This window comes from Cervus elaphus, chromosome 11 (assembly GCF_910594005.1).
Source record: "Cervus elaphus chromosome 11, mCerEla1.1, whole genome shotgun sequence".
NCBI lineage: Eukaryota > Metazoa > Chordata > Mammalia > Artiodactyla > Cervidae > Cervus > Cervus elaphus.
In genome coordinates, this window is record NC_057825.1 from 24,396,040 (window position 1) to 24,540,218 (window position 144,179).

The window sequence follows — 144,179 nt, forward strand, 5'->3', positions numbered from 1 at the left end:
TTAATGGCAGCATTACAGACATGATCTGACATCACTGGGTAAAGTGTTCCACATAGATGCTAATGACTGCGTTAGGTTGAACATTGGGTAAAAGAATAAGAATGCCTAGATGCCTGTCTCTCCCACAGTTGCATGGCCCTCATCTTTTACAGATGGGAAAGTGAGTTTGGAAACTCCATTAACAGATAAAAGTGTAAGCACAAGACTTACTGCAGGTGAATGAAATAACATTGACTCCTGTGGAAAAGTGGGCCACCCTCAAGAACCCAGCAGGAGGCATTATTGTGTCCAGACCCCCTTGGTAAAGGGTTCCCTTTCCCCTTCCATGAGTGCCTCTGCTTTGACTGGGTGACAGTTGAGCACAACACCTGAGTTGAAATCTATTCTGGATCTAGGTCAAGTCTTCAGAGATTACCTGACATCATCATTTCCCAACCATCCATTCATACCCGCTCGCCCCCTCATGAAGCTTGGTCCCTAGACTGTGGAGTCCCCAAGGCTCAAGATTCAATTTTGAGTTTACTTAGGGCCATGTGTGGCTCAGTCATGTCTGACTCTTCGTGACCCCATGGACTGCAGTCCCAGGCTCCTCTGTCCACGGAGTTCTCCAGGCAAGAATACTGGAGTGGGTTGCCATTTCCTCCTCCAGGAGATCTTCCCAACCCAGGAATCAAACCCAGGTCTCCCGTATTGCAGGCAGATTCTTTACCATCTGAGCCACCAGGGAAGCCCAAGAATATTGGAGTGGGTAGCCTATCCCTTCTCCAGGTGATCTTCCCGATCCAGGAATACAACCAGGGTTTCCTGCATTGCAGGTGGATGGATACTTTTACCAGCTGAGCTACCAGGGAAGTCCCATTCTCTGCGGAGTCAACACCCTGGAGTTCCTGGAAAGCTCCTATAATCTCTGGATGAGTAGTTTTCAAACATGAAGTTCAATGTCATTGTTCTTCAGTGTTCCATGCAGATCAGGCAGTGGGCAAGTAGTTATCCAGACCCATCCTCCTCTCCGAGTCAAGCAGCCCTACTTGTGTTTGTTCTACCTGCTGGCACTCTAGTTAAGCTTTTATTTGAATAAAGGGGCTTTTAGGCAACAATATGGAAGTCCAAAGATCTAAGCCAGTGTTTCTTAAAATAAACCATATAGACACATATGGAAAATGAGGATTCCTTGACTCCTTGCAAAGAAATTCTGATTCAGTAGGTCTGGGATAGAACCCAGAAAACCGCTTTGTGGAAAATTGCCCAGGAGGTTTTGTCAGTGACATTTCAATACCTGGGTAATATGCAAGCTCTCTTCCATAGAACTTTTGGCCATGTAGTTCGTCTTCAATAGAACTTTCTGCCATGATGGAAATGCTCTCTCTGTGTATCACCACATTAGTTATTATATGTGACTACTGAGCATTTGAAGTGTGGCTAGCAGGACTGAAGAATTAAATTTTAAAATTTACTTAATTTTACCTGATTTGAAAGGACTGAGGCTAAAGCTGAAGCTCCAATACTTTGGCCACCTGATGCAAAGAGCCGACTCACTAGAAAAGACCCTGATACTAGGAAAGATTGAAGGCAGGAGGAGAAGAGGACCACAGAGGATGAGGTAGTTGGCTGGCATCACCAACTTAATGGACATGATTTTGAACAAACTCTGAGAGATAGTGAAGGACAGGGAAGCCTGGCATGCTGCAGTCCATGGGGTGCAAAGAGTTCGACATGACTGAATGACTGAAAAACAACAAAGTCACATGTGGTTAGTGGCTGTAGCATCCTAAACAGTCAGACACTTTTTTTATTCAAAGACTTCTTTGCCTATGCTGAAACACTTTTGGGTTGGGTTGCCTTAATTAACTTTCTTAAGTCCTATTTAATATGTATCTGGAATACATGGATAAATAATTTAGGGTCCCTTTCCTCAAAAAGCTTTTTCCTCAAAAACCTAGATAGGAAGATTCTAGTCAGGGAACTCAGCAAGTCCAGTCATGTCAAAAGAAATAAAGATTCCAGTCTTGGCAGATGATTTTAATTCTTTCTGAACCCTTCAATTTCTAACATGGATGAGGGCTTTATATCAGGTGAGTTTCTGCTTCAATAGTTAGAATCTCTCTGAAATTCCAGCAATCACTTGTTGATGGGGAGATCACAATAATTAAAAGAACAGGCTCTGGAATGAGACAGCCTGGGTCCCCATCCTCAGTCTGACCTTTTTAAGCTGTGTGCCCTTGGGAAACTTTTCCTACTTCTCTGTGCTTCACTTTCCTCATCTGTAAAATGGGGATAATACTATCACCTACTCAGCGCCATTGCTGGGAAGAGTAATAAAGTATGCTAAGTGCTGGACCACTGCCTACACACAGTGACAGCCCATAAACAGGCAAATTTCCACAGCAGGGAGATTAAGAGCATGAACTCTGGAACTCAGCTGCCTGGTTTAGAATCCCAGACCTGCCACTCACAGCTCTGAGACCCTGGATCATTCACTTTACTTCTATGGGCCTCAATTTTCTCCATTGTAAAAATGGGATTTATTAAGCAGTAGGGATTGTGTAGAGAGGTTAATATGCATAATTCACTGAGTCTAGCTCCTGGTATGTGCTATTATAAGCATTTATACTTATTTGTACCCTTACTAATTGTTGGTTTCCTCTCTTCAGTCTATATTTTCCAGATTGTCCTCCCACACAGAAGTCAGAGTAATCTCTGTAAGGCATAAATTTGACCATGTCACTTCTCAAAGTCTTTCCATATATTAACTCTCTTAACCTTTCACTAAGAAGTTTGGCCTCCCCTCTCATTGGGTTCTCATCTTTTATCTCTCACCCCCCAGGGAGAGGGGAGAACAAAAGCATGTGCTCCATCCATACAAAGCCCCTGCTGGTATTATGGTCTCTTACTTTTGCACGTGATGCTATTCCTATCTGAAACAATCTCCCTTTAACCCTAGTCCTTCTGGAGGTCTCCCTCTAGTTTTCAAACCTCAGCTGCCTTTGCCAAGAGTAACTTTCTTGACTCCATCCAAACCAATTAGGCTAGGTTAGGTTTCCCATGTCCTTCCTAACATATAACTTTCCATTTATCTCTATCATAATAATTATCAAATTGAATCATATTTATGTCCCCTCACTAGACTGCTAATTCTCTGACGTTCATAACCATATCCTTGGCAATTAGCACATGGGGTTTATACTCAGTGTAAATAACTCAGTAAGTGAGCAGTGAGAAATAAGTGACTGAATTCTGGGTGAGAAATGAAGGATGTTTTCACTGAGAACCTCCTCCCTTTTATCCAGGGGTCAGCAGTCTTCACTTATCACCACAAGAATCCTGAGATGCTAATTTGACAACCCTTTGAAAAAGTTGCATAATACATGGAAAACTACAATTCCACAGGTATGGTCTAGCTATCTTGAGGTTACAAGATGAGTTAATAACAGGTAGTTTAAGTCAGCATACCATGCATGGCTGCTTCTCAAACAGCTCAACTCTGTCTAAGGCTAGAAGGGGACATTTATTAAAAACACTGGCAAAGGCTGTCAGAGTGAGACCTTTCATATCTGTAATTCCTACCATCTGTAACATCTTATGTTACATGAGATCCCCAATTACCAGTAGCAGTGTTAATCCATCATCTGTCCTAAATATTTTTTAGATATTCTTTATATATTCTATTTAGCTCCCCTTTCTGTTTTTATAAATGCACATTCTTAACTTGCCACAATTAATTTTAAGCTGACTTTATCATATCACGGGACAATCCAAAACCCTTTGGGATGATTTTTCATAAGTAGTATAGGGTATAATATAATGAGTTATATTGACACCAAAGAAAAAATTCCAAATCTCTTAAGTAAAAAGAGACATTTAAGTTTTCTCTTCCAATCATAAAATATTACAAATATAATTTCTTATGGGGTTATTATTTCTATCTAGATAAGTTACTCTATAAAATCTGCTATTATTTGTAATAATAGGGAAAACACACTTCCAGTTAATTATTAATGCTGATGATTTCAGATTGTATCTATTCCATCTGTTCATAATCAGTATAAGAGAATTATTTACTATTCAAGTTACATTTTGACATAAAGAAACTCTTAGCCAAATAAATTTGATTAATTATTTACCATTTGATAAATAAGAAGGTTCTACCCCTCTGCACCTCTGTCTTTTGTAATGGCAATACAATCATATATTCCTGAATAGAGCTGTCTGCCTTGTGAAGTATTGAGCTTCTCCTTGATACACATTTAGAAGCAAAGACTGGAAATTATACTCCAAGCATCTTTAAAAAAAAGCAAAAAAAAAAAAAAAAAAATCCTTACCATTGGCACACTTTAAAAATGGAGATGATTTTATGTGTAACCTACAAGATGGATTCCCATACCAGATCGCTTAGGCCTGTCCAAAATGTCAGTGGTGGCTGCAGCGGGCAATTTGTAAGCACATGGTGGGTGGCCTGCCGGGGATTGAATTCTCTCTCTCTGACTTTCTATTTCCTGACTTTCTCTGAAACGAAGAAAGGTTGCTCAGTCCATGCATAGATGCAGCCGCAGGATTCAGTCCTTCAGGAAGACAATATTTGGGAGTTTCTGTATAGTTCCCTAGAGTGTTCAGAATGACTGGGCTCCACTTGTCCTCAGAAGTAAGTTTCTCAGTGAAGCTTCTGCTATTACATCCTCCTCCTGCCTCATCTCTTTCTGTCTGTCTCCTGGCCCCTGCTTCCTGGGTTCATCTCCTAAATAAACTACCTGTGCCTGAGTCTTAGCATTAGGATCTGCTTTTGGGGGGAATTCAGACTTAGATATTAGGCTACAAAGAAAACCTTGGTTAATTCCAAAATGATCAGTTCAGTTCAGTTCAGTCGCTCAGTCATATCCAACTCCGTGACCCCATGGACTGCTGCACACCAGGCCTCCCTGTCTATCACCAACTCCCGGAGTTTACTCAAACCCATGTCCATTGAGTCTGTGATGCTATCCAACCATCTCATCTTCTGTCGTCCCCTTCTGCTCCTGCCTGCACTCTTTCCCAGCATCAGGGTCTTTTCAAATGAGTCAGCTCTTCACATCAGGTGGCCAAAGTATTGGAATTTCAGCTCCAGCATCAGTCCTTCCCATGAACACTCAGGACTGATCTCCTTTAGGATGGACTGGTTGGATCTCCTTGCAGTCCGAGGGACTCTCAAGAGTCTTCTCCAACACCATAGTTCAAAAGCATCAATTCTTCGGTTACTCAGCTTTCTTTATAGTCCAACTCTCACATTCATACATGACTACTGGAAAAAACATAGCCATGATAGCAATAGTGTAAATCACACATTCTAATCATGATATGATAATACTAACATTAATGACAAAAATTAGAGTACAAAACTCAACAAAACCCTCAACTCTTAATATACTTAAAATCACTCCTAATTTAAGCACAAATGCATGAAAACTTACACTCAGAGTATAAAGTAATCTAGTAAAAATGGTAATGAAGTGAAGCTAAAGGTATTATCATAGAAAAATGCACTTCCTGAATGAGTTTTTCATGAACAGAGAAAAAAACCACTAAATATTCCATGAAAGACATTGTAAAAATAAGAAATGAAGAAGTTAAAAAGTAAAATAAGGAGCTTTAACTAAGAAAGTGGGAAATAATGGAGATAAAAATTGCTACAATAGATAATAAGTATCAGTTCAGTTCAGTTGCTCACTCATATTCTACTCTTTGCAACCCCATGGACCACAGCACGCCAGGCCTCCCTGTCCATCACCAACTCCCAGAGTTTACTCAGACTCGTGTGCATTGAGTCAGTGATGCCATCCAGCCATCTCATCCTCTGTCATCCCCTTATCTTCCTGCCCCCAATCCCTCCCAGCATCAGGGTCTTTTGCAAAGAGTCAACTATTCGCATGAGATGGCCAAAGTATTGGAGTTTCAGCTTCAGCATCAGTCCTTCCAATGAACACCCAGGACTGATCTCCTTTAAGATGGACTGGTTGGATCTCCTTGCAGTCCAAGGGATTCTCAAGAGTCTTCTCCAAAACCACAGTTCAAAAGCATCAATTCTTCAGCACCCAGCTTTCTTTATAATCCAACTCTCACATCCCTACATGACCACTGGAAAAACCATAGCTTTGACTAGACAGACCTTTCTTGGCAAAGTAACGTCTCTGTTTTTTAATATGCTGTCTAGGTTGGTCATAACTTTTCTTCTAAGGAGAAAGCGTCTTTTAATTTCATGGTTGCAGTCACCATCTGCAGTGATTTTGGAGCCCCCCAAAATAAAGTCTGTCACTGTTTCCATTGTTTCCCCATCTATTTGCCATGAAGTGATGGGACCAGATGCCATGATCTTAGTTTTCTGAATATTGAGTTTTAAACCAACTTTTTCACGCTCCTCTTTCACTTTCATCAAGAAGCTCTTTAGTTCTTCTTTGCTTTCTGCCCTAAGGGTGGTGTCATATGCATATCTGAGTTTATTGATATTTCTCCTGACAATCTTGATTCCAGCTTGTGCTTGATCCAGCCCAGTGTTTCTCATGATGTACTCTGCATATAAGTTAAATAAGCAGGGTGACAATATATAACCTTGATGTACTCCTTTCCCTATTTGGAACCAGTCTGTTGGTCCATGTCCAGTTCTAACTGTTGCCTCCTGATCTGCATAACAGATTCCTCAAGAGGCAGATCAGGTGGTCTGGTATTTTCATCCATTTAAGAATTTTCCACTGTTTGTTGTGATTCACAGAGTCAAAGGCTTTGGCACAGTCAATAGAGCAGAAATAGATGTTTTTCTGGAACTCTCTTGCTTTTTCAATGATATAATAAGTATAAGTAACAATTATTGATTGGTTACTACATGAAAGGCTCTTTGTCATGTTTTTATAATTAACATAAATCCACAGATGATAAAATTGAGGCACAAATAAAGTTCACCAAGATTATACATTTAGTAAGTCATGTAATCTGAATGAAAACCTAGTGTGTTTTTTGGACTTTGAGTGACCCTCCCTTTCGTAAACCATGAATATTTGTCATATTTTATAATTTGTAAATTCAAAAATGTTTATTCTAAGGAAGTAGAAACAACCACAGATAAAGAGAAAATAATAAAATAGTGAATAATTTGTAGAAGGTCTTGCTAAATACTTTTTAAAGTGGATAAAATGTACCATTTTCTATGAAAATGCAAGTTACTAAAAATCAAATGAAATATATAGACTATACTAACATGCCTCACAAATACTGAAAATATTAAGACTTTACTGAAAATATCTGCCTAAAAATGTCAGCTGAGATGGTTTCTTAAGTGACTAGTTTCAGATCTCCAAAATAATACATATTTTTTTAAATCATAGAGTTGATTGAAAAAATTTGAGTCTTTTAAAGAAGTCTCAGATATGGGTTATTATTTTAGTGACTTACTGGAGTAAGAGAAAAAAATGAGACCTAAGCACAGGTGCTCACCACTGATCTCTCTAGTAGTACCTAAATCTGAAACTGGTGTAATGGAAATGGAACAGGGGAACACATAGGAAAGAGCAACTAACTCTGCTTGGGGAAGGCATGGAAATAGTCAGACTAAGAGTCACTGAAGCAATGCCTTAAATGCACGAACAGGATTTCACAAGACAAAGTAGGGGAAATAGGGTTTCAGGCAGAAGGAACAACATTATTATCAGTGTTATAAGTATGAAAAAAATACATATGTCAGAAAATTATGAATGTTTTTTACAGCATTGGGAAATGAGATGCATGTTTGATAGAAGGTAAGTGAGATGGAAAAATTAAGCTCTTGGGTTTGCTTAAACAGTGTTTCTGCAGAATGCTAATGTCCATGAGAAATCATAGATGTTCTGTGGCATATGAGTTCTATAGACAGATACACTTGAGAATTGCTACATATCATGTGCTTTACCTTCCTGTGGAGATCTACAGTGAACAAAAAATTCTAGTAGTAAAAAGAATAAGTAGATAGATAATTTGTTTAAACTTGTTCCACAAGTACCTGAAAATTGATTTTCTTTCCATGGAATATCAATTAGCATCTGCAAGAAGATATTTCAAGGAACATGATAAAGGCAATAATATGGCACAGACATTGTCAAATTTATGTCACAGAAATATGGATGTTAGCTGTATGAAAAATGAGTTGAAGGAAGGAAAATGTAAAGACTTAGTGACCTTCTAAAGAAGAGATGGTGTAAACAAAGCTAAATGAAGTGAGGAGAATTTGACAGATCTTTTCTTTGAAAAGGGTACTTGTTAGCTCTTAATTATCAGCTGGAGGAGTGGGGACAAAGAAGAAGAAAGATTTATTAGTATGAGTCTGATCTGAATCTAAAAGTCTTGTGTATATGAAAAGGCAAGATGATATATGGACCTTTCCGAAACTATTTTCTTATGTAATATTCAGAATTCCCTATCATGGAAAAATTATTTTCCAACTGCCAAAAAACTTTAATTTTATGAATAACATATTGTCTTTGATAAGCAGAGTTCTAAAAATAAAGTTGAACCAACGAATAGGGCTTATAGATTCCAGGATCCATGGCTGTGGACAGCCAGGGCAACAAGCATGGGCTGCTATCCAAGGTGCTGAACCGATCTGTCTCGCTGCTGAAAACTGCTTCTCTTGCCTTTCTGCCTCTGCCTCAAGCTCAACTCTCTGATGGAGTAACAGCCTAGCACCAGACTGAGCAAGACTTAATCCGACTAGTATGCTTGCCTTTGTCAGAACTAGATGACTCTGACTTTTGATCAAGACAACAGCTTGATTTCTCAGCTGGACTCCTGGCATATCTGCGGCAATCTGCAGGCTCTGTGTTTACATAGGGTAAAAATACCCTGACAAGTAGGCAAAAACTTCCTCCAGGAATAAAGCTGACCAGCCAGAGGGTCCAGTAATTTGTGGTTGTGGATGGCTGTGAATTGTAGAAATTAATTCTCAAGTTCTCATTTCAGCACACTCAGCCTTCAGGACCCTGGAGTTTCCCCTTTGCAGACATCTTCTACTGGTTATTGAACTAAGTTGAGCTTCACACTCTTTAGGACACCTTTTCTGCCCACAGGAACTTAAATTTCTAATGGACAAATAAAACACATTTTTTAAAAAAATTGATTCATTTATTTCAATTGGAGGATAATTTCTTTACAATATGGTGGTGGTTTTTTGCCATATATCAACATGAATGACCCATGGGTGCACATATGTCCCCCCAACCTGAACCCCTCTCCCATCTTTCTCCCCTCCCATCCCTCTGGGTTGTCCCAGAGCACCGGCTTTAAGTGCCCTGCTTCATGCATCAAACTCGCACTGGTCATCTACTTTACATATGGTAATATACATGTTTCAATACTATTCTCTCAAATCATCCCACCCTCCCCTTCTCCTACATAGCCCAAAAGTCTGTTCTTTACATCTGTGTCTCTTTTGCTGCCTTGCATATAGGATCATTGTTACCATCTTTCAAAATTCCATATATATGTGTTAATATACTGTATTAGTGTTTCTTTTTCTGACTCACTTCACTTTGTAAAATAGGCTCCAGTTTCATCCACCTCATTAGAACTGACTCAAATGTGTTCTTTTTTATAGCTGAGTAATATTCTATTGTGTATATGTACTGCAACTTCCTTATCCATTTGTCTGCTTATGGACATCTTGGTTGCTTCCATGTTCTAGCTATTGTAAACAGTGTTGCAATGAACATCATTGGGGTACACGTGTCTCTTTCAATTCTGGCTTCATTGGTGTGTATGGCCAGCAGTGGCATTGCTGGGTCCTATGGCAGTTCTATTTCCAGTTTAAGGCATCTCCCCATTGTTCTCCATAGTGGCTGCACCAGTTTGCATTGCCACCAGCAGTATAAGAGGCTTCCCTTTTCTCCACACCCTCTCCAACATTTATTGTCTGTAGACTTTTTGATGGTGGCCATTCAGACTGGCATGAGATGATACCTCATTGTGGTTTTGATTTACATTTCTCTAATAATGAGTGATGCTGAGCATCTTTTCATGTGTTTATTAGCTATCCGTATGTTTTCTTTGGAGAAATGTCTGTTTAGTTCTTTGACCCACTTTTTGATTGGGTTGTTTGTTTTTCTGGTATTGAGCTGCTGAGCTGCTTTGTATATTTTGTCGGTTGTTTTGTTTTCTATTATTTTCTCCCATTCTGAAGGCTGCCTTTTCACCTTGCTTATAGTTTCCTTCATTGTACAAAAGCTTTTAAGTTTAATTAGGTCATATTTGTTTACTTTTGTTTTTATTTCCATTACTTTGGTGGGTGGATCATAGAGGATCTTGCTGTGACTTATGTCTGAGCATGTTCTGCCTATGTTTTCCTGTAAGAGTTTTATAGTTTCTGGTCTTACCTTTAGATCTTTAATCCATTTTGAGTTTATTTTTGTGTAAGGTGTTAGAAAGTGTTCTAGCAAACACATAGTTTAAATTGCTGTGCAGTGGCCTATATTTAGCATCAACTACATTAAATCCATTAAGAACCGAAAAAGAGAGGTTTAGCATCCTTCCCACTCATATTCACATGTAGCACACCACCTTTATAACTTCTCCCTATAAAGATTGCATTATTTCTGTCACATAAAAGGAATTAAAAAATCCTTTTAAATCTATTTAAATTTGGAAGGAAAGAATTTTATGGCCTCCTCCAAGTGCTTTTGATAATTTCTAGAGATAAGCTTCTTCAAAGTCTAAGAAGCCTTTTAGAACTACCAGTTCTCAAATCACAATATTGAAGACTTTAGCTCTTGGATGGCTTAAGGATGTTAATAAAATATAGCTCATGACTTGAGAAAAAGCCTGTCGTGGGGCAAACAAGGACAATTTAAAATTGTAGGCAGAGAGAAAGAGGAGTCTGGAAATGTGCAATTTGATAGCAAAAACTGGAACATTTTATGCAGAAAAGACTATCTTGAGTTTACAAGAACTTTCAGCCAAAAAGACACTCTCTAGAGGAAATTCTGGGACATCAGTCAAGGGACAAGCTAGAGTGGTAAAAATACAGCCCCAGGAACTTGATGAGACCTAGGAAGAAAAATTCCCTCTTTGGAATTTGGCCTTTGAGCTGGAGCAGACAGAATGGTCAAGACCTTTCTATTTACTGAGTAAGAGGTACATGTAGGTGTACTCAGTCAGGGTGGAGGTAACCAGCAGTGACCAGGATTTTGGTATTGGATATATTAATGTACTTAATATAAATAGTTTAAATAAATCAATCAATATTATACAGTATTATTTAATTGGTAACTTACATTGTGATGACTAATTACCCTTATAGACCTTTCAAATAGCAAACATCTAGAAGTTCTGTCTGCTTACGGATAATTGAGCAGTATCATCACTTTGCCAACAAAGGTCCATATAGTCAAAGCTACGGTTTTTCTAGTGGTCGTGTATGGATATGAGAGTTGGACCATAAAGAAAGCTGAGCACTAAAGAATTGATGTTTTTGAACTGTGGTGCTGGAGAAGACTCCTGAAAGTCCCTTGGACTGCAAGGAGATCAAATAAGTCAATCCTAAGGGAAATCAACCCTGAATATTCCCTGGAAGGACGGATGCTGAAACTGAAACTCCAATAATTTAGCTACCTGATGCGAAGAGCCAACTCACTGAAAAAGACCCTGTTGCTGGGAAAGATTGAAGGTACGAGGAGAAGGAGATGATAGAAGATGAGATAGTTGGATGGCATCACTGACTCAATGGGCATAAATTTGAGCAAACTCTAGGAAATGGTGAAGGACAGGGAAGCCTGGCATATTGCAGTCCATGGGGTTGCAAAGCGTTGGACACGACTCAGAGATTGAACAACTGGTAACTGATAAAGCACAAAATCAGGTATGGACTACTGATTGCAAATATTCACTAGGTTTCAGGAATGTATCAGCTGAGCTCTCCTTTACCATCCTTCCAGGAGAACTCTGATTAACAACCAAATTTCTGGTTGGTATAAAGCATGTGCAGTTCCTCACCAGTTGTGTTCCTTTTGACAATCACACATATGCTTACTCATTTTTTTTCATGTCTTTTGACTCTCAGCATTTATTTAATTAGGATTTCTCTCTCTCCTTTTCTTCACTCTCAAAGGCCCCTTTCTTTTTCCTTCTTTCCAGCTTTTGTCCATTATAACTTGTCTGTGTGTCAATTTACAGAAAAATTATTCTTATCCATTTCCCTTTGTGTTTTGTATATAGACTCATGGAAAGTCTCTCTTGGGGACTCTGACCCACTGAAAACACACACAATTAGGTCTTAGGTGATCAGCTTAAGAGGTTCAGGGATTAAAAGTAGTGCTCTAGAGAAGTTTCAGTGTTTAATCATTAGGAGAGTTGCTTTCGAGTTTAAATTGCCTGAAAAATGTGCTTTTATGGATTAGGTTATTATTAATTTTGCCAAACCCAGAAAGTGCCACTACACTCATGAGAAAAAATAAAAGAGCAAATAAATGCTCTTTTACTTCTTAGCATCCTTGAATAAGTAGGTCTCATGCATCTCTAAATATGTCATGCATCTCTGTAGTTTATGCCTTTTTAAATAATGGGGGTCTTCACTGAAGTGCATAAATACAACTGGTACCAAGAGGAGTTCATTTTGGATGCTTCAGATTTTGGATATATGAAGAAATGGAGGCTTAGAGAGGTGAAGGCAATTGGTGTGATTTCCTGATCCCCAGAGCAGACATTTAGCAAATATTTACATGCAGCAAGCATCTAGAGCTTCCCTGGTGTCTCAGATGGCAAAGAATCTACCTGCAATGCAGGAGACCTGGGTTTGACCCCTGGGTTGGGAACATCCCCTGGAGAAGGGAAAGGCTACCCACTCCAGTATTCTTGCCTGGAGAATTGCATGGACAGAGGAGCCCGGTGGGCTACAGTCCATGGGTTGCAGAGTCAGCCACAACTGAGTGACTAACAGCACAGCAAGTACTTATGACTGTGTGATTATTACCCACTCAACCTTGAACATCATATAAAAGAAGTATATTTTTAAATATATGTACCAAACTTTAATTTTCATTTCACACTCAAAACTTCTGTACAAAAAGAGGCAGAGCAGGCAAAAAAATTACAATGACTTCAGCAAACAACATATGACACTTTTTAAACAGCTTTGTGTATGCAAAAGCCTTTATAGATGTAGTGGGAACATTGGGTTCCAAAGTTTTTGTTTCTTTAAGACAAAATTCCAATGTTTATTATTAACATCTACAAAAATTTGTAGCTGTCTGGGATACAAGATTGAATGAGAAGTCTCTGGTGTCTACTGCACAGTTAGATCCCAAGACTGAATAAGCTTCATTTTTCTTTTGAGGAAGCATGAAATTACTGTTACTTAAATGTGATAATGTATTAAAAACCTCAGTTTACCATTAATATCTTGATACAATGGTGATGACTAGGAGCAAAGACTGATGAAGCATGATATTAACTAATAGTTAAAGGATAGTATCCAGGAGTTTCTTTCTGGTTCTTAATTAAAACTCCAGCCCCAATGGGTCACCACAATTCAAAACATTGTCACTTTCTTTTTTAAACTAATGCCTAGTGGCACATAAAAGGTTTCTGAAAACAAAATTATAATGCCAAAGTAGCAGTGCATCTAAGAAATGTAATTTTCACCTTGTCACTTGCCCAAAAATAAATATCTGAGTAATGGAGTACACTTTTATTTGAAAACTATGAGACCGCAAATATGAAATATAGCTAACATTGACATAGGATCATGGATACCGTGGCTAGCACTTTCCCCTGCCCAGCTCATGGGTCCTGGACACACATGCATGCAGCACACAAAAATGTGATTGTTCAAGGACACCTGAAGGACAGTCTGTTAAAAGAATTTGTCTCCCACTATAGCTCTGGAGTGGACCCAAGGCCCATCACCTGTTAGTGATCACAGACATTCAGTTAACCTGTCCTGCTGCTAACCAGAAGCAATAGTTTAGGCCCTGGGCTTTTGAGAATCCATGTACTGGTGAATCTTGGCTTTGAAACAAGGTGGCCTGGCTAAATTGGGGCAGGCCAGCAGCTCTCTCCCCATATGTTTGGTCCAACTTGAGAGAAAGTCGAATTAAAAATTATAAATGTGCTCAACCATTTACCCTGCAAGTCCTTGTCTGATATGGGAGGAAAATAGACCCCATTACAATAAATATTGAGTACTTTTACATTTCTAGTCTTGAAAGTTGTTGCCCAAAGACATGTGGCTTCTAAGTAAAAGAAGCTGAGTATCTAATGAATTTGTTCACCCAGTGTTATCCAAACTTCTGGATTCCTCTAGGCTTTAAGAATCCCTAGGTTTGGAAAGGTCTTTGAAAGCCATTTAGTGCGTTTCTGTTATGATGACAGAACCCTCATCCAACCATCTGTACTTGTTCAGCTTGAAAAGCTCTAAGGAAAAGGGCTTTTCCCCTCTTTATTGACTGACTGACATTTAGATATAGACCAGGGAATCCATTCTGCCACTGAATGGATTTAGTAAAAATAAACAAAACCTAAGTATGTCTCTCCTATTCTTAAGAGGACTCAAGGGACTACCACCTGGCCACCAAAATCCAGAAAGTAATGGTGTGACAGCTCATTCCTTGGGACAATGACATCAAACTCTGATATACTCAAACCCAACTTCTGGAATTATCATTCCCTGGGCAACTCTCTGCTTCTATCAGAAATAGGCAAGCAATTATACAGGCCAGGTTGAAGGTTTATTTAAAAGTGTCCAATATCACCCTATAGTATGTATGCATAGGCCACGTGGTGAAAAGAAAAGGACATGGAATCAGGAATGAGGCATCCTGGGTTCTAGTCCTACAGAGGGGTGATGCTGTTTGACTTCATCCTCACTGGAGACCAGAATAGAAGATTTCCAAGATTCCACTCTAAATTCTGATCTGCAGACAGAATAACCCTTGTCATATCGCTAATCATCAAGGCAAGGTGGGGTGATGCTTACCGGACTCTATTTACAAACGAAGGATGTGAGAGTCAGTCTTCTTATTGGCTCATGGTCTTATAGGAGTATTGGAGGTTATCTATTTTATTTGCCCATTTTATAGATGAGGACAGTGAGACACATAGAATTTAAGTGAATTTTCCAAGTTCACTCTGAATCAACAAGTCTAGGATTTAATCCCAGTACTCAGGCCCGAGTTTATACATTGTAACAAGCTGGTAGTTAGGTCCCGGAGGAGCTGTCTTTTAAATATCAGATAACCAGAAAATAAAAATCTCCCCTCTAAATTCCCCAAGCTTTCTGATAACTAGTTAAGGTCTAGCTAGATCTCTGCTGCCACATGAATGGTCCCGAGGCCATGGCTCCTATTAGGAGGAGTTGTGTGCCTAGCGCTCCACAGACAACTGGAATATTAGCAACCTCACCCACAATTTTAGCCAGAGCTCCACTTCCCTGATCCTGGAGACAGAGGGTTGAAGTAGAGAGATGACTGTCATTGTTGCTTGGATGCCCTTCTTCCCCACCTGTCCCCACTTCCACGACAGTCACCAGCCCAGCCACAAGAGCACATCTCTCTATTCTCCCTTCTCCTCCACAAACTGATGCAAACATGCTGATTTTTTCCTCTTGAAAAGTGGAAAGGGAATGTTACAGGGTATAAATCAAAACAGGAAGAGAAAATGCTGATAAATAAAATAGGTGCAAACAGAAAAGTTGCAAGGGTGCTGTGCCATCTGAGGAAAGAGAGGGGGTGTGCTGAATTCCAGACACTGGGATTTGTATCTCCACGTGCATTTTTCTTTTCTGGGATTCCCCCTCTCTCTCTGTCAGGATAACAGTTGTGTTTCTTGTAGCTGGGCTGACCCAGGAAATCAAACTCTTCATGTTTCTCTAACTATACTTCCCAGAGAGATCACACATCTAGAATTAAAACATGACCACAAGCTGTTGGGAAGTTCTGATTGTTACAGGCGTAAGGAACTCCAGTAGCAAAGATCAACGTCTCCAAATTCTGCCTTTTGGAGAAGGGGTTTTTGTTTTAGACATCGAAGGTAAGGCTCTCCAGTCAATTTATGATCTCTGGGTTGAGTCAGTCAGGATACAAATTAAGGTCCATATATTTCAGTGACAAGAAGGGAACGGTTATGTAAATACACAAGTATTAACATCAATCTGTATTAAATTATGTAAACATATACATCTTCTGAGGTCAGTTCAAAGATCCTCTTCACTGAGCAAGGCTTTACTGAAGCATCGCTCGAATCTGTTTGGAAGTCGATTCATCATTCAAGTGCTTTGTAGTGAACCTGGGTGGAGAGAAAATGATGGCAGTCAGTGTGCAAACAGTGTGCAAACAGTGAGCTCTGAGACAGCTTCCATCGGAGTTGTCAGCTCATCTTTAGCTTGGGAGGCACAGCTGATATTTAGAAATCAAACTTGGCATCCGTTCTTTTCACAAAGAGTCACACTTCAGTGCCCAACTTAGTCTCAGATTTAATATTCAATCCTTCCTTCTAAAGAAGTTTATATTTTGGTTATTAAACAAATAGATCTTCTACCTAATCAAATAATTACATGGAAGAGATACAAGCAATCTCGTTTTCCAGGGAGACAGATTTCACGTGCTTGAGTGCAGGCTGTTGGCCATCTAGGGCACAGCTCCTGAGTCACAGATATTAAAAGGTCGGTTTGCCTATAACAACACTGTTGTTGTTGCTTAGTTGCTAAATCGTGTGTGACGCTTTTGGCACCCTATGGACTATAGCTCACAGGCTCCTCTGTCCATGGGATTCCCCAGGCAAGGATACTGGAATGGGCTGCCATTTCCTCCACCAGGGATCGAACCCACATCTCCTGCGCTGGCAGGAGGATTCTTGACCACTGAGTCACCATAACAACATTATCCAACTCTCTGGTTACTGTTTTCTCCTTTTGTGAGAGTGCTTATCCTCATTACCACCACAAGGGGGCACTAAGGCAGATCCATATAGGAAACAAAAGTGGTGTAAAGTGTACGTGGCGTAATGTGTATCCTCACATTAACTGGTGTAGAAATAGGTCATGAAAAGGAAGGGAAGGAGAATGAACGTGTAATAAAATCTTGACCATGTTCTAGGCACTCTGTGGAAGTTTTATTTCACTCACACTCACACTAACTCTTTGCAGGACAGGTTATTACTTCCATTTTACAGATGAGCAAACTGAGATTTAGAGAAGTTAAATGACCCATTCCAGATGACAAATATAACAATGCATGATTTATGAACAATTTGTGGTTTCTGATGTGGATCCAGGTCTGGCTGCCTCAAAAGTCTGTACCCTCTGACTTCATCACAGTGCCTAAAGGAGACACAAAATGCCAAGAACCCGATGGAACTTGCAGTCTACCACAGTGCCCTGGTCTCCAGGCCTTGCTTAACTGAATGACACTGGACTTCCCTGATGGTCCAGTGGTCAACCTTTCAATGCAAGGGGCGTGGGTTCGATCCCTGGTCGGGTAGTCAAGATTCCCACACACCTCATGGCCAAAAAACCAAAACATAAAACAGAAGCAATATCATCATGAATTTAACAAAGACTTAACATGGTCTGCATCAAAAAAAATCTTAAAAGAAAAATCAGAAGCCAAAAGGTTTCTTAGTGAGTGTGGAAAGTCTGCTTTCTATGAAATGAGCACCAATGGAGAAAAACCTTGGTTTACCCACAGGATTTGAAAGACTCTTAGGTTAATCCACATCTGTTCTGAAGAATGGTGACTTAGCAGCTGCACCAAAAAGGATCAGCCTCAGTGTATAATTTATTCGTGTCATGTGCATCTGAGTTTCTTCCTTTATTAGATGGGGATAATAGATCTTACCACTCTGACTTGTGATGATTAAATGAGAGCATGAAACATACATGTTGTACATCAGAGAGGTTCATTGCTCCATCCCACTTATTGAACATTCACTACATGAATGGTATTGAGAGGAACAGAGGGAAATCAACAATGAGTAAGACAGCAGGGACCATAAACTTTTCCAGATGGCAATCCGATTGGCATGATTCAACAAACTATATAGATGTGTCACAGCTAAACAAATAAGAAGCCTGCCCCTGCAGTGGATTAAGTGCATGTGTCCTTGGGAAGAGCATGCTTTAGCATGGCTCGGGAGCAGAGAGGAGCTGTCAGGAGCACTGGCCAGAAACAAGGGCATCTAGACAGGGGAGCAGGGTTCTCAGTATTGGCAACTGCACAGATGCCTCATGCAGGGACCTTCAGAACAAACCCACAAACCCAAAATGGATTCCTGAGCCCCTACCCCAGCGATTAAAATTCATCTGGCCTGGGTTGGACCCAAGCACCTGTGTTGGCAAAAGCTATGCACATAATTCTCATGTGCAGCCAGGTGTGGGGAGCAGGGGTGGAGGGGGAAGTGAGACCCAGGAGGTTTCTTCTCCTGACAAGTCCCCACCAACCACAAAGCAGTGTGGCCAGGATCTGGTCTTTGACTTGCAGGGTCACTCAGACCTGGGTTTAATCTCGACTCAGCCATCTGTCATGAAAACTTTCGCCAAGTGAGTTGACTTCTCTAAATTTCAGCTTCTTCCATCTGTGAAAAGGGGATGATAAAAATGGGGCTGACCTCAACATGTGTTAACAGACGTAAGAGGTTAAGCTTGGTGTTTTTAGCCCTCGGACCCTGGCAGCATCTAAATCAGCAGTGGATCTGAAGGATTGCTGCGCCACAGGGCTGAGGCTCACCTGAGGGCATTCAGCAGCCCCTCCACACTGTCTGGGGCCTGTTCCTTCAAAACCTTTATGCAGCCTTTCATCTAGGAAGAGAAAGAACAAGATTTGGTTAATATCTTAGCAATTCTGCCCATCATAGTATCTGTCCATAACAACATCTACCTGTAATAATACCACATTGTTTGTGCTCATAGAAACCAAACATTGAAATGACCAACAAACCTTCCTCCTCCGTCGGGCCAGGGAGTTGCTTCTGTGGGTTTCTAGAAGTGTCTATGTCAGTTTTCATATTATACCACAATTGAATGTCTTCTGTGTCTGGCCTTTGGGGACAAAGACTTGAGACTGATTTTCTTGTCTTGGACGCCAGAGCCAAGAGCAGAGCTTCTCCAATCTGTGCTCAGGGGAGGCTGACCAAATGAGCTGCAAACGTGATCATTTTATACCACCCTTCTGCCCAGAATGCATTTCCTCCTTTAGTTGTTTGACTGGTAATCTCTTTAAAAATTTTTTTAGGACTCAGCTAGAGCTCACCAACACCAGGAAGCTTCTTCTGATCTCATTACCTTCACCAGGTAGACGTATTTGTATCCCTGATAGTACACTGACATTTCTCAGAGAACCTTAGAGATTTTAGTGCTCAGATTAATTTGTCTCCCTCCCTAGGCCAGGAGAGGGCCAATAAAGGACAATAGTTAGGAATATGAAGCACATGGAGGCAGAATGCCTGGGTTTCATCCATCCTTCTTTGTTTAGCATCTTCACAAACTTGGGCAAGTTTCTTAGCTTTTTGTGTACTTGCAATATAATTTATTCATCATTTGGGAAATACATGAAAGCTAAATCTGCATCTTAATAGATCACATTATGTTATTCATATATGGGAATTTTTTCCGCAAAGGAAGAATCCTCTGGAAAGAATATAGTCAGTCATTTCAAACTCACAGATATTCATGCACTGACAGTATACAGTACTAAGGACCTCTCTCACAATGGTCACTTAGAAAATGTTCTTGTAGGTTGAAAGCTTTTTCCTAAAAACCTGATAAAGCTTGTTGGATTGATGGGGGCAGCCAGAAGCACAGGGCTGAGAATCATTTGGGGGTATGTTTAGACTCATCCAAAAAGAATGCTGTGGTAAATCAGAGACGCCTGTCACAGGTGCAGGACGAGGACAAGCACAGGATGAAGAGATTCAGTCCCTCTCCCAAGAGCTCAGAGTCCAGTGGGAGAAGAGAGACAAACAGCTCCTTATCATCCTCTGATATGTGTTCTTGTAAAAAGTTCCCGGGGAGAAATGGGGACGCAGATTAGAAAAGAGGCAGGAGTGTGGTGGACACTCTATGGGAATTTCTAGTTCGATCTCAGGCTGATGAAAGCCTGGGGCGTGAATTACAAGACACAGTCAGAGATGCAGTCGGGACCAGATTCAATGTGCGTTTAACAACATATTCAGGACTCGAGGCCTTGACCTGTGGAAAATATTCTTGATAGGTCTTCAACAATCTAATAATGTGATTAATACTGAAAGGGATCTGAGGAGGCAGAGCTGGAGATGGGAGGGCCAGTGGGAGCCCCTGAAAGGGAGGATGTGAGTGACGGTGTGAGGGAGGGTGTGAGGGAGGGTGTGAGTGAGCATGTGAGTGAGCGTGTGAGGGAGGGTGTGAGTGAGCATGTGAGTGACAGTGTGAGGGAGGGTGTGAGTGAGCATGTGAGTGAGCGTGTGAGGGAGGGTGTGAGTGAGCATGTGAGTGACAGTGTGAGGGAGGGTGTGAGTGAGCATGTGAGTGACAGTGTGAGGGAGGGTGTGAGGGAGGGTGTAAGTGGGCATGTGAGTGACAGTGTGAGTGAGCGTGTGAGTGAGTGTGTGAGTGAGCATGTGAGTGAGCGTGTGAGTGAGCGTGTGAGGGAGGGTGTGAGTGAGCGTGTGAGGGAGGGTGTGAGTGAGCTTGTGAGTGACGGTGTGAGGGAGGGTGTGAGTTAGCGTGCGAGTGACAGTGTGAGGGAGGGTGTGAGGGAGGGTGTGAGTGAGCATGTGAGTGAGCGTGTGAGGGAGGGTGTAAGTGGGCATGTGAGTGACAGTGTGAGTGAGCGTGTGAGTGAGTGTGTGAGTGAGCATGTGAGTGAGCGTGTGAGGGAGGGTGCGAGTGACGGTGTGAGGGAGGGTGTGAGTGAGCATGTGAGTGAGCGTGTGAGGGAGGGTGTGAGTGAGCGTGTGAGGGAGGGTGTGAGTGAGCTTGTGAGTGACGGTGTGAGGGAGGGTGTGAGTTAGCGTGCGAGGGAGGGTGTGAGTTAGCGTGCGAGTGACAGTGTGAGGGAGGGTGTGAGGGAGGGTGTGAGTGAGCATGTGAGTGAGCGTGTGAGGGAGGGTGTAAGTGGGCATGTGAGTGACAGTGTGAGTGAGCGTGTGAGTGAGTGTGTGAGTGAGCATGTGAGTGAGCGTGTGAGGGAGGGTGCGAGTGACGGTGTGAGGGAGGGTGTGAGTGAGCATGTGAGTGAGCGTGTGAGGGAGGGTGTGAGTGAACATGTGAGTGACAGTGTGAGTGAGCGTGTGAGTGAGCGTGTGAGTGAGTGTGTGAGAGCAGCAGTAGACACAGAGGGTCAGGGCGAGATGAGAGGACGCGCTGAGGTCCAGGCCACAGGACTCGGTGTCTGAGGAGGTGTGACGGTGAAGAGCGAACAAGATTGTGCCTAGGTTCTGTGGAAGAACCCCAGGTTTGGCTTTGACCCCAGGTTGAAAGGAGGTGAAATACCTGAGACAGGAGCCCAGGAGGAGGAGCAGGTCTGTGTGAAAGTGAGAACCTTTGATTTGAGGCCGGCCATACCTCAGGTGTCCAGAGGAGGTGGGGGTCTGGGATTCTGGGTGAGGTGTGGGCTCGGGGACTGGGCTTAAAGAGTGACTGTATTAGATCGCTCCATGTAGTTTTAATGAAATCAGTTGAAAACGCCACCTCACTCCAGCCTGCATCCCTGACACCCATTTATAGCATCTGTTCTCTAAATGATGAACATCCCTCTGGGCCGTGATGACTCTGCTGGGATGAATCCTCTGCCTGGAGTGCTCTTCCTTCTCTCCATCCACTTGGTAAGATCCCCCAGATCCACCTGAAACATCGCCCTCTTTCTCTGCCTCTCTACAGAAGGAATTTCTCCCTCATCTGGGTGTCTAGAGCTCAGCACTTCCATTTTGGGCTCCAGAACACGTTCTCTGTAAGTGCAGGGGACAGGATCTAGTCCATTATCTGCTTCTTCATGGTTGATGCTGATACCCTGAGGGTTTATAAACCCCGTGCCTGTAACTGCTGACTTCGAAGCAGACTGATATCTGGAAGGAGAGCCTTTATGTCATCAGAGAAAAACAGCCCCTTATGTAGTATATATACTGTGCTCTGTAAATCTGAAACTTTCTTAGAGACATGGGTGAGCTTCAATACAAGCAAGCCATTCTTAGTGAGACCGACATGAGCAAACAGACTTCATCAGGCCTGGGGAGGGTTAGAACGAACATCGTATAATGTTTACATCCTCCGCAGAAAGAGTCAGTGAGTGACAAGCAAGGACGAGCTTTTTTTAAAGGTTAAGGCTACAAGACATAATGGTACTCAGTGTATTTTTAATTATTGACTCTCTGACAAGTTAACAAATGGCTGTGGTAAATGAGAATGTCCTATGAGTACTGGGTAATAAATTCAATCCATATTCAAATGATATTCATGGGTTATTAATAGAGCTATTTATGCTCAATCTATAGCATGAAAATGTTAAAGCCTCACGAAGAATACAATAAAATATTTATTGGTATGGAAAAAACTCGGTAATATACTGTTAAGCAAATTAAATATGTTTTTAAATAGCAATTATAGCAGGGTGCTAATCTGTTAAGTATTACTACATACACACAGACACCCAAACATCTATATAAAATGAAGGGACAAACACATGTGACTTATTGATGGTGGTTACCTGTCCATGGTGAGGTTACCCAGATATGTTTAATTTTCTGTATATTGATTTCCTTTATTTTCCCCAAATTGTTATATAAATATTTATTTTCTTGAGAAATAAAAACAATTATATTAAAAATAAGAAAGACTCTATGGAGAACCATGGCTAGCTATGCTAGGAAGCCAGAACCTCAAAATAAGTAAACCGAGTTGCATTATGAATTGATATATTTTCTTACACTCTTCAGACTCACAGCCCCTACGGGCATCTGGACCTTCTGTCTGCACAGAACTAAAGCATCAGAGATGCTCTTGTGTATGCATGAATGAGTCTAGAGTGTGCATGCCCCTACTTAGCTGTGTCAGAATAAGTTAGTACCAAAGGTCCTATTGTGTGCTTAGAAGGCTTTAAATTAATACAGGGATACACTACTGGTGCTGCTGTAGGCAAACACTGGGCTGAGAGGAGTGTCTTTATCCCACAATCAACAGGGAGTGTTGTGCACAATCCTAGTGCACACCACTATCATTTGTTTTCCAATCCTATTCATTCACTCAGCAAAAATTTTATGGAGCGTCTACTGAGCATCATGCTCTATGGACCAAGGACACTGTCAGGCAATGGAGTGGGCATCAGGTGTATAGATCCTGGTCTCTGCTCTTGCCAACAAACTCAGAATCTGTGTTTGTTGTTTAGTCGCCAAGTCGTGTCCAACTGTTTGTGACCCCCTTGACTACAGCCCACCAGGCTCCCTGTCCATGGGATTTCCCAGGCAAGAATACTGGAGTGGGTTGCCATTTCCTTCTCCAGGGGATCTTCCCAACCCAGGGATTGAACCTGTGTCTCCTGCACTGCAGGCAGATGCTTTCCTGCTGAGCCACCAGGGAAGCCCCAGAGTCTGTCAGAAAATCCAAAATGGCGGGAACTTTGGGGCCGGAAGAGAAGCAAGGCTCTGCTCCATGCAGGGAGTGGGAGACATGCTCCACATGAGGGGACATGTGAGGAGTGTCTTAAAGAAACCCTCCCCAAGTGGAGAAGAGGGCGGGCACTCTGGGTAGGGCTCAAGCATAGTCCAAGGACAAGAAAAAGCATGAGAATCAGGTAGTACCATCTGCTGGGCTATGGGACAGGAAGTTGGAATGTTGTTTGGGATTTGACCATGGTGTTTTGTAATCCAGTTATCTCCTGATGCTTTTCACATTGAGACACATATATACAAATAAACATGTATATGGCACGTGGGTAAGCTGAAGGGGCAGCTAGCAGCTAAGTGACTGTTCATCCCCAACCCCTCTACAGGCTGAGGGAATCAGCATCTCCACTCTTCTTCTGTGCCTTTGAGGTTGAATGCATTTGCTGTAAGCCCATGAACAGGACTGGACTTCTTGCTAAGAGGAGAGCTGCCTTGATGGATTTGCAACCGGGAGAACTCACTCATGGGCAGTTGGTGGGGGGTGGATGGAGGGGAGGGAGAGAGAGAAGCAAGGTCTGTTTGGTGACATTCACGAGACCCTATTGGGAAATCACCTATCATGACTGTTCTTACATCGATCTTGGATGTCTTGCAGAAAGCTCCCACGGGGTGCACGTGGTCGTAGAGGATGATGACCCCCACCATGACCCTCATGCAGAACATCAGCGTTTCTTCACTGGTAAACCTACTCCTGTATTCCCTGGAAGAGATGAGAAATGGCAGAGGTGTTACTTCCATGACAGAGTGTGTTTGTTTTTGGCTCCACAACTGGCTAGTTTAGCCTCCTGCAATCCTCTCTTGAGAACAATCCTAGACCTGCAAGAACCAGGTTAATAAGCTCTTAAAGAAACTGGCGATGATAATTCTCCTTGAATCTATCCAACCAGTGTGAAAACAAGGTAAATTGGAGGGCAGTAAATTCTTTTCTCTTCTGCCCTCAGCAAGCCAGCTCATCACGTACATAACTCCCCCGCCCATCAATCATGAATATTTTATAGCAGGTCTCTCTGGCTGTCCTAGATTATAGAGAATAATGGCTTTATTATGGAGAAAACGAATCAAGCTCATTTCTATAGAGCAGCTACTGCGTCGCCAGTCAGGGTAACTTCCTTTGTTAAGATACAGGCTGCAGATTGAATTAGATTGGCAAAGATACCTAAAAGAGATTGCACACCACTGATTGGGTTGAGAGTATTTGTGGAGCTTGAATTTTGTTCACTTACCTTGACAGGGTCATTGATGATTCAGATAATTCAGGCCAATTCTAGAGGCTTTCTTAACATCAACTTCATTCTGACTTGGCCCCACAATGATGATGATTACTATTTCCATCTTGGAATAAATATTAACTTAAATATAAATGAAATATCTGAAAGGAATGTCATCTTACATTTGAACAGAACATCAAATTTTAGAAGACATTCTTGATGCCTTTGGCACTCCCAAACTTTCTGCCTCGTAGATGGCATTATGATGATCTCATCAGGTAAGGAAACCAAGGTCCAGACAGGTCAGACCACTTGTCAATGGGCACAGAGGGGCTACAAAATAAATAGAATAAGGGGAACCCTGACACTGGAGTGAAGATTTCCTCATTACCATACTGCCTCACCTCAACAACTCAACCATTTTTTAAATCTAGCAACTAATTTAAGTACAAAGAAACTGCCACATGCATGAAAGAGAGATTTTCATTATCATTTTTACAATAGTCTTACCTCTTCTAAGTTTTAAATATTCTCTTAAATCTTTTCTTTTTAAATATTCTCTCAAATCTTTTCTCCAACATACTTATAACAATACCCAGTCATTTAACTTAATCCACCATTTTATCTGCATACAACTTCTCCTGCATCTTTGATTCGAGTTTTGATTCTGCCATCTAACAAGCCATGTGATCTTTGGGAAGATGTCAGTTAACCAATTTCTGCCTCGTCTTCTTCAGCTTTAAGATGGGGATAACTACACCTAGAGCCAGAGTTCTTTATGAAATTAATTCAGTTAATATATAAGGAAATGTTGACGTGCTGACCCACATGTTAGAAGTTGTCATCACCACCATCATCATTGTTACAGAGATACGTGAATTTTTGACATGGCTACACCTCTGATTTAACTTACGGAGTTTCCAGCATGACTTTACAAACACTTGTCATCGTACTGAGGCAGTCTGTGGTGTTCTCTATTGGCAGGGTTTTGTTCTAAATGGGAGACAAAAAGGGTGTCAGCCTGTTAGCAGGTTTTATGTACAACCGGACAGAAGGCACTCTGTTGGTCAACATCACTTACTTCGGAGACAAAGTGCATGGTGGCGTTGCTGAGGGTTTTCAGCATTGGCGTGGCTTCTGCATAGAACAGGGACATTCGATTTGCCATCTCATTGTTGACTTCATTCTCAATGTCTAGCTGATGAAAAGAAGATGAGAAGATGCGGTTGATAAAGAGATGGTCAACATCTCCGGAAAATGAATCACAAAGGCTCTGTCTTCTCCCTGTGCCCCTCCTGATGCAGAAATTAAAAGAGATTTGGAACCTGGGGCTGTCGACCCAGGAGATCCAGGGACTCACATGCATGTTGTTGATGCGATTGCGACTGATGGTCCTTCTGTAGTAGCTGAAGTCATTCTGAATAGCTGGGTTCCTCATCTGAAGTTCAGAAAAGAGGAAAGAAGGTCATTTCTCAGCATCAGAGGGGGGTTATGCACCTGAAGTCCAGGCACTATATTTTGCACAGATACCAGGACTTCTCCTTGTTACCCAGAGTCAAAATAACTTTGGGTTAAAAATAGAGCTTCATTATTTAAGAATTTGCCCTATTTTTACCCTAGGCTAGATTTTAGGGAAAGCACACTTGCTTCCAAAGAGGAATAGACACTTGAGATGTTTTCTCTGGTTGCATCTGGCAGATTTTGAATTTCCACGTACAAACCACCATTGTAAATCACTTTGACCACAAGGAGTGTGAATTCTCACCACATCACAGGTCTCTCGAGGAAAGGAGCTACTTCCCTAGTCTTTTTCCCCCACCCCACAGCCCTGCAAAGCACCTGGACATGCAGGTGCTCAGTACGAATCTGTTAAATTGTCCAAGCACACATGGCCTAACCTTCAGCTCATCGAATCGAAGGGTGAAATGCAGAATTTCCGCAAATTCCTTGGCCAGGGCCTGCTCCCGCTCCAGGTGCTGGGTTGGTGTGTAGGGTGGACAGGTCAGAGATTCCAATAAACTCTGAAGAGCTTTTTCTAAAAGTCAAAGGGATACATACATATTTGAGGTGGACCACAGAGATTTTTCAAAAAGCTCAATTTGCAGCCCCAGTTGACATTCTGAGATAATCTGTGTGAGTCTTTCCTCTCCACCTTTCCCCCCTAGAACAGTGTGAAATGTGATGTGTGTGGATAAGGAGGAAAAGGAACCCCCCTGCCCTCCATGCCTGAAGAAGGCTGCCTCCACTGCAGAACTGACCTGTCGCCCCAAAGCTCAGCTGGACCCTCCCATGTTCTGTTGTCCCAAATCCTAACACTGTAGAAAACCACAAATAGGATCATGTGCATGAGACAGCCATCTATGACCTAGGATGAGATGAGGTGGCCCTGAATGCATGGGTTAAATTGCTTGCTTTGCAAGGAGAGACTTGCGGTCCACACCAGCCCTTCTCTGCAATGATACTCTTAGCAAATCCCAGGAATATTTTTCTACAAACCTGCTGCCATATCTACCTCCATTACTATCCTGAAAACAGTCTCATTACTCTCACCTGTCTGTTTCTAAACCTTCCTTCCTGCTTTTTCTTCAATATATTTTTCTTGGCATCAAGTCATTTTATCAATCCTCTAGAGAAGAGGTAGGCAAACTATGGCCCATAGGCTAAATCTGGTCCACAGTCGCTTTTTTTGCAAATAAAGTTTTATTAAACACAGCCATGCTTCATTAATATTTTCATTCTGTGCCACAATGGCAGGGTTGAGTGGCTGTAACGACAGGATAGCCCACAAGCCTAAAATATTTATTATCTGGCTCTTTATAGAAGGGTTCACTAGTGCTGACTTTGTCATCCCTAGAGGCCTTTTACAGCTTCTTTCTGAGGACATCACTAGCATTTTCTATCTACAGAAACACACTGTCTTCTGAGGCAGCCCGCTTGACCTTGGTGGATCTTTTTCCGTCTGCTGAGCTGACACTTGACTCCTTATGATTTCAGTTCAAGGGGTCTAGACACACACTTTGAGGAAACTGAGAAGTTGATCCCTCTTCAACCTGAGAGTCTTCAGGAGCTCTTCTTGAAAAACTGGTTCAGTTCATTGAACTATTCCCTTGGAGTCTCAGTTTCAAGTTCTCTCAACATCATGGCTATTATTCCCCCAGGGTACTTCAATATCTCTGTTTAATTCTCAAAATGTGGTACTCACTTATGGGCAGAAGTAGAATAAAACATGACCACACACTTCCTAAAGGAAATCAACCCTGAATACTCATTGGAAGGACTGATGCTGAAGCTGAAGCTCCAATACTTTGGCCATCTGATGCAAAGAGCCGACTCCTTGGAAAAGACCCTGATGCTGGGAAAGGTTGAAGGCAGGAGGAGAAGGGGATGACAGAGGATGAAATAGGTGAATGGCATCACCAACTCAATGGACATGAGTCTGAGCAAACTGCAGGAGACAGTGAAGGACAGGGAAGCCTGGTGTGCTGCAGTCCATGGGGTCGCAGAGACTCGGACATGACTGAATGACTGAACAACAATGAAACCCCCTTCCTCATTCTAGACATATCATACGTTTTAACCAGTGAAAGCTCAGATAGCTTTACTGTTGGGGGAGGGGTTATATCATATTGGTGGTCACAGGGAGCCTACTGTCAACCAGACTTGATTTTACTCTGACCTCTGCAAAGCCATCCTGTACCTGCACAGAGTTGTTTTCTTTTTTTTTTTTAAGCTTAAGAACAGAACATTATATTTGTCTTTCTTGTATTTTGCTATATTATTGGGTTGGCCAAAAAGTTTGTTTGGGTTTTTCTGTGCTGTCATCTGGAAAATCCAAATTAACTTTTTTTGGCCAACCAAATACATTTAACACATGATTTCAGCCAACCAACTTCTTTATGGGTTAGCAGGTAACATGGGTTTTCCAACTTCTCTGTCCTTTGGAAATGTGATCAGACAGGGTAATACTGTTAAGAGTAGGACTTAGCTGAGAACAAAACCAAAGGGAGACCCACTAGTAAAGACACTCGAAACATGCCAATAAATGCAGGAGAAGAAACTCTGAGGCATGCTGTCAGAAATTGACATGACCACTGTTTTTGTATCTGAGTGGCCTCTGATGATGCACAACAGTGGATGTGGGGCAGTTTCCAATCCCCCGAGCTTTTCCTACTACTTTCTCAAACACCATCACAGAACTTTACAAGAGGGACATGAAAAGCACAAATACATACTCACCTAGCCTGATGGAAAACTCATAAAATCTCTTCAGTCTCACGACCAAAGGACACACTGCATTCCAAGCTTTTTCCTGAAGCTGAATGTCATTGGGATTTTGGATGGCCTGCCAAAACATGATGGAATTGTCTGCTTAAAAGGAAGCGGTAGGCTCCATGTCAAAATGACTTAAGATTGAGAAAGAATTTGAGTTAAAAAAAAAAATTCCTGCTGTCTTTTGCTAATGTGTACTGCCTCAATCAGTTCATCATGGAAGTGTTGTCCAAGATGCTCAATTAGGATGGTGATTTTAGCACTTGAATATAATGCAAATGGCTCAACAATTAGACACCATGTCATTTGACTTGCTTCTCATATTGTCAATGCAAAAAAAAAAAATGCATGTCTAATTGGAAGCAATTCAGATCTCCTCCATGACCATTTGATTCTTCTAAAGTAGAGCTAGTGCTCATTGTGAAGTACAGATTCTGTAGATGTTTTCCTTTCTCTATAGTATGTATTACATTTCTGACAGTCTGAGATAGTACCTAAATTACCTAAATTAAATGGTGACCCTTAAGTAGAAAAATAACCTCTTAATAGGCTGCTACTTTCTGTGAAAGGCTGTTTTGCCTGGGTTTCAGCAGTTTGGGGATTATGATGCTAGCGGCATTTTATTGTTGTTGCTATGTCTTGTGTTTTTTTTTTTTTTTTTCCAGAAAATGGTGATGGCAATGTGTGTGTGTGCTGATACTTCCGCAAAACTAATTATTTCAAACAAAAGGAGTGTGAGGTTTCTTGCCTTGAAGGCATGACAAACTCTCAAAAGCCACATTGCCAATTTTTTTCTGTTTTGGTCACTGTTTTCTTTTTCCTGCACTTATTATTTTGATCTTACACGTCATTTCAGGATGACAGACCAGCAGGCTCCTTAAGGGAGGTTGTTTATGTCTCTTGTTTGTGATAGTCATGAAACCTGCTAAAAATCATTACAAAATGTTGGAAAGTTCACATACACCCAGACCTCATGACTCATATTTCAACTACCGCTCACAGATTTCATTTGTATGTTTCTCTTATACGAAGCAACATATTGACAAATTATTGTTTAAATGTGAGTCCTGCAATTTCAAACGTACGTCAGAGGAGAGAATGGCTTGCACTTTACATGGTCCACAGCACTATGTGCTCAGATCAGTGGATTCGAATAAAAGGGACCATTCATACATTTTTGAAGGACACATTACCCTCCTTGTTTCCTGGTACGGTAGGAAAAACTAGGGCCAGTACTTAATCTTGCTGTGTGTGTGTGCGTGTGTGGGTTTCCCTTCTCCACCAAGGGCGTTGTCAGCTTAGTGTTATTGTTGGCATACATCTCGGATCTCTGGCCCCGCGCCCTTGTACGCCTGCAGGTCTGCAAGGATGCTCTCGGAATCCTGGAGCACGGCGCTGATCTGGTTCCATATTTCCCTCTCTCCTTCTGTGGGCTGGGCATCTAGGCAGACAGGAAACCAAGAGACACAGAGGCTTGTGTTTATAAACAGCCTGGGAAGAGGCTCGGCATTCAATTCTACCCGCTAGACAATCCTATGTGACTCTGGCAGGCATGGTATTTCCTCTTTAACATAATAAGGTGCTAAGCAATGAAAACTAACAGAACTTCTGGCCATTACTCAGTTCAAAATAGTTACAAATATTTCACTCACATTTAACAAAGCATGTTGGAATCATTGTGCATGTGCAGTCGCTCGGCTGTATCTGATTCTTTGAGACCTCATGGACTGTAGCCCACCAGGCTCCTCTGTCCATGTGATTTCCCAGGCAAGCATACTAGAATGGCTTGCCATTTCCTTCTCCAGGGGATCTTCCTGACCCAGAGATCAAGCCCATGTCTCCTGCAGTGCAGGCGGATTCTTTACCACTGAGCCATCTAAGAAGCCCATGGAATCATTGTCGGTACCCCTTTATTTGTATAGATCACTTTTTTTTTTTTTTGCACATATACTATGTGCCAAGTGGTACACTGGGTGATAGGAAGAATAAACATTACCTTTTGGGATCCAATTCTAATATTTAATAGAAGCTATTGTGACTGAAAATCTATGAATCTGAGTCTAGATGGGAAAGTAGTCCCCCTTATATTTCCATACTAAAAAAAACTTAAGATTTTCCATAATTAATCTTTCAGAGCTATGGCATAGATATATCTTTGCAGAACACAATGATCTGTAGAAAGCAATGGAGTTCCTTTTTGAACATGAGTTCAAGAAGTGCAGAGAGTTCATTTTAAAGACTCCTATACTGTTCATCTTTGGTCTTAACCATGAAACTTATCCACAAAAATAAGTAATGCATTTAAACTTAAATACTGAAGAACAAATTCTAACAGTCACAGAGACATCCACTTAGTTCCTCAATGAATTCTGACTTGTTTACATTCCAGGAGCCAATGTATGTTCTTGCCTGCAGGAGTATTTTGTGAGGGCTGGTGGGTGGAAGTTGAATAGTGGTAAAGATAGGGTTTCATTTATTTCACAATGACTATAAAATAGGTTTTTTGCCTGGAATAGTTAGGAAATTAATCTCCATATAAAACAAGGGCATTGCTAATACAGAAAGAGGACAGATGTCATCTCCTAAAATCTGTTTTCAAAGATCCAAGTCCTAAGGGACTGAGTTCTCCCAGCAGACTTCACTGATGAAAGGGTACCTGCATGCATCCTCAGTCACTTCAGTCGTGTCCCACTCTTTGCAACCCTATGGACTGTAGCCCTCCAGGCTCCTCTGTCTATGGGATTCTCCAGCCCAATCCTGGAGTGGGCTGCCATGCCCTCCTCCAGGGGCTATTCCGAAGCAAGATTCAAACTCGCATCTCCTGCATTACAGGCTCATTTTCTTCCATAATTGGCTAGGCTTATTGCAAGTCCTAGGCTTTTCCGCTTTTCTCTGTCAGGGAACTGAATCACCTTTTCTTCCAGCTATTAATTAAGCCCTTGGTGTTGGCTGCACAGTCCCTGGCTTCTGGGCCAGGTTGCTTCAAGAGTCTAGAGGACTCAAATCACAAATGGCATAAACTTCTGAGACAGAAAGTACCAGCTGGGAGAAGCCCTAATCTGTCTGTCTCAGTTTTCAAATGGGAAAAAGACCATGTAACCCTAAGTGACATGTGGTCTTGGCCCGTATCCCTAAGTTCATAATTCACCCCACTTTGATCCCCCAGCTAAAAGAAGAGACAGGACTAACAAGTGAGAATCTGATCCACAAGACTGTAAGACTCAGACCTTATTTGTCTCATTTGACACTGTATCTCCAGGATCTAACACAGTGCCTGGCACCCAGTAATGGCAGTAGAAAAATGGGCTGAATGATTGAAACAGAGTCAGAGCTATGGCTTTTCCAGTAGTCATGTACGGATGTGAGTTGGGCCATAAAGCAGGTTGAGTGTCAAAGAACTGAGACTTTCAAACCGTGGTGTGGAGAAGACCCTGAGAGCCCCTTGGACTGCAAGAAGATCAAACCAGTTAATCCTAAAGAAAAATCAAACCTAAATATTCATTGGAAGGACTGACACTAAAGCTGAAGCAGCAATACTTCAGCTATCTGATGCAAAGATCCTGATGATGGGAAAGACTAAAGGCAAAAGGAGAGGGGGCGATAGAGGATGAGATGGTGTGATAGCATCACTGACTCAGTGGACATGACTTTGAGCAAACTCTGGAAGATAGGGAAGGACACGGAAGCCTGGCTTGCTGCAGTCCACGGGGTTGCAAAAACTCAGACACAACTTAGCAACTGAACAGCAATTCATATTGTTTTGTGATGGTTTTCCTGCTTATCTTTGAATACCAAGCTATCTGAAGACAGGGCCTGTATTCTTGTCCTCAGTGCTCCCATATGCCCTATCCATTGGAGAAACTTACTAAACGTGTCATGTCTCAATGGATAAATGATGAAACTGACCATATGATGGAGAACGTGGGTGTTGAGAAGCGGTGAAAAAATAAAGATCTTACTACTTCCAGATCCTCTCCTCTGTCTCATCTCCTGAAATGGCTTTACCACTGTTGCATGTCTCACTATCATCATGAAGATAATATGCATTTACCTACAATCAGACTGGCTATTCACACTTTAGTTAACGTGTTTTTAAATCCTCCATCATTTATCTATGGTCTCAATGCTTCCTCAGTGTGGTTAACATCCTAATAGAATATTTGATTAGTGCAAAACTGCATTAATGTTACTCTTCTAATTCTAAAGCTGTTATTATACTTTCTGGAATAGTCCTTTGAGAGACTTTGGGGTCTGCACTTTTGGCATTCTCCAAATTGAGATTCAGTTGGTCACCATGCTTTTAAAATGCATTGTGTCTTCAGATGTCAAGGAGAGACATCTTGAAAAAGACCCAGAAGAATTAGTGATTGGAAAGGTTACTATTTAACCTATCAGCAACCTCCTAGAGCATTTGCTGAGTGAACAGGAACTCTGAATGAAGGCTTCTGTTTTTCTATTTTTAACACAAAGATTGATCTTAAGTCAAAGGTACATACACACACTAAAAATAATGGTGATGATGGAAATGGGTCTCTGTTTCCAGTTGTGGCCAGTGAATTGTTTAGTGACGTTTCTTCTAAGAATCACATTCTAAATTCCTAATCATCACCAGTTATTTCATCGAAATTGAGGAAAATGGTTACAGAAAGCTGGACTGTTCCTGTCTAACAATGAAGCTGTTAAAAGTGCCTGTGATTTACACAGGCAATTTCAGAAACCAACACTTCTAGGAGCCCTGGAACAAGCCTCTCCAGGCCTTTCTCCAGGCGATGATTTAAACCCCTATTCTAGATTTGCTGTTGTGGAAAGAATGAAAATGTATCATGTGCCCTGTGACCTTGAATACATACATTTATTGTCAAGAATTTGCTGAATTCCAAGAGCCTAGAATTTTTAATGGAAAAAGCACCATCTTATCAATTAAGAAAGTTCAACAGTATTCATTTTGTTTATAGGGGACCTATTTATCCTCCTTTGACTCAATTTCCCAGTGACAGTGGATATTAACTGTCAGCATTTTAGAGTCACCGGGGTCAGGGGGCAGTTTCGTGCTGAAGGACTGTGATATTTACTGAGAGCAGAATTCTCGGCATTCCACTGTGCCGATGCAAAGCAAGGTGGCCACCAGCTTTGTCAGAAACAAACATCTTTGGTGAACATACCCCTGGGCACAGGCGGCAGGGCTCAACCCTGAGCAAGGCTGTCAAATCAAAGAGTTCTTATCTTTGTAAATCAGCCAAGGATGCACTCTGTCTCCACAAGCCCCGGAACACACACACACCTACCCCTAAAGACCTATTCAAGACTGTGTGGAAAAGCTGACAGAGAATCAAACAAATTAACTGAAGAAAATGTGAATGGGAGACGATTTATTTGAAGATGTCTTTGGCTTTGAAGGAAGCCCTGGCATTTCATCAGTAGGATACCTCCCTATCTCTGCACCCACCAACTGTTGTATAAACACCAAAGAAAGGCAGAGCAGGAAGGGTTCGCCAAACCATAAATTAAAACTCTAGCTCTTCTTCTCCACCCACTTACTCATTTCACCCTTCACCCCTTCAGGATAAACTAAGAAGCATAATAACTATCTAATATTAACAATATACGTGTGTGTGTGTTAGTCTTTCAGTCAGGTCAATGCTTTAAGACCCTGTGGACTGTAACCCACCAGGTTCCTCTGTGCACGGGATTCTCCAGGCAAGAACACTGATGTGGGTTGCCATTCCCTTCTCCAGGGGATTTTTCTGACCCAGGGATCGAACCTGGGTCTCCTGCATTGCAGGCAGATTCTTTACCATCTGAGCCACCAGGGAAGCCCTGATATGAACACTGGGGGATGTGAAAATGGAAACGATTTATAGCATGATACTAACCGCTTACAAAAAAACAATCTACAATTGCAAAGGTCTGTCAGAAGATGTAAGTGTGATGGGACTGACATTATTTATTTGTACAGGAACATCAGTCTTCCTATGCCAGAGCCCTTTCCCAAGGGACAGTCAGATGAGGGACTGCAAAAAGCAGGGAGGTTTAAGACACTTGAAGGCTTGTTTATTTCACATGCTGAGGCATCCCTGTGAAGTCATGGGGGGAAGAGAGAGCTCCAGGGATGTAATTTTTGAAGAACCATATCCTATCATAAGTTTTCACTCACTAAATATGAGACCTCAGGGCAAGCCAATTAATCTCTCTTGGTCTCAGATGAATTCTTGGTAGAGGGAGGGGAGCTAGCAAGAGCTGCGTCTCCTCCCTATATGGTCCTGTGGGGGTCTGTGACGTGTAGAATCATAAAGAGGATGTTGACAGCTGAAAAGCACTTAAAAAGCGAAAGTGCTAGAAACTGAAAGAATCTTTCTGAATGAATCCCTGCCTTGACATAAACAAATTGCTTCCCAGGTCTGTTCTGTTCCTTGGCTTTTTGTTTGTTTTAGTTTCATTTGTAAAGTAACCAAAACATCCTTTATTTTCCTCCTTTCCCTTTCCAAGATTATCTAGCCCCCTATGCACAACTGAAGCAGATGTGAGAGTAACAGGGAGGGGGAGACGAAAGAAGAGATCAGTAGCAGTAAGAAGTATTCTGCATCCCCGAAAGAAATTCCAGCTGATTGCCTAATCTGAAATGCACCCACACCCTTGCTTTAAAGAGTAGGAGACTGTAGTTGTAACACGTCAAAATACGCAGAGCCTTTCTGGAAGTACCATGGCTTGGGAGCTTTAGAATTTCCCTCTTGACTAACCCCATCAACCACTTTTATGGCTTTTGGCATTCCTATTATGCTCATAAGGGTAGATTTTTCTTACAAGAAAATCACTTTTCTGTTACTATAGCCAAAGAAATGTATCTTCATCCCAGCCTAGAACCTGTACTTCTTTAGGCTAGTCCATCACTTTCTCTTTGTTCTAGCTATTAGATTTCTTCTCTGCTACCTGTACTATTGTCTCTTCATTGTGTTTGCATCTGATCTCCCCAACAGTTACATACTCCTTGAAAAAGAGTTTGTGCTCCTGTATTTATGTACCTTATGTGATTCACCTTCATGCCCCTCTGCTCCACTAAGACCCCACCCCCACTTCTGCTGGTCCTGCTAGGATACAGAAGATGCTCTGCAGATAGTTACTGAATTAGCATCAATGAAGAAGCCAAGGTTCCTAAGCTTATGCTTCATGCCCAGGTCTATGTCAGATGCTGAATAGGTCACACATGACATAAGCATAAGGTGCCATCTAAATCTTTTCCACAGAGAAGTTCTTTAGGCTAAAGTGAAATTATACCAAAGAGACCTAGCTATGTCAGAAGGAATGGAGAACACTGAAAAATATGTCAGTAAGATTACAAATATAAATACACAGAGACTATTTGAGAGTTTAAAGTTTAAAAAAAAGACATTGCAATGAGTTTATAACATATACATATAACATATGCACACAGAAGTAAAACATGTAACTATAGAACAAAGAGTGAGTGGAAAGGTGGTGATTGGAAGTCTACTATGACAAGTTTCTTAAATTCTTCATGAAGTGAACAATGCATTTTGAAGACAGATGGCAGTAAGTTAAAGATGTATATAATAATCTCTAACGTAAGAACCAAGAAGCACAACTAAAAAGTCAGCAGAAAGGACACAAAAGAGCACTAAAAATTATTTGGCTTACTTAAAAGACAGAAAGACACTGAGAAACTAAGAGGAAAAAAATAACGAATGGAAATGACACCAAGATACACAAATACAAACGTTAATTAAAGGCACATACAGTAATTAAAAGTAAATGGACTAGACATACCAATTAAAAGGTTGATATTATCAGCTTGGATAAAAAAGCTTGGGGCAACTACATATTGTTTATAAGAAACACGCTATAAAGAAAGGTAGACAAAATAGGGAAATACATACTGCTGCAAATACTAAGGGTAAGAAAACTGTTATGGTCAAAATATGACATGATTAAAGGTAGATTTAACAAAAGACATGCCAGATTTCTAAAAACTATAAAACATTTCTGAGTGAAGTTAAAGAATATCTAAACAAACAGAAAGATAGACTATATGCATAGGTGGGACAAATTAATATTGCCTAGAAGTCAATTACCTCCAAACTGATTTATTGATTTACATAATTATAATCAGTATCCCAGCAAGATTTTTTGTGGACATTAAAAGCTAGTTTTGAAGGATACATAAAATTATATAGAAAAGTAAAGGTGCTAGAATAGTCAGAATATCTTGAGAAAGAACAAAGTTGAAACACTTGCTTTTCCTGATTTCATAACTTATTAGTTGCTATGTTTTGGTATTAATTGGTGAAATGGATCAAAAAGCAATGAGAGAGAATAAAAGGTCCCTAAGTAGACCCACATATATTATAAATAACAAATTTATGATTGAGCATTAAAGCAATCCGCCTGTGCTAAAATAATTTTGTATCACATGAAAAAAGAAATAAATCCAATACCTCTTTCACAACATATGCAAAAACTTGCTAAGATTGATCATTGACTTAAATGTAAAGCTTAAAATTCTAAAGCTTTCATAGGGAAATGTCATTGAGTATGTTTATGACCATGGAATAGGCATGATTTCTTAAAGAAGATACAGAATGCACTTAGAGAAAAAGGAAGAAAATGATGAATCACACTTCATTAAATTATAACATTTCTGTTCATGGAAAGAAAATAGTCATGGGATGAAAAAACAATAATAAAAAGATGGTAAGTGACTGTGTAGAAATACGAGCATAGACTGTAGAACCCACTACAAAGGTCAAACAAATTTAAATCAGATCTACACAACTGGAAAACCTAAGGACAGATGTGTCTAATTTTGTATTAAATTTTGACCCAGCTTAATTATATCTATTTGACCCAGTTCAATTATATTCCATCACTGACTTCAAAAAGAATATCCAGCACTCGAAGCAGAGGTGCCACATGCATTTAAGCTGTTGCTACAGGCTGTTCAGCCTGCCTTCCTCCCTTCACTGCTGACTCCCCCCTTAACTCTTTGCAATCCAACCTCTGTATTTAAAACAATAAATCCTGAATCTGTTAGGCAGCTAACTGCCCAACTCATCATCCCCTTTTCAAGCCTTCTTGACTACTCTCAGCATCTGAATCTATTTACATTCCCTCCTTCTTGAAAGTCTGTGTCTCCTGGCTGCCTGATCTAGCCTGTTCTATTCTGTTTCTTCACATGGCCAGCATCTGTTACTTGGGCTCATTTGGTCTCTTAGCTCAACACAAGCTGATGGCTGGGTCACCACACTGGGTGGGGCCCAAGCCCTGCCATCAGGAATCTCAATTAAGTTGCCCTGCTTCTCCCTCAATGTAGCCTCTCTCCTACTCAAGCTCCCTTTAAACACAAGCATGCCTGAAGTTGTCATCCACTCAGCTCTTGTCTTCTGTAGTTTTCCTTCGGGGATTTTAACTATTCTCTTTGGAAAAGTCTTCTGAAAGTGAAGGTGTTAGTCGCTCATTGATGTCCGATCTTTGGGAACCCATGGACTATATGTAGCCCACCAGGCATCTCTGTCCATGGAATTCCCCAGACAAGAATGCTGGAGTGGGTAGCCTTTCCCTTCTCCAGGGGACCTTCCCAATCCAGAGAACGAACCCAGGTCTTCTAGGTCTTCAGAAAAAAATACGCATTAAGTCCATTCCAAATGCCACCTTTGCAAGAAAACTTTTCTAATTCCTCCTGAGGTCATCCATTTCTTGAAACTAGAAGCTTCTCCCTCTATTCCCAGGTCACACTATGCCTCTTCTAAGCCCCTTATTTTATTTTGTCTTTGAACTGTCTGCCTATATTGTCCTCCACACCAGCCTGGGGCTTCATTAGGCAATGGCTGCTCTTGTTTAGTTCCATCTCCCTGATGTCACCAGGCTTACATGGATGCTCATGACCATACTCAACGTACCATTGCCATAATGAGCTGAAATCTACACGCTCAAGGAAAAATCATGACCTCAGCCCATCTTTCCCACCCTTCCAGTCTGTCATCCTTCTTTCTTGAAAGCCAGCTTTAGGAAATAAGATTTGAAGAATCAACAAATGAAAATAATTTTTTTTTTCATGAGACATCTCATCTCCCTCTCTAATTAGGCAGAAAATGATGGTTGTATTACTTCCTGGAAGCTGCTTATGATGAGCACTTAAGGGAATCGAAGCAAAAGGAAGAAGAAGGCCAAAGACATCTGTACTCCCACCTCAATTCCCTGATCATTCCCCGTGTGACTTCAGCCCAGTGACTCATCTTCTCAGACTCAGTGAAATAATGTTAATCTTCTCTTTGGTAGTAAGGGGGATATAAACGGGATTTTATACATGTCTATAAATTTATAGTTTTATACTTTCCTTAAATACTCTAGTTCTAGTCCTAGTAATAGGCTACCAGACATGGAAATCCAGTCTATACTTCCCCTTCCTGAAGAAATTATAGCATATCTATAGATGGAGTTTTGATACTATAAGGCATTACCAAAATTGGAAATATTTAAATGCTTTCTTTGGCCACCATGATCTTTCTTTAAATACCATATTAAGAAAATGGCCAAAGTACAAGACTGAGTAGGTCAGAGTCCTTGGGTTGTAGGAGAGAGGAAGAGAGGCCCCGTTGCTATGTTGGTGGGGAAGGGAATGCCCTGAGGTCTTGCTTCGGAGAACACCAGCTGAAAAGTACTGCTTTAAATTCCTGTAGATTTTACTTTTATCCCTTTAAAGTTTTCATATTAGACTTGACAAAGAACTCAATATTATTCTTTGTGGAAGCATGGGAAGGCCAAAGTTCAAGAACAGCTACATAGGCAAATGGGGCCACTGAATTCTGGGTGACATTGTGAGAAGCATGCTCACATGCATGTGGAATTTAGAACTTCCAAAAGAGTAAAGCATGAAACTCCCTTTCATGAGTTGTAGGTGAACGCTGTTTTACCACTATTTTGGTCTTTGTGCACGCTGAATGAAACAGTGTAAAATACATATGACAAGAAGTGGAAAGGACCAATTAAAGATGCAAGTAGTAAAATTAGGGTGTTGGAATAATAGGTAGTTCATTCTGCAACAATTTTTAAAATTATTAATAAGTCTTCCTGTAATAATAAAGATATGTATATTATAGAAGAGTAGCAAAAGTCACACCAGTAAAAAAAAAAAAAAGAAAACCTATTCTTTGAGTTCCCAGCTGCCCTCCTTACTAAACCGAACCAAACCCAGCATAGCTCAAACAAACCCAAACAAACCCAGCCAAAACCAACTAAATCCAACCAAATTTAACCAAGCCCAAACAAATCCAGCCAAACCAAATTAAGTTCAGCCAAACCCAATCAAATTCCACCAAACCCAGACAAGCTCAGCCAAATACGACCAAACCCAGACAAACCCAGCTAAACTCAACCAAAACCAACCACACCCAATCAAATCCAGCCAAACTTAGCAAAATAACAAGAACAATAACAAACTGAGTTAAATCACAAGTGAGATCTCTTTAATTGAATATAATTTGCATTAAAAATTTTTTTTCAGAATGTATGTTTTGGGAATACTTTTCCTTTTTAAGTAGGTATTTAGGCATAACAAAAATTTTAAAAAGATACCTCCAGAGAGCTTTCGTAGTTTGGTTTGCTGTATCTTAGAAAGTTATTCTAGCATTTACTTAGAAAATCTCTATTAGAAGGTTTAATATACATGTAAGGGAGTTTCAACTTATTTTTAATATGAATAAAATACTTTAAACTATAGTTTAAACTATACTTTAAAGCAGATTAAGGATTGCAACAGATGGTGACTACTGGGACAAAGGACATTTAACCGTGCTTGGTATTGTGGAATTGCAATTCAAAAGGAGGAGAACACAAGAATAAGTATAGACACATGAGGTCAGTTGCTTAAAATGAATGTGTCACTCATTAATAAACATATTCAAACAATGAACAATATAAGAAAGAATCTCTGTATGTATTCAGTCATGATTCATAAGCCATTTTCCCTAATTTAAAGTTTTTGATTTAAAAAAAACCTTTCAAATGAAAGCTGCATCTCAAAATTCTGAAACAGTTCTGTATTATCAAATAATACACAAAGAACAGACAGAGATTACTCAAAACTACAAAATCTCTAAGTCTCATGTCTGGTATCTATCAATTTTCTTTTACATCTAGTGATATTTGTTTTATATTAATCTGTGTAAATTCCTATGTATACCATTTTCTTTAGATTATGACATAATAATTCATGAAAATTATTAGGAAAATACATGATGATGATTGATGTTAGGCCTACAATAACTGATTGCTTCTAAAATCAAAGAAAAGCATGAGCATATTAGATGTTCTTTTAAAAAATTTTTTATTATTTTAATTAATTAATTAATTTTACTTTACAATATTGTATTGGTTTTGCCATACATTGACTTGAATCCACCACAGTTTAAAAAAATAATATATGAAAAGAAAGAAGGAAGTGGTCTTTGAAGACTCAGAGAAATGCAGAGAGACATTTGGATGTGGTTTAAGCATTACCTAACAATCTTTATAACTCCCCTATCAACAAACTATAAAGAAAGTGAAGACTTCTCATCATAATCTTTTAATTTTGGGAACTTACTTTCAAAATCCAGGAAAAAATGTGGGTAGTTTTCAATTTCCCTGGTAAGGACTTTGAGCAGGTTTCCCATCCCAGCAAGCCTAGAAGAGGAAACACAAAACCAAACACCATTAGCAGTATAAAACACATACTTCTTAAAAGGTTAGATATTTTTTAATGATTTGCATACATACCACTGAACCCCTATAACTACATCAGAAGACCTAACAGAAAGTATTTTTATACCAGGTGACAAGTGATAAGTTAGTAATTAGTTATTGTTCAAAGAATTGCATAATGGTCATAGGAGGCAGAGCTCAGGTGTATTCTAGAAATCTTTTTTCCCCTTTCCCGTTCACTAATCCCCAGAATCCTTACAGTTAATATTTTATCCTTGCTTTATTTCTGTTCCATTGGTATGGGCACATACCATGTCAATGGACAAGCAGAACAGTGAGGGCATTATTAAATTACTTATCCAGAAAGGTAAATTTCTCAAAGCTCCCAAGGAAAAGAGTTTAGAAAACAGATTTATACTCCCAGGAATCCCTTTTAGCCTATACAAGAGGTCCTGTTTCCCAGGTAAGTCATAGGTTCCTGTGATTTAACATTTCAATAGTTATGAGATTTGTACTTCATGAAGTTTAAAAATGAAAAGGTATAACATCCAAAAAGTTATTCTCAATGAAACTGCAGCCTGAGGCATTTGCAACAGTGAATCCAACCTACAGAGAAATACAAATCTGTGACATATCTGCAACCCCAACCTGAAAGAATAGGGAAAATGTAGTTATTATTGATGACAGAGGATGAGAGGGTTGGACAGCATCATTGACTCAATGGACATGAGTGTGAGCAAACTCCGGGAGATGGTGAAGGACAGGGAAGCCTGGCGTGCTGCGGTCCATGGGGTCGCAGAGTCAGACATGACTTAGCAACTAAACTTAACTGATTTAAATAAATAGCAACATGTCTACTGCTCTCAGCTCTAGACGGTAAACCTTCTCCTTCTTCAGGAGGCCACTGTGCCTTCATTCATTCTACACGTATTTATGGAGCCGTGATCTGAGACTGGGTGCTGAAGCCATTCCTCTAACTCGTGACTCAGACACCTCAGCTTGTGAGGGATCAACTTCAAAAATCACTGGATGAGGATAATGGAGCTCAGGGCTGTAATTTTCTATGCACATGGCTCCTGATAGTGTTACGTTGCTGTAGGAATTTTTTTTAAAATGCCACTGTAAGAAAGATGTGGTGAACGAAAAATAAACAAAAAGGATGCTATGCATACAAATACGTAACAAGCAGTTCTCTTGGGTGCAGCAGGTGGTATAATATAGTCTCCATAATCCTCCCTCTGAGAAAATACTCACATCCACTTACAGATATCACCCAAGGTCACCCATGTCACTAATGTGAAGCTAGAAGAACTTAGGGAGGACTGCTTGCAATCCTACCTCTGTTTCCTGTTAGCTCTGTTATCCAAGGCAAGGCACTGACTCTCTAAGCCTGTTTTCTCATCTATAAAAAGAGTTTTTGAAATGTATCTATTTCATCAATTCATGGATATTAATGAGATTAAAGATATAAAATGCCTAGCACAGTACTTCTAAGAAGTGCTCAAGAAACAATATGTGATAATTACCACTGTCATCATTATGATGATTATCTTAACGCCTTCAAATACTTACTCAGAGTTCTATGGAAGACAAATCAGAGAGGTGTTATGTGGCTCTAGGGAAGAGAACTAGAACCAATGAGGGAATAACGAGGAAGATCTTCATTCAATGTCGTGAAAACATTTCTCACCACTAGGGTTGTCAGACTATTGGGTGATTTGCCCTGTGAAATAGTGAGTTTCCTGTCACTGGTGGTGGTGAAGTAGAAATTAAAAATATTGTGAAAATGAGTTGGGCAGAAGATCGGGATATATACTTCTTCGACCTTGCCGATCTTGAAGTATATGAATATTTGGGCATGCGTGCGTGTGTGCTAAGTCGCTTCAGTTATGTCCGTCTCTGTGCAGCCCTGTGGACTATAACCCACAAGCTCCTCTGTCCATGGGATTCTCCAGGCAAGAATACTGGAGTGGGTTGCCATGTCCTCCTCCGGGGGATCTTCCCTACCCAGGGATTGAACTTGTGTCTCTTGCATTATCACTAGTGCCACCTGGGCATGTGTGCACAAGTACACAGACACACAATTTGAGGCAAACACCATGCTCCTCTTGTCCAAAAGAATCTTCCCTCTTTCATATTCTTTCCATCATTTTTTTTTCCTCCCTTGCCTTGATTCATGTTTCCTTTTAAGATATTTTTTGAGCAAAGCCCTGTGTGAGACAGGTTCTGCCAAATTAAAATTCACAACTAGTGTAGTCCATCCTTGTCACTGGGCAATATTCACAAACCCTCCTGGGTCTCCAGGAAACAATGTGTTTCCAATTTAATGAACAATTCCAACTCAGACCCCAAGGCAAATCTTGCAGGAAGATGATTCTACTGTTTAGTAGCAACCCCAACTTTCATATAAAATGCCTTAATGGAAGTTAAATATTCTTAATTTCCCTAGTTTTGTGCTATTAACATGTCACAAGAGACCTGAACGAGTTTAGCTTCCTCCTAAAAGTCTGCCTTGTGTAGGATTTTACTGTCAGAGTTCCTGGGTGGGAAATGCGTTAAGCCTTTAAAATTAGTAACAGACTGAAACACGCATGGAAATACATCCAAATATTAGCCGGCTGCAGAGTGCTATCTGTTCAGAAGGTTACTTAGTCTGGTTGGCTGATGTGGTCAAATATCCTGAGACGTGATCCTAACAACAGCCAGGGTCAATTAACTGGAACTATTCTAGATTTCTAGATGTTGACACCCCAAACAGGAACTGTCTGGAATGATAAAATTGTGGGAACTTATATAGCGTTATGGAACCTAGAAAACATGCATTTCAATACAACCTTCTTGAATAGATAAATAGTTCATCTCCTTCATGGCAAAAAAAAAAAAAAAAAATTGCTCCCCTCCAAGGGGACAAGAATATGCACATTTTATTAAATGCCTATGGTATGCCTGGCACTGTGCTTGGAGCTTTCACACACTTAAATTCACTAAAACCTTATACCAACTCTTTGGGTAGCTACAACTGTCTTCATTTATTGGAAGAAAAAGAGGTTCAGATGGTTAAGTATATTTCTAAAGATGAAAGGAGAATAAAAGATGGAGTCACATTTGAACTTGAGGGTCTGGGAACCCAAAGTCCACATTCTTTTCCCCACAAGAAGGAACCTGGGGCTTCAGACCCCTAGGAGGTCCCTGGATGAGAACGCTGAGAGTCCATGGTCTGCAGAAAGTGTCTGCAGGATAATACAGTACTGTAGGCCTACGATCCTTTTTCTGGGGACAGTCTACAGTTTCTGTTAAGATTCCAAAGCAGCCTGTTTCTCACTAGTAATGCTCCATGTACAGGGAAAAACATACTTCTTGAGGAATCCATGCTTTCTTTAGAAAACCATGGAGGGGGGAGTAGAGTCTTCCAGAAAAGTTGGCTTCATAGAAGAAGTGAAGTCCACCCAGGCATGAAGGAGACTGGGAATCTGTAATGGCAGAGAGGAGGTCCCCAGCTGGGGGATGAGGGGTGAGAAGGGAACAGCAGACACAAGTACTGCTGAAGTCTTCCCCAAACAGAAGGCTTATTCCTCAAGGTTTATTTATTTAATACAATTTTGAAATGGATCTTTACACTTTTTTTTTCCCAAATTAAAGGAGGGCATTTCTCTAGTCTTGGTAAGAGTGTTAACATTATCTGTAAAGACAGCCCACATGTCTCTGCCAAGGGAGGCTCTCCTGTCTCCGTGGTGATGATTTGGGATGTATACTGGTGTTTTCTGTGACTACTTTCTTGGCTCTCAGCTTAAAACCACTTCCATGGGAGTTGGCTCATAGGCTGCTCAGTAGAAAATGATGACTTTCCTAAAGAAGTCGTTTTCTGCTAACACTTGAGATCCAAAAATGAGAAGAGAAGCAAAACACGCACACAGACACCACACACACACACACACACACACACACATACGTGTGCAATTATTTTTTTGTCCTATTTATAACTCTGCTCTTGTTTGGAAGAAAATAATAAATAAACAATAGGATTAGCTGTATTCCCAGAGTGTAAAACCAAATAAAATCAACCAGAGGTGATTTTAAAAAAATGAGGCCATCTGTGGTGAGGAAATTTGTTTACTAGAAGTAAGACATATCAGAACTCAAGTGCAGGGCATGGGCATAGCGAATCCTGACCTTTGCCTGTGTGCACCAACATTTCAATGCCCAATTTTCATGATTAAAGAACAAGCACTCAGAAAATTTCTTTTGTAGCTACAACTATTGCAAAGGAGAATTTCTAAGCCAATACCACCTTTCATCAACAAAGAACAGAAAGTGAGAAAAAATAGAGCAACAGCCCTACATGGTTTATTTGCTAGTATTTTTCTTAAGGTTTAAGATGGTAAAGACTCAATGCCTCTACTAGAGGGATGGGTTTTCTTAGCATTTTGAGTGAGCCAATACCTTCCAGCATCTACAAATTTTTTAGCATCCCTGGTACAAAAATTTAAGAAATCAAAGACTTAGATTCTTTTATCTATAACTCTGTATTTTGGAGATTAAGAAGTTCTGCTGAGCCTAATATTTTTCTGTAACATAGTTATTAGCATATAGTGAAAGTGTTAGTTGCTCAGTCATCTCTGACTCTTTGTGACCCCATGACCTGTAGGCCACCACGTGCCTCTCTCCATGGGATTCTTTTTGTCCTCCTCCAGGGGATCTTCCCAACCCGGGGATAAAACCCAAGTCTCCTGCATTATAGGCAGATTCTTTACCAGTCTGAACTACTACAAGCCCCAGACAAATCATGAATACACAATGACATATATTTATATAATATCATATCTTTGTCAAAGATGTTTCTGGACTCATTTATCCTCAACATGAGCATGTGTCAAAGGCAGGGAAGGTGATATTGGACCCATTTTACAGATGAGAACTTGTGGATCAGGTACAATAAATGTCCTTTTCAAAGTCATCCAGATGGAAGTCCCAAATGTCTTCAGAACACATTCCACATTAGAACTGGGGCCATCTTTTTAAAGCTCTTGTTTTACGAAACAGCACTTGCCCCAGGAAATTAGTTCAAAGAAGGGTTCAGAAGAGAGGTGTCCTGACTGTCAATCTCTTGCTCTGTCCACTAATGCAAAAAGTAAATGGGACATCAAGTTCATTTTTTGAAAGACATTGAAATATAAGGTGCAGTGTGTCGCTGCCCCTGGAGAGTTTCTGCTCCATGGCAGTAGGGTCTCCCCAGAACATGCTAAACAGCTACTAAACGAGGACATTCTCACTGGTGATTCATTGCATTGGACATACTTCTCTCCTTCCTTGTCTAGATTATCCTAATTCAGGCCCCCAGCAGAGCTTGTCTGCCTCCTACAGAGAGCCCCCAGACTGATCCTCTTAATTCCAGTCTTGTCTCTCGTCCATTCATTTCCAGCTTTCTAAATACAAATCTGACAATGTTCCTTCCTTGTTTAATATACTCCCAAGACTCTGCAGGACCCGCGGGATACAAGGCATGCAAATGGGTGCACTGGGTCAGAAAACCTGGCCCCCAGCCTCTGCCGGCTCCCCTGTCTCCTCTCTTCCTCTGGGCCAGCGGGCCCAGCACTCATCACACCCTGCACTTCTCAAAAGCAGCCTGCTTTTGTCACCTCAGGGCCCTTGCCCACATTGCTCCTTCTGTTCACAATTAGAATGACAGCTAACATTTTTAAATGATCTGCAGGCCATAGCAATGAGAGCTTTTCATGTATTATCATATTTTAATTTTCACAACCACCATATGAGGAAGCAACTGTTGCTATCCCAACATTAGAGATACAGAAATAATCTTGGAGATTTAAAGTTTCTCAAGCCCCAAAGTCATAGAGCTGAGTCTGGACTCCAATTTCATCTGACCTCTAAGCACTGGCCCTCGACCACTGCCTCCCCGGAATTTCCTTTCAAGTATGAGTTTGGAAATTAGGGCGTTCAGAAGGAACCCCCTAAGTCTTCCCACGTCTTTGACTCCAGCTCAAAGAAAACAAAACCCACTCCCTTGAGTGAGCTCTCCTTCTCTTTGCTCACCTAACATGCTGCTTTTACTGTCACACGGCCTACAGTGTGGATGGTAATTACATACTTTCTCCCCAGCTCTGAATGTAAGGCCTGCTTGGGCAGGGCTGGTTTTACACCTCTTTGTATGCCCAGCACTTAGCACCAGGGATCATCACACAGTTATCACTGGCAAAGAAATCCTTAAGATTGTCCTGTCCAGTGATTCCAAAGCAAAATGAGGAATAAAGGCTACGGCATGAATCTTGCAGAAAGCTGAAGTTATGCAAACAACTCTAGGCTACTGTGTTTTAATTTACTTTATAAGATGATAGAGATAGTTACATCCTAAGTCCCCAATGTTTATTTTGAAATATTACAGGTTTATGAAATTCTAAAGACGAGAGGTCGTTAGCCTGGTCAATTACTTGGCCCAGCTGGGGAGCTGAGCTGCTGGTCTCTGTTCTGAGGCTGGTACCTCCAGAGGCATCTTGCGACCTGACTCACTTAGTTTTACCAGAAGTCTGACCTCCTAACTCCAACGGAGCCCCGAGATTTCCCCACCAGAGTGGTGGAAAGAAGTCCAGTTCTGGCTTTCGGAGTGTTTCTGGTAACTGGATGTGATTTTAGGAGGGCTATTAAGACAATCTGCTCTTCAACCTGATCAATGAGGTTGACAGTTGGCGAAATCTTGACAACAGCCAGGGTGGCAGCTGATGCCAGCAACAGAAGAGGTCTGCAGGCTCCCCACACCACCCCCCAGAAGCGAGTGACCCCTCTGGCTTGTCTCCCGTGAACCATCCAGGGAGCCATCTGGGAGAGGAGAGCACAACCCCGATACATCAACTATTCACACAACTCCGGGATACTTTCTCCTAGTGATCACACAACCCCATCACACACCATTTATACTCCTTGACTATTTTGAATGATAAGCAAAACTGGTTGACCATCAGCCTATACTATATCAGATACAAAATAAGTGGCTTGAAAAACTACTTCTCAACCAAGGGAAAGGTACATTCCCCAAATGTTAGAAGCACCTGTTTTTCTGGGAGGGAAAAATGTACCAATGGAATGCATGGAAGTAGTTCAGCCTATAAATTCCAGGAGCCTGAATCTGCTAAACCAGGTTAGTGATTTTAGATAGCTGGGCTGGGCTGGAATTCCCCGCCCCAGCTGCCACTTCTGCAATGAATTCGTAACGTTCTCTGTTCCATTCCCGAATGTGGTGCCAAGAATCCAACAGATGATTTCATTCCGAGATGAAGGAGGGAAACTAGAGTGAGTCTATTAAGCACTTTCATCTGACAATAAAAATGAGTTAATGGCTAAAATGTGTTTTTGAAACGTTTTAACACCACAAGTAATGGCACTCAAATGGGAAAATGCCTTGAATATTCTCATCCATCATTAATACCATGGTGTCCCTCAAAAGGGCTGGGCATTCCCAGCAGAATATAAGCTGCTAGAGTTGAGTTGAAAGGCAATCCATGGGAATTCTCCAAAAAAATACCCAGAGACCATTACGGAGCTGAACGATTAAGCGCAGGTTTAAAATAGTCCTTTCAATATCTGAGTTCAGTTTTCTAAAATAGACTATTACCTCATCAGAGCTAATTTCCCCATAAACATCAATATTACAGCAGCAAAACGTCTCCAAGAAATGAGGGCAAAATTAGATTCTTTTTTAGGGAATGAAAGTCAATGTGTTCCCCTCTGCCCCAATTTCCAGTACTAGTGAATATGGAAACAATCAACCTGCTTCATTATGGACCGGCCCACCACTGGGGCGTCATTAGTGAATTTGTTCCCTTCCACTTGTGAAATCAAGAACCTGCGATGGGGAGAGCGCTTGATGAGCTAGTAGTAGTAGTGTTAGTCGTTTAGTTGTGTCCGACTCTTTGCAGCCCCAAAGACTGTAGCCTGCCAGGCTTCTCTGTCCACTGGATTCTCCAGGCAAGAATACTGGAGGGGGTTGCCATTTCCTTCTCTAGGGGATCTTCCTGATCCAGGGATCGAATGTGGGTCTCCTGGATTGCAGGCAGATTCATTACCACCTAAATCCCCAGGGAAGCCCACCCAGGTCGCTTCCCAATTTCAAAGGGAGAGTGACCCCTGCAGCAGCCCAGGGCCCTGAGCTCCAGTCTTGGAAATGCCTTCCATGGACTGAGTGGTGTTGGGAAAGCTATTTATTCCCTTTCTCAGATGGCTTCGCTTCAGTTCTAGAACCCAAAAGGGAACTCGGGGAAGTTGCCCAAAGTTTGGGCTGCTCTAACGGGCAAATGATTTAGATTAAACAGACTTGAGTTTCTCTTGGATTACAGATCTCCTTTTCCCAGAATTGCTTCTCGGGTACTTAAACCGACAGAAGCCAGGCTCCTGCTGCTCACAGCTGGGGCTGAGGACAAGTCTTGCCCTGTGCGCTGTTGGCCAAGCCCTCCTCCCTGAGATGCTGGAGGACCTCCTTGCGCCCCCTCATCTCTGAGTAGTCCTTCTGCAGTCTCCGCTTGCTCCATCTAACCTTTCCGTGTCTGTCTCCAACGATCGTTCTTCACACCTTTTCTCCTGCTCCCAGGTGAGACCCCCTGGACTGTGATTTTCATTCATAAGCAGAAGACTTCTCAACCTGTAGCCCCAAGCTGGACCTCCCTCCTCAACTCCAGGCTGGTAACTCTAAGGGAATTTCCTGCAAGCATAGCAATTTGGGGAAGGCCCTGATATCCTTAAGTTCTGCTCTTCCCAAATGTCCTCCTCCTTCCTTGTTCAAAGAAAGACCTCATTGCCTAACGAATTATGAGCCAACAACCCGAGTGTCCCCAAGATTTCTGCATCCTCTGCCTGCCTTAAACCCAGCCTCTCAGCAAACTCTATCCAGGTACTTTCCACATTGACCTGAGCCCTGACGCTTCGCTAAGCCCTTCTCCTGGTGCAATCTCTCACCATCATCTTTGGTCACTATCTCAGGCTCTGTCTTGTCTTCCCCCATCCCAACACCGGATACCCCAAGCACCTTGGATTACACAGCAGACTCTGTGCCCATTACAGGAAGTGTCCTGTGTAAAATGCACACTGCTGAACTAAATCTCTTCTATTTCTGCACTCTCACAACCTAGCCTAAAAAAAAAAAGGCTTTCCCCCCAGTCCCAGTCTGGCTGGCTCTCACTCCGTAGGCAGCTGGTCCACACAGCTGTGCCGAAGATCTCTTTGCCTCCATACTTCACTGTCAGGTAGTAAAACATGGCCTGTCAGATCAGGGCACCGTCAGGCACGGTGCTCATAGATGGGGGTCCCTCTGGGAAGTGAAAGCCCCCTGAAGAGTCCCACCCCTCCCAGAGTCAGGGACTGACTTGATTCCTAAGTCTAGGGTTTCAGACTCTGAACTTTTTAAATGGAGGTTGACCTGTGCACCAAAGGAGACTTTGGAGTTGACTCGAATGTCAAAGCATTAGGGGTATTACCTCCCAGTTCAAATTTATTGGGTGGTTTTTATAGCTTATAGTGTTGCTCAGTCATGTCCAACTCTTTGCCTCCCCATGGACTATAGCCCACCAGGCTCCTCTGCCCATGGGATTTTCCAAGCAAGAATATTGGGGTGGGTTGCCATTTCCTTCTCCAGGGGATCTCCCCAGAGATCGAACCCAGGTCTCCTGTGTCTCCTGCGTTGCTATTCACTATTCACTGAACACTCAGGGAAGCCCAGAGTTGGGGGGAGAGGATGTCAAAAATTACAGAAGTGCCAAGAAGTCAACAAAAGTCATTTCATATACTGAAAACCTGAAGAATTGGAAGCCAGGGAAGGGCTGGTGGGATCCATCACATCTCAAGCTCATCCTAAAGGCGGAAAACTTCCTTTGAAATCTCAGAGGCTAGAGGGGCTCTGCTTTGGTCTCCAGTTTCTGAAAGGAGCAAGTGCCTTGATTTCGCAGTACCCTTCACTGCAAACCAAAGTAAAGTTTTAAAATAAAATCCTTCGTTTGAACCCCAAGCAAGGGGTGAAGACCATCACTATAAGCTGGGACTGGAAAGGTGGGGTGGGGTAGGAGTGGGGTGTGCTGAGTTCCCCAAGACAGACCCTCTCCTACAGGGAGCTGCTTCTCAGGGTGATACCCTGGCCTGGAGGGATACCGGGTAGCCGGTGAAAGGAGAAAAGCACTTTTGGTGTAAGCGTTTCCCGAGGTGACTGTCAGAGTTAGATGGGTGCAACTTTTCACCTGGTACTGAAACCTGATCTGAAAAGCTCTTTCAAGTTTCAGCTCCTCAGAACATTCTATTTGTCACATCAGAACACAGACGGTGCCCACAGCTCTGGCCTCGTTCTTGCTTCTGTTTTTTTGGCTCATGTTGCTTCCTTTGCCTATTAACAGTCTTCCCCTCCCCTCGGCCTGTGGAGGTCCTATCTTTCAAGGCCCAAATCAAACATTTCCTCCCAGAAACCTCCTCCCTGACCTTCTGGCCTTGCTGTGAATTCTTTCAAGGGCTGTGTCTTCTTCATCTTCAGAATGTTACCCTACTCTTCCCAGTCCACTCCTCTCCCCCATCACCCCTCCCCACCCAAACTCCAAGCAGGGGTCGGGCACACAGCCTCTGCACTGATGGCTATTGAAACAGAATGGGAGTTTCCATAAGGAGTCACTGCATGTCTACAACCATATGATTGTCAGCTGCACACGAGACCAACAGAGGAATTATTGTTCAGTCGCTCAGCCGTGTCTGACTCTTTCTGACCCCACGGACTGCAGCAGCATGCCCCGCTTCCCTGTCCTTCAATTTCCTGGAGCTTTCTCAAACTGAAGTCCGTTGAGTCAATGATGCCATCCAACCATCTCATCCTCTGTCATCCCTTTCTCAAACAGTAAAGGATCTGTCTACAATGCAGGAGACCTGGGTTCAACCCCTGGGTCAGGAAGATCCCCTGGAGAAGGAAATGGCAACCCACTCCAGTATTCTTGCCTAGAGAATCCCATGGCCTGAGGAGCCTGGCAGGCTTCAGTCCATAAGGTCCACGGGGTCGCAAAGGGTCGGACAAGACTAGGTGACTAACAGAGGAATAGGTAGGAGAAAATAAGCATTTCCCAAAACAGAGATATTATGGGGGGCTCGACTCTGTTGTTTTATGATCACAGATGACTTCGAGAATCTGATGAAAAGCAGCCTTCTTAGAAAAATGCACCTATGCTCAGACCTACATGTTTCTTCACATGATTTCAGGAAGTACAACACACATACTGACACTCAAGAGTAGAAATCTCTTATTTATTTTAAAATCGCCGATTCCATCCTCTAGGCGGCCAGACAGTTCCAAGTGCATGGACAGTGGACCATGCTGAAAAAGAAAAAGAGTCCTTTAGTGGCAACCGCACAGACTGTGGAGACTTTGGGCAAGTCTTGTACTCTTCTGTTTTGGGGGGATCTCTTTTGTCTGCTTATTTTTAAAATATGTGTTTATTTAGGCTGCACCAGGTCTTCAGTGCCGCATGAGTGCTCTAGTTCCCCTGACCAAGGGATTGAACCTGGGCCCCCCTGCATTGGGAGCGTGGAGTCTTAGCCACTGGACCACCAAGGAAGTCCTAGGTCTTCGACTCTTTTGAATCTGAGCTTTTCTCACCTGTAAAATGCACATCGTAATAGTTCCCAAACAGTGCCGTTATTGAGTTAGATAATGTACAGAAAGCAACGAGGAAAGCATCCGGCATGCAGCTAGCCTCCAGCAACAAATGGTCGTTTTCTGCACCTCCTGTCTAGCATACGAAAAAAAACCGCAACCACAATGCAAACAAGTCATTTCCCTTTTAGCCATAAATTCTGCACGCCTGCTTTGGAGCGAGGGAAGAAAGCGCCTGAGACCACCGCCTCGGCAAGGAGGTGAGGCGGGCGCTGCGCGGCGGCTGCGGGCGCGCTCGCGTGGCGATTAATCATACAAGAGCCCATTTATGACAAACACAGGTCACTCCCTTTGCATGACAAGGCCTATGGGTCCACAGAGGCCCATTATCCCAAAAAAAAAAAAAAAAAAAAAATCCAGAGCATTGTGGGCGACGCGGGCGAAGCCGAGTGCACACACACAAGCGGACATTGTGAGGCTGTTTGCACAACCCCGCGGTGCTCCTCGCGGATTTCCTGCCAAGGAGACATTTCCATCACGCGGAGGCGGCTGCAGACGTTTGCTCATTCAACATGGCTTCGGGCTGCCGGCTGCAAGAGCTGGGGGCGTGGCGCCCTCTGCCGGCCGTCCTCGGAACTGCAGCCGCGGAGGGGCGGAGGATAACGCAAGCCATTCTCAGCATCCCATTCAGCCTCTTCTCTCCTTTCCCTTCTTAAGGACAGCGGTGCACCGGGCATGAACTTTGGGGTCTGGAAAGCCTCTGCCTGCAGGTCCGTTCGGTGTTGGCAAGGACAGCCCCGACACACAGTATTTTACCCAGCATCTGCGCTGCCTGCAGGTCCTTGGACGAGCCCTGTCACCCCTCAGGTCTTATTTTCCTAGGTGGAAAATTCAGCTCTTACTTGGCTATGCGTGCTCAGTCACTCAGCCGTGTCTGCATCTCTGTGACTCCATGGACGGTAGCCCGCCAAGCTCCTCTGTCCATGGGATTTTCCAAGCAAGAATACTGGAGCAGGTTGCCCTTTCCACCTCCAGGGGATCAAACCTGTATCTGCTGCATCTCCTGCATTAGCCGGCGGATTCTTTACTAGCGCCACCTGGGAAGCCCCATTTGGCTGTGGCAAGCTTGAAAGGATATGACAGATGCACTCACCCAGTGTGAAAGAAATACCTGTATTCCCCTTCTCCACCTGTCTCCAGTAGGATGGGTACTGTCATCTGATCTCTGGAACTAGGAAAGGAAATCAAGGGTAACGTCTTGGCTTAAACTGTGGCCAGTGTTCAGATGTGTTCAGAGCATGTGACTTATCTTCCTGATGTGTCATCTCTTTTTTCAAATTGTTCTTCCTTCCTTGCTTTACAGTGTGTGTTCCGTGTTGGCAAGGACAGCCCCGACATGCAGTATTTTACTCAGCATCTGAAAGGCCCCATCTTCCGGACAGGTTTCTCGAAGGTGGGGGGCAAGCTGGCAGAAATTCTGAGCTAAATTGTCTTTCCCTAAGATAAAAGACTTCTTAAACTGAGCTGTGATGTTGAGCATAGCAACAAGAATATGAACTTTAGTTTGAATCCCAGCTCAACTATTTATTGGCTGGGTGGTCTTAATCAATGTATTTAACAACACTGACTTACCCTCCCAGAATCGGAGCTTCAATATGAGTAAAACAGAGATGATTTCAACCTCTTCAGGGCTGGTTTTTAGAAATAATGACACAACATATATAAATGGCCAGATGCATAAATGGCAGTTGCCATAATTCCCCGGGGCGGGGGGGGGGCTCAGTGCTAAAGATTCCACCTACAATGCAGAAGCCATAGGAGACTTGGGTTTGATGCCTGGGTCAGGAAGATAACCTGGATAAGGAAATAGGAACCCACTCCAGTGTTCTTGCCTGAGAAATCCCATGTACAGAGGAGCCTGGTGGTCTACAGTCCATGGGGTCGCAAAGAGCCGGACACAACTGAAGCGACTGAGAACATAATACTATTACTATCATTATTTTTCTTGTTTTAGTCACTGGTCTTAGTGCTGCCCCCCTGGCCATGAAGAAGAGTTTCCCTTTCTGACACAACTATTAATATCTGATGGCTTAAAATACCATGTTAGAAGATGTATGCTGATGACTTCCAAATTTATAACTGTCACCTTGACCTTGATCCCCTTGCCTGAACTCCAGACTCATTGATCTGATTAACTGCTTGACTTCTAACAGACACCTCACATGTCACACATCCAAAATTAAAGTTTTTATTTTTCCCCTAGGAATCTGCCCCCTCTCCAGTCCTTCTCTCAGTAAATGGCATTTCCATGTTTTCAGACATTCATTCTAAAAACATCCGTGTCATCCTTGACTTTTCTCTTACACCCCATATCTAAGCTAATAAATCCTATCAGCTTTCTTTTTAGGATACAGCTTGAATTGGAACATCTCTCAGACATGAAGGTGTTATCAGAGTCCTAGACCAGCCCACAAGCCATCCCATCTCTTGCCAGGAGTATCATACTCACTTCTTAAAAGATTTCCCAGCCTCTAACCACTCATAAAATAGATAGCAAGTGGGAATTTGCTGTGTGATGGAGCTTTACCCAGTGGTCTGTGAAAACCTACAGGGGTGGGATATATGGCAGAGGCTAACACAATATTGTAAAGCAATTATCCTCCCATTAAAAATTTTTAAAAATAATAATTTTTTTTTAAGTTTCAGCATGTTACTCCACTGGTAAAGTCCCTTCAGTGGCTTCCTGTTTCACTTAGAATAAAATACACAATTCTCATCATAGTCACCAAGGCCTGAGGTGACATTTCCACAGGGTAGTTCATTGCTTGCAATTCTTCATTCCATTGCTGGCTACTCACTGCTTCTCGCCTCTTCCCTTTTCACTCTTGAACTTATCACATGCATTTCTGACATAGGAGCTTTGCTAATCTTTAGGCCTAGGATGCTTTCCCCCAATATGTCTGCATGGTTTTTCTTTAGGCCTCTGTTCAGGGCTCACTTTTCAGTGGAGCTCAATCTAATCAACCTCTCCAACATCGTACTTCACCCGACTCCCCACTCACTGTTTTTATTTTTCTTTTTAATCTCTATCACCACTGACATATACCCTCCAGCTCCTAGACGAGGGTTTGACACACAATAGGAACTCCATACCGAGAGTGAATGAATGAAGTCATCGGTTCAGAAACACAAGCCCCATGACCCCTTGGAGCTTCTCCTCCCATAGAACAAACGTTTCTTCTGCTAGGCTCATGGAAGGAGAGGCTCTCAGGTCATTTGTTATTTCGGTCAGACAGTCTTTTCTGTTGTTTGTTTTTTGAACTTTTCATTTTGTGTCTGAACCCCAATTAGGGCTTCCCTGATAGCTCAGTTGGTAAAGAATCTGCCTGTAATGTCGGAGATCCCAGTTCGATTCCAGTCAGGAAGATCCACTGGAGAAGGGAGAGGCTACCCACTCTAGTATTCTTGGACTTTCCTTGTGGCTCAGCTGGTAAAGAATCTGCCTGCAATACAGGAGATCTGGGTTTGATCCCTGGGTTGGGAAGATCCCCTGGAGAAGGGATAGGCTACCCACTCCAGTATTCTGGGGCTTTCCTTGTGACTCAGCTGGTAAAGAATCTGCCTGCAATGTGGGAGACCTGGGTTCGATCCCTGGGTTTGGAAGATCCCCTGGAAAAGGGAAAAGCTACTCAACCAAGAGTGTTGCGATAGTCTCAACAGGTGAATGGTGAAGGGAGCCAGCCATACATACGCAGGTATCCATTCTCTCCCAGACTCCCTTCCCGCCCAGGCTGCCACACATAACATTGAGCAGAGTTCCCTGTGCTGTGCAGTAAGTCCTTGTTGTTTTCCGTTTTAACTACAGGAGTGTGTACATTAGGTATCTTATTTGGATAACAAAAAGGGAGAAGTAGTCATTCCGGGGGATGGGAAAGTGCGTGGTCAGTGAGCCTGGTCCCAGTGAGGAACAGTATGAACCTCTAAAACAGAAACTGTATTTTGGGGGAAAAGTAGAGGAAGAGACAGTCAGGAGAATCTGCTGAGGACTGATTACACAGGAACTCTGAATCCACAAAGCAGAAGCAAGGACACTCCTGGGAAGAAATGCAGCTTGATGCCTTGAGTGGGTTAGACGGTTACTGTGTAACCCAGGGCCTGAAGGCCATGGAAGCTACCTTGACTGTGAAAGTGAAAGTCACTCAGTTGTGTCTGACTCTTTGTGACCCCATGGACTATACCGTCCATGGAATTCTCCAGGCCAGAATACTAGAGTGGGTAGCCCACCCACTGGAGTGATACAGGGAGTCACTGCCTCTCATCCTAATCTCTTTTCAGCCACATGTTCGCCACGAGACTCAGAGCTAGAGCTCCCCAGCTCTAGCTCTGAGTCTCATCCTCATGGTCTATAGCCCTCTAGGGCTGGCTAGATGGCCTGGAAAACTCCTCCTTGCTCCAGCATCCTGAGGTTTTAATGCAATGAGAATGTCCAACAATTTCTAAAAATGTATTCAGGCAACCTAAAGTCCCACCAGGAGCTAAGTTAATTAGAGACGGGATGAGACTTCCATTTAAGAAAAAGAACTGCGTGCTGACTGTTCTTCCACAGAGCCTCCCTGGTCTTGGTCTATGGAGCCCTTTGGATTTCCAGCTATTTGGGAAGGATGGTGGAGACAGCTTCCCAACACTGGAGAATGCCACACACTATCTGGAAATTGGCCACTGCTTCAGACAGAGTGCTTCTAGAGTTTACCTCTGAGAAAAAGCAGTAATTCAGAAATCAGGTAGAATGCCTAAATGACCCAAGAGAAATTCTTCTCAAGACTTTGTATATTTCTGAAGCATCAGACAACATGATATACGCAAATGCACTAACTACAACGAGGGGTTTCCCTAGTAGCTTGGTGGTAAAGAATTCACCTGCCAATGCAGGAGATGCAAGTTTGATCCCTGGGTTGGGAAGATGCCCTGGAGAAGGAAATGGCAACCCACTCCAGTATCGTTGCCTGGGAAATCACATGGACAGAGGAGCCTGGTGGGCTACAGTCCATGGGGTCACAAAAGAGTCTTGTACACGACTTAGCGACTAAACAACAACTAATTTTCATACATAGATAAAGTAGCTCCCAAAGTACCTAATAAGGAAATGCTTAGGCAGCTGGGTTTCATCTATCACGTGTATTCAAAGGTCTAATGTTAAAAAGTTAAAAAGTTTAATTCAAACTTTTTTCCTTTGAAATTCCAGAAGCAACTAACAACCTGCCAGCCCTTGAAGCCCCAATCAGGTCTCACTGCAATGACGATAATAGCAAAATTGTAACATGAAGGGAGTAGGTAGAGGATAATTTGAAAACACCAAAGCTATGTCCGCTGACTTTCAAAAAAATTCCAAGAGATGGTGAAATGATGCTGCTAACTGCCAAGACTCTGGAAGTCTACTTACTTTGCCCAGGAAATGGCAGTTGAAACAAGTAACGAATTATTTCAACATTTCTAGAAATTACCAGTAACAATGAAGATTCTGTGTCGTTGGCAAAACTCTGTTGATTCTGTTGAGTGATCTCTCCACCTACTTTTCACTTCACATGTGACTTGATTCAGCTGATACCCACCTCCACCCAATCCAACATCCCTCTTCTCCTTTGTCACAAGCTCCCAAGTTAGACCTGACCTCTTCCTTGTTATGGTCCTAATATATACACTCTGTATATCCTGTAAATATTTCTATCAAAATATAATACTCCTATGTGTCTCCTGAGCTTCCTGAAGGCAGGTGTTAATCAGTGGTCCAGCCTCCATACCCAGCACAGTCCTTAATAGAGGACAGGAAAGTTGGCACATGGTCAGGGAAGTAAAGGCACAAACACTTGCTCTTCTTAGAGACTAGAGCTCCACAGGCCATGGTCCCTGCAGTGGGCTGGCAGCAGAGAGCAGCCACGTGTAAAGGTGGCTCTAAAGGGCTTCCCCTGGTGGTCCAGGGGTTAAGAATTCACCTTCCGATGCGGGGGGTGCAGGTTCAATCCCTGGTCGAGAAGCTATCCCACATGCCGTGAGGCCTGCACACTGCAGCTGGAGAGCCTGAGCCTCCTGGAACCCGTGCTGCACAATAGGAGACGCCCACGTGGGCAACGAAGACCCCGTGCAGCCAATACAGAGAGGGGGCTACAAAGGCTGGAAAGTTCTAGTGATGACCGGTATCTGGGAAGAGGGTGGAAAAGAGAGGACTCCTCTGGCTGGAAGGACCTGGGAGGGCTTCCTGCAGGAGGGGGCTGTGGAGTGGGAGGACAATTGCTCACTCAGTTGTCAGTGGGCCTGTGATGGCTGCGGAGGTCTGGGGTTGGGAGCATGGGAAGCCCCAAGTCCCCCGTGGCTGAAATGACATTCTCTGTGGCTAGAGAAGAGAGGCCTTTGGAGTGACCGCTGTGCAGAGGCCCGGCCGTGAGACCTGTTGGCACATCCATCCTCGGGTTATGATGAAGTGGTGGGACCAGTCTTCCTAGGTGGCATTTAAAGCTGCTACAAAGATGGTTCTCTGCCAAGCAAACTTACGTCCACCACCAGCCTGGGGCCAGTGCTGCTGCTGGTGCCGGTCTGAGGCCAGTCTGGGGCTGGTCCGGGGCAGGGGCCTGCCCTCTGCTCCTCCGCCCCTCTGGGAGCCGTCTTCCAGCACCTTCCCTCAGTCTTGCCATTCTTGTCCACCTGTCTGCCTGTCTTCCTAAAGGATGAATCCTTACAGCACAGGGACCGGGACTGACTCATGTTTGAATCCAAAATAGGCCATTCAGGGAATACGTATTTCCGAATACATGGAAAACTGAGTTGACGGAAGAAGGTGTGGATGCCAAAGTCTGTATCCAAGGACCTCTTACCGGAGTGCTGGCCATCACCTTAGAGCAAGAGGGAAGGAAAGAGGAGGGGCCAGTGGGAGAGGAGGGAAATGTGAGCGAGAAGGAGGAATGAATGAAGGCAAGAAAGGGAAGAAGGGAGAAAAGAAAGAAGAAAGGAAGGTGAGAGGGAGGGAAAATCGTTCCTCCCACTTTCACATCTAGTCTAATAAAGATGTAACTGGATTCAGACTCCTGGGGGTCTCATCTTAGGTCTGACAATTAAAAGAAAGAAAACCTGAGTCATCAGAAGAGCCAAATACAGCCTCAGTGATGCCCAAATTAACTTCTGAAAAAGACATCTCCTCCCGCAGCTAGGAGGAGTTGGCCAGTGAGTCACTTTCACAAAAGGAGACTTGTGGAGCTGTCTCAGCATCACTGCGAAGCTGAGCTGGGAGAAGTCCAAGGTCAAGGACAGATGTGGCAAAGGAATAGTGTCTCCTCACCAAGTGGGGCTGGAATTGCACTGTGGGATGCTCTGTGAAATAAAAGCCCTGGCAAGGCAAGAAGGCCTGCATTCTGAAGTGGTCCTCACTGCTTTGGCCTCGGAGCAGGTGGGCTGGCAGTGGGTCCTGTCCCAGGTAAGTCCTGTCCACTACTCTTCATTCATCTTTCCTGATAGGTATCAGTGTGGGCACAGAGGACCCTGAAGACTCCCAAAATGACGTCACTCAACCCCCTGCTTCCCAATCCTCATTCTCCGATAAACAGGATTATTTAGCCGCTGCTGACCCTCAATGCTGCACTCAATGCCATTTTAAGCGCTGCCCACAAATAATCTCACTTAATTCTCACAATAAGTCTCCAATGTAGATAAGTAGTTGGCTTTCAGAGATACTAAATCTATGTATTTCTGCCACAACCAAGAGCTTTTCTTTGGGCAAATGTAAGAGCTTGCAGTTAAGTACTTTCTCCACTAAGGGGCGGGCTCATCTCCCGTTAAAAGTGCCGGTCAGGCTTCCCTGGTAGCTCAGATGATAAAGAACCTGCCTGCCAATGCAGGAGACATGAGACTCAGGTTCTATTCCTGGGTTTAGAAGATCCCCTAGAGAAGGGAATGGCCATCTACTCCAGTATTCTTGCCTGGAGAATTTTGTGGACACAGGAGCCTGGCAGGCTACAGTCCATGGGGTCACAGAGTCACTACTAAGAGACTAACACTTTTCACAAAAGAAGTTTGTCCTTTTCACAAAACGGACAAAGCAGAGGGATCAGTTTCAACGCCCTGAATATATTCTAAACGTTGCTCCTCTTGGTAGTAAAACGGGCTCACATTCACAGCTGTGGCGCTCAGTACTCACTGAACACATTAACTGACTTCATTCCTGTTCTCGGTCACTTCAAAAGCATTGGTCTTGACCACTTTGCTGGAAATGGAGCCGTGACATTTGGTGGGAAAGAAAAATGAATAGATTCACCCGTTTGGCTTAGTAAGCATCCTCCTTCCCAGCCTCTTCCCCTAAATTTCTCAAATTACCTTTTCCACTCAGGGAAATGTGTCTGGTGGCTGAATCAACTTGACTCCAGTTGCAAAAGGGAAAGAGAGAAAGAAAGAAAGGAAGAAAGAAAGAAAAGAAGGAAGGAAGGGCTGAAATCCTATTCAAGCTGATCAGAATGAATTCTGACTGCTCATTTTCATGCAACATCCGCTTAAAATTATATTGCGGATCTGGAAAATTCTCTGGAAGCGTAAACCGGGAGAGCAGGAGATCCTCCGTTAGCGATCAGGACCCCACCCTGTACGTATAAACAGAGGCAAGAGGTGTGCAGAAGTAGAGTGTTGTTTTCACAAAGGATGCTCTGGCAGGAAACTCAACATACACAGAGGAGTTAGCAGAGTGACTGTGGAACTTCCCTGTTTGGGCTGATCCAGCAAGACCACAATTAAACCAAACAAACAAGCTCACCAAGTTTATCTCCAGATTTCTGTTTAAGCCCAGCCCTGCTCTTGATGACTCAACCATTCACTATCCTGGTTTAAACTTGACCCTGCAGCCGGGGTTCCCAGGCTGGTGTCTGTGGCCACAAATGACTAAATTTGAAAGTTGTGCCCTGCATATGCTCCAGGGCGGCCAGCTCTCACAGACAGATCAAGTATTGTTTAGGCTACTCCTAAATTCCACTTGAAGATAGCAAATTGTTAACTCAAGCACCAGGTCAGGGGCTGCTGCTCCGCAGTTCCTAGCGGCGAAGAACCCAGCTCAACAAAGCAATCCCAGGTCATTTGGTGGAGTAGAGGGCGGAATGTGGGAAACACAGTGAAGAGACCGCGGAGACACTGGCTCCCCTTTCACTTACTAGCCTATGGCCTTGGCCGTGAATCTGACCCAGGTGGTAAAGAACCCGTCTCCCGATGTAGGAGACATAAGAGACACAGCTTCAATCCCTGGGTCGAGAAGATCCCCTGGAGGAGGGCATGGCAACCCACTCCAGTATTCTTGTCTGGAGAATCCCATGGACAGAGGCGCCTGGAGGGCTACAGTCCCTGGGGTCGCACAGAGTTGGACACAGCTGAAGTGACTAAGCACGCATGCACGCACGCACTAGATTAAGGATGTGAAGTTCCAGTGTCAGATCTCCCTTTCATCCTGTATATCACAAGTAAATGGTTGTTTCAGGACTGATTGTCTTAAGATAAATGAAACCAGGGGTTTCCCCTTGTACTAGTTTCATATTCATTTTGTTTTAAGGGTGAGTTCATTTATTGACAGCCCCCTTCCCGCCCCCACCGCCCGTCACCTGGCACAAATCACAGCACAAAAAGTAAGCAGGGATGGCATTCAGTAAGCCCCCCGCCTTGGACCAGGTCTTAGGCTGAGGGCTTGTCATGCAGGATCTGCATCCTGGGGCCTGGGACAAGAAGGCTACACCATCTTTACTGCTGCCACTTTCCACAGCGCCTCCCACTGTCCTGGCCTCAATTTACTCATGCAAAAAAAGGATCAGACAGAAGCAAGATGGAGTGATCTCACAGAACCCTCTAAAGACAACTTTTATGAAATTTCCAAGGCAGAGCTCTCTCAATAAATCTTTGTTAAAATAGAAAACCCAGGTGTTTAAATGCAACACTTACTTAAGATAAAACACACACACACAGACAGAAAACAAGCAACCCACTGTATGCAGCAATTAATCACCGTAACTCACTACACTGACTACTAGGCCACTAGCATCTCTCAGAACCAACACCAGCAGCTCCCGTTCATCTCCAACCGTCTCTGCCAGGGTGTGACCCAAAAGATGCCCAGGGCGCACACGGCCAGCACCTCCTTCCTACCGTCTGCCTGGGGAGCCGGTTGGCATGGTGACGCCTGAGACATTCTTCACTCGATTCCTCCCTTCCCTTTCACTCTATTATCACTGTGTGAGATCTTGCCCCAGAAGAACAGAGAAATCCTGAGGGTGAGGTCTGATGTCAGGGGAGAACAAGCAAGTCTTTGTCAGGCCGTTCAAGGAGGAGGCCCAGCCTGGGCTCTCTGGCCGCACACAGAGGGGCCTGTGCTTGCCCTGCCCGGAGCCTGGGGGCCCTTCACCGGGGCATCCTGAGCCCTCTTCCTCGCCTGACATCGGAGCCGAGCATAGTGGACGGATTTCCACTTGGCAAGCAGGTATTTCACACCAAAAGGGCTTAAAGCAGAGGTTCCACCCACACTCACGCCAGAGAACCACCCACAAAAAATCCACCCTCTAAGCTGTTCCTCCCACTCAGCACGGTAGCCCCTTCCCTATTCATCCTTAGTCAGCTCCTCCATCCTTCTCTTCGCCTACTTTCCACTCCCCCGACCCAGGCTCCCGCCTCCATCTCCTCCTTGCTACCCCCTCCTCTCCAGACTCCCGGCTCCTCTGAGAAGCCACCTGGCTCAAGGAACTCTCCAGCCTCTGGTCTCCTATGAGGCTTCACTTGTTTCGTTAGACAGAAGGAGGTGTCCCACACTTGTGACGTCTCACTGTGTTTATCGTGTTGCTGACTTCAGCTTTGAAACGTCATCTAGGAAAAGTTCTGCTTGGGGGTGGCGGGGGCGGGGGTGTGGATTTCCCCTGGTGGCTCAGACATTGCAAGAATCTGCCTGCAATGTAGGAGACCCCAGTTCGATTCCTGGGTGGGGAAGATCCCTTGAAGGAGGGAATGACAACCCACTCCAGTATTCTTGCCTGGAGAATTCCATGGACAGAGGAGCCTGGCAGGCTATAGAATCCATGGGGTCACAAAGATTCAGACATGACTGAGTGACTTTCATTTTCACTTTTTCACAGGACAAGTTCTGCACGCAGGAGATGCCTAATAAACGGCCATTAAATGACTGAACCCACAGCTCATCCCAGAAATGGAGTTGAATATTGAAGTGAGGTTTTAGCAAGGAGATCAAACCAGACAGTCCTAGGGGAAATCAACCCTCAATATTCATTTGGAAGGACGGATGCTGAAGCTGAAGCTCCAGTATTTTGCCCACCTGATGCGAAGAGCTGACTCCCTGGAAGAGACCCTGATGCTGGGAAAGATTGAAGGTAGAAGGAGAAGGGGGTGACAGAGGATGAGATGGTTGAGTGGCATCATCGACTCAATGGACATGAGTTTGAGCAAATTCCAGGAGATGGTGAAGCACAAGAAAGCCTGTGTGCTGCAGTCCATGGGGTCGCAAAGAGTCGGACACAACTGAGCGACTGAACGACAAATTGCCCCAGAACCCTGGCTAGCAGCAGGGTCAGGGCAGAGAGAGCTGACTGGCAGGAAGGGAAGCCCGCAGGGCGCTGATGGCCAAAGCCGCGCCCACATGGACCACTCCACAGGACTCCTCTCTCCGCCAGTTTGCAGCCTGCTCCTGCCCCAGGCTTCCTTCCTGCTTTCCAGGTCAGTTGCAGGCTCCCTCCCGGGACTTCTGGGCTGGCAGCTTACAAGTCCCCAGGGAAGAAAGGAAGCCTGCCATCAGGGCCAAGCCCAGCACTTGAACTTCTCCGGGCTGGAAGACTCAGCTGCAGGGGGTCTGGGGGTCTGGAATGGGGGACAGAACAAGGGAACAGCTACACTGAGGCTCCCGGCAGAAGGCTGGGAGGACGGGGTGCAGCTGAGCCCTCCATGTACTCTATACTGGCTCAGCTGTTCTGGTTCCAGGGCTGTGGGAGGCCCTCCACGAGGAGGTGGGGGCTCTTGTTTCTCACCTTCTATAGCTTTCTGGTGGTGATGATGCAAATCAAGTCCTACACAGGGGTCCTGTGGGACTACAGGGGAATTCAAGGACCCTCCTTGGGGACAAGTTCAGAAACAGGAGTTGGACAATCAAGCCCAGTACCTCCTAGTGATGATGGAGGAGGGAAGGGGTGTCCAGAGTCAAAAGTGTGTCCATGCCAGGCCTGGACTAGAACCCAAGTGCACCCTGATGTCCGTCCTTCATTCTATCCCTCCTTCCCTTTCTCCCTCTTCCTCCTTCTCCTTCTCCCTCCCTCCCTTCCCTCCTTCCTTCTTTCTCCCCTGCACAGCAAGGTATAGTGTGCTGCCAGCACCAGAGGGATCTACAGAGGATTTCCAGGCACATGCACCCCTGACTCCACGATGAGCTGCTGCTGCAGTCTGAAGCCCTATTTATAGGCTTCCCCGGTAGCGCAGTGGTAAAGAACTCACCTGCCAATGCAGGAGATACAGGAGACGTGGGTTTGATCCCTGGGTTTCGAAGATCCAGGAAATGGCAACCCACGCCAGTATTTCTTGCCTGGAAAATCCCACGGACAGAGGAGCCTGGTGGGCAGCAGTCCATGGAGTCACAAAGAGTCGGACACGACTCAGCACGCATGCACACTTTCCCCTATTCATAGATACGGTGACACGCAGCGTGGGGCTGTGGAAGAGGGACAGTTAGAAGAGGACCTGAATCCTGACCACCTGAGAGCTATGGGCCTCGGGCGAGATGCTTCGTCTTCCTGAGCTGCAGGCTCCTCTGCCACGGCCAGTATCCAGACTCCCTCCTGTTGTGCTTCTGAACGTACAGTACCATGACCTTCAGTGACCTTGGCACATCGGATGTGTGCACATCAGCAAGGCCAATTCTCACCCGCATCCATCTCCAGACAGCAAGCGTGCCTGAATGTCATGGGCACCAGGCTCTCTGCTCGGTTAAAACAAATTCTATATAACATGAATGTGTGCACACTTGTATGCTGGCTTCCCAGGTGACACAGTGGTAAAGAATCTGCCTGCCAGTGGAGGACCCAAGAGATGCAGGTTTGATCCCTGGGCTGGGAAGATTCCCTGGAGTAGGAAATGGCAACCCACTCCAGTATTCTTGCTGCAAAATTCCATGGACAGAGGAGCTTGGCGGGCTACAGTTCATGGGGCTGCAGAGAGTTGGACACAACTGAGGGACTATGCATGCACACACATACATGTATATATATGCACTTTCATATATATCAGACCCATTTACACATGAGAATGTGCATATATGTAACATCTATATCTAGATTTTTTTTCCTAAGAGAAACATAGGACAGATACAGTTTCAAAAATCTCCTGTCTCCTCCTTTCTACTTCTTTTCTTGGTCCTCTTTATCCGATTCTGATCACTAACAATCTCCAAGCGGTCAGAGAAGGGATGAACTCAAATTAGTCAACGATTATTTTTAGTTTCTCTAGGGAATGAGGTGGGAGGATGAGGAGGTAGCGATTAATGTTTTTTTTTTTCAAAGCAGAGCTGAGGCATTATCTGTGCTACTTCCTCCCCAGCGTCATCACGGAGGACTGAGTGTTCGCCCTTATTTATGAGAGTGCTGTTGTGTACTTTCAACCAGCCCCCAACTCCTACTCATCCTTCAAAACCTAGCTCACATGGCCCCTCTTGGAAGAATTCCCTGACTTGCCTGAGCAGAGGGCAGGCTCCCTCTCTGCACCCCCATCACTTTATTTATGCTGAGGCTCTTGCCCACCATCTGTTCCTGTTACTGCTGGTTCCTCTGTCTTTGTCATGAGCTATGAATTACTTCAGGGGCTGACAGGGCTTGATTTGTCTGGATGCTCCCAGACCTAGCATGGTGGCTGGTGCATCGTGAGGATTCAGGTAGTGTCTGTTTAATGCATGTGTACAATTCCATTCACCTGCTGGGAAAGACTGAAGGCAGGAGAAGGGGTCGATAGAGGCTGAGACGGTTGGATGGCACCACTGATTCAATGAACATGAATTTGAGCAAGCTCCAGGAGATGGTGAAGGATGGGGAAGCCTGGTGCGCTGTAGTCCATGGGATTGCATAGAGTCAGACAGAACTGAGCGACTGAGCAACAATGACAACAATGATTCTAAAGAGAACACTCTTAGTTTAGTGTTCAACAGACAGCGAGGGTTCAGAAATGGGTATCACCACTTGCTTGCTGACTAGAAAAAACAGATCGAGATCTACATTCCATTATTTCTACTAGAATAGCATGGACTGTTGCCAGCCACTCTCTCCCATCAGAGACAAGACTCGTGTTCTAACCATTTACCAGTAGTTTGTGCACCAAGATGCAGCTGCAGCGCCATCAGCATTCACTATTCCCAGGGACCTCGTAGTGGAAAGGTTGGGTACCATACCCTCACAAGCATCTCACTCAGTTATCTGTATGAACCTGTTTTACAGCTGAGGTATGATCATATACTATTAGAAGGAGTAGACGTAAAATCAGCACTTTACAGAACAGGGGGTCAAATAAAAGTTGACCCTTTGCTTTGTAAAACTACCTCATCAGGTCCATCCGTCTTCACTTAAGCCTCTGTTACCAGCTCTGAGCTGTCCTCAGGATTCACCCAACCCTCTCGGCCTGACATTCAAGGCCCCTGGTTAGTCCTCCCACCTTCTGTCTCTGAATGAGTCTTTCTTGCTCAGACTCACCTCAACTTCACAGCCACAGGTCCTCCGAGAGGCAGCCCTTGTGTACGCCTGTCTTCTACCTGGAAATGCCCAAACTTTCCCTGAAGTTTCCCGCCCTCCCTGCTATTCACCTGGCAGACTACTCCCCTTATTTCCAGGACTCAGTGGAGATAGCATGTCCCTAGGAAGCTTCCTCAGCTATGCCCCTCATTCTGCTTACATTATCCCAGGGACAGGGAGCTCACCACCTCAAATGCTCCATCTCTTGGCTCCCTCACACCCACTCTCATCTGATAAGTGGTGTGCTGTCTAATTACTAGCAGGCTTCTCAGGAAAGCCATAAACCACCCGAGGGCAGGGGCTGGATCTCAGCATCTTTTCCCCAGGTGTCTTGCACTGGTAACAACACAGAATAGGCACTCACAGGTTTGCTGAATGGATTGGTCCTCACTCAACCCAAAAGGCCAGGCTTGGCAACAGTCTAGGTGAATGAATTCCAAGAGAATTGGTACCAGCAACTTGTGGGAGGTACCAGCAGAAAATTCCCACTCTGGCAAATTGCTTCCAAAGTAACCAAATTAGGACAACTGCTCACTTGGACCTGATTTATTGATGCATATTCTCCAAGCAGCCTTGAACGAGTGCCTGGCCACAGGCTCCTAGAATGGGGCCAAGTCTCATTTATCTCTAGAGTCTCACTATCGAGTGCCCAATACAGGTTTGGGAATGAATGGTGAGTACTCTATTGGGCAAGAACATCCATCTTTATTTCTATTTCAGAATGTTTCAGGGATGAGGCCCTTGAGATATTCTGGGGAAGACGGAGGAAGGATAGAGGAGGCTCTGGAAAAGTCAACCAGAACATAAAAGCCCAAGTCTTCACAGTGGCTCACAAGGCCAGCACCACCTGCCCACTCCTCCTGTCCTTACCTCCTTCCACTGTCCCTCGTTCCTTCTGCTCCAATCCTATTGGCCACTTGCAGTTTCCTGTAGCCCAAGCACATCCCCACTTCACAGCCTTTGTTCCCACTTTCCTTCAAGCCTCCATCCCCAACTTTGTTCGGATCCTGCTCCAGTGACACCTAGTCAGGCGGGCTTCCCTGGTATCCTGCCGAAAACAGGAGGCTGGGGGATACAGGCATACAGGCACTGCTCTCACTCTGAATTGGCTTTATGGTCATTATTCTTTTGCTTTATTTTTTCCGTAACACTTAATACTACCTGGGATAATATATGCTTGTTTATTTACTGACACGCCCTTGATCCCATCAGAATGCAAGCTCAAAGGGAACAGGAATTTTGCCTTGTTTTGTACAGATCCCTAACCCCGAGAAAGCCCCTGCTGTGTAGACATGCTCCATTCACGTTTGTGGAATGCATGGATGGCTGGATAAATGAATGCCCCATAAGAGCTAACAGTTAAGGAAGAAAACCAACGCTGTGGGCCTGGACAAACACGTGCTTGAAACCTAACTGTCTCGCTGAGGGGCCAGGAAACCTGCCCCCAAAGCAGCTGATCCCAGCTGTTAAGGACATTCGTCTGGATGTTGGAAGTACGCTGGTCTGAAGCGGGAAAGCTGCTGGCGGTGAGTTAGTTCTCAGCTACTATCTGATGGGACAAAGGATGTACTCAGGAGGCTGGGAGGGTGGTAACAGAGCAAACCTTCAAATGGTTGAACCGCAGACGGTGGTCTGTCAAAGCCAGAAGAGGGAAGGTTGCTACTGAAGAGGAATGCTGAAATAGAGAGCTGTTTGCAGTTCTTCTCTTCTTTACTTGTGTGTGTAGACTAACCTGTCCCTAGGGTTTTGGCCACAGGTTCAAAGGGAGCCCAATGGGGGCTCAAAGCTGTATTGAAATACCTCTGAATAAGGTTGATCAGAGAAAGAAGCTGACATTTTTTTGAGGTTTACCATCAGCAAGAACCCACGCCAATGCATTATCGTCTCCTTGGAGCCTAAGCACACGCCTTCAATGCAGCAGGGACTGTCCCCATCTTACAGTGGGGAAACTGAAGCTCAGGAATTTACGATGATCTAAGCAAAAATCACTCAAGCAAAAAATAGCAGAACTGAGATGTGAAATCAAGTCTGTCTAATTTCAAAAGTTCTTCTCCTTCCTCTGAATTATGCTACAACTCAGGGACCCCTCAGGGGAAAGAAACCATAAGAGGAAGAAAGGCAAGGAGCACTAGACAAATCAGTTCCCCTAAGAATGAGAATCTGGTATAAGGAACAAGTCTGGGACAAAATTACCCCAGGACCTCAGAACTGGAAAATACCTGAGAAATCACCTGGTCTTACCTTCTGTACTGTCAAGCTTTATGAAATGCTTCTGATTTTGCTTTTCAGGGAAAAATCAAAATGTGTAAATGAAAAAGAAGAGCTTTAGGAGAAGACAGCAGAAAGTAACAGCGGCAGCCACTGAAAGAGTAACAAACGGGTGTGTGGTCATCACGGCGCACTGCCACCTCCTTCGTGGCTGCTGACCTTGGATGTGTGGGTGCCCTGGGCCAGCTTAAAGGAGATGCACTAATACCCCAAAGTCCCAGCAGACAAAATCAGCAGATCTTAAGTCACCTGGGAAGAATATCAGCTTGTGTCAGGTCCATGTTCAAATAAGTTCAAGTAGGTGTGACCCTCTCCCCTTCCAGGTAAGAAGGAAAGTATCCAAAGCTGACTGGGAGGCAGTGGGGGAGAAAAAAACCAAGGTGCTGGTGATGAGGGAAGAGGCACACAGTACTCTGTAGTGGTGCACTGCGGTGCCAAATTTACCTCGAAATTCAGCTGATTTTACCTCTCAAAATGTTATACCAAGTGAGACACCAGCCAGGCCTCTGGCATGAGACTTAAATTCATGCCAGGTCAGCTACTTCTCTCCTTGCTGGTCTCAATCCGGATGGCCAGGATGGGCAGAAAGAAACCCTCAGATGGATTCTGCAGGGACAGAGCAACCTACAAGGATAGCTCTGAGCTGTTCCCCCTCCACCTTTTAAGCTCTTCTGTTTCTTGCCTAAACACTCAGAAGACTCATGTAGCAAATGCTCCCACTCAATATGCAGTTACAGAACCTGGGGACAGTTCACCACTTCAGAATGACAGCTACTTTGAAATACACATCAGTTCTTCATTATATCCTTGCTTTTTTCTTTTTTCTCCTTGTACATGTATGTGGTGTAAAGAAGCATGACTTCCAATCAGGGATGAGAAATCTGGTGGAAGGACCATACTTGAGGCTTCCAGGTATTCCGGGAGCCCGAATATCACAGATTCTCTGCACTGAAAATGCTGGTCATCACCATGCTGTCGGCTAAAAGCAAAGACAGTTGTTTCTTACCTGGAGATCTCTCCCGAGACTCGGAGTCACCAATCCAGGCTGATGGAATGAACCAGATGAGCAGCTGTTCTGCCAAGACAAGTCTGGCTCCCCAGATCAGGGCTGTGGCCCCTGAGAGTCCTGTGGTTTCTCTGTCCCTGGTGAGTGATAATCTGCAGAAAGGGAACACAAGTCATGTTACTAGGAGAGGCCATTTCCTCTTCTACTCTGGCCATAACACATTCGTTTATGCGGAGCAGAGAGAGCCCCAGAATCACCGATTACCAGGGACGGAAGAAATGCAACAACCTTGTCACATGTAGTTGGGGAAACTGAGGCTCAGAGAAAAAAAGAACCTCACTCAAGGGTCCTGCCACTTGGAGGGAGACTCCAGATCAGAACGTGTCTCTGACTCTTTGGCCGCTGGAATTTTAAAACAAATTTTTAAAAAGCAGCCACATGACCCATCCGATTTCTCAAACAAGTGGTCATTGACCTTGATGGAACTCTCTGTTTTTCTTTTTCTTTTTTAAAACAGATTTTCCAAAAGAGAGGTGGCACTTTTTCCAGAATGCTGTTTTTGTAGTTTTCTGTAGTATTACCCTCTGGGAGCTGAATGAGTAAAACAGTCCACCTCAGGCATGTGGTTGGGATGGTTCTCCCTGTTTCCCATTAGAAAAATACTGTTATGGAAGAGAGGGACCCATGAGCACAGTGGTGGGTGGACTTGGTTTTTTAATGAGAGTCGTCTGTATACCAGCCCCTAGGTCTGCTGATCTGTCTCTGTCTCTCTCTTTTTGTCTATCTGTCACTACATGTTTCAGGAAAACACAGAAATACACATGGGCTCTCCTCCCATGAGTATCATCCATTATGTGATTTTCCTTTTTTTTTTTAAATTAAACTGTAATTTATTTACAATATTGTGTTAGTTTCTGGTATACAGCAGTTATTCAGTTATGGTGGTGGTTTAGTCACTCAGTTGTGTTCAACTCTTGTGACCCCATGGACTGTAGCCTGCCAGGTTCCTCTGTCCATGGGATTTCCCAGACAAGAATACTGGAATGGGTGCCATTTCCTTCTCTAGGGGATTTTCCTGACTCAGGGATCAAACCCACATCTCCTGCATTGCAGGCAGATTCTTTACCAACTGAGCTACCAGAGAAGCTGATTCAGTTATACATATATACATATATGTGAGTATATCCATTATGGTTTCTTACTGGATGTTGGACATAAATCCCTGTGCTACACAGTTCAGTTCAGTTCAGTCGCTCAGTCGTGTCTGACTCTTTGTGACCCCAAGGACTGCAGCACATCAGGCCTCCTGGTCCATTACCAACTCCCAGAGCTTGCTTAAACTCATGTCCATCAAGTCGGTGATGCCATCCAACAATCTAATCCTCTGTCATCCCCTTCTCCCGCCGTCAATCTTTTCCAGCATCAGGGTCTTTTCCAATGAGTCAGCTCTTCGCATCAGGTGGCCAAAGCATTGGAGTTTCAGCTTCAACATCAGTCCTTCCAATGAATATTCAGGACTGACTTCCTTTAGGATTGACTGGTTGTATCTCCTTGCAGTCCAAGGGACTCTCAAGAGTCTTTTCCAACACCACAGTTCAAAAGCCTCAATTCTTCAGTGCTCAGCTTTTTTATAGTTCAACTCTCACATCCATACATGACTACTGGAAAAACCATAGCTTTGACTAGATGGACCTTTGTCAGCAAAGTAATGTCTTTGCTACAGAGTAGGATCTTGTTGTTTTATTATGTGATTTTTCTGAACACTGTACATTTGAATAGCCACTTCTCTGTGCAAAACATCAAAACCATAAGGGATCCCACATTTATGAAGCAAAGCATTCACATCATGTGAATCTTATAGATATAGTTTCCTAATTTATCCTCAAAAATGTCCCCTAAAGGTACCATGAGCTCCATTTTCCCAAAAGGTTAGACCTAGAGCCGAGTTGGAGAGAACTAGAATGCCCTGCAGAGTCATAAAGAAAATTCGGTGCAGAATTAGGTATGGACTCATCTCTGACTCCGAAATCCGTGTTTTGTTCATCTTAACTGGACTGCAGTTATTAGGCCAAAAAACACTAGGAGCTGTCTTATTTTCCAGTATGTTAGCTTGAAGGCAGGCGAAAGTTCTCTGGCAGCTGTTCATGCTGTCAGGACATGAAGGGTTATTCTCTTAGATTCTCGTTCAGACAGGAGGCTCGAAGGGCCCTGGCTTCCTGTGTGCTGCCAACCAGGGCTCACGTGCTCCAGAAACGCTGGGCTGGCCCTGGCCCCGAGCAGCCAGAGGGCCCGTCAGGAAATCATGATTATCAACGGCCGGCCTCTGTTCCTGGTCTTGGACAAGAGACAGGCTGGAGAGATGGTGGGGGGTGGAGAAAGGGGAAGAAAAAACAGGAAGTGGCGGGGGAAGGGAAGGAAATGATAGAGAAAACACAGCAACTCCTGCCTGATGAGAAAGGGATTTCTGAGCCCTGCATTTTGGGAAACCAGGTCACAGTGGTAGCAGGGTGGGGAGTGGGGGGATCAGGGATGGGCCAGGGCGAGAAGTTAGTTTCCTCCACGTTTGGGGTTGTGCCCGTGAATTCCCAGCAGAGCACAGGCCAAGAAAAAGGGTGCCCACCGCAGGTGCTGTGTCCCAGGGGCACCTGACTATAGACCTGGAGAAGGTGGCTTTCTAAAGAAGAATCCAGGGGGACCATCTCTCTCACCTCTTGGTTGTGGCTGAGGCCAGATGTGTCACAAAAGGACCTGGAAACTTTCGAGGCAATCAGTATCAGGGGGTGTGATTCCGTCCCCACCCCCATCCTGATCAAATGTTCTCAAAATTAGAACCATTTTCACATGTTTGGTTAGGACTTGATCTCCCCCAGTGGGGTCCAGCAAGAATCACACCTTCTTCTATCGCAATACTATGAGAGTCAAGGCTAGCAGAATGCTGGGTCTCCTCCAGACCATGACTCTAAGTACTTCCAGAATCTTTTCCGATCATTTTGTTCACTTTACTTAATTACAGACACAACAAAAGTCCCCCAACTCCCAGTGGGCACCATTGAGGCTGGCAGTCACCTGGTAAGCTGCAACCACACAAATAGAAAGCTAGACTAATAACCTAATCACTCTGTAATATCAATACTAATAACACTTTACAGGATCTGAATGGGTACTAGAGGGTAGGCAGGGAACACAGAGCCCCCCCAACAGGCAAGTCCTCGATACCAGTCCTACCCACTCCAGCAGTTCCCCAAACTCGTTGTGCATCTAGAGAAGCTAAAAAAAAAAAAAAAGTACAGCCCAACCTGGAGTAGGGGCCAAGCTTCTGGAGAGATCTATGTCATCACTGGCTCTGGCCCACGGACCAGCATTTAGACAGCTTGGATCCTCACCCAGCCCTCACAGGGTCCCACCTCCTTGCATCTTGTCCATTCAATCATGGAGACCCTCCCAAGGAGAAGCCTGCTCCAGGGTTCTGACCTTGATTCTGTAAACTACTCCCCCACCATCCAGATAAACACAGAGCAATGAAAAGCAAGCGTATCTTTGAAAGGAATCCAAGCTCTTTGAAGGGATGGCTGGCGGTTTCCTGTTTGAGTCACCCACAGGCCAGAGGTCCGTCAGGGAGCACAGCGTCAAGTGAAGAAAGACACTGACAACTTCCGCCTCTGGTCCCCACCAGCAGCCCAACCTCACACAGCATCAGCACGGGTCCGCTCCTGTTGCCATGGTTACGAGTGACGGGAGCCCCAGGGAGGAAACCGGCACCGCCCGAGACCATCAGTAGGCGGCGCTGTGGCAGCACCTGAGTGCTCGTGCTCAGTGCTGTCTGACTGGCCCGCCAGGCGCCTCTGTCCATGGGATTCTCCAGGCAAGAGTACTGGAGTGGGTTGCCACATCCTCCTCCAGGGGATCTTCCTGACCCAGGGATCAAACCCGTGTCTCCTGCGTTGCAGGCGGCTTCTTTATCACCTGAGCCACCAGGGAAGCCTCTCTTGTCAATATCTTGTCCACTTTGGTCATTTTAACAGCTTTTTGATCAGAGACGTATTAATACATCTTTTGTGACCCGAACATTATTGACTGGAGTGTTCCAATACTCACTTATATTACAAATCGCTGGTCACAGACGTCAGTTTCTGCAAAAAACTCCCGGATCAATAACGTGTTAAGAGAGGGACAAAGCATGGTGTTATTAGCCTTTGTTAAAAATGGGGAAGCTGAAACCCAGAGACATAAAATGACGTCTCCAGGTTCACATGACAGAACCGAAACTAGAACGGGCAGCTCCTCACCTTCTCCAGTCTTGTGATCTGGGACCTTTTCACTACCTCCTGTCCGCCCCCCGCCCCCCAACCCTGCCTCCCCCATTCAGGGGAGCGGCTGAGAAATAGCTTAGGATGCCTGTGTATCTTCCATTTTTGAATGGTTCTGAAAGTGGAATCGCTGGACAGAGAGAAGGTGATACCTACAGACAGTGAGGGAACTGGAGAGCCTGGAAGACCACCTGCCTGCTCTCCAAGCTGAGCGGACTCAGAATGCAGAGCAGGGCAGAAGCCTACTTGTTCCAGCCACAGGTAAACCAGCGGCGGGGCCTACACCCTGGGTCAGGGAAGCTCAGAACGCTCTCTCCCCCAGCGGCAGGAGCCCCGCTCAATGTAAAGAATGACAAACGGGTAGGTGCGTGGATAATAAATACGACTTGTGCTTGTCAGGCCCCTACAGTGCATCAGACATCACTGAACACTGGAGGCCTGGTGACCCCCTGACCCACTGGCCAGACAGGTGTTCTTCCAGCTGCTTGTACAGACGGGGAAACTGAGGCCTTGTCCAAGGGACTTGGCTTTTGAGAGGTAGAGACAAGGTCTGAATTCCTGCAGTCTGGGTCCATTCCTGCTTTTAACTACTATGCTGTTAATATTCCATCTCCCCAGGTGGCGCTGGTGGTAAAGAACCTGTCTGCCAATACAGGAGACTTAAGAGATGTGGGTTCGACCCCTGAGTCGGGAAGATCCCCTGGAGAAGGGCATGGCAGCCCACTCCAGTATTCTTGCCTGGAAAATCCCATGGACAGAGGAGCTTGGTGGGGGCTACAGTCCATAGGGTCTCAAAGAGTCAGACTTGAATGAAGTGACTTAGCACACACATACTCCATCGCAAAGCAGTTGCATTAAAAAAACAGAAAAGAAAAAGGAAAGAAAGGGAGAGGCACACAGGACAGTCAGTCAGTGTTAAGAAACAGGGCACAAAGGAGACGCACTAGAAGCAGACACTACCTTCATGCCAAAGGCGAAGGAAAGGAGGAAACTCTCCAGGGCGGGAAATAGTGATTGAAAGGTGCTGAGCGGGCAGGACCAGGATTCTGGTCCCCAGTCCTTCCTGGGTGGCAGCCCCAACCCCACCCCCTCGGTGTCAGCCAGCACCAGTAAAAGACTTCCTGGCTTCAGTATTGACACAGCACCACTCGTGGGAAGAGGAAGTGGGGTGGGCTGCGGAGGATTGAAGGGAGGACCCAAGATGGGAGAGTCATCAGGGTGGGTGGAAGGGATGGTGTTCTTGAGAACTCAGTGCCCATGTCACAGAGGGAGGGACCCACTGCGCAGCCGGTGAGCAAGACTCTGCCAAAAGTCCCCACCCAGAGCAGTGAGGGAACTGGGTTCTGCGGGTGCTGGGTGAATTCAGACTCAGGAAGATCTGGGGAGCAGGACAGAGAACATCCCTCATCATTTCACAGATGGGGAGACTAGAGCCAAAATAACAACAGTCATGACGTCATCATCATCACCATGGCAGCCACCATTTATTGACACCTGTCATTTATCAGAAATGAACTAGATGCTTTATATAGGTTACACGGTGATAACATCAACTCTAAGAAGGCCGTATGATTATTCTTAATTTATGGTTGAGATAAGCTAAATCATATCCTAAAGGTCAAGTAGCTAGTTGGTTAGGAGCAAGGATCTGAACTGTTGTCTGACATTTTGGTCCACGATCTGACCTCTAAGCTACACGTGTCATGAAATGGTGACAGGCCCTGCCCATGACTGATGGTGCTAACCCACAACCAGCTTTTGAACTGTTAAAGCACAAAGGTACAGGTCTTTAAACTTAGACATATTATCCACTCTTTATCCATACTATGTATCCACCTATGTGGTTACATACAATTAAGGTAATCAAGCAACTCATGATCCAAACTTGGGTTCTTGCCAGAGTGAAAGAGGCCTATTCATATGCTGCTGGGGAACTTCCCTGGTGGTTCAGCAGTTAAGACCCCACTCTTCTAATGCAGGGGGTGTGAGTTTGATAGCTGGTCAAGGAACTAAGATCCCACGTGCTGCATGGTGCAGCCAAAAAGATAAATAAAAAATAAACTGAGGGACTGCAACAGAAATCAATGAATCAGAAAACAGGAAAAAACAAAAATAATAATAATGATGCTGGGACAACAGGCATTAACCAGTCCTGTCCCAGGCACACAAAGACGTTTTGTCACCCTGCTATAACCACAGGCCCAGGGGTGGGTTCTTTTAAGCCTTACTGATCCAGTGGAGAATGCATGATCTCCTGCTTTCTAATTTACCCAAACACTCCTGTGCAACAATCCACTCTCCCTTTGCTCACCAGAAAGTCTTCTACATCTGTTGGCCTCGTGGGCCTTACGTATAAAACAGGCAAGCTGATGATAAAGCGGATACCCTACAATTTGGGAAGCAAGGGTGTGACTTGTTCAGCAGTAGATTTTGAAAGCACTGCTGGGCGCCTGGTGCCCTCACCCCCAGAACCTTAACGGGCAGGTGTTCTGATAACCAGCCAGTCCCCCAGACCAGAGGGCTTGGCGTCTCTCTCACCTCTGGTGGCCCAGGCAACGGGACAGGACACTGCAAACAGAAGCTGCTGCATCCTGCTGGAGAAACCGCCACCCACCGACAGGACCCAAGACCCTGCTTCCTTGGAAGGGGGCGCCTGGCTGGGACAGGCGTCCTGTCTCCATTGCCAGCAGGCACAGATCCCCCAACCCCTGGAGGGGGTGGGGTTGTACCCACCTGTCCAGGGATCTCTCCTCTGAGTCTACAAGCCTGGGGAGGAGGGAGGCTGCACTTAAAGCTTGTTTTTTGTTTCTTAAGCTTTTTGTTTCTTTTCCGCCTTCTTAAGAATCTCTGATCAAGAGGAAAAAAGAATCTGCTGTTCTTTTGAAACCAGGAAATCAGTCTTAAATCAATCTCACACATCAATACAAGTGAAATGCTAACAAGACAGCAACAGGCACTATTAGTCCATTCTCTGAAGAGCTGTTTCCTGCAGTTATTTAATCAGGGGCATCACGGGACCTCTGGTCCAGCGATTCTCTGACAGCTCAGGAAAGGTCAGTGGTGCTGGGGAGCCCAGAGACCCCTGGAGGGACTGGTGAAGACACAGGCTGCAGGGCCCTGCAATAATACACAGCCAGCCTCTTGTTTTGCATAGAAGTGTCTGCCAGTGATGATTTTTGATTAAGAGGAAGACCTTTTTTTTTTTCCAAATTAGGTCACATTCATATGCCATTGGGGTTTAGGGCATGGACTTATCTTTTGGGGACCACTTATCTTATTCAACCCTCTGAGGTTCCCTGGTGGCCGGGGTTCCCTGCCTGCCAAAGCAGGAGACACCGAGATGTGGGTTCAATCCCTGGGTTGGGAAGATACCCTGGAGTAGGAAATGGCAACCCACTCCATTATTCCTGGCTGTAAAATCTGATGAACAGAGGAGCCTGGCAGGCCATGGTCCATGGGGTCGCACATGGATATGTGCGATATGACTGAGAGACTAAACCACAATTCAACCCATTACTGCTATCAAGTTATTGATATTACTATTATTAATATTATTGGTCATGCCATTTAGGGGATGCCTGAAATCTTGGGGAGGGAAGGGACTTGGTTAATGGAACCCAGCAAGTAGGCGGCAAAACCAGGACCAGCACACAGTTCTCCTGACTGACTCCTACTTCTTCTATCTCAGCATGTGACCCCTCGAGCTAGGGACTAAGGCCAAGGAGCCCAGACTGGGGCAGGAAACAGCCCATAGACAGACAGTGACAGAGCCTGGGCTCAGGCCATCCCAGAACATCAGAGAGCAACGGGGGACAAGCGTGACACAACCATCACTCTTCTTCACTCGGTGCCGGACATCGGGTGCACATCCCATGACTGCCTCATGTGTGACAGTCACGAGGGTCACTCCATCAGGTCATCTCCTGGGGTCAGAGAGTGGGAGACACCTTAGAGATGCAGCGAGATCAGCCTCCTCGCCCTGACAAGCCTGAGCACCAGCACAGTCAAATCGCAGATCTCTGGGGCTCCTTCATGTTCCCGCCTCCCTTCCCAAGGCTACAACTCCAAGAACGTTCCCTTTCTGGAAGGACAAGGGCACAACTTAACAGGCTTGCACGCCTGGCCATCAGCGGTGGTGCAAGCCTGGACACCTTGAATGCTTCGTGGTGGAGCCAGGAAACCTTGGTGTACCCTGAACTTGGTCTTGCTTGGGCTGCGTGACCTTTGGTCCCTCACTACCTCTCTCTGATCTTCAGATGCAAAGTCTGCTCAGTGCAGACTTACAGCCACATACACAAGCAAGCCTCTCTGGGCTACTCTGAAGATCAAATGAGCCTCGAAAGCACCACAGCTATTTATGTTCATACGCTCTCTCTGCCACTGAGGGAAAGCGCCTTGAGAGGAGGGGCCCACGTCTTCCTGATTTTCACAAGCTATCAAAATGAGCTCAAAGTCCTGCACAAATGACAAACACTGATGGCCGAGTTTGTAAAATTCAGCCTCCCTGGGGGCAGTAAATGGCTCAGGGTGGCTGGAGAGGGAGAAAGAGGCTGGCGTCAGGTGGTGGAGGACTCCACACACGCCCATGCTTTCTGTGTGGCCAAATAGTGAGCTCGTCTATCAGATGTCTTTGTGCTCGTGGGAGGATGGAGCTGTGGAAAGAGCCTGGGGTCTCGTGCCCAACAGTCATGAGCTGTAACGTTTGGACACCCGGACACCTGGCTGCCCTGTCTGTTTAATGGGAATGATCTCTTTCAGGCATCTGGGCGACCCAACATAAAAAGTGGCCAGTCCAAAAAGGAAAAAAAAAAAAAGTGGCCAGTGCAGTGCATGTGTGCTCAGTCATGTTCAACTTCTTGTGACCCCACAGGCTGTAGCCCACCAGGCTCCTCTGTCCACGGGATTTCCCACGCAAGGATACTGGAGTGGGTTGCCATTTCCTTCTCCAGGGGATCTTCCCAACCCAGGAATGGAACCCAGGTCTCCAGCATTGCGGGCAGATTCTTTACCATCTGAGCCATAAGGGAAGCCCTCAAATTCAGCAAATACAACTGCCTCCTAAATAAGTGGAGCAAAAACTGACCTGGGCTCTCAGAGGCAATGATTGTTACGGAAGTTCGAAGTCAGTGCTGCCTGGAGGTAACTAAGAAATGGTACCACAGCCAGACTGGACTGAGCACAGCGTGAGAGCCAGTCTGGCTGGAGGCATCGGTTGTCCAAGCTCCCAACGACCCTGTTGCACTCCAGCACCTCGTGCAAAGCCTGGCCGCACTCCTGCACCCCAGAGCCACAAGGGTCTCACGGGGCAAGTACCACCCAAGGACCACAAACCACCTGTGAACTCCCAGCAGCCCCTGGTCATTGACACAGGGCACCTCTGAAGTGGTTCGGGTTGCGTGTTGTACAGAGGCCTTGCTTACGCCACGAGGCTAGGTAGGGTGGGCTTGGGGGTGGGGGGCGGCAAAGCACAGGGGGTTGAGAAGTGAGAGATCTGGGCTCCAGTTTCTGCTCTGATCCTAAATCTCTCTCAGAGCCCAAGTACATCACTCAGCACTATCTGCATCATGAATGGAGAGGTCTTTGGAACTTAGGGCTCTCAAGGCCTAAGACAGCCCTTCAGTGGAGTGTTTCTAAAAGAGCTTAGCCTGGGATATATATATATACTGCCCTTGGAGAGAGTGGTTTTCTGACAAGCCAGGCCTCTGCTGAAAACACTGTGAAAGTGGAAGTCCTCCAGCAGACACCTCAGGCCAAATCCAACAGGTTCTAGTTCTCACCCCACTGACTCTTGCTGTGCAACCCTGCATGAGTCGCTTTACCCCTCTGAGCCTCAGTTTTCTTCATGTGAGACTCAGCGGTAATGGCATTCGGCTCACGTCATTTCCCAGCAAACTGTTTTCTGAAACTTCATAGAAAGTACAAATCTCCTTTCTCTCCGACGTGACAAGGCTAGTCAGGCTCCACCCTCCCAGACAGAGCCAGACACACCTTCACAAAGCAGGGATGGGAGAAAGGAGGGGCCGTCCATTACGCTCAAGAAGAGGAGAGGGCCCCGGTCAACAGCGGCAGGAAGGATGAGAACGGCCTGCAGTGACAGCTGGGAGCCGGCTTATCTGAGCTGATGACAAGATGCCGGTCACCCTGGCCCAGGCAGACAAATACTGGGGACCCTCAGACAATAGCACAGCTGCTCCAGTTCCTGGGCCCCCCTCTGCTGCGAGGCAAATTAGGAATTGTTTAATCAGCATTCATCCTCAAGATGCACAGGGCTTCTGCCTTTCTCAATAGCACAGGGATGTAGGGGGCAAACACACACACCTCCCCATCAAGGTCCCGGACACCCTACACCTGGACCTGGGGAAGCAGGGCCCCAGACGTCCTACACCTGGCCCTGGGGAAGCGAGAAGGGGGAACCATGGACATAAAATATGCCTGGGATGAGATCAGACCGATTACAGAAAAATGCATCGTCTTCCTGAGACCCACTAATTTCTAACGAAACCCATATTCCTAAGACTAGTGTTCAAATCTCTCCATGATCAGGTCCATATTGAAAGAAAACCACCCTTATATAAGCTCTCAATTTAAGTCCAGTGTTCTTCCGCCCTGTTCTGCAGCCTAGACTTACCTCTCCACACACCTCCATCCTTTTTACCATCCATCCAGGCCAGCAGCAGTCTCACCCCCTCCAAGAAGTCTTCTCTGATACTTTTCTGATACCCAGTCCACACGGACCTCTGTTTTGTCTGAACTCTCACAGCACTTTCGGCCTGCACCAGTCAGCATTTTTGCTTCATCACTTTTTGACTGTTCTCTTATATCACCCTCCCAACTGGTTTCATCCTGCCTGGACTCTGACCCATGTTCTGCAGAAAGAGCTTTCTAAAGCATATCAGATGATGTGTGTTCCCTGTTTAAAACTCTGCCAGCACTTCCTACCACTTCTAAGGTCAAATTCAAATGCCACGGCATACTCCCGCCCCTCCCCTGAGGCTGCCCACGCTCCAGTGACGCCAAAGTATTCCTGAAGTTATATATTGAGGGGGTACCAAGAGTGGGATAACAACTCAGTTGAGAACTCCTCCCACAGTTTCAAGCTCCCCTCCCCAGGTCAAATGCTGGACCACAGAGAAGATGGCTAGGAGCAAATGGCATTGAACTGTGGCCAAGGTAAAAAGAGTCAAGACCAACCAAGTGCTCAGTTATGTCCGACTCTTTGCAACCCCATAAACTGTAGCCCACCAGGCTCTTGCTTTTAATAAGTTTACAGCATTATAGTCTTCAGCCAATCCACTGACCAACCAAGTGGGAGAGTAGGCATCTGAGACTGGGACATAAGACAGTTCATTTGTTCTTTACAACCACAGTGATGAGGCAATGTTCACAGCCATGGAAATTGAGGCTTACAGAAGCTGAGCTCATGCCTGAACTAAAACTCCAGCCAAGATCATACCTAGATATTCTGGAATGGTATATGGAACACTGCAGCCCAGTGGCCATCACTACCTTGTACCTCTAAGTACCTCCCATTCAACTTTTCTGATGCTGAGCAAAGACACTTAGTTCCTGCCTAAGAGTTCATTCTGTCCAGGAGACCCTCCCAGTGTAACTCCTTAGATGGAAAGATTGTGAAACTGGATGTTCATCTAAAAGAAAAGGGAGAAAATTCCACTCTAACTGTTCTATAGTTATCCAGAGGTGATCAGAAACCCTGACTAGCCTAAATGTACCCCCAATCATACCTCACAGTCATAAGGGTGTGTGTTTATCGTAGAAAGGGTAGAAGAACAAGGTTCGGAAGACAGAAAGACCACTGTGTGGACAGAAGCACATATGGCACCAGATCACCAGAGCCAATTATATGTATGTCTTCCCAACTTCATATTCAGTAAGGTCTTATAATTAGAAACCGGCCATGTGGGAATACTTACACCGTGGAAATTGGCAAACACTCCTAGACAGGTTTGTTTATGTTTTTCCTTAGAGGATCAGTTATTAAACATTAACCAGGCACCACTCAGTGGATCCATCAGAAGTCATTGAGTTAGGATGATGGATTTAAACTGTAGCCACAGCTGTGCCCCCAACTCACTGTTTCACCTGAGCACGTTTCTCTCCTTCTTGATCCTCAATGACTTTAACTGTAGACTGGGAGCAAAGAATCCTTGCTTTCCTGACACACGACTGTATAAGGTAGGAGAGCGGACCTAAGTGCATTTTAGTAAATGTAAAGGTAGCTCGGTTGGTAAAGAATCTGCCTGCAACACAGGAGGCCCCAGTTCGATTCCTGGGTTGGGAAGATCTCGGGGAGATGGGATAGGCTACCCACTCCAGTATTCTTGGGCTTCCCTTGTGGCTCAGCTGGTAAAGAATCTGCCTGCAATGCGGGAGACCTGAGTTCCATCCCTGGGTTGGGAAGATCTCCTGGAGAAGGGAAAGGCTACCAACTCCAGTATTCTGGTCTGCAGAATTCCATGGACTGGTGAATTCCATGGCCTGGAGAAGTCCCTGGGGTCGCAAAGAGTCAGACACGACTGAGAGACTTTCACTTTCAAAGTTGTGAGGATGTATTTGGCAATGTCTGCAGGCATTTCCGGTTGTCACAGCTGGAGTGCGTGCAGTGCTACTGGCATCTCGTGTGTGGAGGCCAGAGATACTGCTGAACAGCCTACAACACACAGGATATTGCCCACAGCAAAGACTTATTTTGCCCCAAATGTCAGTAGTGCCAAACCTGAGAAGCCCTGAACTAAAGATGCTTAAACATGTGGCCTGTTCAAGTTCCCTGAACACATCGGCATCCAGGGGGAAAATAAAGGCAACTCGGGTCAGTTCGAGGAACTGGAAGGGCAGTGGGTGCAGAACAGCGTGATGCACGCTACAGGGCGACAGCCCGAGGATACGACAGTTTCTGCACCAGCACAGTGCCTGCATACAGTAGGTGCTCAGCAACGATCTGTGGGAAAGGCAACGAGTCTAGCTGAACCCACAGTGCAGTCTCTCTAGTAGACTCACTCGTGTGTGCGCACCCTCCATCACAGGGACACCAGCTAGAAGAAACTGGCAAAAGGGATTTCACCTCCTCTGGGAGGGAGATGGGAGGAAATGGTGTGACATCCCAGCCCCGGGGACTCGGCTTAGACAAATAATCGCCAGCCTGACAGTCACAGCAGCCATCCGTGGTCAGAAGAGCAATATTATTTAAGTCACTTTCTAATAGGAGTTGAAACATCTTGAAAGGTGAGGTTTTGAACCCTCTCTGGGGAGGCGATTGTCAAAAACACACAGCAAGCGGTCTTGCTTTCCACACATTCACAAACCACTTTTTTTTTAAGACAATCCTTTTATCCCTTGTACCACTTGGGACTGCATGCAAATACATTTAGCACAAACCACCTGAAGCAGAAACGACGTTGGTTAAGAAACCCTCCAAGCACCAGGGGAAGCGGGCTGGCACGGCCCAGATGCTCACAAGAGAAAACTGATGACATACCACATACCAACTGCCCCAGCTCCTCTGGGGCCTGGAGTCAGCAGGGCTGTGGGGCGAAGCTTTGCCACAAGTCTTTCCTGGAAGACCCCCAGTGAGCCTCTTGGTTCTGCATCCCTGGGCTGGACTGGGAGAGGCGGCCCATTTCTCAGGGAGCAGATGACAGGACGGGACCCTCCTCGGTGTCTCCCTGACCATGAGCCATCTGACTCACAAAGCCCTTTAATTAAAATCCCAAGGGTTCACAGCTAGTTCTAGATGTAGCTGGACCCAACGGCTTCTCAGGCATCAGAGCTGCCAGCAGAATGACGAGGGTCAATTGGTTTCTCCTGGTCTACCGATGACAGCTCACTCAGCTACCAATTAGGCTCGCAGGATGCCAGGGCTGGAAGCCACCTGAGCGCCTGCTCCCCTCCCCCACTCTCCTTTGAGAATGAGGGGCCCCTGGCCCAGAGGAGGGGTGGACTGCCCCAGGCCTGCTGTGGGGTTTCCTATTGACTCTTAGTCGAGAGCACTTTTGTGACTGCTCAGTGAGTCTTTTTGTTCAGGTCTCTGAACTCTAAATGGTGAACCCTACATGGAGCATTCAGTTCAGTTCAGTCACTCAGTCGTGTCCGACTCTTTGCGACCCCATGGACTGCACACGCAGCATGCCAGGCTTCCCTGTCCATCACCAACTCCTGGAGCTTACTCAAACTTATGTCCATTGCATCGGTGATGCCATCCAACAATCTCATCCTCTGTCGTCCCCTTCTCCTCCCATCTTCAATCTTTCCCAACATCAGGGTCTTTTCCAATGAGTCAGTTCTTCACATCAGGTGGCCAAAGTATTGCAGTTTCAGCTCCAGCATCAGTCCTTCCAATGAATATTCAGGACTGATTTCCTTTAGGATGGACTGGTTGGATCTCCATGAAGTCCAATGGACTCTCAAGAGTCTTCTTGGAGCATAGGCATAAGCTAGTTACGGTTCAGGTAGGACTTGGGGCCACATGATGGAAGCAGGGCAGTTTCAGGGAAAGAAATTTACAAAGTGGCCACCACTTGGTGAGAACTTGGCTCCATTCTTGGCTGAACTTGGCCCCTTCCATCCTCATCTCTCATTCATTTCTCACGTCCATGACCCAGCAGCAAGTCATGACCCAGGCTAAGAGAAGTAAAGAAAGGCACTAAAGCCCAAAGGAAGGCACTCAAACTAGTGAATCCCTTTGATTCTGATGCTCTTGCCTTAAATAAATTATTTTCTTTTTCATTTAGAGTCCTAATGTTGAAAGAAACAGTACAATAATGTCTTCAGTAATGCCAGAATTTTATTTTACAAAATAAAAAATAATTTTACTTCATTATTGATAATCTTCAGAATTACCTGATGGCAAGCTTGACTTTTTTCCCTACGAAAAAATTCCTACAAAAATGGTCAGTATTTCTAGATGTGGTCCCAAGGGCCTGGGTCAGTGGAGGGGATAAATAAGATGCCTCTCGGGACCTCTTCTTGGAATCTGAAAGCAGCTATGCAACTGAACGACACAGGAGATGGTATAAAACCCTGCCTAGTGGGCTGAACCCTTGAATGGGGTGCATCCAGAGAGAAGTATAGCAATGAGGAGGAGGAATCCCACTGAGGTCTGCCCTGCAACCTGCCACTAGCTTCCTGTTTCTTCCATTTGGGGATAAAGATTCTGAGAACAAAGTATGGCCCCCTCACCTGTGTTTACTGGGAACTCAGGAGCTACCAGGAAAGATAAAGACAAGAAACAAGAATTAAAGTACAGTTTGGTGGTTGCTGTAAGGGGGAAGCAGAGGCTGGTGTGGGAGCACTAATGCGGGGCCCCAAACTCCATCCACACGGTGGGAATCCAATCAGTCAAGGCTTCGTGGAGGGGTCAATGTCTGAGCTAAGTCTGGAACCCACACAGGACTTAGCCAGGCCAACAGGGGGAGTTGAGAAGGAGAGGCGGGAAAGAGGACAGAGGTCACAAGGCAATAAAAATGAATGGAGGTGATGAAACTCCTGATGTAAGGAACTATGTGAGATGGGTATGGCTGGTTCAGTTCAGTTCAGTCGCTCAGTCGTGTCTGACTCTTTGTGACCCCATGGACTGCAGCACGCCAGACCTCCCTATCCATCACCAACTCCTGGAGTCTACTCAAACCCATGTCCATCATGTCGGTAATGTCATCCAACCATGTCACCCTCTGTCGTATGGCTGGACTATAAGACAATAATGTGTCAGGCAGGAGGGAAACCTGGGCTGAAATGGAAGCCAGACCACAGGGGCCAGCAGAGTTTTGTAAAGGAATCTACCCCTCACATGGGAGCTGGATCGTACTGTTCACCTTTCACTGTTTGTCAGGGACAGGGTGACATGGTCAGGTTTACATTTTACATCATGCCTCTGTGTGTGTGTGTGTGTGTGCATGAGCACATATGTGTGTACACACTATTCCATCCTGGCTGTCAATTATTTCATCTATAAAATGAGGAAAACACATTGTGTGCTCCATATCCCCAACATGTTACAGGAATGAAATGAGATATTTAATAAAAGGTTTATTAAAGATTAAAAAAAATGAGAAGCCTCTATGAAGAATGACCCCTAGCTTATCTCAAGGCTATCAAATATGAAAATACACTCGCCAGAAGAATGAACTGAGAGTAGATCATGGTGCTCAGAGCAGAGGAGACCAAAACCCACAGCCCCAGGCCTTCTTCTCTGGAAGGCCCTCTCGGATTCTGTACCCAGGGAGCGTCTTGCCCCGGGCACCTGTGTTCAGGACTCACTTTCCGATTCACGGGTCAGCAATAAGGAAGCAAAAGAAATCAAACACCAAACACTCAGCTTCTTTTGTTTATCTAGTTAATGTCCCCAGTTTCCGATAAAATAATTATTTTCACAAACCTCAACTTGAATCTTACAGAACACATAGGTAGGTAAAACATACTTGCTATTCAGATGAAATGGCAAGTCCTTGCCAGAAAATGTGGGCAGAGAGACCTGCTCAGTGGGTCTGTTTCTCCTCTCCACCAGTCCTGCCTCTGGGAATGGCAGTTGTATTAGTCACCAGTTGTGTCTAACTTCTTGGGACCCCATGGACTGTAGCCCACTGTAGGCTCCTTTGTTCTTGGGATTCTCCAGGCAAAAATACTGGAGTGGGTTGCCATTTCCTTCTCCAAGGGATATTCGCAGACCCAGGGATCGAACCCAGGTCTCCTGCATTGCAGGCAGATTCTTTACCGTCTGAGCGGTAAAACCCAGGAAAACCCCGGGGGGATGTATGACTCCTGTTGAAATCAGACAAGACAAAAGCTGTGGCAGGCTGGTCACCTGGAGCAGAGGGCTTAAAGCTGCCTTCACAGGGGAGCGTTTCCAAGCCTTGCACAATTACCTTTATTAGCATAACGTTTTGTCCTGCCTTTTGTAAAACACTTTCTATTTCCGTCTCAGGAAGAATGCAGCAACAGAAATTGCTGCTACTGTGGGGGAGGTGAGGTAGTCTATAAAATTTAAACCATGGGGCATTCGTTCAAGACTCCTGGGTAAGGATGTCTCTTGATAAATAATTCATGATAGCCTTAAAGCTTGGCCTACTTCTGACACAGGGATCATATATTTTGGAGAAGTCAGGTGGAAGGCAGGGAGAAGGAGAAAAATCACTTTTAAATGGTTCTGTTGTGCTCCGCCTTGTGGGTAAAGCCAGACCATATTTTGGACCGTTCTTTTCCACCAGAAGGGCTTCCCTTAAAGGCACTTAAAAAAATGTTTTTCCTCTTAAATTGAAAAGGCAGCATATCACCCGGTTTCAGTTTTATCTTCTGTAACACTAGATAAAGATGGGGCTGAATCCATCTGTTAACACATATAGGCTGCAAACTGTGTGAAAGCATGCATGCGCATAAACACACACACACGCACATGCATGCACTCGCACACACACACTCATTGCAAAAAGGGAGAAAAATCCACACTTTTAAAAAAATTATCCAGCAATGCTACCCAATGCAGATGAGATAGCAGCACTTTTATCCTTTTATGGCAGATTCAGGAGGAAGCCAGCCTTGCCCCAAAGGCTGCTCCCCCAAAGCTGCTGCCATGTGCATTGGGATCCTGGGACTGGCTGCAGGCCAGGCCCTTCCCCCCACAGCCTGGGGTTCCATTCTCGATGCCGAACTCAGTAATGATCCCCTGGGCACCATTACCTGCCGTGTCTCAGCCCACTCTAGCTGATGCTGAAAGAATCGCTGGGCAGAGGGGGGGTTTCTATCTTCTGGTACAAAGGCTACACTCTTGAGGCTGGATTTTCAGGGGTAGAATAATCAGGCAGGCTGCCTGGGCCCCATCTGGGTCACTTGGCATTTCCTAGGGCACTGCTGGTGGGGGTGGCACTGCAGATTACCCTCTTGAGGCTTTGAGGACTGCTTTTGCTCAGCTATTCCTGAAAACACTGTATGCAACTGATCAGATCAGATGAAACAGATCAGAGACTGGAGGTTGGAGGTGACCTAGAGGAGCCCTTGCCAGAGCACACATTGCTCACATCTCCACAATTACCTCTTTTGAGTGGGCACCATGCAGGTGGAGAGTCCTGAAAAGCACAGCATTAATTTGTTTCTTAAATTCAGCGACCATGGGCATCATAGAGTTCCAAAAATAAGCCAGCTTCATTTCATTAATGAGGTGGAGGTTGAGCACCCACAGTTTGGAAAAGGATGGGGGTGGAGGTGATAAGCAAATGCAGTCGCCAAGGCCACCTGGCACTTGAAGAAGGGGGCTTCCCAGGTGTCACTAATATGAAGAATCGCCTGCTAATGCAGGGAACATAAGAGACACAAGTTCGATCCCAGTGTCGGGAAGATCTCCTGGAGGAGCGCATGGCAACCCACTCCAGTATTCTTGCCTGGAGAATCCCATGGACAGAGGAGCCTGGTGGGCTGCAGTCTATAGGGATACGACTGAAGCGACTCAGCAAGCACGCATGCATGCATGTGGTCTTTAGGGAGGGCTTGAGCTCCAGCTACAATCCAGGCAGCCCACACTCTCCAAAGCCAGGTCCTGGGGATTCCGCTTCTGTGGATTCTCACATGGCCCCTCCCCCTCCTCCCACAGCAGCTGCCCTAATTTAGGTCTTCATTATCTTTCTCCTGGATGGTTTTGCACAGGCAGCCAGATGACTCTTCCTGAAGCAGCAGAGCTATGATTACGCCACTCCATGGCTCAGAGACCTTTAATGATTTCTCCATGGGCTAAAAAATAAAAGCCCAGCTTCTAATTTTTAAGGTTCTCTTCACCAGGCCCCAGCCAAAATTCTAGCCTCACCTTCTTTTCTCTCTTTCCTGTACCCTGCCGTCTGGCTCAGTATCACCTTTCCAACTGTCCCACCTGCATGCCCTTGTTCTTATATTTCCCTCTATTTAAAACAGTCTTCTCTCTACTCCATCTCCTGAAATCCAAATCCTATTTATCCTTTAAGACCAAACTCAAAAGCTACTTCCTCATGGTTTCAACACTGACCCCCAGGGAAAATCTCTGTCCTCTGAGCTCCCGTAATTTTACTGTATCAATCACATTCTTTTGTGATAACAGATTCTGTATAAGTGTTGCTGCACTCCTTAGGCTATAAGAAGAGGGCAGAGGAGAACGCAATTGACTTAGCAGCTCTATTCAATCTCAATCAGTCCTGCACACAGTAGGTGCTCATTTATGTTACATAAGTGAATCACCCTTGTGAAGATGTCTGCAAGACTGCAGACATGCAGCTATTTTATGTAGGCACAGCTATTTAAAGAGATCAAATGAGTACAGTCTAGAGGCGCATCATGAAAGGACAGTGCGGTATGCAGAGGAAGCAAGCTGGGTGGGCTGGGGTCAGAGGTGGATGACGCTAATGACCTCCTTGATGATAAATCCAATGGTCAATTCTCAGTCTGCATCTTTACTAGACCATCAGCAATTCTGTACAATTGAGTCATCATTCCTTCTAGAAAGTCTTAGGAGATCACAGTCTCTTATTTTTCCTCCTGGTTAATCTCTGTTACCTCCCTGTCTCCTTGGTTGGTTCCCTTTCTTTTTTTCCAGAACTCTTGACATTGGCATTCCCTAGGACTCAGACCTTTAGTCCCTCTCTTCCTTACCAGGACTCACGCCTTTAGTGATCTCATCCGGTTTCACGGCTTTCAAGTTGTCTATATTTTGATAAATCTCAAATGCGTTTTTCCATCTTTGACCTCTTCCTTGCTGGCACTAACCACAGTCTTCAAAATCCACACCTGGATGCTGAACTCAAACTTAATGTGGCCCCACACTGAACTCCTCCCTGCTCCCTAGCCTACTTCATCCAGTCTTTCTCATCTCAGCTAATGACATTTCCATCCATCCAGTTTCTTAGCACAAAACATTGAGTCATCCAAGCGTCCTCTTTATTTCACATCCCACATCCAACCTTCCAGGAAGTTCTTTTGGCTTTACCTTTAAAGTACATCCAGCACAGATCCAAATGTATCCCCTTACTCCACATTGCCCCATGCTCTTTTGACCTTCTAATAAGCTAGAAGGCAATAAACATTATTTTATTACCTTTGCCTGAGTGATACTAACCTTATTATCTACTTTTTCTCACTAATGTCTCATAGGCCCAGTACATGGAACTCTGCATGGCACAAAGTAGGCATTCAATTAATATTTATCAAATGCATGAATGAATGATTTTAGCTGATCATCTGCGAACTGTAGCTTAAAAAATAAATAGCATTTAGCCCCAGAGAAAGGCAGCCACAGCCAAAAGGCATGTGTAGGCAGGGGGAATGAAAAAGCCAGGGCCTAGAGATAGAATCTTCACCAACATCTTAGGATTTGACAGTGTCGCAAGCCTGCCTGCATGATACAAAACCATGAAAGAAGCATACTTGAGCAGTTTCCAGCTTATCCGGACCAGCCAAGGACATTTTCAAGGGACTTCAATGGACAGCATGCTTTTTTTGTTAAAAAGACATATAATCAAAATGAAATAAGACATACAAAAGTTGGTAAATAATTGTGTAGAAACATCCCCTGTACAATTTTATTTACAGTACACATCTTTTTCCCTACAAAGACTTTATCCCTAGTTCTATTCATGCTGTGCTATGGGCTTAGTCAGTCAGTCGTGTTCAACTCTTTGCCACCCCACGGACTGTAGCACACCAGGCTCTTCTATCCATGGACTTCTCCAGGCAAGAATACTGGAGTGGGTTGCCATTCCCTTCTCCAGGGGATCTTCCCAATCCAGGGATCAAATCCGGGTTTCTTGTATCTCTGGTACTGCAGACAGGTTCTTTACCTTCTGAGCCCCCAGGGAAGTCCAGTTCTCTCCATATTCACGCAGAATTAGACATCCTGTAAGCGCAGGTTCAGAATCTAGCCCGTGTCAGCCCTGCTCCCTGTCATACCTTTGGGGCCCACCCAGGCATAGTGTTTTAAAATGATTTGTTCAATGAATAAGGAAATGAATGAATGCCTTCTGATCTGCCTGGAACTGCCTGCCAGGACCAGTTCCTCGATGTAAGAATATACTCTAAGAAAAAACGCTCCTTGAGACGTGTCTTCAAAGCAGAGTATACATCACCCTTCATTTCCGCCCAGTACCTTACACTGGAAAGATCTAGTGCCTAGAAGTCAAATTCATCTACATGCAGACCTGGAAGCAGGCAAGGGTACCAGGGCACATCCATCTTCATGACCCTCTGCCAGCATCTCAGCATCTCTACTCTGTTGCTGGGATTTGATCTGAGGTAGAGAGTTGGTGTGAACCGCTTAGTCGTGGTATCCACCCTGCCATAAAAGGAGGTTAGGACTGGAACTAGAAAGACTCTACTCTACAGTCAGTCCTTGTAGTTGAAGGGTTGAGTCAGAGACGCCTCAGTGTATGCATCTCTAAAATGGGAATTATCATACCAGGGGGCCACAAGAGGACTGGTAACCCCTTGGAAAACTAGCCTCACTGAGTTCTAGCCATGGATGACCATTTTTCCTCTGTGCACTGTCTGCCATGTTCCCCAGGGAACTTGGGCTTATCCCGCTATTCAAGATGCATCTGTCCAGCAGGTGCTGTGGCTTAACCACTGTCATCCAGCAGAAGCCTCCTCTTGGCATGTTTTCTTTGCAGATGGTCATGAAGACACTTGCCATCACCAAACTCAGAAGCCTGATTAGGGGCTTTGGGGCTCTGATTAGAGTCAGGAACTAACTGGGCTGGAGAAATGACTTTGTGGAGGCCACACTTAGATAATCACATGGAGGATGACTCCAGCATCACTGTGCATGTTTTCTGCTACCTTTGGGGGTATGATCTTTAACTTGGAATGGGGTCAGTGATTGCCATGGGAAATAAGGGGAAAGTAGAGCAGAAAAATAAAGCAGGATTTTCATAGCTCTGCTGCACACATAAACACACACACACAAAGACACAACCATTTGGTCTCCTGGAGATCAGTAGCTGATTAGATTTACCTCATCTATCAAGGAAACTGATTCTCAAGGAATCCGATTAACAGCAAAACGAAAACATATAAATTCCCATTGTTTTCATTGCAGGGGAGAAAGACTTGGGTCAGTTAGAACATTCTTTCATCTGAAAGTCATATTTCATCTGAACTTGCAGATGTTCTGGGGACAACTGGCAGGCAAGCAGAACACATTCATAAGAACCAACATTCTTTTCATTTTTTTCCCAACACGAGGGTACTCTTCCGGCCAGTAACAAAAATCACACAAGCCTTATGCCCGGCCTTTATCAGCCTCTAAACTAATGAAGTCCCGTCTTCTTGGCTTGTATTTCAACTCAGCAAACATTAGTTGTGAGCAAGACAAGAAGCTAAGGGTGTGGAATTTGGAGTGCAGGGTCCTGGCTTCAACTTAAACAGCCTTAAGTAGGCACTTCCTCTCTTGCAGTCTCAGTTTCCTTACCGTATAAAATGAAGCTAATATACGCCACCCATCTCACATGGCTGCTAAAATTTAAATGAGCTCCCATATTACAGCCCTGGTGCAGCATCTGATATGTGAGAGGCTCGCAAAACACTGAATCTGAACTGAATGCCTGTTAAGTAAATGCCACTCTATTACGTGAACCACACTTAACAGAACCTGATTTCAAAGTGGTCGTATTACTGGAAAAGGAGATGGAATACATTCACCAACAACTCTAACAAAAGGTAAAAACTAGTAAAAGCTCTAAGATGTCACCAAGAAAATGTGCTGGAGGGTGAGACAAGGCAGAAATTATTTACAGCCAAGGGCATTTGGGAATGTGTTCCGGAAGAAGAGATACTTGACGTAGGAGAATGCCACAGTTTTTTTTAAAGGAAAAGGACGGATGATAGTTTATTTATACTTTAATACATAGAAAAGTCCAAGCCATTATGCTTTGCAATTTTTTGGGGGGTGGGGCAGAAGGAAAGAAAGGGAACATGACCAAGACCTTGTCCCTTGATAATGTATAACCCAATTGGGAAGAGATCATGTGAATATACATATCCACACAGACAAGTCAGCTGTCCCTGACAATTTGTAACAAATGGCTGATGAATAATTCATAAATTTGGAGTGACTAAAATGTTAAGGCAAGCCACGGAATGTAATCGCAAGTACCACCAGGTAGCTCTAGTGTTTCCCTCCCTAGGTGTCAGTATCACCATCTGTAAAACAGACCCAACCGTGTGTGGCAAAGATGTTCTTAGTCTAGGAGGACAGCTGATGAGGTCAGGGTGGCCAGGCCACTCCCTTATGACCACAAGCAGCTTCACCACAAGCACACCATTTCCTCTGTGTGCTGTATCCACATTACTGTTTCCCAAGTGGCTATGACATCAAACATTGAAAATCCCTGGTCTAGATGATCTCAAAGAAACCTGCCTGTTTGGTCAACCTATCAAGCAGAGGTTGAGTGTGGCCCTGAAAATGGAGCGGTCTTGAATTGTCTAAAAGCAGAGTCTCAGAAATCCAGAGAAGCTGGTCCATGCACAGGGAGCTAGGGTTCTGGGCACAGCCCTGGCCAGTGAGCTCAAGTCTCACGTGGCTGCTCCATTTAGCAGCTACCATAACCTGGGTCAAGTGTTCCTTAGTTTCCTCTTCTGTAAAATGGGCATAAGTCATAAAGCGTGATGTCCAGGATTGTTGGGAAGAGGAAAGAAGACAATGCAGGTGGGAATCCTCCTGAAAATCTGTGTCCTTGAACTTGAATGCTACATCAGAGCCGCTACAGAATGTCTTCCCCCACTAGCCAACAGAATGGGAAGTGATAAAGATGTAAATAAGGCCTGTATTTTCCCAGCTATTAATAAAACACAGCATTCTAAATGAGCTGCCGTGTCTTGCAAAAACCTGTTAGTGCTAGTGACAAAAGGCTTAGATGCTAAAGTGGATTTTGAAATTCCTGGACGCTCAGGATGAAATTATTTAAATTAAAGGTGTTAGAGAAAAGGTAACCCTCAATTACAGAATAAAAAGCAAAACAATGTTTCATAATTTGCAGGTTAAAAATGCAATTTACACTGGCCTCTTAGAAGTTGTCTACTCAAGGTCTGACGGGGAAATAGAGGGTGATGTTTATTTACAAGGACCCCCAGAGGGTTGCAGGGCGCTCACCTGCCTTTGAGCCAGCCCCCAGGGGTCTCCCGAGCCTTCCTGCCTGAGGTTGGCTCTGAGCATGTTTCTTGAGCTCCATTTCACACGTAGAGGCCTCACGCCTTGGACAAGCTGGTCGGACACAGCCTGACCTGGGCTGTCAGCAAGACACGACCAGGGGCCCAGAGCAAGCAAGCGTCCTTGTGAACATCCCTCGTGTCTGCTATGGCAGGGCTTCTAGTCAGTTCCGGCTCAACCGGAACTGACTAGAAGTCCTGCCCAAACAGGAAGCCCAGCAGGCCCCAGACCCCTTAGGCTCAGGTTCAGCCCAGGCAAGGACCTTGAGGGATCTTCCAGTCTCTGCACCACGTCAGGGGGCTGTTTGGACAGGAGCGTGGCCTCATCCCTTCCTTCCTCTCTGTTCATGAAGTCCCACACCCCAGCCTCAAACGCTTCATCACTAGACCAGTCACATGGAGGACCAGACCGCTGTGCTACTCTGCCCACCACTCTCTCTCCTGTATCCGGAGCTAAAACCTAAAATGAATCATGAGTACAGCCCCACTAAATCATCACAGCACCCCCAGGAGGAAGACACAGGGATTACCACTCATATCTTGCAGATGTGAACAATGAGGCACAGAGAGGCCAAGTCATTAGCCCAAGGTCCACACAGTTGGGGAGGGGAGGATTGGTGTCCATGCCTCCTGCTTGGCCTTTGGTCCCGCCCTCACATCTTTGGGCCTTGGTTTTTATTTCTTTAAATTTAAGAGGCTACCATTGCTTCCAGCAAGACAGAGACAGTAAAACAACAAGATATGAAGAATAATAGTGTTTTGGAAAGCCCCAAAGAGAGACACAACAATGGTCAAAAGTGTGGTTATTAATGTCCCTCACAAGGACACTGATCATGAACAATGCTGGGGACATTGGGTTATGTTTGCACTCTGAACCTTCTTTGATGTCAAGATATGAGTTCCAGTGTAAGGGGCAACAAGGCTTCAGAAATGTGATTATCTTTCTAAATTCCATATATATGCGTTAGTATACTGTATTGGTGTTTATATATATGCAAGACAGAAAAAGAGACACAAATGTATAGAACAGACTTTTGGACTCTATGGGAGAAGGCAAGGGTGGGATGATCTGAGAGAACAGCATCGAAACATGTATATTATCAAGTGTGAAACAGATCGCCAGTCCAGGTTGGATGCATGAGACAAGTGCTTGGGGCTGGTGCACTGGGAAGACCCAGAGGGATGGGATGGGGAGGGAGGTGGGAGGGGGGTTCAGGATGGGGAACACATGTAAATCCATGGCTGATTCATGTCAATGTATGGCAGAAACCACTACAATATTGTAAAGCAATTAGCCTCCAACTAATAAAAGTAAATAAAAAAAAAAGAAATGTGATTATATTTGAATTGAAGAACTAAATTGATAAACCTGTTGATCTAGCATAGAGTTAAAATTCATGCATTGCCAGATGTTCTCATCTTAAATGGGCTGGAAACCTTAATCCTACTTGATTCTTTGGCTCCAGAGTACTGGAGTAGCTGTGACTCTGTGGAATTGTTCAGAGCAGCTACTCTGTGTCCAGTACGTACTATTTCCCAGGCACACTGCTAGGCTTTACCCCTAGCAGATGGGAGTAAATGACCCCAATTACCTTCTCCTGGAGAGACTACATTTGAATGTCCTGGCACAGTCTAGTCCAGTTGACATAAATATCAACACCAGATATGAGCTCAGTTCCTACTATGCCATCAATTATTATTTTACTAAGAAAATAACATTCACATCCGGTTTAATAGGTTTACAGTGTCTGGGGTTGTAGAAAGAAAGCCTTTCTGGCTGCCATATGGCTTCATGTATTAATACCACCTTCCCTCCCATGGCAGGGGGACATAGTCGATACAGGACATGGCCATTTGCCCTTTTAGGAAAAGGAATGTGAGCAACAGAAGCTTCAAGAAGTATCTCAGGTCTCTGCCACCTTGCTCACTCTCTTCCCTGTCAAGAGGAGGACGTTGTCCAAGAAGCAGCTGTCCGGTCAGACTCCGTCTGAGAATGAGAACTGTGGGTCAGCGCCACGAAACCCAAACAGCAGCCCCTGATGCGTGATGTAAGTGAAAGTCTTGTTGCTACCAGCCACTGAAACTCGGGGGTTATTTCTTACTGCAGCAAAACTGACTAATACACCACCTGATGGCATATCAAGTCATTTCATACTCACAGGAATTATGTTGAGGTCAGCAAAGAAGGAATCAGGTCCATTCTATGACTGAGGTCCCAAAGACTTAAGAGTGATTAAGTGATGGCCCAGAATTAAACAGCAAAGAGATGTAAGTCAAGGGAACAAAACTGTATGTTTTATCACTGCTGCATATGATTAAAAACAAGACTGGCTCACCTTTAGTGTAAAAATCTCTTTTGCAAACTGCAGATCAATTCAAACACTAGCCAGTCATAAAGATCTGACTGGTCTCTGGGTCAGTTCCTAGTATCAGGTATGATGTAGTCAAAGAACATGATATACACAATAAAAGAAATGCAGAACCGAAGGACAAGGCTTCCATCTCTATTGAATTGAACTGGCTACAAGCCTCAGACCTTCTGCCCATGGCTGAGAGACTGTTCTCTGGCTAAGGGAAGGCTTTCTGGACTGGACAGTGTAGCCCTGCAGTGGCTTACATGACAAATATCCCCAGAATGCCCATCACAGACCCTGGACCAGCCCGGGGAATGGTGTGCTATTTCACCAGTAAATTCAAACATCAGGAGACCCTGACCTTAAAACCTTCACAGGGCGGTAGTCATCCAGAACAGAGGCTCACAGGATCTGACACGAGTGACTAATTCAATTTTCTTTTTCCTATTGTTTAAAATTCAAATCCTATTGTTCTTTGCCTCTGCTTGATTCTCTTCTTTCCCTCTTACTTTCCCTTTTTCAAAAAACTCTTTTCAATGGGGAATGAGTGAGTCACCTTAATCATTTATTTAGACACATTTCAGGCTGGCTCAACGCTCTGTCCCAGCTCGCTGACATATAAGGAAAGCATTCTAGATTCTGCAGCAACTGATCTTTTCACCAGAAAGCTTCATTTTCAACAGCTATTTTTGGGGAGATCTGACAGAGCTGGCATCCTCCATGCTTTTACAAGATAATAATTCACACTGTTGGTTTCTTACCCTGACCGGAGCAAGGTTGACTTCTGACACCTCCCTACTTATCCACCGGTGCTGTTTTGATACAAAACCCAAGTCCTTTCATATTCTGAGCAACAATCCTGACCTTTTTCTTCCATTTGTATAATATTGGTCAAAAAAAACAATCGGCCCCACAGTGTTTAGGTAAATACATACATGTGTACACTTCTAAAGCATTGCACTGAATTGCAAAAACCAGACGCTAATAAAAAGTCAGGAAAAGCAATTCTGAAAGCTGGAAGAAAGCCCAAACAGGCAGTCAGAGACATAGCAGGAGCAGCAAAGTTTAGAAAAATTAAGTTGTGAACGAATGTTAGACTTGATCCAAACCTCTCACCAGGTACCTGATTGCTAACAGAGGTCTCTCACAGCCCTGTGAGTAACACCTTGCAATTTGTACAGAACTTTTCATTTGTTGGCAAAGCTTGTTATGTTCCTAATATCCCTGGGAGGGAAAGCTGAAGATCAAGTCCACCAGTGGGTGAAGAGATGAAGGCTCTGAAAGGCTGTCACTCATTTTACACAGATCATTGGCAGGTACAGAAGTAAACCCCCAGACCTTTAATATCAGATATGGTGACTTTTTATTTCTCCACATTTATATCTCTGCAACATGCATTTGAAGCCAGGTCATTCAAGGGGTCTTATCCCATGTGTTTTGAAGTATGGTTTCTCTAGCAAGGCTCATAAGGAATATGTTGATGTGCTGTGTCTACACAAGCACCTGGTTTGATGCCTGAGCATAGCCCAATGTCCAAAAAGAGTTGCTGAATAACAACAAGACATCCAAATAACAAGAAAAATCTTTGCTTTTTCTTTTTTTTAAATTTTTAAACCAACCCATCCCCTGACACATCAGTGGGGGAAAAGCCACTCCCCCCAGCATCTCTCGTGAATGAACACTCAATCATTTCCAACTATGTCATACACACCTGGACACACAAACACATCTGGCTGGAAACCCCGTTTCATCACTGCCTTGTTGAAAGGCCCTAACAGCTTCCAAATGATTTCAGAACATCCTCCAGCCTCAATATCCACGAATTGCAACCCTCTCCCCCAAGGATCCAACCCTAGTGAGTGACTTGGACCAACTGTTCTGAGTTGGGACAACTTTGTCCTACAAGGATCCTGAGGATGGAAGATTCAAATTGGGAGCAGATATGAAGGTGGGAGGGCTTCCCAGGTGGTGCTAGTGGTAAAGAACCCACCTGCCAATGCAGGAGATCTAAGAGATGCGGGTTCAATCCCTGGGTCAGTAAGATCCCCTGGAGGAGGGCATGACCACCCACTCCAGTATTCTTGCCTGGAGAATCCCATGGACAGAGGAGCCTGGCGGGCTACAGTCCATAGGATCACTAAGAGTTGGACACAACTGAAATGACTTAGCATACACACACACACATAAATGTAGGAGCTGCCAGCAGGAAGGCGGTCCCTGACCTTGACATGCCATGGGAGACCCAAGGCTTCTGCTCAGCCCTCTTCTCGCCCCTGTTTTAGCTGATTTCCTAGGTGTTCTTTCTCTGCCTCAGAAGCAGTTCAGGCCCCTCAGAGACCAGCGTGGAGCTCTGCAAGGGAAACTCCCTACCAGGGAGAATGCTCTTTTCTTTCCTGAAAGGTCTCCAGAGACAAGGCCTTCCAGGTCCCTCTGAGTCAGCAAAGTGGTGAGTGGAAAGTCCTGGCTGGAATCCCGACACGCTCTGAGGGTTTCACTCTGAGGCTTTCTCAAGAGCTCCTTGCTCAGCCTGCGGTCACTCTCTGTAAACACTGGTCCCCAGCAGAGATCCGGGCAGTCCCACTAATCCCGGGGCCTTCTGGTGAAGTTCTCTTCCTCTTGACTCCAGTTAACACTCTCCTCGCCACAGTTTCCTCTTCCAGCTTTTTCCTGCCCCTTCTTTCTTTCCCGGGCAACTCTTTGATGGTTGTCCAAAAAGGAACTCACTAATTGGGAGTTCAGAAGTGGCATGCCTTCAAAATTCCCATGTTACCCAAAGAACTGCAAATAAACTTTTCATTAGCATTCTTGGCTTTTAGAAAAAGGAAAGGAATATATAAAAAGAATGCATATATGTGTATGATTGAATCACTTTGCGGTACAGCAGAAAGTAATACAACATTGTACTCAACTATATGTCAATGAAAAAGTTAAAACTGAAAAAAAAAAAGACCAAGAGAAAAAAATGAGCACAGTTATCATCAATGCTGCACTCTCCTTCCACCCCAGGCCTGGGGCTAGGTGCCTTCCGTCCAGGATGCACAGGCCAGGGTGGGGACAGCCCAGTGCAAAAGCAGGCTGTAAAAATACAGCAAAGGTTCTCAGTTGGAAGGAGAAGCTCTGAAGTTGCTGGCCAGCCCATGGCAGTCTCCCCAACCTCCCCACCTGCCTCTTGTCCACTCAACCACAGCCCTGGCCTCTTTGCTGTTCCATCGCCAAGCCGGCATCACCCACTCCAGGTTTTAAAGTCCTGCACTTGCCCCGTGTTCTGAGATTTTGACTCTCCTCCCGGAACATGCTTCTCCAAGTGAGCTATGTGGTTCACCCTCTCATTCTCTGCAGCCCTTCCGTGCAGCATCACCCTCCCTGAGACGTTCCTTGACCATCTAACTTGAAATAGCAACGCTTTCCCTTCAAACTCTCCCCACCGACCCCTCACTGTGTATACCCATCTCTGCTTCATGTTCCTTCATCAACTTGCAGCCATTTAACATCATCTCCATTTTACTTGCTTATATTATTTATGGTCCATTTTTCCCCGATTGATTCTAAGCTCCATGAAACAGGGGGTTTGGCTGTTTGGTTCACTGTTGACTCTCCAGATACTGACCCAAAAAAGTACCTGGCTCATTGTGGGTACTCAATAAGTTTTTGTTGAATAAGTGGATGGATGATGGATGGATGGGTGATGGATGGGTGGATGAATTTGTTGGGTAGTTGGGGAGGGTTTTAGGTGAATGTAACACCGGAAGTGAATCTCAGAGAATCTGTTCAGGAAAGGAAAGAGTATATGCAACTCATGTGCAATCTTGGGTAAACATATCACTATGATCCCTTCCATAATATGAAGCTAATGCATAATATTGGCAAGTCGGTGATGAGCCATGAAACTAGAACAGGAGTTGGGGGCAGCTCAAATGGCCAAGGATGGTGCAGGCTGATGCAAGACGGGGAAAGACAAGAGGAACCATGTCTTTCTTCACAACCACAGACTGGGTTCTGACCGCAGCAGGCAGAGACAACGAGGCTGAGAGATGGGTGGATCAGTTGGGGCTCCATTTCATGATTCAACAAGGGGTATTTTGGTCCTCGGCCAAAGGAAAAAATCCCAAGCCCCCTACAAAGCCATACTCCAAAATGTTAACTCACAAAGCAAGCCACAAAATAAATAATAAAATAAATAACTACATCTCTCTGAGACTTAGTTTTTTCCTCTGTAAAATAAAGTCACAACATCTTCTCCCATTAAATGACACAGGAAAGTTTCTAGAACTTGACACATGCATGGCAAAAGTTTGTTATATGGAAATATATTATTTGCAGGAAGTTTACATTAAGGTAGGGGACACCGTGGGACTCCACTGGAAGAAGACAAAGAACTCCAGCTATGATTGCATTTTCTGAGGCTTAAGTAGAACCATGTCAGGAAAAAAAAAAAATTTTGATTTTCCTAAGAAAAAAATAAAATTGTGGCCTGGAAGCAGTATGAAGTATGTGGTGTGGGAAAGTGTAGGACTCTGAGAGCCAGACAGTCTTGAATCCAAATCCTGGTGCCCCACTTTCAATCCTATGTCTTAAAGCAAGTTTATAAAACTGTCTTAGTTTCAGTCTTTATCTGTAAAAGAGACAGAAATATATCTACCTTGCAAGGTTGTCTGTAGGGTGAGGAATGTATACAGACAGACTAGCAAAACGGAATTGATGGGTATTAAAGGCATGCTAAAGATCACAACTCACTGTTACAAATATAACTTAAAATGTGATAGACTTTGAAACATTAGGCCCATGTCGGTATATAACCTGTAAATAACTATGTAGAAAAAGTAACTCATGCATATATACTATGAAATAGCAAGCTCACTGCTGCTATTTTAGCTGATATGAAGTATTCAAATCATTTCCTGAATTTGAGGTGGAACAGATATATTTGCACAGCCCACAGCCTTACTAGTGGGTTACAGAGTGGACAGGGGGAAAAGGGCCTTCAGACAGGTGGTTTAAAGGGAGGGAAAATGGGGGAGATGCACAGAGCATCTCATCCCCACCCGCAGGTGCTGACACCCTCGGCCCCAGCCCCATGGGAGCAAGCCCACAATTTGCACCCATGGAGAAGAGCGTTCTCAGCAGCTGCAGGCTGAGGAACCGAGGGGCAGCGAGCGACAGATGGTTCCAGAAGGTTAGCTGCGTCAGTGGGAGACCTCGGCCCCTAGGGGACTCTTTGGATAGAGCACTCTCCATCACCCCAGAGGTCTTCCTGATCCTCAGAAGTATAGAAGCAAACCCTGCAAGGATCCTCTACCCCCTTCTCCCCATGTTCCTCCCCAACCTTCGCCTCTAGCCTCCTGACTCTCTCAGCTCAGCCTGGGTTTGGCCCAGAAGGGTCTGGACCAGGAGACGGGCCCACCGCCCATCATAGGGCAAAGGCAACTCAGTTTCTCTTCCGTTTCTCTTTCTGCTTCTCTTCCTGCTTCTCTTCCTTTTCGCTTTCATAATCTTTTCCTACCTTCCCCCAACCAGTTGCTAAATAACACTGGATATGTTGCTTTCTATTTTCTCTAGTCCTTCATTTTTAAAACCCATATTAGGCTTTTCTCTTATTTTTAAAGTTGCATCCTCAAATAATGTGCATCTTTTCAAACATGTATAAAATCAGCTTTGACAGCGGTCTGGGTTTCCAAAGCTGAAAGATTAGATATTTCTCCCTAAGAAAACATAATTTAGTTGCTTCCTGCCAGTTAAGCTCTGAATTGCTTTTGTCGGTGGTCACTGGTCCCTGAAATATCAGAGGTCCCTCAGCCCCAGGGACACTCCGGGAGGTCAGTTCCATTTGTGAGATACACAAAGGCCAGGAGTCAGACTGAGGGGGAGCCTGGTCCAAAGGAGCTAGACCCAGGTCTTGGCAGCATCTCCCGGGATCCAAAAGGACCTCCAAATCTGTGCACTCACACCTGTTCACACTGACACACACATCTACACACATTCACATACACACCACATACCACACACACAATGACACACCATGCACCCTCACACACCCACATACCAGGCATACACTCACACTCACACACACTCACTCACCAGAGCTCAGGCCTTGTTAATTTACGAAGACCAGCCACTCCGGGGCTGCCCCCTTCTCAGTATGCCCTGGTGTCAATATCTTTACAACTGCCCAGTGGCTCCCACAGTCTGTGTGAACTGAAGGACTTCAGGATCCCCAAAGTCAAGATCACTTCTCCATTGGGGAAAGCCCCCTGTGCAAGGTCAAGGCCCCAGTTCCTAATATGAGTTACTGCCAAGTGAGAATCCTGGATGAGCAGGGTGGGGCCTCTGAGAGACAGAAACATCAAGCTTTTAAACCATGTCAGACTCTGGAGGAAACTTTCAACCTGGCAAAAGTCAGAATGATGGTACTTTAAGTGTAAACTCCAAAGAGAAAGAAAGTGAGAAAGAAGGAAGAGAAGGCAGGAGGGAAGAAAGAAAGGGAGAAAGGAGAGAAGGACAGGGAATTAGATGGGTCCCCAGCATCCTCTACCTAAATGCTCTACATTTCAACCCCTTGCCCACACGGGCCAAGGCAGGGACCTACTCCGTCTCCCTGTCTCCCTGGGCAGATCTTGCACTGGTCCTGTGCTCTGCAACAGGGAGCTCCCTACCTCCTTCCTTACACCCCCAACTGTGCCCGGCATGGCATCGACCGCAGCCCAGTGATGCAGAGCAAGCCCTGGTGCTGGCCATCACCAGCAGGGCAGCGTCACCTGCACGGCTGGGTTAAACAGCCTGCGAGCCCTCCCTAGGCATCACAGGAGGTGCAGGGGTCAAGGTGAGTCCCACACAAGCCAGCCCACAGCATCAAAGGATCATGTTGTGAGAGAAGCGGAGAGGATAGGCCCAGAGGAGACCAAAGCAGAGCCTTTCGCCTCCTCTGGTCCACCTTGAGCCGGATGGAAGCTGGGAGGATGAAGTCAAGGAGGCAGATCAACGCTTTTCACTCTCTTTGAGGGCCCCAGCTTCAACTCCTAGATTCTCAGGAAGAAAGAAAGAATTAATTGACTTTGAAATGGAGTTCCAAGGGCCCAGAGAAGGGAGGCAAGGAGCCCAAATCCCTCAACAAATCAAGAGCAAAACCAAGATAAGAATGGAGACCTTCTCACGCCTACTCGGGCCTTTTGACTTCCTCCTGCTCGCTCTCCAAGGCCTGCTTCCTCCTCACAAGGCTAAAAGGATGAGTAGGATTGAAAAATTCCCTCGTATCTTCCCCCCAAGGCCAATGACGAAACAATTATAAGCCACTCTAGATCAAAAATTCCCAGCTTAATTTTAGTTCTACGGAATTTTTAAAAAAATACTTGGTCCCCATGAAACTTTGGACCCCATGCTTTAAAAGGTTTTGTTATTGTTTTTTTTTAATTTTGTTTTGTTTTTGTGCCAGGCCTGGTCATTTAATTTATATCCTCTTATTTAAATTGAGGAAATAGAAAACTGGCCACAAAGGCTTTTGATGAGCACACGACGAACCATGTCACTACAGCACCTGGAATAAGGCAGATGTTGGAGGACCCCTCTGGTGTCTCCCCAACACCAAGGGTCCTGTGAGTTCCTCTGGGCTTTCAGAAAGAGAGATTCATAAATGCTTCTTTGAAACTCTTTGCTCAGATGTGTTGCCAAATTCAGAATTTTTCAGATTTTAGAAAGGTAATAGAGTACAGATACCATGTTACATGCACCCCCAGCAGGGTCTGGAGCATTCATTCTTCTGATGAAAAATGTATTCATCCCGAGTGGGATAAATACAAACTAAAAATAGTCTCATGTACCATCAGGCCAGGTTTTGCACCCACGTGAGTTATGAAAAAAAATAAAAACTTTGCATTTTCAGAGCATTTTGGATTTTCAACTTGCAAATAAGGGAATGTAAGAAAACAGCTTACAGCTCCGTTGATTACTTCTGAAGGTGCTCAAGGGCACAGATTTGAAGCCTCAACACTTTAAGGAAAAAATACATATGCATTTGTAAAATCAAGGAAAGACAGGATGCAAGACTGATCATACAGTCGGTGTGATGCTGGATGTCAACTGGAAGTCTTATCCTTGTTACACTCCAGTAAGGAACATGGTCAGGTTCATTTCAAGTATAAAACAAAGGCTTATGAGCTAGAAACATAGGTCCGGCAGAGTGGACTTGGGTGGCTTTGCCAAGGCAAATCAGGAACGCATCTTTTAGAGAAAGAAGTTCCCTGCTGTTTCCAACCAAAAACAACAAATAAAAAGGAGGTAAGGCGGTAGATGAACTTTTCAAACACATTTTTCTTAAAATATCAGGCAGAATGAAGACTGACATGTTTATTTATGGCACACCTCAGAGATACTGTGGGTTTGGTTTCAGGTCACCTCAGAAAGTGAGTCACCCGAAATTTTTGGGTTCCCAGTGCATATAAATGTTATGTTTACACTAAACTGTAGACTATTAAGTATGCAAAAGTACTATATCTAAAACATGTGCATATCTTAGTTGACAAAGTTTAAATTTTATTGCTAAAAAATGCTAACCATCATCTGAGCTTTCAGCCCGTTGAAACAGTCACATCAAAGATCACAAATCACAGAGGACCAGAACAAATTCAATAATAATGAAAAAGCTTGAAATATTGCCATAATTGCAAAGATGTAACAGGGACACAGGAAGTGAGCAAATGCTGCTGGAAAAACAGCACAGACTTGATTAACTGAGGGTTGCCACAAACTTTCAATCCGTTAAAAAAAAAAAGCAATATCTGGGAAGTGCAGTAAAACAAGGTATGCCTGTATTCTTTGCAATATTTCTGGGCCACAGATATTATTAACTTTAGTTCAAAACTTGGAAAACAATAAGCTTAAGGCATCGTCCCAAGGGAAAAGCCAGGATTCCACCCAGGTCTGTGGACTTCAGACGCACTCACACTGCAGCCCTGGGATGCTCGCACATAATTTCCATGTGCCCATTTCACCTCTCTGGATCTCAAAGTGTTGGCATCATCTCATTTCTAGGGTGAGAGGTAGAGACAGGACACACTTTGAAAGCACACAGACACAGTTTCAGCTACCAGCTATGCAATCTTCCTAATGAATGATGTGACATTATGCAAGTTTCCTAACACCCACGGACCTCAGTTTTCCCATTCATAGAATGGGTATATCTGCTTCTAAAGCTCTTTGTGGAAGTGTGAAAGTGTCAGTCGCTCAGTCGTGTGACCCCATGGACCATCACTCTCTGTGACCCCATGGACTATAGCCCACCAGGATCCTCTGTCCATGGGCTTCTCCAGGCAAGAATAATGGAGTGGGTTGCCATTCCCTTCTCCAGGAGATCTTCCCAACTCAGGGATTGAACTCAGGTCTCCTGCATTGCAGGCAGATTCTTTATCATTTGAGTCACCAGGGAAGTCCTCTAAAGCTCTTTAGAGGACTACTAAAAATGGATATTAAATGCTCATTATTCAAAAGATACTGCTGCTGCCTGTGTTTTACAGAAGGAAACGCGAGACTCAAGAAGATGGAATAACTTGCCAAAGCCCAGGCAGCTCTGAGTGGGTCTTCTCTGCTTCTTTATTCCAGGAGCAGGGGATCTGGCCTCATCACTGCAACTGGAAGACCCTGAGTTTGGATGACACTGGGAATGACAGAGTTTGACGGTGTGTTGAGGTAGTTGTGTGCTTGTCACTGTTTCTGAGGTCCCACAGCAATTATGCATTTTAATGCATTCCAAAATCCAGAAACCATCAGACCAAATGGTTTTTAAATGGATATTAACTTAAAACAGAGAGCATTCTGCAGGAACCAAAGCATCCTCTACCGACTGGAATATGGAGGACAGACCACATTCAGTGTGGTCACAATGTGGAGGTCAACCCTCCACGTTCCAGCTGGTGGACACTCTGGAACGTGGGAGTGGGCTGGTAAGGGTCCTTCCCACCTCTACTGAGCTCCTGGGGCCCTCTGTGTCTCCCTTTTGTCATCAGCCTTGACCTTCAACTATGTATCAGGATGTTCAATCAGACTTGGCCCCCTTTCTATGAGGGAGAGCAAGATTTCTGTGTTCTTTGAAACCTTTCCAACTAAGGCTGCCAGACTTTGCTTCTTCACCTGACACTTTGGGACAGAAGCTCAAATCATTGGCTAGATGTGGAAGCTCCCTTCTTAGTCACCAAATCAGCCTTCCTGTTTTACCAACAGAAAGTACGGTGGTCTCCTTTATCCTCAGAGGATCCATCTGTTCCAAGCCTGCCAGTGGAAACCACAAACACATGCGCCAATGATACAGTTTATAAATTAGTCACAGTCAGGGATGAACACCAATAACTAATAAAAAAGTAGATCCATTATAACAATCTGATGTAATAAAAGTTATGGAAATGTGGCCTCTCTCTGAAAGTACCTTATTGTACAAACTCAATGCCTTTTCCATCTTAACTAAACACTCTTCATGTAGCTGTGACTTTTGCAGTTTGAGGTGTGACAGCAAAACTAACATGAATTTCTTACTCTAGATCTTACCAACCTCAGCAAAGATTTTTTTTTTCTTTCTTTATTATGTTGAGAATTTTCACCTTTTCACTGAAAGGAAACACTTTACAGCTTCCTTTTTTGGCACATCCAAATTGCCAACATCTCTACTCTTGCACATTAGTGCCATTATTAAGTAAAATAAGACTTTTTTGAACCACAGTAACGTGATACCACCAGAATCTATCCTGTAACTGAGATGGATACTAAGAGACTAATAGGAGGAATACGCTGGACAAAGGGATGATTCACATTGCAGGTAGGACTGAGCGGGAAGGGGCTAGATTTCATCACACTCCTCAGAATGGTGCACAACATAAAATTTATGAATTGCTTAGTTTGGGAATTTTCCATTTAAATATTTTCAGACTGAGGTTGAGAATGGGTAACTGAAACTATGGCTGTGTGCCTGCCAGGGCAGTCACTCTGTCGCGTCTGACTCTCTGAGACCCCAAGGACTGCAGCCTGAGTCTGCCAGGCTCCTCTGACCATGGGATTCTCCAGGCAAGAATACTGGAGTGGTTTGCTATTTCCTTCTCCAGGGGATCTTCCTGACCCAGGGATCAAACCCGCTTCTCCTGCGGCTTCTGCATTGGCAGGCGGGTTCTTTACCACTGAGCCAGCCACCTGGGAAGCTGGAAACTGTAGCTATGGGGTCTCCTACAGAGAACCGCTCCCCCTCCCCAATGCAAGAAGCTAGGAATAGAGCTGAGTCTTTCGCCATCCAGACTTTAACTTTTCTCTTCCAGGTTTCTCCCTACAGTGTGGCAGGTGTGATAGAGGTGTACCGCAGGCAACGCCCATGGGGAGCAAAATGGACTGTGTTGCAATAAGAGTTGAAACAATGACACTTCCCCACTCCCCACCCTGCTGCGCTGCTTTTCTTTATGACATTCTCCAAGCTCCATTTCAGGTGTGCGTTTCCTCCCCTGCCTCTCCTGGAGGGAGCACTACCTGCGGGCAGGGACAAAACCATCCTGATCCTTGTGTTCTGTCTAGCAGAGCGCTGGGCAAGAATCAGTCTCATACACATTTGCTAAGTGAATGAGTGAGTGATCTCATCTTTTACGCTTGATCCATCATAAAACTGCAATTCAACTCTTTGGGGGCATCCCATTTCCCCAGTTTCATTTTAAAGATCTAATTATCCATGCCGTATAGAATTTTTATTAGAAAGTGAAGTCATTAAACAAGCAGACACCAGACTCAGGCCTTGAGATAATTGCAAATAGAAACGGATCTGTCAGCAGAGCTAAGCTGGACCAGGAAGCATGTTGCCAGCAAACATGGCACTGTTTTCAGAACAATGGGGTCCTCGGACCAGAGAAATTTGACTTCTAAATCACCCAGGAAAGAAATGCTGGGAGGGGTCATTCTGTACTCACTTTCCTACCTCCATCTCCCAGCCATGAGTTATACTGATAGACTGAATCCCAACCACCCTTGTATTTGTTGGGCCACTGACCCAAGTTTTCTGACCTTCTTGCTTCTGTCCCCTTATCCCTGGGATGCACCTGTCATGATTTCCATTCATACGTTCAATCCAAAAATCAGTTCAATTTATGTCAATGACAAACCGGCAACCCATTCTTAGGCAAAGGAAGCTATTTCAAGCATCATCAAAATTTCTCTGAACTTGTACATGCCAAACTCCTCTCCTCCTCACCACTTCTAGGAATGACACTTCAGTCAACTGCCAAAAACCTTGATAATGCTGTGATGAGAGCAAAACCCCAATAAAGTCTCTAAATATTTACTATGAGTCTGAGTCTGAGTTACAGCCCTAACCGGTCCCACCCCTGTTAAAATCTGCTCCCATGCTCCAAACACAATTATTTTAGGTCACTGACACACCAGCCAAGGAGATGACAATGCTGTGTACCTTGGCATGAAGAGCAAGTAGGACCCAGTTTTAAATTCTGGCCTTGCCACTTACTAGTTGCTGTACTCTGTGCCAGAGACCTTTGCCAATTTCCTTCACTGTCCGAAGGGCATGATAAATACTAATATCACAGAGTTGCAGTGATGATTTGAGAAAATATTTTTCCACAGGTATTGTAACTTAAGAAAATAAAAGGAAACTAAACAGGCCCAGAATAAAAAACGTGAAGCACTCATTTGAAAGTATTATCTGACAGAGGAGCCAGGGTATACAATGGAGAAAGGACAGTCTCTTCAATAAATCGTGTCGGGAAAATGACAGCCACGTGCAAAAGAGCCAAACTGGACCACTATCTGACACTGCACACAAAAAGTAACTCAAAAAATAGATTGAATGTAAGACCTAAAACCATAAAACTTCTAGAAAAAAACATACGCAGTAATCTCCTCGATGGCAATGATTTTTTTTTTTTTTGACTTGACACCAAATGCAAAAGAAACAAGTGGAACTACATCAAATGATTCTCATAGTGACACATTTCTTAAACCCAGGATGTTTGTTGCCGTTTCAAATTTGTTCCCTTTTGAGGACATCAAACACCACGTTGCTCAGCATAGTTTATCTGGTGAGAGAGAACTCAAAGATTAACCAGCAGTGCTTAGAACAGGAGTGTGGGCGATTTTTAACTTTCCCCAATAATGAATCTCTGAAGGCCAGAGTTAGACCAAAAAGCTCCTCACCATGGTTTTCAGAGGACCCAGAGGGCCAGTAACTGAGAACTTCTTTCTAATCAATATAACTAAATAACAGCAAGTGTAAAGTGGGAACCAGGCCAGACCCTATAAATGCATAAGATAGTTCACTTCCTAGAAGGCAAGTCTCATTATTACTGTTTTGCAGGTGCAAAAGCCAAGGCTCAGGGAGGTCAGATGCTCTTCAGGAGCCCACCCCTAGGACACAGCAGCAGAAGAGTTTGAATTCATGGCTGACTTCAAAAGTCCACTTTCTTTCCAGTCATCATGCTGCCTTGTCAAGTAATTCCTGCAGCCTTGGAGAAAGGATTTTGACGACGATGAACTCAGAGCCAGAGGCTATGATGAGTCAAAAGTCAGCAAGGAAGGCAGGACTGGCCCCTGCCACAAACCCGACACTGCTCACAGAGCTGAATGAGGGACTCAGCAACCATCCCCTCTGGCTGAGAGGGCCGGACCAAGGGCTTGCCACGTGGGCAGAAGTAAGAGAATTGTGTTTCAGCCAAAAAGCACAGGATGAATGATTCAACCCTAACATGGGGGCCAAGTCAAGTCACCATCTCTGGGCCTCCATGACCCCGCCTTTTCCTTGATCACCCACCTCTCCGGCGGCATTGCAAGGCTCTCCTTTCACATCTGTCTTTACCCCCAGACTACATTCTTTGAAAACAGAAATAGTGTTCACTTTTTAAAATCCCCAGTTCCCCAAACTATATTTGGTACAGAGTAGATGCTCAGTTAACAGAAGGTGCATAACTAAAGAAACAAATTGATCCAGCATTGAGTCTGGACCTGCAGACTGGAGAATGCCTCTGATCCTAAGATTTCACAGCTTAATTATTCTTAAATAAATTCTTCATCTCTAAGCAGTGGTTTGGGGGTCTCTTTAACATGGAGATCTCCCAACAGGAAGAGGACATGATGGGCTCCTCAGGCTTTCAACTTTGCAAAAAAAAAAAGCACTCCCTCTAAGCTACTGCATTCCACCCTACAAAAACAAGCCAACTGTGGCCAGGAGGAGAGATCCTATCAACCCCATTTTAAACGTTAAAACTGAGGTCCGCAAGAGTGTCTGCCCCAGGGCTGGAATTTGACAATGGGCTGCTGACTCCCTGTTTTTTTCCTGCCACCATGAAGCTTTTCCAGCTCGTTACTAACAGGCCAAGAGCACCCACAAAGTAAAGGGTGGGGGGGGGCAGGGTGGGGAAGAAGAGAGTGTGTTGTGAAGGGAAAAATAAAAGGGGGGACAGCTTCTCTGGAAGAGTGTCACTGACAGCTGACAGTCGGTGACCCATGGCCTGGACAGCTCTGAACTCCTCGCTCAGAGTTGGCTGGGGAAGATCTCCTGGGCTCTCCGTGTCCCCAACTCACCCGGCTCTGAGAGTAAAAGCAAACGGAACGCTTCTGGGTGCTGAGCAAAAACAGGAAGTCCCAAGTGGCTTGACTCTCCTCCCAACTTCAGCTCCCCCAACCTCAAGAGTCAAGGGTACACAAAGGACCTGACAGGTCGCTCTCTGGCAGGGGCCTCTGCAGCGGTCCACCAGAGAAACGGGAACACCCTTCCCACTTGAGTCTCCCAGCATGAGGGTTTAGGGAGTTCTCTTATCCCTCTCCTGGGACCAGTACCTGGAAGCCCACGGGGTGGCCAGGGAGCGAGCTGGGTGTTTGCCCACCAGCTCCATCACTTTTTCATCCATTCAACAAAAGCTCAGCGCCTACTGTGTGCTGAAAGCTGAGTGACCCGAGGGAAATAGCTCACTCTGAGCTTAGCCTTGTCATCTGCAAGGTGGACACGGCCCCTACACCACAGAACTGCCTTGAAGATGAAAGGAAATAATATTCCCGGGCTCTGCATCACACTTGGGTCTATTATTAGCACCACTGTGAGCCCCAGGCTATGATGCCGCGCCCCTATCCCAGAGCTTGGGGCAGGAGATGGTGTGGCCAGGTCTGTCCCTACCTCTCTCCTCTACCCTCCCCTCACTGGAGCCTGGGGGCCAGGAGGAGGTGAGATTCTACCAGTCTCCCGGCCTGGGGCCCAGGTTTATGATTGTTTATTTCAGAGCAAATAGAAAGGAGAAATTAGAGCCATAAAAGACAGGACAACAGACCAATAAAAACCAGCTCCCAGAAGAGTCAGAAGAAGGAAGAGAGGCAAAACTGTCACCATAGCAACACAAGACAGTCAGAAGCACGCAGGAAAAACAGCCCCTGCTCTGCCTTCTCTTTCCACAGCAAAGCAAGCTCTTGGACCTCTTTCAGTGCTCAGGGAAAGCCAATGGCCCACCCTAAACCTTGCCCGTTCCCTCCTGCCCACACACACCAAGCCCCGGGCCCAGATGCCCAGCCTGACCTGGCTGTCAGCCACCCTCCTCGCGCTAGCCCAGCACACGTCCCAGGCCCCGGGCCCAGCCCAGCTTTCCATGCCCTGGGGACACGGCACTGTGCAGATGGCCCGGGGCCCAACCAGAGTGATGGTGACTGGAGAGAGGGGGAAAGTTTCTAACAGGGAAGGGAAGAAGGTCCAAAGGGCTGGTGGGGACACCGAGGCCCTGCATACAGGCTCCAGGACTCTGCCCTAGGTTCCCCGGGGGCAGCGGAGGGGGAAACAGGGGTACAGGAGGGGAGGCCAGGGCCAGTACTGTTGCCCACCAGTGCTGGACCCTACAGGGGAGGGGAATTCTGGAGAACCCGGGGTGGGGTAGGCAAATGACAAAAGCTCATTGGCCCCAGTCTCTGGGAACGCTGGTCACAAAATCAGGGCAGCTTGGAGAAGGACCCAGGGACCCTCTGGCCCGGTATAACAGAGGCTCTTCGGCCCTTCGGCTGGCAGGCATGACAGGTGTTGCCACCAAATAGCCTGGCTGGCTTGGGACCAGTCTTTTGGGAAGTGGGTCAAATTGTTCCCAAAGCTAAGGATCTGGTGAAGTCCCTTTCTTCAGACTGGGATTCTATGCGGGGGAGGGGGAGGGTGGTGGCAAGGCGGTCTGGGTCCCCGCACAGCTGCGGGCTGTCTGGCTGGCAAAGAATCTCCCTGGCAGGTGGCAGCACAAACGTCCAGGTGGGCAGGCCCCAGGAAGCGGGGGGTCGTCCCTGCCTCTGGGGGCGGTAGGGAGTGGTGGGGAGCCGGGTCTCTGGTGGTGGGAACGGGGAAGCAGAGTTGGGGGTCTTCTGGCAGAACTGGCTTTGGAGCCAAAGCTACCTGGCGCTGGGGTTGAAGGGGAAAGATGTTGAGCGGTTGAGAGACGAGGGAGGTGATCTGGGGCACAATCACGAGGCTGTGCTCCGCAAAAAGGGGCAAAGGGGCTCCAAGCCGGACATCTGGACGGCGATCGCCGGAGACGGGCTGAAAGGACTGGGTCCTCGGCTCGCCCTCCCGCCCGCCCTTCCCCGAAGGCTGCGTCGGGAGTTGGGGAAGGATGGCAGGGTTCTCCGGGCGACTCCGGAGTCCATGTCCCTGCAGGCCCCTCGCCGCGAACCCCGCCGCGCGCCCGCCACGCCCGCGCCGCGCTCACCCCGAGTCGCCGCCGCCCTGCTCCGCCGCCGGTCCGCCGCTGCCCCAGCCGCCGCCGCTGTGGACGCCTCTCCCGCGGCCGCCGCAGCCTGCGAGCCGGCCCCGAGCCCCGCCCCGGCCCCGCCCCGGCCCCGCCCCGGCCCCGCCGCAGCCCCGCCCCCAGCCCCCGCCCGCTGCGGCCGCCCGGCCCAGGCCCCCGGGGAGCCCCACCCCCGCCGTCATCCGGCCGGGTCCCCTTCCCAGACCCATGGTGCTGACCACCTCCGCACGCGGTCACTCCTGCTCTTTTTTTCGGCCTGGGCCTCTGGCTTTGCCCTCCAAGAGGAAGCCCGCATCTGCCCCTGCTGCTTCTACACACGGAATTCCTCCATACCCACTATTTCTCTTAAAAAAATAAAAGGACGGGGGACAGGCCTTTTGATTAATCCCTAGCCGCACTTCCAAATAAATGTGTGCCCATGCACCCAGCCAGACCATCCCAGCCTCAACCATCCCCTTCCAAATTACCCTCGATTTTGAATCCAGTTCTCCTCCCTGGCCCTCCCGGCACAGACTGTTAACAGATTCCCAGCCCTGGGGGCTGCCCTTATCTGAAGGGACCCCCAAAAGTCTTTGCAAATGCTTAGTGCAAAAAATGTTATTACCCCTCAGAGCAAGTCTGTAAAAACACTTGAAAAAACCCTATGATGCAAGGGAAAGTAGGGGATTACAGTGTCATTGTCACGATCATTGTTTTAAAACATCTGCCATTAAGAGAGAGAGATTCAGGAAACCAAAGAGGGCTGCTCAGTGCCAAACAGGTTGTGAGTCAGAGCTCCTGCTGGGGGGGCCCTCCTGCAGGCACAGGCCTCTCCAGCTTCCTTTCCCAGTCAATCAGCCAGAGCATGGGTGAAACTTTATCAAACCCCTACAAGGGGTCAGGCCACGTGCTGGGGGCTGCAGCAGTTGCTCCAGGAATGTGTGGTTTGGGCGCATCAGGCAGTCCTGGTTCTGGAGTGCAGAAAGCTTCAGGAGACCTCGGTCAAGTTCTTCTTTTTGACGGAGCTCCTGCTCTGAGTTTTGGCAAGAATTCAGACAGGGGCCAGGAAGGCACAGTCTAGTTAGAATGAAATAGTCTTCCCATTGGGAGGGGTCCTTCGGATCAGAATGCACAGGTCCCCATTTTTTATTTTTGCCAGTCAAGTTGCCTGTACTTGAACCAGATCATGTTGTCAATCCCTGCAAAGACCTGTTTTATCTTTGGATGGCTCTCCTGGAAAATCCTTCTTGCTCCACCCCTGTACATATACACAGCAAAGTTTCTGACTTATTCTATTCACCGTGAACCTGGTCAGGGTCTGAGGAGGGCAAGGACAAGCCATCCACAGACACCATTCACCCCACGTGACACCGTCATTTCAGACCACGGGAGGACTCCTTACTTTACATTTGTCTGTCTCTAATAACACAGCTGAAGTTGGTGAGAAGAGACTATTTGATGTATGAAATTTCACTTCCACACACTTAAAGAGGGCTTCTGTTTCAGTAATTGAGGGCTACCTGCGTAGTGTTGCCTAGCCCATTGTGAAATAATAGGGTTTCTAATTATTAGTGTGGAATTTAATAATTATGTGTTTCCTAAGACACAATAATCAGATGAAATGGTCTTTCAACTTTGTCAGTAATACTAATAACAAGTTTAGAGGTTACTATAATAAAGATTACAGTGAAATTAAGCTGTCAGTGAGGGGGCAGGTAGGTTGAGATGAAATTTCAGTGGTCTTTCTTCAAAATATACATTTTCTAAAATGAACCTTAATTAAATTAAATTTAAACCAGACTGTTCTAATTTCAAGGACATCTTTGTCATGTATGTATTTTTTTAAACAGATACCTTGAGCTTTGACAAAGGGCCAGGCACTGTGCTAAAACAAATGATGGTATCATGACACATGCCCCCGGCCTGAGGAGTAGACAGACTGATTGCCAGCCCAGTTTATGACAAGGCAGAGAGAAAATAGGCTAAAACAGAGGTATTTTCCTGTGGGCTGAGGACAAGGAGTTCATTGTGATTGGGGAAAATTGGGTTCAGATTCTTTTAAGCTGAACCTTGAAGGATGACTGGGCTTCAGAAAGTAGGAAATGAGGTCAAGGACCCTCCAGGTAGAGGGACAAAGAGGTCTGGTGTGGTTGCAATATCAGGGGCTGGACAAAGTGCAGCAGAGAATGGAGACCCTGAACATCAACCTGAGAAGGCTGCGCTTGATCCTGGGAACTCCCATGGGTTGAGCAGCCTTGACTGGAACCTCAAATAAGGAGGCTGATCACAGTTTGGAGGAAGAAAAGGAGACAGTGATGAGAAAGACTAGGAGAAAAGTGCTGTCATCACCCAGGAGCTCTGCATTGCCCTCCATGGACCAGTTCTACTCTCTGACACTTGGAAACACATTCTCTGAAGCATCCCCAGTTCTGAGAGCAATACTTGGCACAAACTGGTCTGCAATAATATTTGTTGAGTGAGCAATAAGGTCGCAAGTGATGGGTGCAAGTGATCCCCTGTGGAGACCAAGTAACAAGAGCTGATCCCACCCAGGGCTCCTCTCCATTCACTGAGATTCATCATAGGGCAAGTGGAACATTCCTTCTAAATCCCTGGACACATAAGATTTCCCCTTCTCAGCATGGGCTTCCCTCATAAGTCAGTTGGTAAAGAATCCTGCCTGCAACACAGGAGACCCCGGTTTGATTCCTGGGTCGGGAAGATTCCCTGGAGAAGGGATAGGCTACCCACTCCAGTATTCCTGGGCTTCCCTTGTGGCTCAGCTGGTAAAGAATCCACCTGCAATGTGGGAGACCTGGGTTCAATCCCTGAGTTGGGAAGATCCCCTGGAGAAGGGAAAAGCTACCCACTCTGGTATTCTGGCCTGGAGAATTCCATGGACTAAGTCCATGGGGTCATAAAGAGTCAGACACGACTGAACGACTTTCACTTCACTTTACTTCTCAGCATAGCTCCCCTTGTTGCTTCCAAAGACATTTCTGCTCTGAACCTTTGCTTGTGTGTATAAATATATACACACCTCCAATGACTTACTCCCCCATCTCCAGCTGTCAAAGACCACTGGTTCCAAGGCTAATGATGCCTTCAGGACAATGGTGGACTATAGGCTCACACTTTTTTCTTCTAAATTCCTGTGAAGTTGACAATCTGAGTCACTCACTCTTTGCTTCATCACATATGCAAGTTTCTTGAAGACAAGGATCTTATCTGAGACACAGAGAAAACCTTCACTTTATTTGGAGTCAAAGCTGAGCATACATTCTGATTCTGTCATTCACTGGCTGTATGAACCTATGTTACTTAATCCTTTGGAGTTTCAGTTTTTTCATCTCTAAAATTATAATAATAAAACTTATCTCAGCAAATAGATGGGAGAGCTGATGTCAGCTCTGAAACTGTGAAAGAAAGAATAGTTTTGTGTGTGTATGTGTGTGTTTCCTCCTGGTGCGTTGAATAACTGGGCATTCAGTAAGTGCTCATTTCAGACTTGGTGTTTGGTGTGTTGATTCATAGAGATTAAAACTTGGAATGGAGGCTAAACCCCTGCAGCGCTCTCTGCTTGCTACTTCACAGGAAGGAATCTTTATTTTGCCCTCCCACTTCACTTAGTTCCGCAGGAATTACATTGCGCCTTCCCTCTAGTATGACGATAATGGCTTCCAAGGGTGGTGGGGTTTCTTCCCCATTATAGGCCAGGGTTCTTTTATGTAACTGAGTGTTTCTACGGAAGCATGGCCCTGGCTTCAGAGGGAGCATAATAGATTTGATTATGAATATTGAGCCAATTTTCACAGCTGACATGCTGCACACTTCCTTGTTGAAGAAAAAAAAAGAAAAATCACAGCCTAAACTATGTACAGAAACTTGGTAATGGCTGAAAATCATTGCCTGTGGCTGAATTGGAGCCTATGACTTAAGCTGGCTGAAATCATTATGTTTTAATTCACAGCGTGTCAGGGTTCCCTTCTTTGCACATGGTTCTCTCCCTTAAGTGACCTTCCAGCCTGCTGCATTCACTGAGTTTCTATTCATTTTAAACATCCTGGTTCAAAAACAACCCATCTGAAAAGCTTCCTTCAACTCTCCAGGGCCGAATCAAGTGTTCGTAGTACTGCATTCATACCTTTATCATATCACTCAAAAAACAGTGTGAATCTGATAAGTTTATATGTAGTTGATTTTTGTTATTCCCAGTAACTGTGTTCTATGAAGTCACCACAAACACTGACCTAACAAATATTGAACCATTGCTTCTAGGAGAAATTCAAGATTAGGTTCCTGTGAGCTTCTGGTGATAACATTTTCATCCTTCACTAACTCCCATAGTTTGCTCAAATTCATGTCCACTGAGTCGGTGATGCTATCTAACCATCTCATCCTAGGCCTCCACCTTCTCCTTTTGCCTTGAATTTTTCCCAGCTTCGGGGTCTTTTCCAGTGAGTCGGCTCTTCACATCAGATGGCCAAAGTATTGGAGCTTCAGTTTCAGCATTAGTCTTTCCAGTGAATATTCAGGGTTGGTTTCCTTTAGGATTGACTGGTTCGATATCCTTGTGGTCCAGTGAACTCTCAGGAGTCTTATCCAGCACCAGGATTTGAAAGCATCAATTCTTTGGTGTTCAGTCTTCTTTATGGTCCAACTCTCACATCCATACATGACTACTGGAAAAACCATAGCTTTGACTAGACAGACCTTTGTCAGCAAAGTGATGTCTCTGCTTTTTAATACTCTGTCTAGGGTTGTCATAGCTTTCCTTCCAAGACACATCTTTTAATTTCATGGCTGCAGTCACCATCTGCAGTGATTTTGGAACCCAAAATCTGCTTAAAAATTCCCATTTAATATATACTGTTGATTCATTAATATTGAACTCACAGTCAACAGCACTGTAACTCATTCTTGAGCAAAGTTTGTCTAACACATGCATTTTCTTCTTAAGGCACAGCACCACCTTCTTGCACTTAGGAACACCAGATAGCACTTCATCGCAATGCTTGAGGACCGTTTTAGACAGTGGAATCATCAACAAAAAAATACAAAAATGTGAAAACATGGTACTGTTAATACATAGACAACAAAACATGGCACTTGTCTACAGTGTACCATGAATCAAAGTAGAGCTTTCTCTCAGTTGGCCTTAGCTAGGAGCATGCTTATTGCTGGCTCAAGTTTTTGTTGCTTGATGCGTGTTGACAAATACCACAAAAGCACTGAGAGTAATAGTGATTTTGATGTTAACAAGTAGGCAAATTTGCAAATACAGAATCCACAAATAATGAACGTACACTGTATGCACTGCCGGATGAGACTATGAACTCTGCCTCCGGAACTCTGTCTTATTGGTCTTTGTATCTTTTCAGAATCTCAAAGAACTCCTGATACATGAGAAAAGTGATGCTCAATAAATGACAATTGAATGAGTGAAGTTTCAATCCAGTCTTGTATTTCTTTGGAGGTTTTTCCCAACCGTTTATAAACTTCTGTTAATAAAGGAGCAAAATGTCTCAGATCTTCTCCCATATGAATGAGGATCTCATTAGATGTCTGTCAGTTACTGAGAAGAGTCCCGCTTTTGAGTGTAAATAACATTCCAAATGAAGTAGATCCCTCTTGTGTGGCAAGTGTGGGTGATACAGATATTGACTTCCAAGATGGGTAAAAGGTTATAAACAGCACCATCCATCAGTCCCCCCAGAAAAGAAGAGGGGACAATAAATTCTCAGGTTTTGGAGAAATAGTGTCAGACGATGGTCAAGAATGGAGAAAAATTACCTAGTTCAGAAATAGAAAAGCAGCACCAGCGATGAAGCACACAGTGGTAATAGGAAAGGAAAGTGACATCTGGAGGCGGGGAGACCTGGAGGCCTTGTAGGAGTTTTGCAGAGGTCAGGTTTAAATCTGGGCTCTTCTGCACTTATGGCACCATGAATTTGGGCAGAACTTCCCTCTCCCTTGTTTCTCACATATATTAAATGGGGACAATAGGACTTACCATAAAGGATCGTTTATGCAACTGACATTTACTGGGTGTCTACTGTGTATCAGACTGGTTCCAAATAGGAAAAGGAGTACATCAAGGCTGTATATTGTCACCCTGCTTATTTAACTTCTATGCAGAGTACATCATGAGAAACGCTGGGCTGGATAAAGCACAAGCTGGAATCAAGATTGCCAGGAGAAATATCGATAACCTCAGATATGCAGATAACACCACCCTTATGGCGGAAAGTGAAGAAGAACTAAAGCGCCTCTTGATGAAAGCAAAAGAAGGCAAGGGTGGGATGTTCTGAGAGAATAGCATTGAAACAAGTATACTATCAAGGGTGAAACAGACCACCAGCCCAGGTTGGATGCATGAGACAAGTGCTCAGGGCTGGTGCACTGGGAAGACCCAGAGGGATGGGATGGGGAGGGAGGCGGGAGGGGGGATCGGGATGGGGAACACATGTAAATCCATGGCTGATTCATGTCAATGTGTGGCAAAAACCACTCAATATTGTAAAGTAATTAGCCTCCAGCTAATAAAAATAAATGGGAAAAAAAAAACCCACAAGAAAAAAAAAAGAAAGCAAAAGAGGAGAGTGAAAAAGCTGGCTTAAAACTCAACATTCAGAAAACTAAGATCATGGCATCCGGTCCCATCACTTCATGGCAAATAGATGAGGAAACAGTGGCTGACTTTATTTTGGCGGGGCTCCAAAATCACTGCAGAAGGTGACTGCAGCCATGAAATTAAAAGACACGTACTCCTTGGAAGTAAAGTTATGACCAACCTAGACAACATATTAAAAAGCAGAGATATTACTTTGGCAACAAAGTTCCATCTAGTCAAAGCTATTGTTTTTCCAGTTGTCATGTATGGATGTGAGAGTTGGACTGTAAAGAAAGCTGATCACCAAAGAATTGATGCTTTTGAACTGTGGTGTTGGACTCTTCAGAGTCCCTTGGACTGCAAGGAGATCCAATCAGTCCATCCTAAAGGAGATCAGGCCTGGGTATTCATTGGAAGGACTGATGTTGAAGCTGAAACTCCAATCCTTTGGCCACCTGATGTGGAGAGCTGACTCATTTGAAATTACCCTGATGCTGGGAAAGATTGAGGCAGGAGGAGAAGGGGACAACAGAGGATGAGATGGTTGGATGGCATCACTGATTCAATGGACATGAGTTTGGGTAGACTCTGGGAGTTGGTGATGGACAGGGAGGCCTGGTGTGCGGCAGTCCATGGGTTCGCAAAGAGTTGGACACGGCTGAGTGACTGAACTGAACTGAACCGTGTATCAGTTGGAAGCGTGAATGAGATACTGAATGTGAAGCTACAGTGCATAGTTAGGCAAATTTTAAAATCGATTTTAGTTATTTGCATTATAAACTTATTTTTGCTTTTGATTCTCTGTTACTTCTTTCTCTGATTTGCAAGAATATATGACTTGAACCATTCTCTTTGAACCGTTCTCATCTAACCATTCTCTCCTAAACCCTTTGATACTCTTTCATAGGTCAGTTGATCTAGATCTTTGATGGACCAGCTAAGTCCAGGTTTTGCTGATTCCATCATCTTTTGGCACCTTTGACCAAATGAGTCAGGCCCTCTAGGGGACTCAGCCTCACCACCCACAAAGCTCACACGGACTCCACAGTCACTGTCAACAAAGTAATGACACATGTAAGAGGGCCTTTGAGCAAAGGCTGAGAGCATTTTATAGGCATAGCCCAGTCATCTACGCAGCTTCACAAACAGTTAAGTAGGGATCACTTCTGACTATACCCACTTTATAGCCAGGGAAATTAAGGCTTGATGTAACTTGTTCAAGTCATCAACTGAGTCTTCACCACAGTCACAAAAATAAAACAGGTGTCATGGATCACAGTTTAAGACCAAGCCTTGAAATCCTTGGACTACCGGATCTTCCTTTTCTGGACAAATATTTTCTTTGTTTTATCAGTGAGCAAACAGACAGGTTGATTCAGACATAGACCAGGACTTGATCTTGTTATCAGAGATTGTGTCCAATGTAGGGAGCTGAGAACCCACTGGCCCCTAGGATGATGTGAAACTTCCCACCAAACAGAATGGTTGACTCTGAAGTTTCTTTACAAGACCTGAGAGCAGTATATGAATGTTTAATGTTTAAATGCACATAGCTACTATATACAATAATTACAAAAAGTGGCCTTTTTAAATGGTTTTCCTCCTATTGTGTTTGCCTTTTGACTCTTTAATCACTTGAGAAATGCCTTAGAATAGTGATGCTAGCAAGAATTTTGATATACTTAGGTCTCATATTTGTCTTCTTTTTTTAATCCTCCCTTGAACTACTGCCCAGATCAACCCCTTATCAGCTCTTGCCTGAGTTATTTTGACAGCATTATGATTGGTCTCTCTGTCTTCATATTCAGATCATCAAATACACTGTCCAGTGATTTTTCTAAGAGATACAAATGATCATGGCAGCCCCTTTATTCACACCCCCTAGTGGTTCCCCATCACCCCAGGACAGTCAGACATTCTTTGGAGAACTCATATGGTCACACCATATGACTCATGTGGTCATTTGTAATCCGACTTTGGTTGTTCCGTCTGCTGCATTTCTTTCTTCTCTTAAAGTGTTATATCATTCCCCTCTTCCTTTGTCCCTGCTATTTCTTCTTCCTGGAATGCCCCATTCTCCCTTGTCAAATGGATGAAGTCCAAGATATCCTTTCAGGTGGGAGAAATATCAATATCACTTTGTACTGAAGTATTTTCAGAACTCTGATCCTCAACATTCCCAGATCCTGTAACTCACTTTATCTCAGAGTATTTTAATTCTCCCATCACTTCCTGAGCCCCTGGAATTTATGAATTATACATATTTATGAGATATCTCATTTAATATATGTATTACATATTAAATGAGATAGCTCATAAAGGACAAATATAATAAAATATCTGTGTTCTCAGTGATTGAAATTTAATGTACACTTAGTAGTAAGTATCTCTTGAGTTAATCTCAAATGGAATCCCTCAAGATTTAGAGATTAGAAAAACTGCTCTTTCAAGTTATTTCTGAAAAAGTAAAGTATAAAAATATAGTCAAGCTCAGAAGAGGTTTAGCCATAAGGGAACTTCTTAATAGAAAAGTCAGTTTCAGGGTGCTTTTTTGTGCATAAAACAAAACTCCTGCAATCTGCCTTTTTAGCTGAATGATCTTAAAATAAAATCCACATTACTGATTATTAATCAAATCCAACAAATACTTCTCAGCTTCTGATGTTCAAATGCTTCATTTCCCTATATCCTTGCACCTCTATATTTTCTTTGTTTTAATTATACTAAGCATCTTTTTGTTCTTCGCCAGACATTTGCCTGGGAGGCTGGGGCAAGCTATAAATAACAGTCATCATCATTATAAGCCTTATTATTTACACAGCCCATTTTTAGAGCTAAGGACTAACTCACAAACATGCCCACTATGACCCTGATAGAGATGCAGTGATTTCTTGGGGGGGAGTCTTGGACTCTTGAATATTTCACTCGTCTCATTAGTGTCACTCATGTGGTGTGACTGCTCAGATGGCAGCTGCTTCATCCAATAAACTCCATCAAACTGCTTCCCATCTGTTAATGGGAGAAGAAATGGAAGTGTTCTTAAAATATGGTCATTTTTATGTTGCTATACATAAAGGCAATTGGTTTTCTGATTTCCACATTTCATCTATACCCAGGTATTCCTGAATCTATTTAATATTTTTTAGAATAAAAGGAACATTACCCTTTGTAACATATATTTAGACATTTTAGGATCTTCAAAGAATCTCAGAGCAGAAGAGCCTTAGAGAAATGGAGATCCAGGGAGGAAAGGTGATTTCCCAAGGTCATATGGGAAATGAATTAAAGAGGTATAATTTAAAATATAGTGTGCTGGTTCCAGGCTGGTTTCTCTCCCTGAAACTGAACAAATCTTCACCCAAATGCTGATTTAAACACTGAAGTTTTCACTCTGTCACATATCTAGGATGCTAGCCTCCTGTATATAGATGATCCAGTTTCTCATAAATCCCAAAACTATTTTACTGGCCTGCATTGGATCTTGTCCCCAGGAGGACTGAATCAGTCTGGGGAATGTGAAAGTGTTAATCGCTCAGTCCTGTCCAACTCCTTACAACCCCATTGACGGTAGTCCACAATGCTCCTCTGTGCATGGGATTTTCCAGGCAAGAATACTGTAGTGTGTTGCCATTCCCTTTTCCAGAGGATCTTCTTGACCCAGAGATCAAACCTGGGTCTCCTGCTTTGCAGGTGGATTCTTCATCATCTGAGCCACCAGGGAAGCCTTTTAAGAGTGTATAAATGACTGTGTGTGTATACTTAGTCGCTTCAGTCATGTCGAACTCCATGAGACCCCATGAACTGCAGCCCACCAGGCTCTTTTTTCCATGGGGATTCTCCAGGCAAGGATACTGGAGTGGGTTGTCATGCCCTCCTCCAGGGGAGCTTTCTGACCCAGGGGCTGAACCCAGATCTTCCACACTGCAGGCAGATTCTTTACCATCTGAGCTACCAGGGAAGCCCAATAATGCTGAGGTGAGTAGCCTATCCCTTCTCCAGGGGATCTTCCTGACCCAGGAATTAAACCAGGGTCTCCTGCCTTGCAGGCAGATTCCTTACCAGCTAAACTACCACAGAAGCCCTGTCTAGGGAGAGACCCAAGTCAATTCTGGAGACAAGACTCTGAAACTGCCATTGTAACCAGACAGTGTGATCTAGTGGGAAGAGCTTGTTGTCCTAAATTCTAGTTTCTAAAAACAGTTCTGCTTTATTTATTGTATGATTTATGGCAGGTGAGTAGACTTCTCTTGCTTCAATGTTTTATTTTGTTCATCATGAAAAATAAACCCCTGGTCTGCCTACCGGAGAGGAATTTTGAGAGAATCCAATGAAATGACAGATATGAAAAGATTGTGAGAAAAGTTAAATGAAACATCATTATCTCATGTAGCAACAGAAAGCAGGGTAGAATAGTTTGCTTTTGTTTATTGCCAAAGTGGCATGCATGGTAATTTGGTGCTGATTTCCTGCAGGTGGTCAAGTTTTCTTTGGCCTTTACTTTTTCTCCTACCAAGGATCACTGAGGTTTGGTACAAATTTTACATTTTCACACATTTAAGGATTTATTTAGCACTACATACTAGACATTTTGATAGGTGCCAATGATACAAGGATACTCTCGTGAACTCACTGCCCATAGGGGAAGCAGACATGAAAAAGCCCTAAGAAGTTGCCTCTTAGTATGAGAAGGATGTTTAGGAGCTTAGGGTCTAACATTTAACCTAGTCTGTGAGAAGGGCTTTCAGGAAAAATTGTATTTTTCCCTGAGTAGCACTGATCAGGGGAAGAAAAGGGAAAGTTAGTAATAGCAAACGTACTGCAGGACTTTGCTATCCAGCGCTCGGGGTTCAATCCCTGGTCGGGAGGCTAAGATCCCATATGACTCGTGATCAAAAAACCAAAACATAAAACAGAAACACTACTGTGATGAATTCAACTGAGGGCAGGAGGAGAAAGGGCTGGCAGAGGATGAGATGACTGGATGGCATCATCAACATTATGAATACTTTGGTTTGACAGTAGACTGGGAAACAAGACTAGATTTCTATGGTAGTCATTACAGAGAGATTTTCTTATATTCTAAGGAGCTTATACCAGTTGTTGAAAGTGAACAGGAAATTTTCATTTAAGTTTGCTTTTAGCATGCATCCATTTCTTCTTTCCTATCTTTTATCCTGATCCAAAGCATCGATACTCTATCAGGGGTCCCAAACCTCTGGGGTCTAATGTCTAATGATCTGAAGTGGAGCTGATGAAGTAATAATAGAAATAAAGTGCACAATAAATGTAATGTGCTTGAATCATCCTGAAACCACCCTCTCCCTGTCAGTGGAAAAATTGTCTTCCATGAAACCTGTCTCTGCTGCCAAAAGTGCTGGGTGCTGTTACATCAGAGTCATGATGGAGACATGCTTACTCCATTCTAGAGAATATATACAGAAAGAATAATGTCACAAATAGCCATGTTCCCTCACCCGGAATATTAGCATTTTGTAATTAGCACTTCAATTTTTTAAACAGTAGGATATTAATGATCAACTGAAAATTCTTATAATCCCATGGGTGAAAGAAACTTTTAAAGCTAAATCACTTCTGGTTCTCTCTTTCTGGCCATCGGGAGGATAACATTTCTCTGCTCCCCCTGTAGCACCATGTTGCCAGTTCTGGCCAGTGGTTTGTGGGCAGACATGTCACTTCTTGGTTGGAACATTTAACACAGCGTGAGACCTTTCAACAACTTGTATCCTCCTGTTGCAAAATACAATGTTCATTATCCTTAGTCCTAGAATAAAAATGACATTGAGAAGCTACCCTGCCACCACCATCAATGCATGGCAGACATACAGTGTGAGTTGTAAATACATCCTTGTTGTTTATGCTACTGAGATTTTAAAGTTTTGTTTTTATTATTATTATTTTTTAATCACAGCATAGTCAGTTTTTAGAAACAGTTCTTATGTACCTAAAGTGAGTGCAAAGAAACCATGTTTGGGGTGTCATGAGCTTCTCATTGACTTATATTTCTAGAATTTATTATTCTTCTTTTCTCATATTGATTTTTTATTTACAGTGTGATTTCTATTGACCTCTCTATTTCTGCAAACAGTCTTAAAAGTTGCCCCTTTATCTATAGGATTATTGTTCTTCTTGCCTCTTCTTCCGGGTCATTCATCTTCTCACATGGTTGACGATTTTGGCTATGATCTTGCTGTCCGTGAGGATATTTTACATAGGCAAATCTTGTGGCTTGCTTTTGGTGACAGTTTCTCATTTGCATTTTGCTGGGACTTTATGGATTTGAGTGAACTGGCCTAATGTTTACACTGATTTATTCCTTTTGGGTCCTGAACTACTTAGTTGGCTTAAATTTGGACCCAGTCCTGTATCCTGATTACTTGCAGGTGTGTCTGTTTCCATCCATTGGCCTAGGTGGGTAGGGAGCTTTATTACCTCTTTCTTGGCTTAGGCGGGCAGTGATTTTCTTACAAACGGCAATGCTAAGGGCTGCAGAATCAATTCAGGCCCCTGAGTTCCAGCTGCCCACCCACATGGGGTTCCTGGATGAATTTCCCTCTCTGTGTGGGCATTAATCCCTAGTCCCAGCTGTTAAGGCATGCAAGGAGTTCCAAGTTCCCTATAACACTTTTCAGTTTTAACTGCCACTTACCCATTTGGGAATTCCTCTCTTAATTTCTTTTTCAGTTTGGAAATTTTTCTCTTTTGGTCTCAGGCTATGAATTTACAATTACTAGGTAATTTATTTTTCCATCTTAACAGCAACATTTCTATCGTATTTTAAGTAAGGGAGTGTCTCCCTCTTCAGCTCAGCCTGCCTTCCTTGTCAGAGGATGGGCGACATATATCCTCTGAAAGGAATACACCACATCTCTGAGCAGATCCTTGAGGAAGGCTCTCCTGGGGGCAGCTGGACCACCTCTAGATGCACTGGAAACTCTGGTCTGAAGTTGGCTTATTCTTGACTCTCAAATCATGCCACCTATTCAGCTAAGAGTCAGTCCTGGTGGCTCGGTGGTAAAGAACCCGCTTGCCCATGCAGGAGACACAGGTTCGAACCCTGGGTCAGGAATACCACTGGAGAAGGAAATGGCAAACCACTCCAGTATTCTTGCTTGGTGAATCCCAGGGATAGAGGAGCCCAATGGGTTATGGTCCATGGGGTCACAAAGAGTTGGACACAGCTTAACAATTAACAACAACTTCCTTATTGATGCTACAGCCAAGACTTCCACGCAGTTTTCTTTTGGCTTCTGAATTCACTGAAGACCATGTGTGACCCTCCAGGATGCATTCAACAAATGCCTGCTCTGTGTGGTACCCTATTTGACTCCAAGGCCATACCTCCTCCTGATGTGTGTGTTTAGGCCCCTGTGAAGCCCTGGCTGTCCCCACTGGGGGATGTGATGTCTCCCCTTTGAGCTGCAGCCAGCTGTCCCAGATGTTCATGCCTTTAGAACACATGTCCCATTTGTTTCTCAATCTGGATTAGTCCCTGGGCTTAATGACGTTAGTTACAATATGTGATGGAAGCTAAAGATATCTGAAGAAAAAGAAGACTTTTTCTGTCCCCAAATTCATAAACTTTAAAAAGAAAAAGTTATCACTCTAGTGTGATGTCTGATGTCTTCAACTAAAAAAATGTACCTTTTAGTTCACATTTAAAAAAACTTGTCTAAAGAAAATTATCCATTCCCTGAGGCTGCAGAGGAATGAAAACACCACCAAGTGAGTTTATTAGTCTCTAATGTGATTTTTCTACTCCTTTTATTTCTCAATAAGGAAAGATTCTCCAAATGACGTATTTCAGAGGCTGAGGAGAAGGAATTATGATTAGTTTCATTATGGCTATGATCAACTGTAAGAGAAAAATTCTGTGAGTTCGCAATTTTCAAAGAAGTGGAGAAATTACTTTGTTAATGTTTATTCAGTTCATTTCTATTTGGGGAACTGAAAATTTGAGTGTGGTTTCAGGAAACTCAGTGCAAAAACTTAAATTGCAATATTAGGGGTGCTGCTCCAACTATAGACCTCCTTTGAAGTTGCTTATAGTACATGTGGAAATGTGACTAAGAACTGTAGCCTTGTTCTCAATTTGCCCACTTATCCTAAATGCAGACTTTTGGTAAAAATCACTATTGTCGTCAAAAAGATAATTAAGTGGCCATCTATGCAGAGTTTTTCACAAAGTCTGGAAATAAGGGCTTAATTGGCAATGAACAAGACAAGGGTGCCCACTCTCACCACTACTGTTCAACATAGTGTTGGAAGTTTTGGCCACAGCAATCAGAGCAGAAAAAGAAGTAAAAGGAATCCAGATAGGAAAAGAAGAAGTGAAACTCTCACTGTTTGCAGATGACATGATCCTCTACATAGAAAACCCTAAAGACTCTTCCAGAAAATTACTAGAGCTAATCAATGAATATAGTAAAGTTGCAGGATATAAAATTAACACACAGAAATCCCTTGCATTCCTATATACTAACAATGAAAAAACAGAAAGAGAAATTAAGGAAACAATACCATTCACCATTGCAACAAAAAGAATAAAATACTTAGGAGTATATCTACCTAAAGAAACAAAAGACCTATACATAGAAAACTATAAAACACTGATGAAAGAAATCAAAGAGGACACAAACAGATGGAGAAACATACCGTGTTCATGGATTGGAAGAATCAATATTGTCAAAATGGCTATTCTACCCAAAGCAATCTATAGATTCAATGCAGTCCCTATCAAGCTACCAACGGTATTTTTCACAGAACTAGACCAAAGAATTTCACAATTTGTATGGAAATACAAAAAACCTCGAATAGCCAAAGTAATCTTGAGAAAGAAGAATGGAACTGGAGGAATCAACCTGCCTGACTTCAGACTCTACTACAAAGCCACAGTCATCAAGACAGTGTGGTGCTGGCACAAAGACAGAAATATAGACCAATGGAACAGAATAGAAAGCCCAGAGATAAATCCACGAACCTATGGACACCTTATCTTTGACAAAGGAGGCAAGGATATACAATGGAAAAAAGACAACCTCTTTAACAAGTGGTGCTGGGAAAACTGGTCAACCACTTGTAAAAGAATGAAACTAGAACACTTTCTAACACCATACACAAAAATAAACTCAAAATGGATTAAAGATCTAAATGTAAGACCAGAAACTATAAAACTCCTAGAGGAGAACATAGGCAAAACACTCTCCGACATAAATCACAGCAAGATCCTCTATGACCCACCTCCCAGAATATTGGAAATAAAAGCAAAACTAAACAAATGGGATCTAATGAAACTTAAAAGCTTTTGCACTACAAAGGAAACTATAAGTAAGGTAAAAAGACAGCCATCAGATTGGGAGAAAATAATAGCAAATGAAGAAACAGACAAAGGATTAATCTCAAAAATATACAAGCAACTCCTGCAGCTCAATTCCAGATATATGAACTTGTTATTATTAAAAGGAGATGATCATGTTACTCAAAGATTGTACAGAAACCTTAACAGGTAAATCGTTTACGTGAAGACCTGATGTGTTGAAAGTCTGTATAGATCAGGGGATGTCTTAAAAAAATTCTGGAATGAGAGTCAGGAGAACTGGGTTTTAGTCTGCTTTGACGTCATTCAGCTAAGAGAACTGGGAATTACCCAGCCCCCCTGGGCTTCACCTCTTTCACATGAAGTTGGACAAAATTCAGAAGTTAGATAACAATCACCAATGAAAAAGTCATACCTGGCTTCTTTACACATAGGCAATACCCACCATGAATTCCTGCCTCTAAGAATATCTGTGTATTCAAGAAAAACAAAAACCAGAAATGACATGGTCAAGACAATGACAACACTAGAAGGATTTCTGTCTGGAGTTACTGAACAGCTACAGAATTGAGTAGGAATTGGAGAAGTTATCAGGCAGGGCTTCCAGAGGGAGGTCCTGGGAACTGTATCTGAAAAGAAGGACAGCCTATGAACCAGTAAAAAGAAGAATCCAGTTTGGGTGAAGGCCTGAGTAAGAGCCTGGTGGGACTGTTGTCAGCTTAGGGATCAACCACAGGGTGCTGAGCCTGGGGAAGAGAAGGCGCCAGGAACCCATGACAATAATTTCCATAAAGAACAGTTGTTCAAGGTCTATCAGGGAGGGAAGGAAGCTGGGCTTGCTGTGGCCTAGAGGACAGCAACATGGCTAGGTGACATTAGAGGTAGTCAGATCTTGGCAGATCTGAGGCTTCCACTTGGGGCTTGGAAAGCAGCCCTGAAGTTGCACTGATTGGCTGAGTGACTGGGCTGCTTCTTGTAGCTTTCTGGCCCCATGTCACACATATACCGCAATAGATGTGTATTCCAAGAACTTTTCAACGTCCTTTTTACTTCTCTTTTGATTCTGAGGAAGAGCTTTCTGCTAGAGCAGCACAAATCCGAGAGGAATAGCTAGTGTGGCAGGAATTTCACCTTCACTGGAGACATTCAGGCAGGGCTGCTTGGCCACCTGGCAAGCCTGCTGGGGTCAGGTTGCAGCGGTGGGTAGGTTCTACACTGGGTCAGCTCCTTCTGTCGTTGAGATTCTCTGGGTTCTCAAAAGCATCAGAGAGTGGGGAGAGCTGGTAGGGAGAGGACTTGGGTCCTCCTGAACTTGAACGCAGATCTGGAAATCTACTATTGGCAGCAACATGAGGATCCAGGGGGCCAAAGTTATCTGAGAGAAGGCTGCAGTGGCCTGGGCTAGCAGGGATGATGAGATGGAGGAAGGCGGAGGCTGATGAGGCTCTGATGGAAGGCCAGAGCCAGTTGGCTGAGCACTCACTGTGGAGGGGAAGGGAGAAGACCGAGCCATTCCCGGAATGGGAGGAGAGACTCCACGTGGGCAAACACGACCCAGGCAAGATGAACGAATGTTTCTGTCCCTGCCTAGTTCATTGGGCGCTGGGATGGAACCTCTGGTTTATGATCCAATTTCATGCATCTTTGCAGAGGGCTGAGAAAGCCTTTCAGGGCATCACGGGGAGGGCACAGACACCGCCCACCCGGTTGTGGCACATACAGCTCAACCCTCTAAGGAGAGACAGCCCATGTACTCAGAGCTGGCACAGAGGTAGTCAAGGAACAGGACCAAACCGAAGATGGAAGCAGGATATGTTGAGGCATCCGATACAACTTTTCTGTAGACCCGGAGGCCTTAAAATCTGTGCCTTGATCCCAATGCCAACCCTCAGATTTTCTCTGGAGGCTCAAGGATAGGTAGTCATCTGGGAGACATGAAACTGGGGGATTGGATGAAAATTACTATTTACTGCTATTACTTGATAAGGAAAACAACTTAAATGTCGACAGTTTTCAAAATAGCGGTGTTAAAGCAGCCACGCTGATATCCAGGAGTCTCAAGAACTACCTTGTCATCCTCATGACAAAATAGCACAGACACAGGAGAGGAATGAATGGGGGAATGGGGTTCTGTAGGGGCACAGAGGAGAGAGACAGAGGGGTTGGTTTGAGCAAGGCACTGGCCCAGATAGGCTCACCTTAATGGGTGCTGGAGAAGACTCTTGAGAGTCCCTTGGACTGCAAGATCTAACCAGTCAATCCTAAAGGAAATCAACCCTGAATGTTCACTGGAAGAATAGCTTCAGCATCAGCTGAAGCTAAAGCTCCAATACTTTGGCCACCTGATGTGAAAAGCAGACTCACTGGAAGAGACCCTGATGTTGGGAATGATTGAGGGCAAGAGGAGAAGGGGGCGACAGAGGGTGAAATGGTTGGATGGCATCACTGACTTAGTGGACATGAGCCTGAGCAAACTCTAGGAGATGGTGAAGGACAGGGAACCTGGCATGCTACAGTCCATGGGGTCACAGTCAGACACAGCTTAATGACTGAGCAACAACAACAATAAATAATAATTCAGAAGAGAGTTCAGGAAAACTCATCTCTGGGTAGGAATTTTCTGTTCACACAGTGGTACCAATGTCATTACCAGTTTATTCTGATCTGTGCCTGTCAATGCACTCCAGCCCCACCACACACAATCCCACTGGCAAGGATGACTTCCAGCCAACTCTCCCAGCACACACAGTGCCGGACACACAGCAGCCAACACTCAATGCAGATTTAGAAGTTTCTCAAATTGTTTTCAGAAAGAAATTTGCTTCATAACCAGATTTTTTCTTCTCTCTGTTGCCGAGTGCCCCAGTTCATATGAGCCTGGAGCCTGACACCTGCGGACAGAGAAAGTTGACCAGCAAACAAGGCCAGAGGCCATTGGTGGAATGTTCTGGAATTCCTGAAAACGGCCCACAGGGGGCTATTTCCTCAGCCCCAGGTAATGACGCTTCTACACAAAGGCCATTGTGTGCCACTTGTATTGAGACCCTTCTTGCTTTTTCTGCCTGCTGGTTCTTATCTGATCGCCTGTCTCTGCCAGGCGGATGTCCCAGTTTCTACTCACCTCCATTTCCAGTTCCCATTCTCTGCGCACTGAGGCTCAGCTCTCAATACTCTGGGTCTAAGAACTCAGAACAAAGAGGGGAAGACAAACGGGCTGAGAAGAGGCTTTAGGACAGATGGGAGGAGGGGGAGGCCCCTGTTTCCAATAAAAGAGCTATTTCCTGGTTAGGAAGCTGTATTCCATCTTGTGAGAGACTCTAATTTTGGAAGAACAAAATACCCTTGGAAAAGGATTGGGTCAATTAAAGGAAAAATGAGACAATACTTGAAGGTAGGTTGGGACGTTGGTGTGTGTGTTCTCAGTCACGTTCGACTCTTTGGGACACCATGGACGGTAGCCCACCAGACTCCTTTGTCCATGGAATTTTCCAGGCAAGAACACTGGAGTGGATTCCCATTTTCTTATCCAGGGGGCCTTCATAACTCAGGGATCGAGCCCGAGTCTCCTGCAGATTTTTTACCACTGAGCCACCAGGGAAGCCCTTGGACAGATCAGGAAGTTAGATAAATGTCAGTTTAAGTCATTTCCCAGGATTCTATACCAGTTTCCTCCTCTTCCTACTCATTTTTCTCCTCAGTACAATTTATTTTTAAAGGCTACTATAGGAGGAAGGCACAAGCAACTTGGATTTGCAGAGAAAATTGTATTTTTTTAAACGAATTTGCATGTAACTAAATAGCCTTGCTGCCCCATCTCTATACACTGGCTAGTTAGAAAAAAACAAGCCACACCCACCCACATGTCAAACACATGCCTTATACACACACCTTATAGAACAAAACAAAAACTATCCAGACCTAAATTTCAGTCTAGTATAAAGCTTAGTCTGATCTTAAAACTTAAATCATTCTTGAGGCATTATTCAATCTCTTGGATAAAAACTGTTCAGTTATTTGGGGAACTCCCCATCTCCCCCCTCCCCTGCAATGCATTGGGACAAAGCCTGGGCAGATGGGGGAAATTAACATGGCCTCTGGCATTGGGAGGGCTGGGGACCCTAGTATTATTCTGTTCCTTGGAGTTGCACCTGGTACTACCTAAGAAACCACTGCTCTTTAAGCAGTTGGCAGTAGAAATGTCAAAGAGACAGTTCACATCTTACTCTCTAGAAGTTAAAGGAGGACAGAATCTTTAAATCTAAAGACCCAAAAGGTGCCGCTTGGGATGAATTAAAAAATAAATAAATAATGATGGACATCCAGAACCATGATGGTAAAATCTCAGACGAAAAAGAAAAGAGAAATTCTTCTAAGATTCCAAAGACAGAGAAAAAAATTTATCAGTACATCTTCAGCAACTTGAAAATTAGATTATCACCTAACTTTTCCTTGGCAATGTTGGATGCAAAAAATTACACAACACAGTGTTTCAAAGCTATGAGACTAAATTTTTTTGAAACTGGAATCCTAGAACTGATTCAAACTAAATTCAAATGAGAGAACAAAGTAAGAATGTTTGGGGCAATGCAAGGTTTCATAACATAGTAAAGAACAAACTGAAAAAAGAAAGCTCAATTGGTTAAAATAAGAAGAGGACAGAAAAATAAAAAAGAAACATTGAATAGAAAATATGTGTGCAAAAATAATTCCAGCAGATATAATCTCAAAGAATATGAATATGAAGAAATCCTTAGACAGGGTGCCAGCTCTGAACTGCTCGCAAGCAGCACACCTGAAATGAAAAGAAACAAACTACACAATTCAAAGCGACTTTTTTATCTATAACAGGCACAGGGTTGGGATACAAATACCAAAATAGAAATGTTAATTTTAGGCAAGAAAGGATTTATTTGTTTATTATTATTATAATATAAATTTGTTTATTTTAATTGGAGGCTAATTACTTGACAATATTGTATTGGTTTTGCCATACAGTGACATGAATCCGCCACGAGAAAATTTAAAGTGGAGATTCCTAAGCAAGATGACAGAGAGATGAAATATTTAATAAAAATTATAATCCTTAAGTAGTTAGCGAACCATGGATTTTTAGCTCTCTAACATCTTGCTTCAAAATATGTGAAGAAAAACTGACAAATGATAAAGGAAATTCACATTCCTGTAGGACATTTTAATACCCATTGTTCTGAAATTAGCAGATGAAGAAACCATAAAAAGCGATTGAAAGCCAGTTTTCTAGCCCTCCCACAGCGTGGGCCACAGATGGGTCACTCAAGGGCTAGGATATTGATCCCCGCAGCATGGAGGGCCTGCTGGGACCTGAGGCAGCCATAGCCTCCACTCAGTCACCTCTGATTTCAGTCCGATTTCTTCATTTTTCCAAGGTGCCATCTGAGCAAATTTTTGTGTAAGTGGTGCTCTGATCTGAATCAGTTTGGGAATGACAGTGTAATTAACTAGAATCTGATGCATGATATGGTGAGACATGCATGTATATCTTATGTATATTTGCATTCTATGTATTTGCATATAACTTCTGTGAAACTATATCAATAAAGAGGAAAGCGAAACTGTTAGTTGCTCAGTCGTGTCTGACTTTTTTGCGACCCTGCGGACTGCAGCCTGACAGGTTCCTCTGTTCGTGGGATTCTCCAGGCAAGAATATTGGAGTGGGTAGCCATTCACTTCTCCAGGGTATCTTCCCAACCCAGGAATCGAACCCACAATTCCTGCATTGCAGTCTGAGCCACCAGCAAAGCCCAATAAAGAGGAAGGACACATTCTTTTTTTTCCAAAAACATAAAAACAAAAATTGACAATGTGTTACATCTCAAAGAAAATCTTAATAAAAAATATAAAAATGAAATATCCATTTATGCCTTATTCTCTGACTATAATGTAATAAAATTAGGAAACAAAAAGGTTGGCTTATGCTAAAAATACATTTCAATTTAAAAATACAATTTCAAATTTTAAAAAATTTACATACCATCCTGATACTTGTGTACTTTTTTGTGTGAATGTTATGTTTTAATAAAAAACTACCTAAAAGATGTTAAATGTTTTGAATTAAAGAGAAAATAAAAATGCCTGTTTTGAAATTTGAGAGTATTACATTTTAAAACAGCAGAATATTGGTTTGGTAGTATTCATAGGAAAATATATAATCTTATTTTCATATAAAAGAAAAAAGAAATATGTAAAAAGATGTAGCAAGCATACAGCTAAGGAAAGTGAGAGAAAAACATCAAAACAAAGAAAAATAAAATGGAACATTTTAATAAGCATAAAAACAAAAATACAGAAATTAGAAAAAGTGACCAAAAAGACAAATTAAATGAAGTGATGCTTCTCTGAAAATATCAATAAAATAGAAAGTCTCTGACAAATTAATCCAAAAAACAACAGCAACAAAAAAGGAACAAATGAAAAGGAACAAATGTGGATATTAGAAAATGAAAATGATCAAAATTATGGAATAATACTAATTTTCTTTGAGGGAAGCTGATAGACATGAGTAATTTTTCTATTAGTATGTGGTTTAGAAAAATCAAATCAATAGAAGTTTGCACACCTGTCTATTAATATGAGAGAAACGGGAAAATGTAGTCAAGCTCTCACCCTATAAGAGTCCTTCTTGCCTAGGTTGCTTTTACAAATGAGGTAAGTCCTGTGTTGTATAAACTACTCTGGAACACAGAAAAGAGTGGATACTTCAAAGCCAACTTAATGATATATTGATACAAAAGCCTGAACTAGGCTAGCACTCACACACACTTGCACATACACGCACACACACGTTCATCAATCTTGGCCAATCTCAAAAATATATGCAAAACTCAGAAGCAGTGCACTTATAAAATTGAATGTTGCTGTGAATTAAAAGAATCCTGAATTCTGATAACTAAGGCTTCTCCCTTACTATCCTTGCTGTATAATAATTTTTGCCCATCAGGAAAACAATGAAATTCACTGTTTAGCACACAGAAGGATAAGAGCCACAGGGATTATCTTTATAATAGAGTCCAGAGACATTTTTAATCACACACACACACACATACACAATCTGCTTAGTAAGCTAACAATAGAAGGAAACATCCTTACTCCCATAAAATGAATCTATATAGTTACACAATTCACTCAATGAAATAAGAATGAGAGGAGTAAATATTAGACAACAAAAATAGATATTTGTATGTTCTTAATTTAGATGGCAAAACTATCATACAAGAATAACAAATTTTGTTAGGTGGCTGAACTCAAGACCAACATAAAAACCTCAATAAATTTCAGTAATAGTAACTATTACTTGGAAATCATAAGGGAAAATGAATTAATATGAATGAATTACAAATACAAAAATAACTTGAAAATACCTGGGGAAAATTCTAACAAAAATTTGCATAGCCCATGTGAAGTAAAGTAGAAAAGTACTGAGGAATATGCAAAGACCACCTGAGTAAAAATCACTTTGCCACAGGTAATTTGCAAGTTAAATGAAGCCCTATTTAGACAAGGTTTTTTAAAAATAATATGTAACAGGTGGATTCAAATATTTATATGTAATTGAAAACAAATATGACCTTACGGCACAATTTTTTTTTAAATCATGAAATATAGGCTTTGGTTTGCTAATATGTAATTTATTGAGATACACACTTGTTTACAAATTTATTGGGTCTGTGGTTTTATCTTCAGTACATTTATAATATTTTGATGTTTGTATTCAACAATAAAAATAATCGGGAAATGCTCCTTATCTTTCTGTGCTCTAAAAATGTGATAGCATAAAAATTATTGAATCTTTAAAGGTTTATTTAAAAAAATATTTTACACTAGTGCCATCCAATGGGACCAGTTTTAAGTGTTTTTCAGTTATTGATCCATTCAAATTTTGTTTTTCATTAAAATCAAGGAGACTTTAAAATTATTTAACATCTGCCATACACAGAGTTGTCTTATAATTTTGAGATATCCTTTAAGGTCTGCTTTTAGTGGCTTTTAAATTCTGTTCTTTTTTTCTCTGATATAATTTACTAGAAAATTGTCATTTTACTGGTTTTTTCCATTAATTCTGCTTTGAAAACTTTCTAAATATAATAATTTTTGTTGTTTTCTAACTCACAATATATTGTTTTTACTTTTATGAATTTATCCCTAGTTTTTGTTTTCCTTCATTTAACTTTTTGAGCTTGACACATTTTATTTATTCTCAGTCAAGTTTCTTATTTAATAATGAAGGACCTTTAAAATGAGGGATTTCCTTCACCTATATAAATTATAGATTTTGCTATGCTGTGTTTTTATTGTAGTCAATTATGAATTTATTAATAATTTTTACTTCAAATTTGATTTTCCCTTAGAAACAGAAGTTATTTGAAAGAGTGATGTTTCAATTTTTTTTTTTTTTAATTGCTGGGTTTTTTTTGCTGGTAATTTCCTGTTTTGTTGTAGCATGGTTAATGACTATGGCCTATAAATCTCTATTTAGGAAACTCTTTTTTTGCTGAGTTTTAGGTAATCAGTGAACTTCCCTGGTGGCTTAGTCAGTAAAGAATGCACCTGTTATGCAGGAGACAGCCTGCAATGAAAGAGATCTGGGTTTGATCCCTGGCTTGGGAAGATCCCCTGGAGAAGAAAATGGCAACCCACTCCAGTATTCTTACCTGGGAAATCCCATGGACAGAGGAGCCTGGCAGACTACAGTCCATGGGGTTGCAAAGAGTTGGACATGACTGAGTGACTAAATCACCATCACCACATAATCAATATTTTGTGTACAGTAGAAAAAATATGTAATTAAACTCACTTGGTATACACTTTCAGTTCAGTTCAGTTGCTCAGTCGTGTCAGACTCTTTGCGACCCCATGAACCGCAGCATGCCAGGCCTCCTTGCTCAACTCCCGGAGTTTACCCAGACGCATGTCCATTGAGTTGATGATGCCATCTAATACACTTTAGTCTTATGTTATTGTTTATGATCTCCTTGTCACAGCAAATTCTGAGGGACTTTTGTTAAAATTCTTTGTAAGAGTTCATAAGTTCACCATCATTGTGATGTATTTCAGTACTCTGTAATGCTCCAACTTTCTGCCTTTTACCTTGAATTCCACTTTATTATTATAATGTGGCCACTATAACTTGCATTTTGCTTACATTTTCCTGGTATAAGCTAATCTGCTGTTTTATTTTAAGCTTTTGACAGTTTTGTTTTCATAACCCATTCACATGTATTATGGATAATGGATGCAATGACTTCATTCTTGCTGTGTTATTTTAAGCTTTGTTGATTGAACTTTTTTTAAATAAAATGTTGTGGTTTTATAATATTGAGTTAGTTTTAAGTGTACAGTAAAGTGATTTGGTTATACATATGGATATATTGTTTTTCAGATTCTTTTCCCTTATAGGTTATTACAAAATATCAAATGTAGTCTCTCGTGCTATACAGTAGGTCTTCTGCTTTGTTGCAGTATGCTTATGCTGCCATAGACTATGGCCTATAAATCTCTATTTAGGAAAATCTCTTTTGCTGAGTTTTATATTTATATGCCATTTTATATGCTGGTTATATATTTTATATATAGAGCAGTATGTGTATGTTAATACCAAACTCCTAATTTATCTCTCTGCCCCTTCTCTCCCTTGGTAACCATGTTTGTTTTTTATGTCTGTGATTCTATTTGTTCTGTGTATAAGTTCATCTGTATTATCATTTTTAGATTCTAAGTGATATAATATTTGTCCATCTGGCTTACCTCATTTAATATGATAATCTCCATCTATCCATTTTGCTACAAGTGGCATTATTTCATTCTGTTTTATGGCTGAATAGTATTCCATTTATGTACATACTACATCTTTACCCATTCATTCATTCATTTTAGAGAAGGAATGGCAAACCACTCCAGTTTTCTTGCCTGGAAAATCCCATGGACAGAGGAGCATGGTGGGCTACAGTCCATGGATCACAAAGAGTCGGACACAATTGAGTGACTACGCACAGCATAGCACAGCATCATCTCCTTTCTGGCTTTTGTATTGTTTTGGAAGTGATTAATCTTATTTTGCTGGTAGCTCAGCTGGTAAAGAATCTGCCTGCAATGTGGGAGACCTGAGTTTCATTCCTGGGTTGGGAAGATCCACTGGAGAAAGGATAGGCTACCGACTCCAGTATTCTTGGGCTTCCCTGCTGGCTCAGCTGCTAAAGAATCCACCTGCAATGTGGGAGACCTGGGTTCGACCCCTGTGTTAGGAAGATCCCCTGGAGAATGGAAAGGCTACCCACTCCAGTATTCTGGTCTGGAGAATTCCATGGACTGTAGAGTCCTTGGGGTTGCAAAGAGTAGGACATGACTGAGAAACTTTCACTTTCACTAATCCTATTTCAAGCCTTCTTCTGATTGTTTTATTTTAAAAAGCAAACCTGTATTTCTCCACTAATGTCAAGAATGAAGCAGTATGTGTATATTTACCACCTTCAACCCAAGCAAGATGAAAACTTGAGCCTTCAGAACTCAAGGAAGGACTCTGCTTGTTTGGTTCTGCTTCTGAAGTGTGTTCTCCTTTTCCTCTCAGAGATTCTGTCTCCCTGTGTCCCCTTTGCTCCGAGTGCTCAGTTTGGTTACCTGCGCCTGAAAGTTGTCATATACCCAGTGATATTTCTCTATCTTATCAACTTCAGAGACATTAGATGCTGACAATGTTAGATGTTCAAGTGTGTTAGATGTTGATAATGAAGACGGATCCCCATAGAGACTGTGGAAGGAGTCTTGTAATTCCTTCCCTGAAGAGATTCTTCTTCATGTCCATAATGTCAATCAAAGCCATCCTGTGTCCCTGGTTCTATGTGAGAGAAGACCCTTGTCCTGGTGAGTTTTGCTACATTACTTTGTTCCTCTTCTCTCCTTGTTTCCTAGCCTGGAAAATTACCATGAGACACTGTGATCCTGGTGAAAAGCTAGGAGGGATGGGTGTGGAATTGTCTCCATGTCCTTCCTGCCTAGAAGGACGCGACCCTGCTTGTGGCAAATGGCTGCTCTCTTTCACTCTCATCTGTAGTTTCAGTGCTGTGGTATGAATCTCCACTATTTTCCATTGCTATTACGTAATTTTTATCTTATTCCCCAGCTGATTCACATCAGAGCGAAATTGGAAAGAGAAATGGGGAAGTGGAAGGACGTGGAATATCCAGGCCATCAAGACTCTGGAATCTTACTTGGTACTTTATGTTATAATGATCTGTGTTCCTGTCCTGTGTTCATCAGCACCGTCAAAGTTCCTTGAGGGGATATTGAGTCAGCACTACTCTGTATAATGCAGAGCACAGGGCTTTTGACTATCGGTGGACTGAACATGAGTTGACACTATTGTATTTATATCAATTTTTATACATGTGTAAGCTTCTGTCAGAAACCTTCCTAGACTGAGCTCCCCAGAAGCAAACTGTGAGAGGAAAATTTATGCAAACAATTCATGTAGAATGTGTTACCAAGAAAAACCAGTAAGGGAGTGACAGAAACAGAACAGGAAAAAGGAAGGAGGAAGAACCCAAGCAAGATGATATTTACAAGTCAAACTCCAGTCCACAGAGGGGATCTTGGGTATAAATTATATGTTTTGGTTGATCTCCTTTCAGTTTCTTGGCATCTCATACTCTCACACCAGTCACTTAGCTCCAGGCTTCAGGGAGTTGGTAGTGAAGGTAGGTTAGGAGTGCCCCTCTCTCCAGATTACCACCATAAACCCTAAAGTCCTTTGACTTGTATACTTTCAGGCAAAGCAGCTCTAGAAAACCAGGGAAGAGTCTCAGGTGAGACCTTATAAAGCAAAGAAAGAGGGAGAAATGGGCACCCCAAAATAGTTCGAGGACCTAAGGGGATCAATGAGGAGAATCATTAATGTCTGCCACAGAAACCTTATTTTGCTTTTATTTTCTGAACTCATTGTTCTCTTGGGCATCCTTTGTTTTGTCAGTGTGTCCACTTGATGACCACAAGCCATCTCTCTTTTCTATAAACAGAGGCAAGTGTGGTTATTTAAAAAAGGGGCAAAACTCACCTTTCTGTGACTGATGGATGCTGGATCCAGTGCAGAAAATGCTCACCCTGGGTCTTTCCTTCTGGAAGATCATTTGGGGATTTTAGACGGCCACATACCACTATCACTTTCTCATGGATGATTCTGTTGTTGTTTAGTCGCTAAGTCATGTCGGACTCTTTGTAATCCCATGAACTGTAGCCTGCCAGGCTCCGCTGATCATGGGATTTCCCAGGCAAGAATACTGGAATGGGTTGCCATTTCCTTCTCCAGGTGATCTTCTCCACCCAAGGATTGAACCTGAGTCTCCTGCATTGACAGGTGGTTCTTTACCACTGAGCCATCTAGGAAGCCCTGGAGACTTCTGGGTGTTGCAAAAAGTGACAGCTTTACTAAAGATGGAGCACTGCATCCACAGTTCCCCTTTGACGTAGGCTTTGCATGGACTTTCACCCGACAAACTCACTTTTGAAAATGCCTGGCAGTTCTATTTTTAATTATTTGAGGATATTCCACGTTTCCCATAGTGTCTGCACCCATTTACATTCCCACACTCCTTTTCTCCACATTTATCTCATCCTTTTGACAAAAGCTATTCAAGTATGTGTGAGGTGATAAGTCATTGTGGTTTTCATTTGCACTTTCCTGATGATTAGTGAGGTTGAGAATCTTTTCATTTACTCCTTGGCCATTTGTGTCTTCTTTGGAAAAAATGTCTATTCAAGTACTTTGCTCATTTTTTAAATTGGGTTGTTTGTATTTTTTCTATTGAGTTGTATGAATTTCTTATGTATTTTGACTATTAACCCTTTATCATATAGATGGTTTGCAAATATTTTCCTATTCCCTAGGTAGCATTTTAATTTTGTCAATTGCTGCTTTTGCTGTGCAGAAAGTTTTAGTTTAAATGTAGTCTCACTTGTTTATTTTTTATTTTGTTGATTGAGCTTCTGCTGTTCTATCCAAGAGAATTATTGCCAAGACTGATGGTAAGGAGGTTTTTCCCTATGTTTTCTTCTAAGAGTTTTTTAACAATTCAATTTCTAGTTATTTTTTGTAAGCAGTGTGAGATAGGAGTACAACTTCTTTCTTTGCATGTGGATATCCAGTTTTGTCTACATGATCTATCACTGAGTATTCTTGTTTCCCTTCTAAGTTATTAGTCAACTGTAAATGCACGAGTTTATTTCTAGATT

At 44.1% G+C, this 144,179-nt stretch overlaps 1 protein-coding gene across 1 annotated transcript; it reads right to left on the reverse strand.

Moving 5' to 3' along the window:
- Positions 1-12,987: 12,987 nt before the first annotated feature.
- CYRIA (CYFIP related Rac1 interactor A) lies at positions 12,988-115,032 on the reverse strand. The gene is made up of 12 exons (XM_043917150.1): positions 114,958-115,032; positions 71,449-71,600; positions 41,680-41,759; positions 30,404-30,525; positions 29,052-29,157; positions 26,714-26,850; positions 26,176-26,253; positions 25,897-26,013; positions 25,729-25,808; positions 24,181-24,307; positions 18,702-18,772; positions 12,988-16,263 (listed from the first exon to the last, which is right to left on the reverse strand). The coding sequence occupies exons 3-12, from the start codon at positions 41,747-41,749 to the stop codon at positions 16,200-16,202; spliced, it is 972 nt and encodes a 323-aa protein (XP_043773085.1). The 5' UTR covers positions 41,750-41,759; positions 71,449-71,600; positions 114,958-115,032; the 3' UTR covers positions 12,988-16,199.
- Positions 115,033-144,179: the final 29,147 nt, after the last annotated feature.

Excerpts from the sequence above, each read along its gene's own strand:
- CYRIA (XM_043917150.1), bottom strand. The coding sequence starts at position 41,749 with ATGGGAAACCTGCTCAAAGTCCTTACCAGGGAAATTGAAAACTACCCA. Across the intron at positions 26,851-29,051 it reads TGAGTTTTCCATCAGGCTAG|AAAAAGCTCTTCAGAGTTTA; the intron begins GTGAGTATGTAT and ends TTTGACTTTTAG. Across the intron at positions 24,308-25,728 it reads AAAGTCATGCTGGAAACTCC|GGAATACAGGAGTAGGTTTA; the intron begins GTAAGTTAAATC and ends CATCTCTTCCAG.